We start from the raw sequence: 144179 nt of genomic DNA, 5'->3' as shown, positions 1-144179 counted from the left end.
TAATACCTAATGGCGACAATCCCAAGAAATAGCACCAGACATCACGAACCACATCAAGATGGGCCAATGAAAACCACAACAACAATGGTGAGCAAAGATCAAGGAAAACATTCAACAGCAAAGAACATCAAACCACAAACTGAGAGTAAACACTTGGGATCCGAAGGCCGGTCCTGCTAAATGTGACCATAGAGACGCGGGGAGGAAGAGACAGGCCCAGGAGGAGCGCGAGGCATTCTTAGATGCACGGTCATGGGGAGACTGAAGTGAGACCAGGGGACACATCAGGAGACACCGCGAGACTTGGGAACTTGTGGAGGGGCTGGGAGAGTGGCTTGGAGCAGCCAACGCACATCATGTGTTTATTTAGCAGGTCTGTGGTATGTGTCATAGGTGTATGGCGCTACAGAGAAAGTGCACAAGTATTATTAGTTCTCTAATACGACGGTGCTGAAAGGCGTAGAGACACCACACACTCTACAGATGTAAGCCGGAGCTTAACGTTACTTATTGCTGAAGCCTCAGCACACGTGAATAATATATGTCTCGTTGTCAAATTCATACATAAAATATGAGTACATAAACAAATTCAAATAACAGAGTACAATCTTCTTCTTGTCTTCTTTATTAAGACGAGTTCTGGTGAAGTATCGAGATTACAGCCATTCACAGCCAACACGTGTTTCGTCGCAACGGGAGTGTACTCCCACGACTTCCTCAAGGCTGTGCAAATAAACAGAAAGATGCCAGCTCATACCGTGAAAGTTAATACAGTAATTAAAAATCCACAGTAATCAACATTACGTTTGGAATTGTGATCCCAAACACAGTGAATAATTACGTGCTGGAAAAGTAAAATTTCCAAAAGAAAGATAGGAACCCATAAGGGGAATGATGAGCAAAAAGTCTTCGAAGCAAACCAAACACATGGAGAGAGAAAAGGCCCGATTGTGATACTACGTGATTGCTTGGTGAACTACTGGTTGTGCGAATTAATGATAACATTATCGCCGTCGTGGAAGGTAAACGCCATGTCATCGTTAAACAAAACGCGACTGAATAAATAACACCCAAAGTGCCGAGGTGGAGTATTTACCTCTCTTTGTATTCTTGAAAATTCTGTTAAAACCGGGGAAATACAATAAAAGTGAAATAATTCAGATAATGATCCAACCGTAAGTTCAGTAAGCAAGTTTCAAGCTAAAATATGGCCAAACCTACTTTAATTGTGGTTGTAATTCCGGCCCACAAGGGGTTCTAAGTTCAAAGGTAGAAACGAGGGATTCCACAGAATTAACAGGGAGGTGTTCGTGTTCAAACACTTCTCTATGGAGATAAGAAATACACATGTCAAGGTCCGGACATTCTGTAGTGTAATCGTATTGTTCAAGACGACACTTCCTATCAGAGATGAAAACAGGGTCTAGGCTCATTCTCCCCATACCTACTATAAAGCGTAACTTATTCCAAAAGTCCCACCGCAAGCCGACTACAAAGTATGCAAGACCAACATTGGTCCAAGCTATAGCTTATGATCTCTAAGTCTCTAGATTTTTAGTATAATATGTGATTCCAATTGCCATCTCGAATTTCAATCAAACCCTGATGCGATAACAGGAAAAGGGTTCCTCGCTCCGTTAACAACTAGTCGTAATATCCCGTGTGAAGACCATAAACGATTCACCTTCGAGCAACCAGAGTGCTGTTCTAACACTCCACCAACCTATATCTAGGTAAAACCGTAACCTTACCTGGCGTTTTCTCTTCAAATATCGTGCCCTCGTTCTCACATTGGTCCACTAAGCGCAAGACCTGGGTCCGCCGAGTATGGCAACCCGTCTTCCGTGTGTTCGTATCACGTGACAGGAGTCAGACCGGGAATATATCCGGGTTCGCTCGTCAGCATATGCGTCATTACAATTGACATAGTGAAAAGACTCTGCGTTATTCTACTGCCTTCCATCCCTCGAATAGGGATCCAGGCTTATCACTGCTTAATCACTACAATTCTAATAATAATCAGAATGAATTCGGTCCCAACCATAAATAATAATTAACATATTTGGATAATGAGCGGATTCAATTGGTAGTATATATGCACCCTAATCAAGTGAGGTGTTGGATGTGCCCTGATCACGTGAGGTGTCAGATATTGTCGTTTCGGTGGTCCTCAATTAAAATCACCAGTTAAGATCTGTGAGGCATCACTTGGCCTGTAAAGAAGTTCAAAAGCGATTACGATTATTATTTTAAACCGATAGTGGACGTGATGTGTGCGTGAGTCGGCTATATTCGTGCCGGTTGATATAATTTCTTAAAGTGAGTGTCCTTAGGTCTCTCCACAAGTAAGGTCAACAAATTATAAGGTCAAAGTGCGATTTCAGACGTAAAATGTTCAACTATGTTCAAAATTATTAAACATGTAAAACAAAGACCAAAGGGTATTGACACATCCCTGCGTCCGGAAGTACACACACACAGTGAACATAGACATTTAGAATCATGGTTAAGTAATTATTAGTCTAAACTTAGCGTGACACAGTTAGCATCGAATTGCTCCGTAAATGTAAACAATACATCATTGAGTTAAACGTAGTATATACTAAAATATTCAAGAGTGAAGTAGATAGAAAGGTAACCTTGTGCGCCACATTCATTGTTTACTCATTTAAACTGAAATACATAGTGCGACATTTTTGTAGTATAATCATGTGTCATGTATATAGTCTCAACTGTTTAGCATTGGTGATCAGTTCCGTCTATCTGCCCAAGAAGTAATGGAGCTCATGGTCGATGTTCAAACCACATTCAGTACTCCTCATTTTTAGAATCCATAGTGCCTCCTTGCGTCTCAGTGTCAGTTCCCTATTGCCACCCCGGGGGTGTCTGGGTATGTAGTCAATCCCATAGTATTCGAAGCGTTTCATAGTTGTTTGTTTGGGGCAGATAGACATATGAGCAGCTATAGGGTATCTCATATCCCCATTCTTAACTGCTCTCATGTGTTCTCCGATCCTATCGCGTAGTGGCCTGATGGTACTGCCAATGTATTTTTTCCCACATTTGCACTCTATAACATAAATCACGAATTTGGTGAGGCAAGTGATGTTGGTCCTGATTTTGTAAGATTTGCCACCAGGGCCTCCAAATTCAGTGATTCTAGCGTGTGCCCATTTGCAAGCTGTGCATTTACCACAACCGGAAAAACCACATGAGTACGTGGTCAACCAATTGTCTGTGTTCCTGGGTGTAGGATAGCTCGGACTTAAAATATTTCTAAGTGAGATGCCCCTTTTAAAAGTTATGTCTTGTTTGTTACTGATGTAATCGTTAAGTGATCTGTCAGCCTTCAGTAGATGCCAATGCTTGGTGAGACTTCGTCTCAAAATCCCAGACCAGTCGTTATAGTTGGTAACCAGTCTTATCTTATTATCCTGTTTGTTTGTTACCGTTTTGTCTTTCAGAGTATCTACCCTAGTAACTGAGTCAATTCTCCGCTCGGCCCTCCTCAGGACCTCCTGATTGTACCCACGATTTTTAAATCTCTTAAGGGTACTCCTCTTATGTGTTTCAAAGTCAGTGTCAGTGCTACAATTTCGTCTCACCCTAACTAGTTCTCCATATGGGATTGAACACGAACACCTCCCTGTTAATTCTGTGGAATCCCTCGTTTCTACCTTTGAACTTAGAACCCCTTGTGGGCCGGAATTACAACCACAATTAAAGTAGGTTTGGCCATATTTTAGCTTGAAACTTGCTTACTGAACTTACGGTTGGATCATTATCTGATATTATTTCACTTTTATTGGATTTCCCCGGTTTTAACAGAATTTTCAAGAATACAAAGAGAGGTAAATACTCCACCTCGGCACTTTGGGTGTTATTTATTCAGTCACGTTTTGTTTAACGATGACATGGCGTTTACCTCCCACGACGGCGATAATGTTATCATTAATTCGCACAACCAGTAGTTCACCAAGCAATCACGTAGTATCACAATCGGGCCTTTTCTCTCTCCATGTGTTTGGTTTGCTTCGAAGACTTTTTGCTCATCATTCCCCTTATGGGTTCCTATCTTTCTTTTGGAAATTTTACTTTTCCAGCACGCAATTATTCACTGTGTTTGGGATCACAATTCCAAACGTAATGTTGATTACTGTGGATTTTTAATTACTGTATTAACTTTCACGGTATGAGCTGGCATCTTTCTGTTTATTTGCACAGCCTTGAGGAAGTCGTGGGAGTACACTCCCGTTGCGACGAAACACGTGTTGGCTGTGAATGGCTGTAATCTCGATACTTCACCAGAACTCGTCTTAATAAAGAAGACAAGAAGAAGATTGTACTCTGTTATTTGAATTTCTTTATGGACTCATATTTTATGTATGAATTTGACAACGAGACATATATTATTCACGTGTGCTGAGGCTTCAGCAATAAGTAACGCACATCATGTGAACGCTGCAATCGTAGTACACCATCGGACATCCTTAAAGGTTTAAAATACATTTGTCAGTTTGGGGAAATATCCAAAAATCTTCTAGCCCCCTTGGTGTACTGTGGGTAAAAATGGGGTGAAGGTCAACCGTCGATTCAAATTCAAAAGATGCATGAAAGGGGAGTCGTATGTACGAAAGGTGGGGGATATGCATGAAGGGGGCGTGGTATGTACGATGGGTGGGACTATTTATTTAGTGCATTTTTATAAAGCGCAGACATTACCCGAAGGTGTCAGAGCGCTGTACAATAGAGCTAGTTACGCTACAAGAGAAAAGTGGTGCAAAATAGAACATTAAAAGAAAAACAGGAGACTAAAAATGAAGGGTACACACACACAATCCAACACAGCATGCAGGGGTGAGGAATGTACAGGAACAAATACAAATTTACAATGAAGAGCGAACTTCCAAGAGGGGCCTGAGAATGAAAGTATTAGTTCTGAAAGTGTCTTTGGAAGAGAAGAGATTTGAGATCAGCTTTGAAGATGCGGGTAGAGGAGGTGCAAGGAGCAATGGGGGGAGTGAGTTCCAGATTCTCACCGCATTGCCTGAGAAGGATTGCGCTATCGATCTTTCCCTTCTGAAGACGGGGGGCTCAAGCAGAAGCTTTTCCGCATTGCGAGAGGGTCGAGAGCCTCCGGACAATTTCAATTTATTTGCCAGGTAACGAGGGGAGGACGTGTGCAAGGCTTTGTGTGTGATGCAGGCAGTTTTGTAAATAGATCTTGCCTCGATCGGAAGCCATCGAAGAGAGGACAAGATAGGAGTGACATGGTCGCTTCGTTTAGACCCTGAAATGAAAGGCTATGTATGACGGGGAATGGTATGTAGGAAAGGTGGGGGATATGCATAAAGGGGGCGTGGTATATACAAAGGGTGGGGGCTATGCATGAAGGTGGCATGGTATGTACGAAGGGTGGGGGATATGCATGAAGGGGGCATGGTATGTACGAAGGGCGGGGAGATACATGAAGGGAGCGTGGTATGTACGAAGGGCAGGGGAGATACATGAAGGGTGCATGGTATGTATGAAGGGGGGGGAGATACATGAAGGGTGCGTGGTATGTACGAAGGGCGGGGTAGATACATGAAGGGGGCGTGGTATGTACGAAGGGTAGGGGAGATACATGAAGGGGGAGTGGTATGTATGAAGGGTGGTGTTGGACTTGGCCCTTTTCCCTGAATTGTTTCGTTTTTTTAATGCATGTTAGATGCAAATAATCAGTGTTAAGGTGCAGGTGCTCCCTTCTCCCAAGATGGCTGCCACAGGCCCCTGCTACTGCAGAGTGGTCTTCATTAGTAGCACCCTAGCTGCCAGGAGCTGGCTGGAACCCCACAACAATGTTGCGACACCAGCCCGCCTTTTTTGTCCCATAGGTAGAATGGGGAAGCTCCTAGAATGTGCTGGAACCTTCTAGAAGGGAGGTGTGGTTTTTACTTTTGCCGCCTTGGATAGTGGTCACCTGACCTAGGGCTACTTAAGTGAGGGAGGGAACTTTTTCTAGTCGGTTGGCCAGTTGGGGTAAAGCAGAGCTGGGGAACCCACGCAGGAGTTTTAGGCGGTAGGGCCTAGCCAGGGACTTATGCCTCTGAGAGTGACAGGACTTAGGTGCTGCCTCTTAAGTGAGTGAGGGATCCTGTACAGCCCACTGATCTTGCCCGGCGGTTGGAGGACCCAGGGACCCTCTGCTAAGCTTGACTAGGAAGGAGCTAGTCACCAACTCAATCCCTACCCCCAAGGAACAGAACCCCCAAGGGCGCCGGAGACACCTGCGCCACAAAGACTTTATGCTGAAACTTCATGCCAAAACTGAATGCTGAAACTTCATGCCAAAACTGAATGCTGAAACTTCATGCCAAAACTGATTGCCGGACTGCTGGGGATCAACCAGGTACGAGCGCTGTGACCCCTGCACTCCCCGACCTGGCCTGGGATCCCCTGCATCAGTCCCCTGTCGAGCGCTGAGCTTGCAGCCCTCCTGCTTAATTTGTCAACCCCCCCCCCCCTGGCGCGGGGACCTGAAGCGTGCTCACCGCTGCGGCCCGGAGGCCTAAAGTGTGCCCCATCATCGAGTCGGGGCCCGCGGAAAAGCCCGGGGCCCCGTCGCTGCCGTCGCAGCTGCTGTCGGAGGCGTGAGAGGCTGTGACCTGTCCCCCTGCTGCTGAGCGCATTGATTGCGGGGCCCGGAGCCGTGACGGACGCCGCTGCAGTGAAGATCCCCCCCAGGACGCCGAGATCGAGGTAACCTCCGGGGGCTGGGAGGTAGCGTGGCCGTGTGGAGGCCTGGGACTCACCCCCCATGCTCCCCGGGAGGCTTGGGAAGGACCCGGTGCGCCCCCTGGCGATCGGGAGCGGCACCGCACTCCGAGACTCTGATTCCCCTCCGTGGGATTACCCCTTGCCTTGAGACTGCCGCGTGTCAGGGGACCGCTTGTTCAATGCTTTATGTATCCGAGTAGCGCTTTATTCTCAAGTCCGAAGCGGTACAAAGGGGGGTGGTGATGGACGGAGCATCAGAACCAATCAAACACTCACACCAAGTCAACAGATCTGGGTTTGATCCATCACCGTTCTTTAGCCCACTCTGCCATCCCAGTTCAGACATATCCATATGCAAATCAGTCTGACCCTGTGCCTCATGGGAACAGTCCAACCCGAACTGCCAAGCCATGCCTTCCCTGGACCGGAAACAAGCTTACTAGGACCGGTTTCTGGCATTTCAGCCGTCTTCAGCCAGGCTTGCTTGAATCCAGTGGCAAAGAGAGCAAGGGACTCACGTCTGAGCATACCCTGCCAATTTATGGCGAAGAAAGCGGTACAAAGGGGGGTGGTGATGGACGGAGCATCAGAACCAATCAAACACTCACACCCAGTCAACAGATCTGGGTTTGATCCATCACCGTTCTTTAGCCCACTCTGCCATCCCAGTTCAGACATATCCATATGCAAATCAGTCTGACCCTGTGCCTCATGGGAACAGTCCAACCCGAACTGCCAAGCCATGTCTTCCCTGGACCGGAAACAAGCTTCCTAGGACCGGTTTCTGGCATTTCAGCCGTCTTCAGACAGGCTTGCTTGAATCCAGTGGCAAAGAGAGCAAGGGACTCACGTCTGAGCATACCCTGCCAATTTATGGCGAACAAAGCGGTACAAAGGGGGGTGGTGATGGACGGAGCATCAGAACCAATCAAACACTCACACCCAGTCAACAGATCTGGGTTTGATCCATCACCGTTCTTTAGCCCACTCTGCCATCCCATTTCAGACATATCCATATGCAAATCAGTCTGACCCTGTGCCTCATGGGAACAGTCCAACCCGAACTGCCAAGCCATGCCTTCCCTGGACCGGAAACAAGCTTCCTAGGACCGGTTTCTGGCATTTCAGCCGTCTTCAGCCAGGCTTGCTTGAATCCAGTGGCAAAGAGAGCAAGGGACTCACGTCTGAGCATACCATGCCAATTTATGGCGAACAAAGCGGTACAAAGGGGGGTGGTGATGGACGGAGCATCAGAACCAATCAAACACTCACACCCAGTCAAGAGATCTGGGTTTGATCCATCACCGTTCTTTAGTCCACTCTGCCATCCCAGTTCAGACATATCCATATGCAAATCAGTCTGACCCTGTGCCTCATGGGAACAGTCCAACCCGAACTGCCAAGCCATGCCTTCCCTGGACCGGAAACAAGCTTCCTAGGACCGGTTTCTGGCATTTCAGCCGTCTTCAGCCAGGCTTGCTTGAATCCAGTGGCAAAGAGAGCAAGGGACTCACGTCTGAGCATACCCTGCCAATTTATGGTGAACAAAGCGGCACAAAGGGGGGGTGGTGATGGACGGAGCATCAGAACCAATCAAACACTCACACCCAGTCAACAGATCCGAGTAGCGCTTTATTCTCAAGTCCTGCTCAGGAGTGTTCAATGCTGTATGTATCCGAGTAGCGCTTTATTCTCAAGTCCGGCTCAGGACTGTTCAATGCTTTATGTATCCGAGTAGCGCTTTATTCTCAAGTCCTGCTCAGGACTGTTCAATGCTTTATGTATCCGAGTAGCGCTTTATTCGCAAGTCCGGCTCAGGACTGTTCAATGCTTTATGTATCCGAGTAGCGCTTTATTCTCAAGTCCTGCTCAGGACTGTTCAATGCTTTATGTATCCGAGTAGCGCTTTATTCTCAAGTCCTGCTCAGGAGTGTTCAATGCTTTATGTATCCGAGTAGCGCTTTATTCTCAAGTCCTGCTCAGGACTGTTCAATGCTTTATGTATCCGAGTAGCGCTTTATTCTCAAGTCCTGCTCAGGAGTGTTCAATGCTTTATGTATCCGAGTAGCGCTTTATTCGCAAGTCCTGCTCAGGACTGTTCAATGCTTTATGTATCCGAGTAGCGCTTTATTCTCAAGTCCTGCTCAGGACTGTTCAATGCTTTATGTATCCGAGTAGCGCTTTATTCTCAAGTCCTGCTCAGGACTGTTCAATGCTTTATGTATCCGAGTAGCGCTTTATTCTCAAGTCCTGCTCAGGAGTGTTCAATGCTTTATGTATCCGAGTAGCGCTTTATTCTCAAGTCCGGCTCAGGACTGTTCAATGCTTTATGTATCCGAGTAGCGTTTTATTCTCAAGTCCTGCTCAGGAGTGTTCAATGCTTTATGTATCCGAGTAGCGCTTTATTCTCAAGTCCTGCTCAGGACTGTTCAATGCTTTATGTATCCGAGTAGCGTTTTATTCTCAAGTCCTGCTCAGGACTGTTCAATGCTTTATGTATCCGAGTAGCGCTTTATTCTCAAGTCCTGCTCAGGACTGTTCAATGCTTTATGTATCCGAGTAGCGCTTTATTCTCAAGTCCTGCTCAGGAGTGTTCAATGCTTTATGTATCCGAGTAGCGTTTTATTCTCAAGTCCTGCTCAGGAGTGTTCAATGCTTTATGTATCCGAGTAGCGCTTTATTCTCAAGTCCTGCTCAGGACTGTTCAATGCTTTATGTATCCGAGTAGCGCTTTATTCTCAAGTCCTGCTCAGGACTGTTCAATGCTTTATGTATCCGAGTAGCGCTTTATTCGCAAGTCCGGCTCAGGACTGTTCAATGCTTTATGTATCCGAGTAGCGCTTTATTCTCAAGTCCTGCTCAGGACTGTTCAATGCTTTATGTATCCGAGTAGCGCTTTATTCTCAAGTCCTGCTCAGGAGTGTTCAATGCTTTATGTATCCGAGTAGCGCTTTATTCTCAAGTCCTGCTCAGGACTGTTCAATGCTTTATGTATCCGAGTAGCGCTTTATTCTCAAGTCCTGCTCAGGAGTGTTCAATGCTTTATGTATCCGAGTAGCGCTTTATTCGCAAGTCCTGCTCAGGACTGTTCAATGCTTTATGTATCCGAGTAGCGCTTTATTCTCAAGTCCTGCTCAGGACTGTTCAATGCTTTATGTATCCGAGTAGCGCTTTATTCTCAAGTCCTGCTCAGGACTGTTCAATGCTTTATGTATCCGAGTAGCGCTTTATTCTCAAGTCCTGCTCAGGAGTGTTCAATGCTTTATGTATCCGAGTAGCGCTTTATTCTCAAGTCCGGCTCAGGACTGTTCAATGCTTTATGTATCCGAGTAGCGTTTTATTCTCAAGTCCTGCTCAGGAGTGTTCAATGCTTTATGTATCCGAGTAGCGCTTTATTCTCAAGTCCTGCTCAGGACTGTTCAATGCTTTATGTATCCGAGTAGCGTTTTATTCTCAAGTCCTGCTCAGGACTGTTCAATGCTTTATGTATCCGAGTAGCGCTTTATTCTCAAGTCCTGCTCAGGACTGTTCAATGCTTTATGTATCCGAGTAGCGCTTTATTCTCAAGTCCTGCTCAGGAGTGTTCAATGCTTTATGTATCCGAGTAGCGTTTTATTCTCAAGTCCTGCTCAGGAGTGTTCAATGCTTTATGTATCCGAGTAGCGTTTTATTCTCAAGTCCTGCTCAGGACTGTTCAATGCTTTATGTATCCGAGTAGCGCTTTATTCTCAAGTCCTGCTCAGGAGTGTTCAATGCTTTATGTATCCGAGTAGCGCTTTATTCCCAAGTCCTGCTCAGGACTGTTCAATGCTTTATGTATCCGAGTAGCGCTTTATTCTCAAGTCCTGCTCAGGAGTGTTCAATGCTTTATGTATCCGAGTAGCGCTTTATTCTCAAGTCCTGCTCAGGACTGTTCAATGCTTTATGTATCCGAGTAGCGCTTTATTCTCAAGTCCTGCTCAGGAGTGTTCAATGCTTTATGTATCCGAGTAGCGCTTTATTCTCAAGTCCTGCTCAGGACTGTTCAATGCTTTATGTATCCGAGTAGCGCTTTATTCTCAAGTCCGGCTCAGGACTGTTCAATGCTTTATGTATCCGAGTAGCGCTTTATTCGCAAGTCCTGCTCAGGAGTGTTCAATGCTTTATGTATCCGAGTAGCGCTTTATTCTCAAGTCCTGCTCAGGACTGTTCAATGCTTTATGTATCCGAGTAGCCCTTTATTCTCAAGTCCTGCTCAGGAGTGTTCAATGCTTTATGTATCCGAGTAACGCTTTGTTCTCCAGATCTGCTCAGAAGTGTTCAATGCTTTATGTATCCGAGTAGCGCTTTATTCTCAAGTCCTGCTCAGGAGTGTTCAATGCTTTATGTATCCGAGTAGCGCTTTATTCTCAAGTCCTGCTCAGGAGTGTTCAATGCTTTATGTATCCGAGTAGCGCTTTATTCTCAAGTCCTGCTCAGGACTGTTCAATGCTTTATGTATCCGAGTAGCGCTTTATTCTCAAGTCCTGCTCAGGAGTGTTCAATGCTTTATGTATCCGAGTAGCGCTTTATTCTCAAGTCCTGCTCAGGACTGTTCAATGCTTTATGTATCCGAGTAGCGCTTTATTCTCAAGTCCTGCTCAGGAGTGTTCAATGCTTTATGTATCCGAGTAGCGCTTTATTCTCAAGTCCTGCTCAGGACTGTTCAATGCTTTATGTATCCGAGTAGCGCTTTATTCTCAAGTCCTGCTCAGGACTGTTCAATGCTTTATGTATCCGAGTAGCGCTTTATTCTCAAGTCCTGCTCAGGAGTGTTCAATGCTTTATGTATCCGAGTAGCGCTTTATTCTCAAGTCCTGCTCAGGACTGTTCAATGCTTTATGTATCAGAGTAGCGCTTTATTCTCAAGTCCTGCTCAGGAGTGTTCAATGCTTTATGTATCCGAGTAGCGCTTTATTCTCAAGTCCTGCTCAGGACTGTTCAATGCTTTATGTATCCGAGTAGCGCTTTATTCTCAAGTCCTGCTCAGGACTGTTCAATGCTTTATGTATCCGAGTAGCGTTTTATTCTCAAGTCCTGCTCAGGAGTGTTCAATGCTTTATGAATCCGAGTAGCGCTTTATTCTCAAGTCCTGCTCAGGAGTGTTCAATGCTTTATGTATCCGAGTAGCGCTTTATTCTCAAGTCCTGCTCAGGACTGTTCAATGCTTTATGTATCCGAGTAGCGCTTTATTCTCAAGTCCTGCTCAGGAGTGTTCAATGCTTTATGTATCCGAGTAGCGCTTTATTCTCAAGTCCTGCTCAGGACTGTTCAATGCTTTATGTATCCGAGTAGCGCTTTATTCTCAAGTCCTGCTCAGGACTGTTCAATGCTTTATGTATCCGAGTAGCGTTTTATTCTCAAGTCCTGCTCAGGACTGTTCAATGCTTTATGTATCCAAGTAGCGCTTTATTCTCAAGTCCTGCTCAGGACTGTTCAATGCTTTATGTATCCGAGTAGCGCTTTATTCTCAAGTCCTGCTCAGGAGTGTTCAATGCTTTATGTATCCGAGTAGCGCTTTATTCTCAAGTCCGGCTCAGGACTGTTCAATGCTTTATGTATCCGAGTAGCGTTTTATTCTCAAGTCCTGCTCAGGAGTGTTCAATGTTTTATGTATCCGAGTAGCGCTTTATTCTCAAGTCCTGCTCAGGACTGTTCAATGCTTTATGTATCCGAGTAGCGCGTTATTCCCAAGTCCTGCTCAGGAGTGTTCAATGCTTTATGTATCCGAGTAGCGCTTTATTCTCAAGTCCTGCTCAGGAGTGTTCAATGCTTTATGTATCCGAGTAGCGCTTTATTCTCAAGTACTGCTCAGGACTGTTCAATGCTTTATGTATCCGAGTAGCGTTTTATTCTCAAGTCCTGCTCAGGAGTGTTCAATGCTTTATGTATCCGAGTAGCGCTTTATTCTCAAGTCCTGCTCAGGAGTGTTCAATGCTTTATGTATCCGAGTAGCGCTTAATTCTCAAGTCCTGCTCAGGAGTGTTCAATGCTTTATGTATCCGAGGAGCGCTTTATTCTCAAGTCCTGCTCAGGAGTGTTCAATGCTTTATGCATCCGAGGAGCGCTTTATTCTCAAGTCCTGCTCAGGAGTGTTCAATGCTTTATGTATCCGAGTAGCGCTTTATTCTCAAGTCCTGCTCAGGAGTGCTCAATGCTTTATGTATCCGAGGAGCGCTTTATTCTCAAGTCCTGCTCAGGAGTGTTCAATGCTTTATGTATCCGAGTAGCGCTTTATTCTCAAGTCCTGCTCAGGAGTGTTCAATGCTTTATGTATCCGAGTAGCGCGTTATTCTCAAGTCCTGCTCAGGACTGTTCAATGCTTTATGTATCCGAGTAGCGCTTTATTCTCAAGTCCTGCTCAGGAGTGTTCAATGCTTTATGTATCCGAGTAGCGCTTTATTCTCAAGTCCTGCTCAGGACTGTTCAATGCTTTATGTATCCGAGTAGCGCGTTATTCCCAAGTCCTGCTCAGGAGTGTTCAATGCTTTATGTATCCGAGTAGCGCTTTATTCCCAAGTCCTGCTCAGGAGTGTTCAATGCTTTATGTATCCGAGTAGCGCTTTATTCTCAAGTCCTGCTCAGGACTGTTTAATGCTTTATGTATCCGAGTAGCGCGTATTCCCAAGTCCTGCTCAGGAGTGTTCAATGCTTTATGTATCCGAGTAGCGCTTTATTCTCAAGTCCGGCTCAGGACTGTTCAATGCTTTATGTATCCGAGTAGCGCTTTATTCGCAAGTCCTGCTCAGGAGTGTTCAATGCTTTATGTATCCGAGTAGCGCTTTATTCTCAAGTCCTGCTCAGGACTGTTCAATGCTTTATGTATTCGAGTAGCGCTTTATTCTCAAGTCCTGCTCAGGACTGTTCAATGCTTTATGTATCCGAGTAGCGCTTTATTCTCAAGTCCTGCTCAGGAGTGTTCAATGCTTTATGTATCCGAGTAGCGCTTTATTCTCAAGTCCTGCTCAGGACTGTTCAATGCTTTATGTATCCGAGTAGCGCTTTATTCTCAAGTCCTGCTCAGGAGTGTTCAATGCTTTATGTATCCGAGTAGCGCTTTATTCTCAAGTCCTGCTCAGGAGTGTTCAATGCTTAATGTATCCGAGTAACGCTTTGTTCTCCAGATCTGCTCAGAAGTGTTCAATGCTTTATGTATCCGAGTAGCGCTTTATTCTCAAGTCCTGCTCAGGAGTGTTTAATGCTTTATGTATCCGAGAAGCGCTTTATTCTCAAGTCCTGCTCAGGAGTGTTCAATGCTTTATGTATCCGAGTAGCGCTTTATTCTCAAGTCCTGCTCAGGAGTGTTCAATGCTTTATGTATCCGAGTAGCACTTTATTCTCAAGTCCTGCTCAGGAGTGCTCAATGCTTTATGTATCCGAGTAACGCTTTGTTCTCCAGATCTGCTCAGAAGTGTTCAATGCTTTATGTATCTGAGTAGCGCTTTATTCTCAAGTCCTGCTCAGGAGTGTTCAATGCTTTATGTATCCGAGTAGCGCTTTATTCTCAAGTCCTGCTCAGGAGTGCTCAATGCTTTATGTATCCGAGTAACGCTTTGTTCTCCAGATCTGCTCAGAAGTGTTCAATGCTTTATGTATCCGAGTAGAGCTTTATTCTCAAGTCCTGCTCAGGACTGTTCAATGCTTTATGTATCCGAGTAGCGCTTTATTCTCAAGTCCGGCTCAGGACTGTTCAATGCTTTATGTATCCGAGTAGCGTTTTATTCTCAAGTCCTGCTCAGGACTGTTCAATGCTTTATGTATCCGAGTAGCGCTTTATTCTCAAGTCCTGCTCAGGAGTGTTCAATGCTTTATGTATCCGAGTAACGCTTTATTCTCAAGTCCTGCTCAGGACTGTTCAATGCTTTATGTATCCGAGTAGCGCTTTATTCTCAAGTCCTGCTCAGGAGTGTTCAATGCTTTATGTATCCGAGTAGCGCGTTATTCCCAAGTCCTGCTCAGGAGTGCTCAATGCTTTATGTATCCGAGTAACGCTTTGTTCTCAAGTACTGCTCAGAAGTGTTCACGGTCTAAAGTTATGAGTAGCGCTGTGTACGCCAGTTCTGCTCCGAAGCACTAGGGAGGCCCGGGGTAGAGTTAGGCGTGCAAGACCTGCCTTGAAGCGCGATCAGCTCAGAAGGTGGCGCTACATGTCCCAGCCCAATTTCGAAGCACTAGATACCGCGCTAGTTACTGCGCTATATACCGCGCGTGGGGCCACGGCAGAGTGAGGCGTTAGTGGTGGGAGGGGTGCAGCGCTGGTTAACCGCTGTGTTTACCGCTCCCCCCAGATTCGCCAGGTATTGCCACTGGAGCCATGAAGCAGCGCTCTGGAATCTCACGCTAAGGTATACAGGTGTGGCCTACCACATTGTAATGAAGTACTGGTGAATCGCACGCTAAGGTATTCAGGTACTGCCTATGTGACCATAATGAAATGCTGGTGATTCAAGTGCTAATGTGTTCAAGTGTTGCCATTGCCATCTCAAGAACTGTGCTTGCATATTTGATTAGATAAAGTGTATTAATTTGCATTAACCCTATTGTGTGGCGTCCCTTATTGTGCGCGTTTCCTGCTTCAGGGGATGAGTGTGTTGTATGGTCGCTTTACACATAAGCCTTCGGGTGCCCAACCGCTCGAGTCACGTTACCCCCTTAGGGCCCGGTGACCCCAGGTCTTACACGTGGGAAGGTATGCATGAAGGAGGAGTGGTATGTACGAAGGGTGGGGGATATGCGTGAAGGGGCATGGTATGTATGAAGGGTGGGGGACATGCATGAAGGGAGCGTGGTATGTATGAAGGGTGGGGGATATGCATGAAGGGAGCGTGGTATGTGCGAAGAATGGTGGAATGCATGAAGAGGGAGTGGTATGTACGAAACGTGGGGGATATGCATGAAGGGGGTGTGGTATGTGCAAAGGACGGTGAAGATGCATGAAGAGGGAGTGGTATGTACGAAGGGTGGGGGTATGTATGAAGGGGGAGCGGTATGTACAAAGCGTGGGGGATATGCATGAAGGGGGAGTGGTATGTGCGAAAGACAGTGGAGATGCATGAAGGGGGAGTGGTATGTACGAAGGGTGGGGGTTATGCATGAAGGGGATGAAGGGGGTTATGGTATGTACGAAGTGCGGGGAGATGCATGAACGGGGAGTGGTATGTACGAAGGGTGGGGGTATGCATGAAGGGGGAGTGGTATGTACAAAGGGTGCGGCTATGCCTTAAGGGGGTGTGGTGTGGTAGGGGTGACCTAGCTCTAGGACACCCCCGCGCCGCACGGCCACAGCTGCTGCGAGCGTCTTCCCCCGCCTACTGCCTCGCTGCCTCGCTAGCCGAGCCTCCACCGCGTGACCACGCCCCCCGCCGTGTAGCGGCGTGGTCCGTGACCTGCCCCCCTCGTTTTTTACAGTTCTGCTCTGTTTATTTGTTGCCTGACGTTTTCTGCTGTATTGCATTTTGCTGCCTGTCTCCCTGTAACCTGTTATTTTTACTTCTGTATTGCGCGTTCGTTTGGCCCTTCGCCCTCCCTCCCCGCTCCCCGCCACCGCCGATAACCACGCCCCTTTTGCCTTCTGTTCCCTCCCCGCTCCCGCCTCCCAGCTGCTCCGCCCCCCCGAGCACTTGGCCATATATGGCGACCGTGTGACGCAGGTGAGTGTGACCTAGCTCTAGGACACCCCCGCGCTGCACGGCCACCAGCTGCTGCGAGCGTCTTCCCCCGCCTACTGCCTCGCTAGCCGAGTGTCCACCGCGTGACCACGCCCCCCGCCGTGCAGCGGCATGGTCCGTGACCTGCCCCCCTCGTTTTTTACAGTTCTGCTCTGTTTATTTGTTGCCTGACGTTTTCTGCTGTATTGCATTTTGCTGCCTGTCTCCCTGTAACCTGTTATTTTTCCTTCTGTATTGCGCGTTCGTTTGGCCCTTCGCCCTCCCTCCCCGCTCCCCGCTTCCCGCCACCGCCGATAACCACGCCCCTTTTGCCTTCTGTTCCCTCCCCGCTCCCGCCTCCCAGCTGCTCCGCCCCCCCGAGCACTTGGCCATATATGGCGACCGTGCGACGCAGGTGAGTGTGACCTAGCTCTAGGACACCCCCGCGCCGCACGGCCACCAGCTGCTGCGAGCGTCTTCCCCCGCCTACTGCCTCGCTGCCTCGCTAGCCGAGCCTCCACCGCGTGACCACGCCCCCCGCCGTGTAGCGGCGTGGTCCGTGACCTGCCCCCCTCGTTTTTTACAGTTCTGCTCTGTTTATTTGTTGCCTGACGTTTTCTGCTGTATTGCATTTTGCTGCCTGTCTCCCTGTAACCTGTTATTTTTCCTTCTGTATTGCGCGTTCGTTTGGCCCTTCGCCCTCCCTCCCCGCTCCCCGCTTCCCGCCACCGCCGATAACCACGCCCCTTTTGCCTTCTGTTCCCTCCCCGCTCCCGCATCCCAGCTGCTCCGCCCCCCCGAGCACTTCGCCATATATGGCGACCGTGCGAACGCGCAGCGGTCACGCGCAGCGGGCGCGCCGATTGTGGTAAGCCCGTCTACGCCCGTCCGCGCCTGGACCGCGCCCAGTGCCAGGACCCCTGGCCCTCGAAGACCCCGTCCGACCCGCCTGACGTACACCGCCGCCGCCCTCACCGCACTCAACTCCGGCCGAATCCCAGGATGCTACCAAGCCACCCCACGACGCTCCCACGGACCCTTCAGCTGCCACGCCTGCAAGTTCACCTGCATCCGGACCTGCCCGGCACCAGCACCTGCCAAGCCGAACACCAGCAGCAACCACCTCAAGTGCATCCTGCTCAACACCCGCTCCGTCCACAGACACGCCATCGAACTCTGGAACCTCCTAGACGCCACAGCCCCTGACGTTGCCTTCATCACGGACACCTGGATGAACGCCTCTTCTGCGCCCGACATCGCCATCGCCATCCCAGAGGGCTACAAGATCACCCGAAGGGACCGCACCGCCAACCAGATGGGAGGAGGCATCGCCATCATCCACAGGAACACCATCCGAATCACGACTAGCACCGACAACACCCTAACCACCGCCGAACACCTGCATTTCCAGATCCACACCGATCTGAAGACCACCCTCAGAGGCACCCTGATCTACCGACCCCCGGGACCACGCACTCAATTCAGCGAGGACATCGCCGACTTCGTCAGCCCGCATGCCCTCCCCTCCGCTGACTACATCCTCCTGGGAGACCTCAACTTCCACCTGGAGAACAACAACGACCGCAACACCAGCACCCTGCTCGACAACCTCGCCAACCTTGGACTGAAGCAACTGGTGAGCACCCCCACCCACCTCGCCGGACACACTCTCGACGCCGTCTTCTCATCCAGCAAAGACATCGCCTTCAGCCACGCCACAGAACTCTACTGGACGGACCACAGCTGCGTACACTTCACCTTCAAGAGAACGATTCACCACCACCAGCAACAGGTTGCCCGTAGAAGCTGGAACAAGATCACTGCCGACCAGCTCACCACTTCCCTGAGCCAGCACCCTCCTGCCAGCTCAGCGAACCCCAGCCAGGCAGCCGACAACTTCACGAAGTGGATCAGCAACTGCGCGGACGAACTTGCCCCGATGAGGACCCCGCCCAGCAGACCCGGCAGCAAGAAAGCCCCATGGTTCACCGACGAACTCAAGAGCTCCAAGAAGAACTGCCGAGCCCTCGAGAAAGTCTGGAGAAGGGAACCAACACCGGACAACATGACCACCCTCAAGCTCGCCACCCGGAAGCACCACCAACTGATCCGCGCCGCCAAGAAAACCGCTTTCAAGGACCGGCTGGATAACAACGCACACAACTGCAAGGAACTCTTCAACATCGTGAAAGAGCTCTCCAACCCCAACGCCGGAAACAACGACATCACCCCTTCGCAAGATCTCTGCAACTCCCTCGCCTCCTACTTCCACAACAAGATCGCGGACATACACAACAGCTTCAGCACCCAACCGACGCACGCCACGACCACAGCAACGCCGCCCACCGCCGCCCTCCGAGCCTGGACTCCGATCAGCACCGAAGACACCGTCCGCATGATGAACTCCGTCCACTCCGGATCTCCGACCGACCCCTGCCCTCACCACGTCTTCAACAAGGCCGACGCTGTCATCGCACCCCACCTGCGGGACATCATCAACACCTCCTTCGACACCGCCACCTTCCCCGAGAGCTGGAAGCACGCAGAACTCAGCGCTCTCCTCAAGAAGCCTACAGCAGACCCCACCGAACTCAAGAATTACCGCCCAATCTCGCTCCTCCCATTTCCAGCCAAAGTCATCGAGAAGACCGTCAACAATCAGCTGGCCGCCTTCCTCGAGACGAACGGATCCCTCGACCCCTCGCAGTCCGGCTTCCGAGCCAACCACAGCACAGAGACCGCCCTCATCGCCGCCACCGACGACATCCGAGCCCTGATGGACAACGGAGAAACAGCGGCCCTCATCCTCCTAGACCTCTCCGCGGCCTTCGACACTGTCTGCCACCGCACCCTAGTGCAACGCCTCAGCAACGTCGGAATCCAGGAGAAGGCACTGGAATGGATCATCTCCTTCCTCGACGGAAGAACACAGAGAGTCCGCCTACCACCGTACAAGTCAGAAGCCACCAAAGTCATCTGCGGCGTCCCTCAAGGATCCTCGCTGAGCCCTACCCTCTTCAACGTCTACATGAGCCCCCTCGCGGCCATCGCACGCCAACACAACCTCAACATAATCTCCTACGCCGACGACACCCAGCTGATCCTCTCCCTGACCAACGACCCCGCCGCCGCCAGAACCAACCTGCACGAAGGGATGAAGGAGGTAGCCGAGTGGATGACGACCAGCCACCTGAAACTGAACTCAGACAAGACGGAGGTCCTCATCCTGGGCTCCACGCCCACCGCCTGGGACGACTCCTGGTGGCCCCCCGCCCTGGGCACCGCACCCAAACCGACTAACCACGCACGCAACCTGGGTTTCATCCTGGACTCCTCCCTCTCCATGACCAAGCAAGTCAACGCCGTCTCCTCTGCGTGCTTCAACACCCTACGCATGCTATGGAAGATCTTCTGGTGGATCCCCACGGAGACCAGGAAGACCGTCACCCAGGCCCTCGTCACCAGCCGACTGGACTACGGCAACGCCCTCTACGCCGGAACCACCGCCAAGCTCCAGAAGAGACTTCAGCGGATCCAGAACGCCTCAGCCAGACTCATCCTCGACATCCCACGTAACAGCCACATCTCCGGACACCTGAGAGACCTGCACTGGCTCCCCGTCAACAAAAGAATCACCTTCCGTCTCCTCACCCACGCACACAAAGCCCTACACGATCAAGGCCCGAGCTACCTCAACAACCGAATCAACTTCTACGCTCCCAAACGCCACCTCCGTTCAGCCAGTCATGCCCTCGCCGCCGTCCCACGCATCCGTAGAGCGACAACAGGAGGAAGGTCCTTCTCCTACCTGGCCGCCAAGACCTGGAACTCCCTCCCGACCGACCTGCGCCTGACCCAAGACCACCTCTCCTTCAGGAAGAAGCTCAAGACCTGGCTGTTCGAGCAGTAACGGCACCCCCCCCCCCTAAGCGCCTTGAGACCCTACGGGTAAGTAGTGCGCTCTATAAATGTCTTGATTGATTGATTGATTGATTGGTATGTATGAAGGGTGGGGATATGCATGAAGGGGGCATGGTATGTACGAAGGGTGGGGCTGTGCATAAAGGGGCGTGGTATGTATGAAGGGTGGGGATATGCATGAAGGGGGTGTGGTATGTAAGAAGGGTGGGACTGTGCATGAAGGGGGCGTGGTATGTACGAAGGGTGGGGATATGCAGGTGGGGCTATGCATGAAGGGGGTGTGGTATGTATGAAGGGTGGGGATATGTATGAAGGGGTGTGGTATGTACGAAGGGTGGGGATATGCAGGTGGGGCTATGCATGAAGGGGTGTGGTAATATGAAGGGTGGGGATATGCATGAAGAGGTGTGGCAGGTACGAAGGGTGGGGCTATGTATGAAGGGGGCGTGGTATGTATGAAGCGTGGTGATATGTATGAAGGGGGTGTGGTATGTACAAAGGGTGGGGCTAGCATGAAGGGGGTGTGGTATGTATGAAGGGTGGTGATATGCATGAATGGGGTGTGGTATGTACGAAGGGTGGGGGAGATGCATGAAGGGGGCGTGGTATGTACGAAGGGTGGGGCTATGCAGGTGGGGCTATGCATGAAGGGGTGTGGTATTATGAAGGGTGGGGATATGCATGAAGGGACGTGGCATTTACGAAGGGTGGGACTATGCATGAAGGGGGCGTAGTATGTATGAAGGGTGGTGATATGCATGAAGGGGGTGGTATGTACGAAGGGTGGGGCTATGCATGAAGGGGGCGTGGTATGTATGAAGGGTGGTGACGTTCATGAAGGGGGCATGGTATGTACGAAAGGTGGGGGAGATGCATGAAGGGTGCGTGGTATGTACAAAGGGTGGGGATATGCATGAAGGGGGCGTGGTATGTACGAAGGGTGGGGCTAGTCATAAAGAGGTGTGGTATGTATGAAGGGTGGGGATATGCATGAAGGGGGCGTGGTGTGTACGAAGGGTGGGGCTATGCATGAAGGGTGCATGGTATGTATAAAAGGTGGTGATATGCATGAAGGGGGCGTGGTATGTACGAAGGGTGGGGGATTTGTGTTACATAAAATAAGGAAGCAAAATTAAATGTTGAAATTCTCAATAATTTGCCTTTATGGGTGCCTAGTCTATGTAATGCATTTGTAGGATTACAAACAATAGAGTTAGGTGAATACTAAAGATATCATTTGATATTGCCCATTACTACTTTACACAGGTGTAGATTATGGGCTAAATGAAATGTATGTGAAAAACAGAAGTCAGATTCTACCCACATACGTAGGTATAACCTGTAATTTACAGAAGGTACAACTTTATCATGAACATTTGTGAGCCAGTATTTTTTCTGTCTAGTTTCTATTCCTATAACATTCCAACTTCTCTTCCATTCACAGTGAGCAGAAAGTCTTTTCATTGCTTTTTCGCTCTGCTTCAAAATGATATGGAAACTGGGTACCCGGGAATCTGGAGTTTGGAGGTGCAAGTGGAATCCCCAGGAATCTCACTGGAGCTTAATGCTGCACATGGAATACCCAGGAATCTCACTGGAACTTAATGCTGCAAGTGGAATCCCCAGGAATATCACTGGAGCGTAATGCTACAGATGGAATACCCAGGAATCTCACTGGAGCTTATTGCTGCAAGTGGAATCCCCAGGAATCTCACTGGAGCTTATTGCTATACATGGAATACCCAGGAATCTCACTGGAGCTAAATGCTGCACATGGAATACCCAGGAATCTCACTGGAGCTTAATGCTGCACATGGAATACCCAGAAATCTCACTGGAACTTAATGCTGCAAGTGGAACACCTAGGGATCTCACTGGAGCTAAATGCTGCACATGGAATACCCAGGAATCTCACTGGAGCTTAATGCTGCACATGGAATACCCAGAAATCTCACTGGAACTTAATGCTGCAAGTGGAACACGTAGGGATCTCACTGGAGCTTAATGCTGCACATGGAATACCCAGGAATATCACTGGAGCTTAATGCTACACATGGAATACCAGGAATCTCACTGGAGCTTAATGCTACACATGGAATACCCAGGAATCTCACTGGAGCTTAATGCTAGGAGCTTAATGCTGCACATGGAATACCCAGAAATCTCACTGGAACTTAATGCTGAAAGTGGAACACCTAGGGATCTCACTGGAGCTTAATGCTGCACATGGAATACCCAGGAATCTCACTGGAGCTTAATGCTACACATGGAATACCCAGGAATCTCACTGGAGCTTAATGCTGCAAGTGGAATCCCCAGGAATCACACTGGAGCTTAATGATGCACATGGAAAACCCAGGAATCTCACTGGAACTTAATGCTGCAAGTGGAATACATAGGAATCTCACTGGAGCTTAATGATGCTCGTGGAATACACAGGAATCTCACTGGAGCTTAATGCTGCAAGTGGAACACCTAGGAATCTCACTGGAGCTTAATGCTGCATGTGGAATACTCAGGGATCTCACTGGATCTTAATGCTGCAAGTGGAATACCTAGGAATCTCACTGGAGCTTAATGATGCATGTGGAATACCCAGGAATCTCACTGGAGCTTAATGCTGCACATGGAATACCCAGGAATCTCACTGGAGCTTAATGCTGCAAGTGGAATCCCCAGGAATCTTACTACACATCAGAGCTGGAAGTTAAATAACCAGGAATCTCACTGGAGCTTAATGCTACACATGGAATACCCAGGAATCTCACTGGAGCTTAATGCTGCAAGTGGAATACCCAGGAATCTCACTGGAGCTTAATGCTGCACGTGGAATACCCAGGAATCACACTGGAGCTTAATGCTACACATGGAATACCCAGGAATCTCACTGGAGCTTAATGCTGCAAGTGGAACACCTAGGAATCTCACTGGAGCTTAATGCTGCAAGTGGAATACCCAGGAATCTCACTGTAGCTTAAGCTGCAAGTGGAATACCCAGGAATCTCACTGGAGCTTAATGCTGCAAGTGAAATACCTAGGAATCGCACTGGAGCTTAATGCTGCAAGTGGAATACCCAGGAGGAATCTCACTGGAGCTTAATGCTGCACGTGGAATACCCAGGAATCTCACTGGAGCTTAATGCTGCAAGTGAAATACCCAGGAATCTCACTGGAGCTTAATGCTGCACATGGAATACCCAGGAATCTCACTGGAGCTTAATGCTACACATGGAATCCCCAGGAATCTCACTGGAGCTTAATGCTGCACATGGAATACCCAGGAATCTCACTGGAGCTTAATGCTACACATGGAATACCCAGGAATCTCACTGGAGCTTAATGCTGCACATGGAAAACCCAGGAATCTCACTGGAGCTTAATGCTGCAAGTGGAACACCCAGGAATCTCACTGGAGCTTAATGCTGCACATGGAATACCCAGGAATCTCACTGGAGCTTAATGCTGCAAGTGGAATCCCCAGGAATCTCACTGGAGCTTAATGCTACAGGAGGAATACCCAGGAATTTCACTGGAGCATAATGATGCACATGGAATACCCAGGAATCTTGCAGCACCTTAGAGCTGAAAGTGGAATAACTAGGAATCTCACTGGAGCTTAATTCTGCTCGTACCCAGGAATCTTATTACAGCTGAAATGGAATACACAGGAATCTTACTGGAGTTTGGAGCTTAGAGCTGCAAGCCGAATACTGTGGAAAATGTGGCAAATACAGAATTGCACAGTGTAGAATCCACATAAGAGATTGAATGTGGCAGGGTGAACACTGAACATACTTTTCAAACATACAATAGTGCCTCACGCAGTCCAATGGAAGCACTTCCTACAAGGCTGAGTGAAACGCCAAACAGCCAATAAATAGCTTGTTTTTAAAGGAATACTCCTCTGCGCAGAGCGAACGCCCCTCTATGAATATTTAATTAAAAGGATTTGTAACAATAGGCATACAAACATTGGTGCTGTCACACCAGACCTAACCCCCCCACCCCCAAATGCCACAATACATCAAATGTTCTATTTCCCGTCCTCGCTCCTCACCCTTGCACCTTTCCTACAACTGCCCCGTGTTCAGGCTCCGCTCTGCCCCCTCCTCTTAGATCTTCCAAAATGTGAAGGTGCAGGAGCGCCACGGTGTTCTCTGCTGTGAAAGTAGGACCCTTGAGGCAAGTTATTGTGCAATGTGCCTACTGTACACTGTATCATCTCTAGGCGCTGAGGTGAGTTTAGTATGTGCATTAAGTGCTTCAGAATGAGTTCTCAGGGGCTTCACAAACAAACACAGGACAAACGAGAAAGTCTTTATTCTTGTTTTTTTTAATTTAAAGTGTTTTTTATACACAATGCAGGTGAATTCACATACTTGCATAAGCACGAGAGGAGAGCTGGTGACGGTTCACAATTCATCACACTGTATTATTTGGCGCAAGTTCAATCCCAGGAAAGACCTGGTTGGGATTTTTTTTAATCAAACATTTATTGATATTTAATATCTACGTACATTTGCCTGTTTTTCAGTTTGATAGTAATATATCACGCATTTCAGTAGCAAGTTTCACCTGGTTTATCTTTTGGGTTCATATACTTTTTGACATCATAAGCTGAAACTTATATATTTTTAAATAGTACAAAAAATGTACAGGCAATCAGACACAATAAAACTTGCAACGCTACACCTTCTTTGGAGAAAAATACAAACAAACTCAAACATGTGAATAAAGGATGATGAAAGTGTACAGAAAAAACACTTAATAGACAAGAACGTTTAGCGTGTAGAATCAAAGCTTTGCAGCAATGATTGGTTGGGGATTTGTGGTGAGTGATAAGGGGGAATGATCGTGAATGGTACAACTTCAGGTGTCTCCAAGATATCTAACAATTTGATCAAGGAAGGTAGCGGCTCTGGTAAATGGTCTAGGAGCTACACAGGAGTCACAATGATTTGCGGTTGAAGATGGGCTAGTAATCGCATGTTAGTGACTTCTGTACAGTGTACAATCTGCCACTGGTATGGCCTTGTTGCACTATCCGATCATCGGGTACCTTCCCACATGGTTCTGTTCCCATAGCAGACTGGTGTCCGCTTAGTTCTGATGGTACGTTTTATTGGTACTATGTTCTGGACATATTCTTGGTTCGGTGGCTGAGCCCTGTTCATCGCGTTGAAGGTGCTAACTGTGGTGTCTGAGTGCTATAAGAATTGCTAATGGAGGAGAAGACCGACAAGGGATGAACAAATTTCTGGCTTGCCTAACGAGATACCCATGCAAGGGCAATAACTGGAACTCTGGGAGAAAAAGTGTGAGATGGGGATTGGAGGGGGCATACAATGAGTAAAGGACCTAGAGGAAAGAAAGGGGTGTTTTAAGTTAAGATAAAAGAGATTCTGTAAATGAGAGGAAGTACCGATGGACATTAGCATCCAGCACTAATGCCCGGCTTTGCATTCACACAGCTCAAAAACATAGAGTAACATCTTTAGTAAAAAAAAATAGCACAACATCTTCAGGAATAAGAACATGGTCAACAATAAAACCATAGCATGACCTCTTCAATAATAAAAAGCATATAACATTTATCATAAAAACAACGAAACTCCTGCCCCGGTTCTGTGCTTATTTTCATGACCTTGCTTGATGTTGGAATTCTTACTGTTAATTACTTCTCCTTTGGATAAATGGTGGTAAACATCTCCTTTTCCAAACACATGAGCGAGTTCTGCTTACTTTATAAACACGTGGGCCATTTTCGAGGGCCTTTATGGGATGGGATGTATTTGTGTTTGTAAGGACACACCACGCCTGGTTAGGAACAGGACCCCTACCAATGGCACACTTTTCCCAAGATCAGTGAAGCTGTGGGGGGTAATTCCCTTTTAGGTTCCCTTTTCATCCAACCCCACAAGATTGCACTGATTCTCAGGGACCTCCACCAAGCAAGATCTGAAATTGAGCACACAGCATTACTGAGTTAAAATACAAGTTTGTGGTCAACTGTGTTTGACGTGGTCACAGCTTACCAGTGTGCATAGGTAGCCATCGAGTCCTGTAAATGTCAGGTTTGGAGGCAGGGGCACTACATGTGAGCCGTTGTGAGAATGTGAAGACCTTCATAATCCTTAATTAAATTTGTGAAATGTATAACTGATTAAAATAAAATATGCACAGCTTGCGTTCAAAGACTTCTCAAAATAGACGTTACAAAGGTGAGTGGGAGACCGTGTTCAGCGCAGCCGGATCAGGTCTTTCCAACGCTTCCTTGCACTCTTAGTGTGATCTGGCGAAGTTCGAACATGTCATGGAAATACAGGTAGAGGGTACTGGCTGATGGAACCTGGGACCAGCCCGGCTAGGTTATTTTACTAATCTACTATTGAACCAGTGGTTCCTCTGAAATCATTGGCTAGTTGGCCATTAAAAGTTGCCAGCACCTCAGAGAGATCCGGCCACCAAGACTAAATATCAGCGAAGTTCTCTTTCGGTCAAGAAACTCATCTCTTGGCGGCAGCATTGCTGTTCACAAAAAGAGAAGCATCCTGCATGTAAGAGAGGGACGTCTCGTGTCCAAGAGTCGGACCCTCTTTGAAAATTAGCCATTTAGGCACAAAACAAGAGGCATTTTCGACAGTAGCTGAGGCCTTGTTTCCAAGATCAGAAGTCTCCTCATGAAACTAGAAATCCACTCCCAAAACATCAGGTGTCCAAACTCATTTTTAAGAAGGGCATTTCCTTCTAGAAAAAATATGTTCGTACCTAAAACAAGTGCAGTCCTGCTTGATAGACAGCAAATTCTTGGTTGCAAGAACAGAGCCCCACCTTCTAGAAACTTGGGGCCAGATTTAACATTTATTCACGCAGCGCAGCAGCCGCAAATCCCACACTGCGCTGCGTGGAAAAGAGAAAGGAGGAGAGCGCCATATTTATAGAAATATTGCACTCTCCTCCCCTTTCCCTAGCACTGGCGCTGAAATCCGCTGCTGCGCGCCACGGAGACACTTTTGCCTCATAGTGCAAGGGTGTCTCTGTGAGTGTAGCATATGCTTCGTACTGGAAGGATAGCCTTCCGGTACAAAATACCATGCTTAGACTAACCCTAACCCCGTTTAACTCTTTATATGCGTGCTGTAAAATGCAGCACACGTACAAAGTTGGAAAAGGAAGGAGAAATGAAAGCATTTCTCTTTTCTTGCATCTACCTAAAAAGGGCGCAGTTTTCTGATGCTAATCCCGGTCTTCTTAGTTTATAAATAGGGCTTAAGTGTAAGAAACCTTGGGTGGTTGCGTGGGAATGCCCATGCACCACTAATGGTAGAGCCCCCTTTGAGCTAAGTAATGCTGCTTCGTGCTAATTTCACATTATTTCCAGCGCTAAACAAGTTTAGCGCTGGAAAGTAAATCGGAAAAAAAAGCGATTTTGCGTCGATTTGTGTCACTTTTGTGACGCAAACATGGCGTAAAATCTTAGTAAATCTCGCCCTAAATATCCACCCCCAAAACAAGAGTTATTCCAAACAGGAGTGGACTTGGTCTTGTGCCATGAAAAGAGGTCTCAATCTAGAAACTGGGGCCCAGTTGTGTGGAAGGGAGAGGGCAAGTATGTGCCATGTTTAACATTATATGGCACATTACTTTCCTCTCCTTTACTGGCACATAATGTGCTGTCTAGTGCCAACGCAGGTACCCTTGCGCCATGGTGCAAGGGTGCCTGCATTGTAGGCAGGATTGTTGTTGTGCAGAAAGGTGTCCCTTCTTGCACAAAAACAATCCTCTGAGACTTTCTTCTTTCTACACCTGCTTCAGAATGCAGCACTCGTAGAAAGAAGATAAACAAGGTGAAATAAACATGTTTCTCCTCGCAACGTCTCCCCTAGGTAGACTTAGTGTTTTGCCGCATTCCTAGGGCTACCACTCATGGTAAACCCGGGAATGCACCACAATCCACGGGTGGGATCACGCACACACCACTCATGGAACGCCTCTCCTGTGCAGAGTACTCCAGAGTTGCCAAGCAGCGCATGCATTGCTCTGTAAATGCGACTTTAGTGTTGTGCTGCCCTTGCGCTACCTTGCATGATGCATGGGCAGCGCAACACTATACATCTGGCCCTTAGGGTCCACTCAAAACAAGAGGTCTGACCCTCTCCAACAACAAGAGGCGCCACGGTTGAGAATGGACAATGTTGTTGACATGAACAGAGAACCCTCTCAAAATGGAATGTTCTCCCACCCACAAGAAAGGAGAAGTCACATGTTTGATTGTGATACAGGTCTCATTTTCACAATCAGAGGCCTGCTATAGAAGCGTCACATCCATCCCACATCCCCAACAAACAAGAGAGAGTAGACATGGTCTTGTTTCCAAGCACTCGCTATGTCCTTTCCCGACATGTAGCAACAGTGTTTCCATTTCCATGAGAGTCGATCACTTTTGGAAGATGAAGGATTTACGACTCCTTGGACAGAGACCTCCCCTGCATTAATGATGAAGGCTTTGGCCACCTCCTGAAGGCACGTGGTGCTGGCCACCTCCTGAAGGCACGTGGTGCTGGCCACCTCCTGAAGGCACGTGGTGCTGGCCACCTCCTGAAGGCACCTGGTGCTGGCCACCTCCTGAAGGCACCTGGTGCTGGCCACCTCCTGAAGGCACCTGGTGCTGGCCACCTCCTGAAGGCACCTGGTGCTGGCCACCTCCTGAAGGCACGTGGTGCTGGCCACCTCCTGAAGGCACGTGCTGCTGGCCACCTCCTGAAGGCACCTGGTGGTGGCCATCTCCTGAAGGCACATGGCGCTGGCCATATCTTGCTGGAGAGTGGTGGTGGCCATCTCCTGACAGCGTGTGGTTGTGGCCATCTCCTGAAGGCACGTGGTGCTGGCCTCCCCCTTAAGGCATGTGGCGGTTTGTCCGATAATATTAAGGGCGCATAGTTTGGTTAAAAGAAAAAACTGAGCTATCAGATGGCCCATTATTTGGGCCCTTGAGGAATGCTTTTGGAGCAAGTAAGTACCCGTCCCAGCAGGTCAAAGGTTATGTGTATGGTGGACCCCCCCAGGAACTAGTCTCTGTCTCCCAGGAGGTGTGGTTGAACCATGGCATCGTCCTCCAGGTCGGACAGGCTATGTCGTCCGGTGTCCAGTCGGTGGGGGGCTGAGTGGGACGAGACCCTCCGCTGGAACTCTTCATGCATGCGGCTCTCCGCTTCTTCGTCGCTGGTCTCTAACGACTGGCAGCGCTCGCCATCTTCGTCCTCCGTTGAGGTGCCATCTGGAGAAGACAAGAAAAGGGTGAGGTAATACCAAGAATGGGCAGGTATGTAGTGCACACCAGGAGCTGTTATACAAATCAACTGTACTCATTTGAATGATCTAGAAATGTTATGGCAGAACCTGCCTCGTCCCTGACTAATGCACAAATCTCTGCAGCACAGCTGCAACCCACTGAGCTAGATTAGTGGAGTGGCATCTGGGACATGGAATAAGTGAGGCGTCATTAGAATAAGGAGAAGCACGAATATGTGAATCATCAGCCTAGAAGTGATGCGGTAGAGCAGGAAGCTTTGGTAGAAACAAGGGCTGCAGTGTAGAGGGAGAAAAGGAGGAGACTGAGAACTGAACGTTTAATCCCAAAGAGAAGAGGGGGAGTCAGAACTCTGACCAGCTCAAGAAGCAAAGGAGGAGTGAGCGAATGAACACGATGAGAACCAGAAACATGGAGTACAAGAAATCCAGAGGGATGGAACAGAGTGGAAAACCTTGTCACCACAAATGGAAGCAAAGACTACAACTACCAGGATGCAATGCTTTGTTACATGACAGACTAGATCAGTGCATCCGCACACACTAACTGCAAGCAGCAAGAACTCTGCACTTGTTGGACATAATACGTTAAATGCAATGCTATGGATTCTTGAATTATTTCTCTGCAACTCATTTCTTTACAATTTGGAGCCACTAAAAACACATTAGATTAAAAAATGAACATTTACAGAATGAAGACAATGAGAAGGCGAGGAATGGAAGCGCACAGCAAAAATGTTTCCCATTTTTAAAAGGAGGAGAATCTTTAAGTTATGCTGTACATAGCTTTGAACATAAACTCAAATTAAAAAGAATTAAACGGCTGATTAACCTATGGAAAGTCTACCCTTTAATCACCGCTAAGTTTGTAACTGCAATAAACAGGCACAACCCCTCGATGGCAGCACTGGAGAAGAAGAACACATTACCTCGTGGACGTAAACCAGAGGAAAACACAATTGGTCAGTGCTTTTGAAGGTTAAAGGTCGCCTCCCAGAGGGACACCCGGAAGTGCCTGGTCCCTCCCCTAGTTTTCTACTGGCTGATGTCAAACATCAGGGAGGCTGGGGCAGAGGAATTTTACCATCTCAGGCAATGTTTAATTGTTGTTCGCTACTGGAACTTTAAAGGAATGTGCAGTTTTTGGATAGAAATGTAGCATTATTTATAGGGATGTCGAAAGTAAATAGAGGACACACACAACACAATAGCAACTAAAAATATAAGAGGGAACAACACAGTAAAACACTCAAAAACGAATGGAACACAACAATACAAGGCAACAATACTGCAAAAATGAGGCTGGAAAAATAATGCCATAAAAACATGTAACACAATGCTACCACAATAAAATGCAACGCAACACACAAGTTACCACCTCACAAATCTGCTTTCATGAAACAGTATTAAAAAGTGTCTGATTAAAAGCACTGCCTTCCTTAACACCAGACATATTAACAGCGCCAGTCACACATGCTTTGTGGTGTAGACCTACATATTTAAAGGCCAGAACGACGCACAGTGCTTCCACTCAAAATATAACATCTTAGGTGATAACTGTGACGGGCTGTGTGTGGGCTTTAGTGATGTAATACTGGAGGACTCACAAGGGAGGAATGAGGGATGTTGTCAGCAGTGTGCGACAGGGGTGTCAGTCGGCTTGGGGGTGTACTGGCAGAGCTGCATGTGTGTAATGTCCTGCAGGACCATTGGAATTAGAAGATTCTGCGGCCATGGCCTTTCTCGCATAATTATGGATAGGCCGCATTTGCAAAAAGAACTATTGATGGACTGAATTCAGAACAATGTCATACACTCACCCCAGTACAGAGATCTGGGCCTAAATCCATCGTTTTTATGCTCACCATGCCATTCCAGTTTGGACCCAGCCATATGCAAATCAGTCTTGACCCTGTGCCTCATGGGAACAGTCCAGCCCGAACTGCCTGGCCAGGTCCTCCCTGGACTGGAAACAAGCATCCTAGGACCGGTTTCGGGGTTTCACCCCTCTTCAGCCAGGATAGCTTGATTTCAGTGGCATGGAGAGCACGGGACTCACGTCTGAGCATACCCGTCCCACTCGGGGTGACAAATGCAAAGAACTATTGATGGACAGAATGCATCTGCCACATAACCCCTCATCTGCTGTATAACTTGTATATATAGGAGAGGTTTGGGGAAATATAATACGGCGTGGTTCAGCCGTCAGCATGCACCGCCAGCAAGAGTGCCTGTCAAATGCCCGAAAACGAACCAATCCAGTTGCTCGCCGAAAAGCATAAGGGTATTGGCACCGCCGAAGACTGTCTTTGGCATGGTTCTCACCTACCTTGAAAAGGGGTGGCTAGAGGTACAACAAACCCGCACAACAAATTAAAATAACGTGGCATCATCCACTGGAGGATTTTGAATTATAAAGGGACAGTAAACCGCAAGTACCACAGTGCATTGCGTCAACTATCTGGGCGCCCACTAGGGGGTGAATATTTAAAAGGCGGTGATTGACTTGTTTTTTTCTGCCCCATATCTGATGTCATAACGGCTTACCTCCAAAGAAGGTCTATGGAGACCGAAACATGTAAGGACTGCCGGAATATTGAATAAATGGGAATTAATCATTGTGGAGTGCGGCTGCCCTTCTTGCTAAAGGAGAGGTTTGGGGAAATATATATATATATTTCTAGCTCAAAAGGATCAAAAGTTACTAAAAATGTGGTGATACGTGTTCACACACAGTGGAAGGACCATCACAAAGGTTAACTTTCAGCTGCTTATTTCTATATTAGGTTGTCAAACTGGTACTAATGAGGCGAAATCTTTGCCCAGACAGTATTACCAATAGAAATAAATTACAAAATAACAAAGTAATACGATCAAAAAATGAGCAGCATAATTTGCCTTTTCTTGCTGCATAATTTAGTCAACCCTGACGCATAATTCCAGTGGCCCTGGCAAAAAGGTCTTCAGTCAAGGGGTACTGACAGAGTTGTGTGCCGGCCCCGGTACAGCAACAGCGGGGCTGCTGCAGGCTAAGATTGTGGAGTTCTGACACTGATGTGTGTCGGCCCCGGTACAGCAACAGTGGTGCTGCTGCAGGCTAAGATTGTGGAGTACTGACACTGATGTGTGTCGGCCCCAGTACAGCAACAGCGTGGCTGCACCAGGCTAAGATTATGGAGTACTGACACTGATGTGTGTCTGGTCTCAGTACAGGAAGAGGTGGGGGCGCAGCGGGTCAGGACTGGGGTAACTAGCGTTGTGTGTAGGCGCCATTCGTGTAATGACTGGGTGTGCTGTAGTTCATGAATGAGGTGTACTGGAAGAGCTGCTTGTTGGCCTGTTACTGGAATAGTTGGGGTGCTGCAGGTCTGGGTATTAGGGGTACCCCCAGAGCAGTGATTGTGCCCCAGTGACAGAATACACAGAGTGCTGAACAGTGCTTAATTTGAGCCAGTGGTTTCCTTGTGCTTGCAACCAGCACTCAATTGGTTTACGGAGCTCGGCACCAGTCCTTAATTGGTTTACGTGCTCGGAATCAGCACTTAATTGTCGACACCACACTTATGACAGTCTGCCACAAGATGGCACTGCTCAGCTAATTTAGAGATGAGCAGAACGCCAGTTGTTTATTAATACAATATACGTATACAAATATTAATACCTGCCTCCCCAGCCATTCCTTTAGCTTTGGGTACTGCAATATTCGAAGCTGTCGCACTTGCAGGTGAGAGAGATGGTTAGTAGTTTTGGTACCGCCATTGGCAGTGATGGCGGGGCAGTGGGTGGTGTAAGCGGCAGTGGCCTCCTGGTCAGGGACCTGACATTTATTATTTTACAAACTAAGCACTGGAGCGGAAGATCAATCAATCAATCAATCAGTGACACTTATAAAGCGCGCTACATACCCGTAGGGTCTCAAGGCGCTGGGGGGGGGGGGGGGTGCCGCTACTGCTCGAATAGCCAGGTCTTCAGCTTCTTCCTGAAGGAGAGGTGGTCTTGGGTCAGGCGCAGGTCGGTCGGGAGGGAGTTCCAGGTCTTGGCGGCCAGGTAGGAGAAGGACCTTCCTCCTGTAGTCGCTCTTCGGATGCGGGGGACGGCGGCGAGGGCGTGGTTGGCTGATCGGAGGTGGCGCGTGGGAGCGTAGAAGTTGACTCGGCTGTTGAGGTAGCTCGGGCCTTGGTCGTGTAGGGCTTTGTGTGCGTGGGTGAGGAGGCGGAAGGTGATTCTCTTGTTGACGGGGAGCCAGTGAAGGTCTCTCAGATGTCCGGAGATGTGGCTGGATCGTGGGATGTCGAGGATGAGACTGGCTGAGGCGTTCTGGATCCGCTGGAGTCTCTTCTGGAGCTTGGCGGTGGTACCGGCGTAGAGGGCGTTACCGTAGTCCAGTCGGCTGGTGACGAGGGCCTGGGTGACGGTCTTCCTGGTCTCTGTGGGGATCCACCAGAAGATCTTCCGAAGTATGCGTAGGATGTTGAAGCACGCCGAGGAGACGTTGTTGACCTGCCTGGTCATGGAGAGGGAGGAGTCCAGGATGAAGCCCAGGTTGCGTGCATGGTCTGTCGGTTTGGGTGCGGTGCCCAGGGCGGGAGGCCACCAGGAGTCGTCCCAGGCGGAGGGTGAGGAGCCCAGGATGAGAACCTCCGTCTTGTCCGAGTTCAGTTTCAGGCGGCTGGTCGTCATCCACTCGGCTACCTCTTTCATCCCTTCGTGCAGGTTGGCTCTGGCGGCGGCGGGGTCGTTGGTCAGGGAGAGGATCAGCTGGGTGTCGTCGGCGTAGGAGATTATGCTGAGGTTGTGTTTGCGTACGATGGCCGCGAGGGGGCTCATGTAGACGTTGAAGAGGGTGGGGCTCAGAGATGATCCTTGGGGGACGCCGCAGATGACTTCGGAGGCCTCTGATTTGTACGGTGGTAGGCGGACTCTCTGTGTTCTTCCGTCGAGGAAGGAGATGATCCATTCCAGCGCCTTGTCCTTGATTCCGATGTTGCTGAGGCGCCGTACTAGGGTGCGGTGGCAGACCGTGTCGAATGCCGCGGAGAGGTCTAGGAGGATGAGGGCCGCTGTTTCTCCATTGTCCATCAGGGCTCGGATGTCATCGGTGGCGGCGATGAGGGCGGTCTCGGTGCTGTGTTTGGCTCGGAAGCCGGACTGTGAGGGGTCGAGGGATCCGTTCGTCTCGAGGAAGGCGGCCATCTGCTTGTTGGCGGTCTTCTCGATGACTTTGGCTGGAAACGGGAGAAGCGAGATGGGGCGGTAATTCTTGAGGTCGGTGGGGTCCGCTGTTGGTTTCTTGAGTAGAGCGCTGAGTTCGGCGTGTTTCCAGCTCTCGGGGAAGATGGTGGTGTCGAAGGATGTGTTGATGATGTCTCGCAGGTGGGGTGCGATGACAGCGTCGGCCTTGTTGAAGACGTGGTGAGGGCAGGGGTCGGTCGGTGATCCGGAGTGGATGGAGTTCATCGTGCGGGTGGTGTCTTCGGTGCTGATCGGGGTCCAGGCGTGGAGGGTGGTGGTGGGTGGGGGTGGTTGGTCGGTCATGGTGTGCGTTGGTTGGTTGTTGAAGCTACTGTGTATGTCCGTGATCTTGTTGTGGAAGTATGAGGCGAGGGAGTTGCAGAGGTCTTGCGATGGGGTGATGTCGTTGTTTCCTGCGCTGGGGTTGGAGAGCTCTTTCACGATGTTGAAGAGTTCCTTGCCGTTGTGTGCGTTGTTGTCCAACCGGTCCTTGAATGCTGTTTTCTTGGCGGCGCGGATCAGCTGGTGGTGTTTCCGGGTGGCAAGTTTGTAGGAGGTCCTGTTGTCCGGTGTCGGTTCCCTTTTCCAGACTTTCTCGAGGGCTCGGAGGTTCTTCTTGGAGCACTTGAGTTCGTCGGTGAACCATGGGGCCTTCTTGCTGCCGGGTCTGCTAGGCGGGGTCCTCAGCGGGGCGAGCTCGTCCGCGCAGTTGCTGATCCACTTCGTGAGGTTGTCGGCGGCCTGGCTGGGGTTCGCTGAGCTGGCAGGAGGGTGCTGGCTCAGGGAGGTGGCGAGCTGGTCTGCTGTGATCTTGTTCCAACTTCTGCGGGCGGCTTGTTGCTGGTGTTGGTGGGTCGTCGTTCTCTTGAAGGTGAAGTGGACGCAGCTGTGGTCCGTCCATTGAAGCTCTGTGGCGTGGCTGAAGACGATGTCTGTGCTGGATGAGAAGACGGCGTCGAGTGTGTGTCCGGCGAGGTGGGTGGGGGTGGACACCAGTTGCTTGAGTCCCAGGTTGGCGAGGTTGTCGAGCAGGGTGCTGGTGTTGTGGTCGTTGTTGTTCTCCAGATGGAAGTTGAGGTCTCCCAGGAGGATGTAGTCAGCGGAGGGGAGGGCATGCGGGCTGACGAAGTCGGCGATGTCCTCGCTGAATTGCGTGCGTGGTCCAGGGGGTCGGTAGATCAGGGTGCCTCTAAGGGTGGTGTTCGGGTTGGTGTGGATCTGGAAGTGCAGGTGTTCGGCGCTGGTCAGGGTGTTGTCCGTGCTGGTCGTGAGACGGATGGCGTTCCTGTGGATGATGGCGATGCCTCCTCCCATCTGGTTGGCGTTTCGGTCCCTCCGGACGATCTTGTAGCCCTCTGGGATAGCGATGGCGATGTCGGGAGCTGAAGAGGCATTCATCCAGGTCTCCGTGAGGAAGGCAACGTCAGGGGCTGTGGCGTCTAGGAGGTTCCAGAGTTCGATGGCGTGTCTGTGGACGGAGCGGGTGTTGAGCAGGATGCACTTGAGGTGGGTGCTGCTGGTGTTCGACTTGGCGGGTGCTGGTGTGAGGCTGGTCTGGGTGCAGGAGAACTTGCAGGCGTGGCAGCTGAAAGGTCCGTGGGTGCATCGTGGTGTGGCTTGGTGGCAATCTGGGAGTCGGCCGGTGTTGAGAGCGATGAGGGTGGCGGCGGAGTACGTCAGGCGGGTAGGTCGGGGTCTTCGTGGGCCAGGGGTCCTGGCGCTGGACGCGATCCGGTCGCGGACGGGCGCAGATGGGCTTACCTTTGGCGCACCTTCGGCGCTCAATCGGCGCACCCGCTGCGCGTGGCCGCTGCGCGTTCGCACGGTCGCCATTTAAGGCGAAGTGCGCGGGTGGACGGAGCAGCTGGGAGGCGGGAGCGGGGAGGGTTACAGAAGGCAAAGGGGCGGGGACAGGCGGCGGTGGCGGGAAGGGTTACAGAAGGCAAAAGGGGCGGGGACAGGCGGCGGTGGCGGGAGCGGGGAGGGTTACAGAAGGCAAAGGGGGCGGGGACAGGCGGCGGTGGCGGGAGCGGGGAGGGTTTACAGAAGGCAAAACGGGGCGGAAGCAAACACGGGGAAAATGAAATAACAACAGAACAGGCAAAAATACGATAAACAAGGGAAAAAAAAGAGAGTTAGACCAAGCAGGCACAGATTCACGTCAGGACAAGGGCAAAACAACTGCAGCGGCGGCAGCCGGCGGACGAGGCAGCAGCGAGGCAGAGGGCAGGCAAGGGGCACACGCAGCAGCTGGTGGCCGTGCGGCGCGGGGGTGTCCCACAAGTGGGTCACACTCACCTGCGTCGCACGGTCGCCATTTAAGGCCAAGTGCGCGGGTGGGCGGAGCAGCTGGGAGGCGGGGAGGGTTACAGAAGGCAAAAGGGGCGGGGACAGGCGGCGGTGGCGGGAGCGGGGAGGGTTACAGAAGGCAAAAGGGGCGGGGACAGGCGGCGGTGGCGGGAGCGGGGAGGGTTACAGAAGGCAAAGGGGGCGGGGACAGGCGGCGGTGGCGGGAGCGGGGAGGGTTTACAGAAGGCAAAACGGGGCGGAAGCAAACACGGGGAAAATGAAATAACAACAGAACAGGCAAAAATACGATAAACAAGGGAAAAAAAAGAGAGTTAGACCAAGCAGGCACAGATTCACGTCAGGACAAGGGCAAAACAACTGCAGCGGCGGCAGCCGGCGGACGAGGCAGCAGCGAGGCAGAGGGCAGGCAAGGGGCACACGCAGCAGCTGGTGGCCGTGCGGCGCGGGGGTGTCCCACAAGTGGGTCACACTCACCTGCGTCGCACGGTCGCCATTTAAGGCCAAGTGCGCGGGTGGGCGGAGCAGCTGGGAGGCGGGAGCGGGGAGGGTTACAGAAGGCAAAAGGGGCGGGGACAGGCGGCGGTGGCGGGAGCGGGGAGGGTTACAGAAGGCAAAAGGGGCGGGGACAGGCGGCGGTGGCGGGAGCGGGGAGGGTTACAGAAGGCAAAGGGGGCGGGGACAGGCGGCGGTGGCGGGAGCGGGGAGGGTTTACAGAAGGCAAAACGGGGCGGAAAGCAAACACGGGGAAAATGAGATAACAACAGAACAGGCAAAAATACGATAAACAAGGGAAAAAAAAGAGAGTTAGACCAAGCAGGCACAGATTCACGTCAGGACAAGGGCAAAACAACTGCAGCGGCAGCAGCCTGCGGACGAGGCAGCAGCGAGGCAGAGGGCAGGCAAGGGGCACACGCAGCAGCTGGTGGCCGTGCGGCGCGGGGGTGTCCCACAAGTGGATCAAGAATGAAATGCAGAGCAGAGCTGGGAACATATGTCTCAACACTGGAATACCAAACAGGCTGTACAGTCTCTTGCCCACAGACTGGAGTACCAGTGAGGCTGCAGGTCATGAAGTTAACTGGCAGCCCTGCATGTGAGTCCATGTACTACATGTAATAAGACGCGCTGTGCAGGTTAATCAGGAGGTGCATTGAAAGAGAGGTGTGGGGGATGTAGTAAATGAAAAGTAAGTGGCACTCCAGGGAAGGATGAAGGTGAACAGGCAGACCTATTTCTGGGGCCCATCTTTTAACAAGCATTGGCATAGCCAATAGGTCTCGCCTTTGGGAACTTATAAGTGTTTAGCCGTGCAACAGTTGCATAACTAAATACTTATAAGGTTCCAAAAGCGAGACCTATTGGCTATGCAAAGCGGCCGTGTAGCCGCGAAAGTGATCGCGATCACGATCAAACATCAATGCAGCCGTGCGGCTGCGAAACCGAAAGTTATCGCGGTCAAGCGCGCGCTCATGCACTGTAGCTCTAGGCTGGCCGGGTAGCACTTTTTGGAGCCCTCTCAATAAGTCTCGCCAGACCAGCGCATGCGCTGGGTCAGGCGAGACCTAAAAATGGTAGGTGGAGTGAAGTTCAGGACTGGGATGAGATGCTAAAGAGGAATGTTTGACCCATATCATCAGAGCCACTGGGATTATGCCATTCTGTGGCATGGCATTTTCCACAAAATTGTAGATTTGCAGCGTTTGCCAAATAATAATTAATCTGCTGCATAATGTGCAGATTTTAACAAAAAATGGTTCTAGTTCAAATGGATCAATATCATTGAAATATGGCGAAGCTTTATGAAGTAATACTATCACAAGATGTGCTGTATTACATTATAAAATGTGCCTTTTTGTTGCTGCATAATTTAGTAAATCCTCCTGCATAATTTGGTACGCCACTGCCACATAATTCCTGTGGTCCTGCATATCAAAGACAAGTAGGACAAATAGCAGATTTGGGGGTAGTGTTGTGCAGTGGCCTTGCGACTGCTGCATCATCTGACTGCAGGACGGGCGCATCTTACCTCGCGTTCCTCTGCCCTGAAGCTTGCGGCATTCCTTCTGCTGCGGCAGCTCCATCTCGTTCTCCTCGGGGATGGTCTCCTGCTCAACGGAAGTCCCATGCCAGTCGCTGAAGGCCCTCTCGAAGGACTTGGCAAGGCAGGCGGTGATGGCTTTGGCCTTCTCCGCCTTGTTGCACAGGAAGACGCGACACTGCAGCTGGCCCCGGTGCTTGCAGATGTAGAGGAAGACGTTGGGTATGACGGGGTCCGCCGTGCAGCAAGCAATGTCATGGAGGTACGTCTTGGTGATCTGTCGCCCGCTGGCGATCTCCTTCACCTCCAGGTAGCGGGGCCGCACCACCAGTGCATGGTCCTTCTCCTGCGGCTTACCCTGGCAGGCGCTCAGCAGCTGCGCCACCACCTCGTGCGTCTGCTCCACCTGCAGCGAGTAGATCTTCTCCACGCCCAGGTAGTGCACCTTGAAGAGCGGGTCCCCGTGAGACAGCCTCTTCACCTTGTCCTTGCTGAACTTCTGTCGCAGGACCGCCGGGGACTTCCTGATGGTCTTCACCAGGTGGGAATTACTGAAGGACATTTTCAGATTCCTTTGTTGGGTTACAACAATTTTTTCAGTTCGGATTCCTTTACCTTTTTAGGTGTAATAGTTTTTCTTTTCTTTTTTACGCCAGCCTAGCTATTTTAAGTCCACCCGAAAATTTGTAGTTCAGCTGGCATTGACTATTTTTACAGCTGTTTTTATTCAGCTTGTCCCTTTTCCTTTTCTTTTTTCTACCCGGTGTCCTTTTCAGATGCAAAATATTTATTTGATGTTTCACCTGCGCAGAACGCGCAACCGGCAGCTTCTTGGCTATTATTTTGTGGATAATCCTGCTACCAGTCTTTCTTGGTTTTCAACTCCAGTCTTGACTCCTTTGTCTGTGCGCCTTTTCCGGGTTTCGCAGGATTTCCAGCCTTCTAGGGGAAAAACAAAGAAAAATTAATCATCACTGGCGCATCTTACGTCATATTTTCTTTTCAGTCGGTATTATGAAAATTCATAAGGAACATTAGTGGTTAACCACAAATATACATATATTACGTAATTCTTCAACAATATTTACGAACAAACCAGTTTGTGTATCCCTAGTCACACCCAATCAGTGATGTTCCAGTTCAAGGTACTCTCTGCCGATACCTTTAAACATCACTGGCGATTTAAAGGGGCCAGTCAGTAAATGACGTCACAATTGAACTCACAACCCAAGCTGACATCCTTAATCAGCAGGGGTGTAGCTTCAGAAATGATGTTGTTACACCCCCGCTCATGAATGTATTATTTAGGAAATTGTTGGGTACAGGCGCATGCAGTCAGGTATGGTAAAGTGTCTGTCGGATTTCTCCTGGGATTTTTAAATACTTACTCAGACAAACACACACAAACACTCTTCTGTTTTGAAGTTACGAAAAATTGGTATTTTACAAAATATTGTGTTTTAAGCAGTGGTCAAACTAAGGGGGATCTGAGGGGCACGACGTGCCCGTACTTTTTTAATTTTAGAAAAATAGTTCCCCTACTTTTTGTGAAAAGACAACCGTCCTAGGACAGATAATTTCAAGGGCGGAATGATTCAACAGAAGTGTAAGGCAGGGGCACCTTGTGTTGTGAAGCTGAGGGAGGGGCAGACAGCTAAACCAGCCTTCCTGCCAGGGTGCCTGCTTGCCTGATAGAAATGTAAATGTGTGCAACTGGTCAATCTGCAAATGCAAATGGTGCTTGGAAACCAGTGTTGGCTTAATTGATGGAATCACTTGAAGCTTCCGGATGATACAGATTTATTCTTTTGGAGGTATTGTAAAGGATCTTCAAGCTGAGCTGCGGAATGTGTGCTTTAAAAAGACATGTATTTTTTAAAATGTATGCTATGTGCAGTACGAGTATTACTAAAATCTGTATTTTTGGAAGCACTTTTTTTTTATCTTAAACCTTTTTGTACATTTTGCAGCAGCCTATCTTATACTGTGAGTAATGCAAGTTTAAAAGAATGACTTGCATATACAGTGTTTTCTGTCACAGACTGGGACCTCGTAGCACTAAACATACACGTCACAATTCTCCACTGCACCACCCGGGATTCGATCTGGCGCTCTCTGGTGCAGTGCATTAACAAATAGAGGTTTCATAACGTACCATAGTGCATATCCCACCAATTAACATCGCTTGCATTTCATTTTCATCTAGTCTGTGTGCTATTTTGAATGAAATTACCTGAAGCTGAAAGACCTAAAAATGTACATTTTTTTTGGATTTTTTAGCCACTTTTTTTACCACACCCCCATGTTCATGCACCTTGCCCCATTGTACGTAGCATCACAGTTCCCATACTTTTTTTAATGCACATCTATCACTGGTTTTAAGTATCCCACACATTCCGCAGTCCTTTCCTTTTCTATTGCCCCTTAAGCCCCCCTCATGCGCTGCTCCTCATATAATAATTAACATGATATGCCAGCGTGACTGTCGTAAGATCTAAAGCTCACCCCCCCACCCACCTCCAGTCTTCTTGGCCAAGCTACGCCCCTGTCAATCAGAGGAACATTCTAGAAGGGCTGTTGGTGGCGATTGCCTGCAGGCCTACACGAAGAGTATTGTTCCAATCTGTACTCTGGATGGCCCTTTAAACTGATACCTCATTCCAATATTTGTCTCCACCACATACCTGCCGAAGAATCCCTGATTTGGGACCCGGTTATACCCTCACCTGGTGCATCTATGACCATTAGCGGCTGGTACTTCAGCCATACACATGGTCTGGGCTGGTAATCTGGGGACTCAATAGTGGAGGCGTATTTACCGCCAGTCATTACAGCGGGTCTCTTATGGCGGGAAAAGGCTGTCGGAAGCATCTCTGGAAATTACCGGAATGTGATATTTAGGGACCTCTCCACATGGCTGCTACGGCTCCTGGAACTTATGGGGAGGGTTATAATTGGGTGGAGAGGAAATGTCCAATAACCAGATTAACGGCCATGTTTCCTCTCTGCACAGTTGCTGCGGTAATACTAAGGGGCGAAACATCTTGTGATTCCGGTAACAAAGCAGAGCTGGGCGTGCTGCCCTCAGAGACTGGCTACTAGTGCGTCACAAAGGACGCAAGAAGCATTTGGTGCAGGACACGTCACAGAAAGTCTGCGCGTGTGCAAAATTATTGTGCAAATCCATTTTCAGGATACCAGCGCCAAGCCAGCGACATATGAAGGGCACATTTATTTTTATCCATTACTAATAATGCATACACCACAAAAACAAAAGGAAATCGGTTCTGTTTTCTCTGGTGCAAAACAATCAGCATTTTCACAAGTAGCAAAAAATGCATGATTTGTTATATGCAGTCAGTTGGTACTTCCTTGTAACCCGCTCATGGGGTTGGAGGGTTTGTGAGAGGCTGTGCTCAGATTTCGCCATCTTTAATTTCGTAACGTTAGCACCAAAAAGACCCCGGTCGTTCTCCTGGAGTAGTTGTCTGTAGTGAGGGTGATGACGAGGAGGGCCATCGTGATGGGATAGTTTCAATGCAGCGTTTCAGTCATTTCTTTCAGCAGTAACCAGCAGGTGTTTTTTTTACCTAAGTTAATGGTTCCTCGTTCTAATTGTGTATCTCTCGTTGTTGGAAACGTCATGGGTGGGTATGGCTGCATTTTGTTGCCAAAACTTTATTTTGGATGTGTTGCGGTTAAGAATAAACTTCTCAGAATTGGATTCCCTTATTAGGTCGAGGACCGTCCGGTCTGCCGAAGGTAGAACCGGAAGTCAGAGATTTAATGTTTCTGAGAGTGGCTCCTTAGCCCGCCTCTCTTTTTGCCTCTCCTCCATTGGCTGGCTTCCTAAACGGAGGCCAGCCATTGTAGGAGAGAGCCGTCCCTCCAAATAGGCTCCGTCTTTTTCAGATTCGGGGGCGTGTTCCGTGCTGTTCTTTCCACTTTTTAGCCACGCCCTTTTTAGGCGTGTTTTTCTCTCCTCCAGCCAATGGCAAGAGGAGAGAAAAAGAAACACGCCCCCGAATCCGAAAACCCCACAGCGTTTCTCCGAGGCATTTCTGCTTTGCCTCGGAGAAAGGCAGTGGTGTGCTTGCCTTTTGCTCTGCCTATTTTGGGTTGTCACATTAACATGGCCGCCGGAGCCATAAAACTCAGTTGCCCACGTGTGTTTCCCCTCTCTCGTTTTCTCTTCCCTTTCTTTCGCTCCCTTCTCGCTCCGCAGGGTATGTTGTGCAGCTCAGTTTCTGTGGGGTACGCCTCGGTGTCCTGTGGGGTAGCAGGGAATGTGGTGCAGCTTTGTTTCGTGGGGTAAGCAGGGTATGTCGCGCGCCTCTTTGTCCTCTGCGGCCCCAGGGTAAGTGGTGCAGGCCTGTGACGCAGCACCTGCTGACCGTGGGCCGAGAGCCAGTGCGGGTCTGACCAGCCGTGACCAAGCCCCTAAAGGGCCGGTAGGTGGGCTCTAGCGGTCACTCACACCTGTGCTCGCTCCAAGCGAGGCCTCTGCAAAAAAAAAAAAAAAGAGCTAAGGCCACACGCACACCGACACAGGAGAGCCCGAGCCAAGGCTTCGCACACCGGCACAGGCGAGCCCAAGTCAAGGCTTCGCACACACCGGCGCAGGAGAGCCGAGCTAAAGCTTCGCACACACCGGCGCAGGAGAGCTGAGCCAAGGCCTCGCGCACACCGGCACAGGAGAGCCGAGCCAAGGCCTCGCACACACCGGCACAGGAGAGCCCGAGCTAAAGCTTCGCACACACCGGCGCAGGAGAACCGAGCCAAGCCAAGGCCTCGTGCACACCGGCACAGGAGAGCCGAGCCAAGGCCTCGCACACACCAGCACAGGAGAGCCCGAGCTAAGGCTTTGCACACCGGCGCAGGAGGAGAGCCGAGCCAAGTCCTCGCACACACTGGCGGGCTGAGCCAAGGCCTCGCACACACTGTCACTGGAGGACCGAGCCAAGGCCTCGCGCACACCGGCACGTGAGAGCTCGACTAGGACAGGAGGAAACATGAGGGCCGATGAACAGGGCAGGTCCGACACCAGCGAGGGCTCCGGGAGCCTGCTCTCCACCACCGGGGCAGGTAAGAGGAGGGTGGAGGCTGGTAATGGCTGGGAAGGGGTGGCTTGGAATGTCTCCAGATCCCGCTGGCCTCCTCCAGCAAAAGTACCAAAGGGCCCACCCCGCCATACTTTAAGTGACCTGTTGGTGCGTCGACCCCAGCACCAATTTTCGCCCTGTCCACCTGATACGTTGTCTTCTTTCCCTAGCCCCTTATTCCCCTCTCACTTTCCTAGCTTTCCGTTCTGACCCAGCTCACTCCAGGAGCCTCTTCCCCTCCCCTTTCAGCCTAGATTTGCCAATGTCTTCATGTCCCATTCGCACCCGCGTTCCACTCCATTGCTTTAATTTAGAAAAACAGTGCATCCTGGGAGTTGTAGTCCTGGGTCAATCCAAGTGAACCGATTCGATCAACATACCAACGCTTTGTAAAAGGGAAAGTTGTGGTCTACATAGTTTGTGTGCTAATGACGTGGGTCATATTGGGGGAACGGCACTTGAGGCCCCACCCGCTTTCCCCATCTCCCTTTTGCGTTTCTGCCCCTCCTAGGTTTCTCCTCAGCCCCTCTTGTGTCCTGGTGGCAGTTTTTTTAATTCTTGTGTCCAACCCGCAAATCTGTTTTTGCTCCATGTGCTTGTCTTCTCTGTTCAGTATCCCCTTTCGTTAACGTGCAAGAGTGCTGGAGTTGAGGGAGAAAAATACTTCATCATCCCATAAATTGGGCGTCAGTGTGTGACAGCGGCAAGAGGGTGGAGTCCCAAGGGGCAGTCTTAATCGGAGTCTGATGGTCAATTTAAACTTTAAAAAAAGATGTTAGCGGCAAGGGCAGATGTTATATCAGTCTGTTCTGGTTTACTTAATTAGTCACAAAGAGTTTTCATTTTAAAATCTTATGGGGTTAAAGCCCCAACTGCTTTCAGGGCGCGACAATGTTATGGCAACCCTGGTATTTAATGTACTTGCTGGCGGGATCTGTGTTTGTCTATTCACAGTTTTGACTCAAAGCAGCATTCAGGGTTAATGTGCCTGCTGCAAAGCACATTGTGTAACATGCAGATCGTGTTCGTGTAGATATGTAATTGGGGGGTGATGGTGTCGCTGCCTTTGACGCAGAGGTCCTTATGATACTTGCTGTTTTTTCCCCATCAGTCTGACGTTATTCTAGGGTTACCTCCATTTAGGGCCACGGTGTGAACGAGAGAACACCCATCGATAGCCAGGCCTGATACATTTGCACTTTACCTTCTGCCTTTTGTTGGTGGTGATCAATATTGGAATTGCCAAGAGCAGCTCTGTTTACTTACTGTCACTGTTTACATCTGCAGGAACGATAACACATTTTACACTATCACTGCACAGTTTTACTGCTCTGCGCGGCTCTAATTGGGGTGAACGATGGTCTTTGAGCCGATGACACGGGGCCGCCCTGCTTTCTCGCGAGAGTCTACGCCTTTGGGGGTCAGATAGGCTCGAACTTTGGTCCTGGTGTGCAGAACGCGCTCCTCACGCCTTTGGCTTCGACCGAGGTACTCTATTCCCCTTTACACACGGAAAACTCTGATTTGGGTGTCACGACTTCATCGGATACTGTGCAGTTTTTTTTTAGAAATGGTGTTGTGTGGTTTTTTTTTTTTTTGTCTCCCATTTTTACGACGCACTTGAGTGAGCAAGTATAGTTGTTTTGTAATAGACATTCACAATAATTTGTTCTTGTATTTCCTCAGCTGCATGGATGCTATCTGACTCTAGTGTTAGCCGGAGAGAAAAAGCAAAAAAAGAAATAAAAGCAAGGACTCGAAGCACCTGTGTCACTCTTTAACCAATGGGAAGGCCTCTGGCAGAGCTCATTTCATTGTTTAGGTCGGTCATCCGTGACGTTATAGAAGTGGACCAGTCGTATTCAAGTCAGTGTTGGCCCCGCCTCATAAGGAGGAGCTTTGCGCCCCCCTCTGCAACTCATTCTGGAGTCTGTATCCTCCAGCCAGGCTACTTGATTGATGCTGCAATGGGCCTATAATTGTTTTTCATGTAAGGGTGCACAAGTCCGAGTGCCGCTGGCTAAAATGCCAAGACTGGGTTAATGTTTTCCAGATAACATACCTTACCTGACCTCAAGTGCGGTATTTAATTGCCAAGATTGTTGTTTTAAGTTGACTTAATTTTGATTGCACTAACTCACTCTTTCACTACCTCACTCTCTATCTACGTCACTCTCTCTCACTACCTCACTCTCTCTATCCCACTACCTCACTCTCTCTCTGCTAATGCAATACTTATCACATATGCAAAAAAAAAACTAATGCCAATAGAAATGACAATGCCATTTATTTAGGGATACAAAAATTATAAAAAAAATAATGAGCAATACCAATAGCTCTATCTATAATATTGCCGAGACCATTGCATTGTAAATGCTTGTTTTTCAAGAGGCTGGCTCGTCAGAAAGACAGATGTTGCGTGAGGCTGTGAATGGAAGACATCTTTTTGGTTCAAGATGCTGATCTTCAAGTCTCGTCACTGGTGGGCGGCGCATGGTGTTTGGATTTTGGGACCGATGCTGTTAAGGTCTCTGCTTGTCTCATCTTGGGGGTGTTTAAGTGGAACATGCAGTTCTGTTTTTGAAACCGGTATTGTTGTGCGCGTCGCAGTTGAGTTTCTCACTCGACTCCAGAATGCTTCTTCTTGGAAGGGTTCCGGGTCGGGTCTCGCTCTTTTCAGAACCGTTATTGTTGAGGGTTTGTAGATCACCTCCGCACACGGAAAGCCAGATCCGGCAGGTTGAGCCTTCGCCTCCATCGCTCCAAAAGCGCGGAGCGACCCGCCACTACATACAAGAGCCTCTCCTCACTTCTCAAGTACCGCAAGGAGCTGAAGACCTGGCTTTGAGTAGTCCCAGTAGGCCCTCACACCTGCTCAGTGCCAGTAAACCCTCCCAGGTGATGGTAAGCTCTGCAAATCTACATAACTCTGATTCCTGAAGCCCAGATGTTGAAGTCACCATGGCTAGTGCCTTTTTCCAGCTTCTATAATCCCTGTTGTTAGGGATGTTGTTGGTGTGGACATGATGTGCTGCTTTTGCGCCCCTTGCTGTTGGGCAGATCATACAGGAGAGTGTCTTCCTCTGAATCCCACTGTGCCAATCCTGGGATGCTGCCTTGGGATGCTGTGAGTCACTCCGGACCTCTCTGATGCTGGAGCCCTATTTATGGGCGCTGTAGCCTGTGGGAACGCCTCACTCTCATTCCAGAACCGTTCTTGTTCTCAAATGTGGGAAGGCACCATTGACATCAAAATCCATGCTGGTGGGATGTTTACGGACTCGTCACGGTGTTCTGACGCCAGAACCCTTATAGTTGCCTTCACTTTAAACACCGGGCGGTAGTGGAACACAGTGTCGCACCTCGCAAGAAGACATATAAAGTATACATACAGGGCTGACTTTAGAGCTGGTGGTGCCTGGTGCGACAATGTTTGTTGGCACCCCCCCAATGACCCCCTTCACCACGGATTCCCTCAACACCACTCTTTAACAGTGCCCAAGTCTACATAACCAGTCTCTCTCTCAAAAGCATATATAGCACTCTCGCTCAGATGCATATATAGCGCCACTCACCAGTGTAGGTGTCAGAGCACTTTGCATCAGACACACATTACACAGACACAATAAATCATACGTGTGTAACTCAGCGTATAGGAAATGTTACATAAGACAGAGGACTCCAAGGGGAAGGATTCACATGTCATCAACACTGGTAGGTGGTATCGTTTAATAGTGCTTGGTCTAGAGAAGCACAAACTCAGATTTTAAAAATAAACGCCATAGTTGGGGGTTCTCTTTAATAATGAGAATAGATTTCTGCTGTCCAAATTAATACTTTTTGCAACATTAATCTTTTCTCAAATCTATACTTTGCAGCCTGCATGCAGTTCGTTGATAAAAGTTGATAGTTCAGTACAATTACAAAGTGCTTAGAATGTAAATAGGTCCGTGGTTTACTGCTTTTAAAAGAGACTTCATTTTGTTACTTGCAATTTATAAATTAAAATCCTAATATAGGATTCAAACTTATATATTGCAAGTAACAAAATGATGTCTCTTTTAAAAGCAGTAAACCACGGACCTATTTACGTTCAATGCACTTTGTAACCTGCTTGGTACTGGTTTTCTGCAACAGGCACATTAACCCTCTGTGCTACTTTATAGACAGTCAAAACCCCAATTAAACAAAACTCCAAATCTTCTTCAGGAAGAACATTAATCACAGGATTTATCCTGACATTTGTTTGTTGGCTGGAAATTACTGAGGGAAACGAACGCAGCAGCAGGTGCTTTAAAATAACACGGCGCCCCCCGGAAGTCAGCACCCGGTGCGGTGGCACCGGTCTCACCGTCTAGAAAATATATAAGGGTAAATTTAGTATTGGTGCCACTCAGGGTAAAGACACATCTTACCACCTAAGATATAATTTACACAAAGTCAAGGAGACTTTTAAGCCTAAGCAATAAACAAAATAAACCCCGGCAATCATTCATAGTACATATGATTTCCGTTTACGATGTTCACAATATTAAAACAAGGAGATCTTTTTAACTGTTTTCACAGGTGCAAATTTACAAGAAAGAATTTAGTTACTCTCGAAGTACATTTATCAACAAACCAAATTTATGTTCATATTGTTACAGAAAAACAGTTTTTTTCAATCCAGTTTGAGGCAAACAATTCTCGATGACGGAAACAATTCTCGATGACAGAAATCAACAGCCGACACATGCCGGACGGAACGTATGGTGTGTCCTCAGGTGGATTTAAACTCCAATATATTTTATGTTGAGATGCCCGGCTTGAGAGTTCAAATTTTGTTATTCAAATATTCTATCAAAAATGTCCTTGATCAATAAAGATAGTGTGATGTGATTATACATATTGTTGAATTCTACTTGTTCGTAATGTCTCCAAATCCAAGTTATGTAGCAGTTATTTATCAGAAGTCTGTATTAAAACACTGCAATCTGCGAAAGGAAGTATTCAGATTCCACTGCACTCGTAAGTCAGTACGGGACCGTGATCCAATGTTGATCTCATTTACTCCGCTAACACAGGACCAGGTTAAGTCCCCGTTTCATGACCATCCGCGGCGTGCGTGAGCAGCCTGTGAACCTCATAAACAGACATCATATGTACTACAAATGAGTTTATTATGTTAATTGCCTTCACTGTTGGTGTACAATCATCAGTTCAGGAACCTTCACTGTTGGTGTACAATCATCAGTTCAGGAACCTTCACTGTTAGTGTACAATCATCAGTTCAGGAACCTTCACTGTTGGTGTACAATCATCGGTTCAGGAACCTTCACTGTTAGTGCACAATCATCAGTTCAGGAACCTTCAATATTAGTGTACAATCATCAGTTCAGGAACCTTCAACGTTAGTGTACAATCATCAGTTCAGGAACCTTCACTGTTGGTGTACAATCATCAGTTCAGAAACCTTCAATATTAGTGTACAATCATCAGTTCAGGAACCTTCAATGTTAGTGTACAATCATCAGTTCAGGAACCTTCACTGTTAGTGTACAATCATCAGTCCAGGAACCTTCAATGTTAGTGTACAATCATCAGTTCAGAAACCTTCACTGTTAGTGTACAATCATCAGTTCAGAAACCTTCAATGTTAGTGTACAATCATCAGTTCAGGAACCTTCCCTGTTAGTGTACAATCATCAGTTCAGGAACCTTCCCTGTTAGTGTACAATCATCAGTTCAGGAACCTTCACTGTTGGTGTACAATCATCAGTTCAGGAACCTTCAATGTTAGTGTACAATCATCAGTTCAGAAACCTTCACTGTTGGTGTACAATCATCAGTTCAGGAACCTTCACTGTTGGTGTACAATCATCAGTTCAGGAACCTTCCCTGTTAGTGTACAATCATCAGTTCAGGAACCTTCACTGTTGGTGTACAATCATCAGTTCAGGAACCTTCACTGTTGGTGTACAATCATCAGTTCAGGAACCTTCAATATTAGTGTACAATCATCAGTTCAGAAACCTTCACTGTTAGTGTACAATCATCAGTTCAGAAACCTTCACTGTTAGTGTACAATCATCAGTTCAGGAACCTTCCCTGTTAGTGTACAATCATCAGTTCAGGAACCTTCCCTGTTAGTGTACAATCATCAGTTCAGGAACCTTCACTGTTGGTGTACAATCATCAGTTCAGGAACCTTCACTGTTGGTGTACAATCATCAGTTCAGGAACCTTCAATATTAGTGTACAATCATCAGTTCAGGAACCTTCAATGTTAGTGTACAATCATCAGTTCAGGAACCTTCACTGTTAGTGTACAATCATCAGTCCAGGAACCTTCAATGTTAGTGTACAATCATCAGTTCAGAAACCTTCACTGTTAGTGTACAATCATCAGTTCAGAAACCTTTACTGTTAGTGTACAATCATCAGTTCAGAAACCTTCACTGTTAGTGTACAATCATCAGTTCAGGAACCTTCACTGTTAGTGTGCAATCATCTGATTCTGGAATCTTTCGTGTTAGGACACTATAACAGTGAAGACACTGGAGCTCAATAGTATACAATCACCTGATTCTAGAAACTTTAGTGTTGGGATACTATGTTCAGTTCCGGAACTTTCAATGTTAGGTCACCTGATGGTTGACGGTCTCGAAACCTTCCCGTATATAAATACTATATACACCATGATGTGTGCAGGGGGAGCAAAGCATTTTGAGAAGGAGTGAGCAACAAGAAGGAAAAGGGGGGAGCTGGAGACTTGGGGTGCTCTGGGGTCAAACTTAAAGGTAGGGGAGGAGACTAGATGTGCCTGGCGGTCTGTTGGTGGGGCTCGATACTGGCACCGACAAGTATGCACATGCTGCACCCACCATGACGCGTGTAATGCTTGCATGAAGGGTCTCCCCCGCCAAACATATGCTGATGGACATCCCTGCTCCCTTGTATGATGTGTGAATACATATATTCACCAGCTGTGGTTAGCTCCACAATTCACGACTTCCACAATCACTCTGAAATCCATACCTCGTACAGCTAATGCAATGCTTATCTTACCTTTAATGAAACTGCTGCAATTAGCAATTATAATTGTAGCGAATAGTGGTTTATGTGAGATTACATACCATACTACTCTTACCACTATGAAGGAGACAAGATTGTAGCATTTTTAGTGGAGTGAATGTGTGTTATTTATTTACATTGGGCTTTTATGTGTTATTTATTGATATACGGATTGTGGGTGTGGTGCAAGTTAGGGTTTGCACGGCTATTGTACAAGTTATGCATAGTGGAACTAACCAGAACTTACTATTTTCAGTTTTTTAAATGGCTATCTATAAATGGGGAAAGGAGTTGGCCTAACGGTTTCGGCGCTCGACCTCGGACCTGGGAACTGGAACTGGGTTCGAGTCTCGGTAATGACACTGAACATCCTGTGATTCTGGGCAAATCACTTAATCTCCCCGTGCCTAACAAAGAATGAATGTGTGTCCTAATGTAACGTAACTGGTGCTATGTAAAGTGAACTGATACCTGATTGGATTCGGGTCAAGTTTGCGCTATATAAAACTCTGCCAAAAATAAACAAGCATTTACAATGCAATGGTCTCGGCAATATTATAGGTAGAGCTATTGGTATTGCTCATTATTTTTTTATCATTTTTGTATCCCTAAATAAATGGCATTGTCATTTCTATTGGCATTAGCTTTTTTTTTGCATATGCGATACCTATTGCATTAGCAGAGAGAGAGTGAGGTAGTGGGATAGAGAGAGAGAGAGAGGTATTGAAATAGAGAGTGAGGTAGTGAGAGAGTGAGGTAGATAGAGAGTGAGGTTGTGAGATAGAGAGAGTGAGGTAGAGAGAGAGTGAGGTAGTGAGAGAGTGAGGTAGTGAAAGAGTGAGGTAGTGAGGGAGAGGGATGTTGTGAGGTAGTGATATATAAGCATAGAGTGATGTTGTGATGTAGTGAGATAGAGAGAGGTAGTGAAAGAGAGTGAAAGTGAGTTAGTGAGATAGAAAGAGTGAGGTAGTGAGATAACAACCAGGGCTTTAAGTGGGCCGGGTCTCACCGGGTCTGAGCACCGGCAGTTTTTTTAAGGGGGCTTCGAAACGGATCTCTATCGGGCTCTGTTTTGTGCCCTCACAGGCGGTCCCTTTTTTCCCCCCTGGACTGCAGTGATAGGTAGCACATCAGTGTGCGCGTGGTGAGCGTTGTAGAGGAAGGGAAATACTTTAAAGAGAGTCATTTCCTCTCTGGATTTCCCTTCTCTTTTTGAAACTGGAGAGCAGCAACATTGTTGTGGTGTCAGCCCTGCTCGTGGGGATGGGTCTGGTTGTCGCGGGATGATTTCAGAATAAAGAGAAACCGCCACGCCCACCCACTCCTGAAGTCAGTGACTGCAATGCCGCCAGTGCCGCGGTTTCAGATGTGTTGTTACTGTGGCAGAGTAGCTGCCAGCAAACAAACACACAGAGCGCGGTGTCCCTGAAGCGGGCACCGCGCTCAGTGTGAAAGTTTAAAACGAGACTCACCGAGGGTGGCATCACAAGAAAACTTAAAGCGCCAAGAGCCCAAAGACGGCGACGCACGGAGTCAGGCAAGGGCAGCACAATCCCAGCAATAGACCCCTATAACAAGGTGCGCGTCCACCGTAGCGTGAAAGTTTAAAACAAGACTCACCGAGGGTGGCATCACAAGAAAACTTAAAGCGCCAAGAGCCCAAAGACGGCGACGCACGGAGTCAGGCAAGGGCAGCACAATCCCAGCAATAGACCCCTATAACAAGGTGCGCGCCCACCGTAGCCAGCATAACTAGGGGGCTGCAGAGATGAGGCTAGAAGCAAGGGGCGTGGCCAAGCACAGAAGGTGCAGGAAGACATGCTAAACCGAGCGGGGGGAGGGGGGGCGCCGCTCGAATGAAACCCAACCGGAGACTAACTGAGGCTAGGGGTGGCAAGTGAGAGAAGAAGGTGGGGGAGGAGTGGGACCCTGAAATGGATGTGGCCCACAGAAGCTCTCTATGTGGGAGTGTATGCAGTTTCTGCGCTTATTTCAGACAGGAGGGAACTGCGAGCAGCGACCTCCGAGCGAAAGGTGGTGGTGGGGGCGGACTCTAGTGTTGTGACGGGCAGGCAAGCAGTGTTCTAGGGGGCGGGAGTGGTTGGGTCCATAGCACTGTATGAAGAGAAAGGTGGGATGGCCCAAAAAAAGCAATCACTAAGTGAAATCGCCTCGGCTGAAACAAGCAGCCAAAGGCAGGACAATTAAGTGTAATGGACAAATAGAAAAGCCTCCGAATGTAAAATGGATGCGTGGCGGTGACATAATTGCAACAAAAACAAGACAAAACACGGGAAGCTTCAAAACTTTTTCAGCTTCGAGGGCGTGTTCCTGCTGTTCTAAAAAGGGCGTGGCTAAAAAGTGGAAAGAACAGCACGGAACACGCCCCCGAATCTGAAAAAGACGGAGCCTATTTGGAGGGACGGCTCTCTCCTCCAATGGCTGGCCTCCGTTTAGGAAGCCAGCCAATGGAGGAGAAGCAAAAAGAGAGGCGGGCTAAATAGCCACTCTAAGAAACATTAAATCTCCGGACTTCCGGTTCTGCCTCCGGCAGACCGGATGGTCCCTCGACCTAAAAAACTGCACTTCAACTGTGTTTTTTTAATGAAGGCCATATATTCAATATAAAGGTGTTTTGTTCAGTAACTTTCTATGGTGTTTTGACCATAAACCACTTCCAACAGTCAGGCACAGGGCCTGGTGCCCATCGGTGGCCGGCCACCCACCACCCCATAACAAATGGATACACACAGCGGGGGGTTGCTGCAGCGCCTGACATTGTGGGTGACAAGCTATGTTAAGTGCTGATGCTACATCATAAGCGAATCCGGGCTACCCGGCCTGGTTCTGTGAGATCCCGTCAGACCCACGCAGGTGAGCAGGGAGTCCAGCTTCCGGGGAGGAGGGAAGGCGCAGAGAATGATGGGTGGGCGGCAGGAGGCCATACTTTTCTTTTTATTTGGGACAGGAAGGCGAGGCCATGTTGTGTATGGCTCCCCCGTTACTCCTTTACCCTGTGCAGTAGGGGCAGGTGATTCTGGGAGCCATACATAACATACAATTATAGATGGGTGAAAAGTGAATTGCGGGATGTTTTTCACTGCGGAGATGAGTGACATCACAGATAACTTTAGCTTTGCTCTCATTGTCTATTAGATGTTACTCCGAACTCTCAGTGAAACATATACCCCGTAACTCCCTGTTGCCAATCAATAATTCTGTATATGTATGTGTGATATGTCATGCTTAAGTGCTCGGAATGCACAAAGTGCAGTGGTATAAAAACACGTCTTTCACAGGAAACAGTGAAATATCAAAACATATTTCGCAGGCGCCTGTCAAATATGGATTCCGCCAGCATAATACAGAACACGTGCACACTACGCAGCCCTTTATCTGGCAGTGACGTCCATGCATTTAAACTAGAAGCAGCAGTTTTTCGAAATCTCCAACTTAGGCTTATTATGTGGCAAAAGCAGTCAGCGATAATTATGTTGTATTCGCAGCAGCCACAGAATCATGTAAACCTAGCGTCCATCAGTATTGTCCATTGTTTAGCAACAATTCACTCGCGAAACGCAAACAAAACCTGAATGTTCTAATTCAAATCAGAGCCCATTGTTAGCTGCACTTTGAAGACGATCACTTGTTGGGTTTAACTACCCAACTATCTGGCCTCTCCCATACGCCGACTTCCTTAAAGAGTGACCTCGCATGAAGGTGTCAAAGGTCAACGTTTGCTCCACCCCTGCGGTGATTGTGCTCTATGCTTCAAACAGAGCTGATTCGTGACTTCCTCCGAGATTTTGCCACGTTGCCTTCACCCCTGCCCTCCCGCCCCCTGGCAAACCTGTTAATTACCCTTTACACATACAAAGCTCATCCCTGGCCAACTAAACGCCTCTTTGTGCTCAGTAACTCACCGCACAGGCCCCCTCCTTGTTATTCGCGCCCCTCCCTGTGCAGGCACATTTGAATGGTTCTTGTGTGTGGAGCTCGCGCCCATGAATGAACTCCCCACTGAAGTAAAACCCTTCCCTTCCTCAAGCTTGAGACGTCCCCCTGGTGAAGAATTGTAGTCTGAAATCACATCCTCATATTGACAGGAGTACAACATTTAAGTGAGTTTTAACACCGATAACACTGGCCTTTGTTATAGCGCCCACCGCCCTCTTGGCGCTTGAATAATGCCTCATTCGCGTCCGCTGCTGGTGTGCCTTGCAGTGATCTCAGAAGGATGAAAGCCGAGGTCGGTTCTGAGGGAGTCGAACCCACAGCACCTCTGCAGTAGGCACTCCGGCCCACCGAGCTACCTTCAAGCTCCACGGGTTGCCTGTATGAGACCAGGGGCCGTGCTTCTGAAAACCAGGGCTGTAAGTCACGACTTCGAGGCGCGTTCCCCGGTCTGAAAGCGATCCGCAGCTTTGAGGAGGCGATTAACAATGTTGGACTCTTGTGTTCAGCTGAATCGGCCCCTCGCTTACCTTTGCTATACACAGCGCACGATCTCTTTTTCACGTCTGTGTGATCACCATGGGCGCCCTGCACTTGTAAATGGGATCTAAATTGAGACACGTCGTCTAGAACGTGAACGTTTGTTCAGCTTTGTGTTTACCTTTACCTACATTCAATGTCATCGGACTAGTTAGTTCACAAACTGCTGGTTAAATCGCTTCTGTCCGTGTCATTCTAGCGCTTCGATGACAGTTGACAGCGCCACGGCGCCTCGCACGGCGGCGGGCCTCGTTTCCGCGTGGGTTTGTTGCGCCCTTGGTTCTCCGGAACACTAAAGCCAGGCGGACACCACCGAGAGAGGGGCCCTTTACACCGTATGTGGGGGTGGGGGCACTGCACACCTCAAGGACAGGCAAGGGCAGTGTGCAGGCCCGGCACGGATCCAGGACAGGCAGGGGCAGTGTGCAGGCCCTGCACGGATCCTGGACAGGCAGGGGCAGTGTGCAGGCCATGCACGGATCCTGGACAGGCAGGGGCAGTGTGCAGGCCCTGCACGGATCCTGGACAGGCAGGGGCAGTGTGCAGGCCCTGCACATATCCTGGACTGGCGGGGGCAGTGTGCAGGCCCTGCACGGATCCAGGACAGACAGGGGCAGTGTGCAGGCCCTGCACGGATCCTGGACAGGCAGGGGGAAGTGTGCAGGCCATGCACGAATCTGTTATGTCGTGGGCCTAGGCCCACATGATGAACAATGACTGGCACAGACACCGTGGCTATCGTTAGCTAACTGGCCACGAGCACGTGCACTCGGGCCCCTTTATTCGCCGGGTCACCTGACTGGTGACGTCCGTGTTGGATGGGTGAGGGGGTGTGTGTGTGGGCCAGCCCTCGGGGGAGTGGCTGGCAGAAAACACTAGACTGTGTCCAGCAGGACACAACATTCCTCCCAAATTTTAATAAAACGAAAAACACCAAACAAAAGTCCAACCTATGTGAAGGAATGAGAAAAACAACTAAAATAATGGAAGTCCCACAGTTCAGAGATGTAGTTCGCAGGACACCGATGGACAGGTGCAGCTGGGAGCACCCGGACGTCTTTGCACATGTCCATACTTTAACCAGGTATATCTGGGGATGAACACGATGCTGCTGAAATCCGGACCTTTCAGCTTCGCTTCAGTTGAGGGATGGTCCACCTACGTGATGTTCATCGGTCCAGCGTACTCTTGCTGTGAGGCAATCGGTATCTTATTGTTCAACATGGGTGCATCAGGAGCGTATAGATGAGTCCACTGTAACACACCAGACGATTGCGTCGCTTGATCCTTTGACGACAGTCTTGGCCTTCTGTGACCTGTTGAGATTCTCGGTTGGATGGCCTGGGTACTTCCTGGAATCCATTGGTGGGGCACAGTACAGACCATCTCTCACGCTCTGGGAGGCCCCTTGGATGAGTTGCCCCGGGACTGCATATGGGCTCTGACTCTGGAGCCACTGCCTCGTCACTCGTGCAAACTTCAGGGGTGGATGTGTCTTGGCCAGAAACATGCTCTCGCTACCAGGATCAGGACATGCGCTGGTTCAACAGATGGTCACTGTATTTTCGGATCGTCGCTGGTTCTGGCAAATGGTGTGGGACTCCAGTTATTGTTCTTGACGCGCCAACGATGGCAGTGATGCACATGACAGATGATGGAGTGGCTGCCATGAGACGACTTGCACCACATCTGGTGATAGCTGGCAGTGAATAGGGATGACTGGCGAATCTATGCAGTCATGATACTCGTCGGACACTTGGTGCAGCTCTTCTGATTTTGCATTTGTGTAAGTAGAACAGGGATGCCCTTTTCTTTAAGCAGCCGGCGACAGGTGGATGACGGTCGCTATGAAGAATGATGTCACCCCACCCCAGTGGCTGTCGTATCTTAGAAGGTGCACTCAGGTGATCGTGCGAGTATTTGTTCTAGTCCCCTTTTGTTGATTCCCACTGTTCCCTTGTTGTCGTCCGTTTTCCTGGAATAGGACTTTCACTGTCCTATATCTCGCCACTCCTTATCTTCTCTAGAATGTGTCAACAGACCACGTAATGCAGGTCGCTTCTTGCTGCAGTGGCATCTTGCTGCAATGACATCGTGTTGCAGTGGCATCGTGCTGCAAATGGCATCGTGTTGCAGTGGCATCTTGCTGCAATGGCATTGTGTTGCAGTGGCATCTTGCTGCAATGACATCGTGTTGCAGTGGCATCGTGTTGCAGTAGCGTCATGCTGCAATGGCATCGTGTTGCAGTAGCATCATGCTGCAAAGGCATCGTGTTGCAGTAGCATCATGCTGCAAAGGCATCGTGTTGCAGTAGCATCGTGCTGCACTGGCATCGTGTTGCAGTGCAAGTCGCTTCTACACCTGTGCTTCTCAGGTGCGTCAGCCATTTCAGGAACGGCAGTGGAGGTAGGTGAGTTTTGATGGATCCGTTGTGTAAGACCTTCCATACCCTTCCTCTCCTTGACAGAGTATTCCAGCTGTAATTTCGGATCGCTTGGGAGGTATGTATCTCCCTTCTCTTGCGTCAGTAGTGGTGACGTGCCACTCGGAGTGCTGGACTCTCCTCCTGCCTGCACCGGACTGTTGCACACCAGTGTCTTAAGGCAGTATTGGGGGCACTCCCTGAATAATCTCTGGCTCACTGCTGGGCGACGTTGGTGCAGGTGGGGTGATTACGATCTCTCTTCCTCCTGCTTTCGGGCCACACAGGGCCCCTCTCCCTTCTGGGAATTTCCTTGGTGCTTTACAGATGGCGGGTAATCGCCCTTCCGTCTCCTCTTTTCCTTGCCTCTGCTCTGGCAGCAGTGGCGCTGTATACTTGCTTTTCTTGCTGCGGTGGTCACTTGCCACAAATAGTGTATATACTTGTCTATCACTTTTTCTGAGAAATATCAGCCAGGTTCTCTTTACTGCGATGGGACTATTCACCGCAAGTTGGCGTGCAAAATGCTCGCATTTCTCAGTCACTGTTGTGTGGCTTCTTCTCTCGGTTCACTACACTTTCAGCTTTCCAGGGTAGGTAATTCTCTGACTGAAGACATTGGTAGTGGCATCAGGGTGGCTCCGTGTGCATGGCAGCAGGGTGTCTCTCTCTCCTGGTCGGGGGTCTCTCTCTCTCCACCGGCCTGGGGGTCTCTTCTCTCTCCACCGGCCTGGGGGTCTCTTCTCTCTCCACCAGCCTGGGGGGGTCTCTCACTCACTCCACTGGCCTGGGGGGTCTCTCACTCTCTCCACCAGCCTGGGGGATCTCTTCTTCTCCCTCCACCAGCCTGGGGGGTCTCTCACTCTCTCCACCGGCCTGGGGGGTCTCGTCTTCTCTCCACCGGCCTGGGGGTCTCTTCTTCTCTCCACCGGCCTGGGGGGGTCTCTCACTCTCTCCACCGGCCTGGGGGGTCTCTCACTCTGCATCAGTCTCTTATTGTCAACCTGACATGCAGTCCATGGGGCAGGTGGCACCATTCTGATCCATCTATTGCTGTGATGTCTTGACCATTGCTTAGTTCCTCCCACTCTGTCCTCTCCTTATGTTTGGCTGGGGTGACCAGTACAGTGGGCGTGGGCGCTTTTCGTTTTAGGTGCAGTGTTGTGTTACGTCATGCACTCACTGTGTGGCTGCGTACGTGCTTGGCGCTGTGTGTCTGTGCTCCTGGCGCCTAACTGCGCCTTATCTCTTCATCCTTAGAGCTGTGTAGTTTCTTGGCACCACTTTGGCATGGCGGCTTTCCTGCACAATCACTTTATGCCCTTGTCAGACTTCACTGTGTTCCTGTTCAGCGTTGCCTTTTTCTTTCTGCTAGTGCAATATTGTCCCTCACTTGTGTTGTGCTGCAACAACCAGTTCGGTGCTGCTGCTGGCACTGGTTGTGTTCTTTAGCGTATTATTATTATTATTTATTTATTCTTTTTAACACATGGATAACATTCTTCTCTGGCACTTAGTGCATGCTGCAGAAATTGGATCCTTTTTCTGGTCTGCTTGTCGATATTATTCTTTTCCTTGGCCGCAATAGCGCAAAACGGCCACTAGATGGCGCTGCAGGGCAAACTCTGGCCGTCTGCGGTCGTTTTCCTTCGTTCTGGAACCACGCTCGGTTCCTTTATGCTGCCGTTTGTCCTGTACTCCCCGGGCTTCGATGGGGCAGAGGAATGGAGGGCAGGCACCTCGTGGAGGGTGCTACCTTCTTCTTTCCAGCCCCGATGCCCACCGAGCTGCAGATACACCTGGACGTTCCTGGGCCTCAGTGCACGGCACCAGCGGTCCTCGTGGCGCCACGGCCACTCTCTACTGCGGTAAGATTTCGCTCCGTTTAATTTCTTTTCTGCACAGATCTGAATGGGCATTTAAGCTAATGTTACTCCACACCCGGCAGCCCTCGTGTGCTTCGGCACTTTTCATTGACGGCCGCCTGGACAGAGTTTGCACTTGCGATGCTCTGATCGTCCGCTGGCGGGACACGGTCTCTTCCTTACTCCACCCCATCGCTGCAGCCTCGCAGTTCACACGCTGCGCGGGGGGGGGCGTAAGTTTAGCGCAGCTGCCGGTATGGGGCAGTGTCAGTCTCCTTCGAGGGGTGACATAGCGGGCTACCGCTTTACTTCCTACTCTCCCCTCATTACGCTCTCTTCAATGCCCCCGATGTCCCGCAGCCAGGGCTCACCTTACACCCGCGGGAATTGTAGGCGGATCAACAGCGGGATGGGCCCCTGCTCCGCTCGATTGCGTTGTGGCCAGCCTTCATCCCTGCAGTCCTCGCTGGACACAGCTGTGCACCGGCGTTTCTCCGGTCAGCAACGGGCCGCTTCCGTTTACTGTGCGGAGCTCCATGACAGCCCGGCACTATCGCCATCCCGGGCTCACCTTGGCCCGATCGCTGGACAGGCTCACTTCTTCCTCAGGGCAAGTCTCAGCAGTCCGGCCTCGCCCGTGTTCCGTCTGCGTTCATGGGGCTTTACCTCACGCCAGCGGTAGGAACTGCAGGATCGTCATGCGCGGGGCGGGCTTCCGCCACCTCAGCTTCACCGTGGGGCCCTTCACACGCCCCTCGGATACGTCGACGATATGATCACCTGCTTCAGGGTCTGCCCTCTGTAAGGGCGATGCACAGTCCCCCTTCTCTTGCGGGAACACGGCGGCTGCACACGCGGGATAGACCCGCTCGTCGCCAAATGTTATGTCGTGGGCCTAGGCCCACATGATGAACAATGACTGGCACAGACACCGTGGCTATCGTTAGCTAACTGGCCACGAGCACGTGCACTCGGGCCCCTTTATTCGCCGGGTCACCTGACTGGTGACGTCCGTGTTGGATGGGTGAGGGGGTGTGTGTGTGGGCCAGCCCTCGGGGGAGTGGCTGGCAGAAAACACTAGACTGTGTCCAGCAGGACACAACAGAATCCAGGACAGGCAGGGGCAGTGTGCAGGCCCTGCACATATCCTGGACAGGCAGGGGCAGTGTGCAGGCCCTGCACGGATCCAGGACAGACAGGGGCAGTGTGCAAGTCATGAACGGATCCAGGACAGGCAGGGGCAGTGTGCAGGCCCTGCACGGATCCTGGACAGGCAGGGGCAGTGTGCAGGCCCTGCACGGATCCTGGACAGCCAGGGGCAGTGTGCAGGCCCTGCACGGATCCAGGACAGGCAGGGGCAGTGTGCAGGTCATGCACGGATCCAGGACTGGCAGGGGCAGTGTGCAGGTCATGCACGGATCCAGGACTGGCAGGGGCAGTGTGCAGGCCCTGCACGGATCCTGGACAGGCAGGGGCAGTGTGCAGGCCCTGGTCGGATCCAGGACAGGCAGGGGCAGTGTGCATCCATGAGAGACGAGGACAGTGGTGCACACCGTAGTGTGAAGAAGGACAGGGTTCCTGAACGTTCTAGGTGCTGGAGGCCACGTTCATAGAGAAGCTGCTGGCCCCGCCCTCTTCTCACCCGCAGGAGGCAAGCGCCACCCCCCCTCACTAGAGCCGCACTTCACGCAATGTATCACGTCACTAATCCCCTCTGCCCTCCCACCGGACACCTCCCCATCATCCCACCACGCGACACAGCCACTCCAGGGAACCGCACACAATGTAACAATGTATTCCTGCACCAACTCCTGCCTTCCCTCCCCTCCCACACTAGACAATACCACGCACCTGCTCACCGACCACCCTCTTCAGCTACGTCTCACATAAAGCATTTTCCACCACCCAGCCTCACAAACCCGCCTATTGGACCCCACACACAACTTTCCCGGTTTGTCTTTCGTTGTCTCTCTCCCAAACCACTTCGTTTGCACCTCTCCCTCTTCACCCATCAGCACCCTCCTCCCATCTCTATCTGCACCCCCCCCCCCTCCCCCCTTTGAAGCTGCCTTGCACTGCCCTTTCTAGCCTGAACGCCAGGCGTCGCACGAGCCCCTTCAACGCATGGAGACAGTTTTATTTTTAAAGTCCCATTATTTTCAACCATGAATGCGCACTTAGAAGTAACCGCTAGGGGGCGGCACCGACACCTCCAATGAAGGTTTTGATTGTGTACGGTCGCGAGGGAGGTGTTTGGCATCGAAAAGTTTAATTCTGGGATTTTGTGTTTAATAACGATTTGAGCGAGTGTAGTTTTGTATGGCTTAACAATTTTGCTTTTCTTGCCGTGTGTAGTATTTTTGGGAAAACCACTTTAACAATCTAACAACTTTTGTTTTTTACTCTGCACGTCCCCGCTTCCTCCTTAACAATCAACACCAAAGAAGTAGTTTACGTGGTAAATGGGGTTCAAAGTGGGGAGATTTGCATATCAAAAGAAAGTCCAGGCTTGTGTGAAACCATACAATGCGAATGGACTTAACAGGATACAAAGCGAGGCGGGATAGCCCATCGTGTCAACGCGCCCGCTGCTGTGTGCAACATTCAGCTTAGACGACACATTCTCACTGGGCCGGCTTTCACCTTCATCCTTCCGAGTTTGAAATGGGCACTGTGAATTCCGGGTGATATGCACCCACAGATGACCCTGGGGTTATATGCACCCACAGATGACCCGGAGGTGATATGCACCCACAGATGACCCGGAGGTGATATGCACCCACAGATGACCCAGAGGTGATATGCACCCACAGATGACCCAGGGGTGATATGCACCCACAGATGACCAGGAGGTGATATGCACCCACAGATGACCCTGAGGTGATATGCACCCACAGATGACCCAGGGGTGATATGCACCCACAGATGACCTAGAGGTGATATGCACCCACACATGACCCAGGGGTGATATGCACCAGATGACCCAGGGGTGATATGCACCCACAGATGACCCAGGGGTGATATGCACCCACAGATGACCCAGGGGTGATATGCACGCACAGATGACCCAGGGGTGATATGCACGCACAGATGACCCAGGGGTGATATGCACCCACAGATGACCCAGGGGTGATATGCACCCACAGATGACCCAGGGGTGATATGCACCCACAGATGACCCGGAGGTGATATGCACCCACAGATGACCCAGGGGTGATATGCACCCACAGATGACCCAGGGGTGATATGCACCCACAGATGACCCGGAGGTGATATGCACCCACAGATGACCCAGGGGTGATATGCACCCACAGATGACCCAGGGGTGATATGCACGCACAGATGACCGAGGGGTGATATGCACCCACACATGACCCAGGGGTGATATGCACCCACAGATGACCCAGGGGTGATATGCACCCACAGATGACCCGGAGGTGATATGCACCCACAGATGACCCAGAGGTGATATGCACGCACAGATGACCGAGGGGTGATATGCACCCACACATGACCCAGGGGTGATATGCACCCACAGATGACCCAGGGGTGATATGCACCCACAGATGACCCGGAGGTGATATGCACCCACAGATGACCCAGGGGTGATATGCACCCACAGATGACCCAGGGGTGATATGCACCCACAGATGACCCGGAGGTGATATGCACCCACACATGACCCAGGGGTGATATGCACCCACAGATGACCCAGGGGTGATATGCACCCACAGATGACCCGGAGGTGATATGCACCCACAGATGACCCAGGGGTGATATGCACCCACAGATGACCCAGGGGTGATATGCACGCACAGATGACCGAGGGGTGATATGCACCCACACATGACCCAGGGGTGATATGCACCCACAGATGACCCAGGGGTGATATGCACCCACAGATGACCCGGAGGTGATATGCACCCACAGATGACCCAGGGGTGATATGCACCCACAGATGACCTAGTGCTGTACAGTCGTCCCTTGAGAAAGAGTTAAACCCATCTAGGCTGCACTCCGCATTCAAACCAACACCCTTCAAAAGAGGCATTTTAATTTAAAATAAACACAAGCTTTACTGCACCACCGTCCCCTACTGGTACAAACATACATACATAAAAAACAATAACTTTGTACAAAATCATGCAATTGATAACACATTAAAAACACGGATTAGTGTTTTTTACACAGGTACTTTTAGCCCAGAAGTCGGTCTACGCGGTACTTTCCGATGGCATAATGCACCTGTCACTTTACACCCAGCACGCCCTTCACAGCCCACAGCAGGACGGCACACTGCTGGGGACACGAGGGGAAAGCAAGCGTTAGCGGCAGCATTGTTCATTCATTGCTTGGCCTCTGTGCTGGAAGCTTGCACAGTGGGCGTGTTCGCTGGGAACAGGTGGAGGGCGGGGTCTGTCTGAGGAACGACCACGGGGGTTCACACTGAGGAAATGTTTATTTTCCTTTATATGGTGCGCATGTAGTAAGAGTTGACGTCAGAGCGCTTTAATAAAAGGCAAAGTAAACACTGTAAACTATGTGCATTTACAGTCGAAACAATCGAATCAGGACGCCTCGTCAGGGGTAATAAGCGAAATATATAAATAAATAACTTGCCGTGCACTCACTCGTGTGTTCGTCACAGAAGAGCGCTGTAGAAGATGAACGAAGGTTGTGAGTGGAGTGTTTGGTGACCCACAGGAACGAGGGGGCCGCACGGCCGGGAGAGGCGCGAAATTTAAAAAAAAAACAAGGATATGCGAGACCTCTTACCTTGGCCGTGAGAGTCGGGAGGGCGGGTGGCCTTGGAGGGTGGCGGGCACTGACTGGGCCTTATCTGCACACACAAGCCCTTCTCCTTTGTAGAGGCCCGCCCCCTTGCACTCGCACCAGTGAATTCTGGGCAGGCCCGGCGCCGCGGGGTGCTGTGAACCGCTGATAGGAGTTTGCCCCCCACCTCACCTCTCCGCCCACCCCCTCTTTGAGAGGAGTATGCAAAAGCCCAGGAGGGGTCTGTGCCCTGAAGCAGGGGAGGGCAGGAGATCTCAAAACCGGCCCTACTCTTTCAGGATGGCCTCGTCAGATCCACAATTCATACCCCCTCCACCCCCCTCCAAAAGCACCTAGTGGCTGTGGCCTCCTCCCCCACCTCCATCTTTATGGATCTACGCGATTTTAAATAGTGCTGCGCATACTGCCCATAGGCGTCAAAGCGCTTTACAATATAAAGTAATGCATCACGTTAAATATGTGCACGAGATTGCACCAGTTACTTAAAGTAGTGGCAGGTTGATAACAAGAACAACATTACACAATGTTACACAAGTTGCATACACGTACAGAGAGTTACACAAACTTTGCAAACTATAGAAAGCAAGATGAGCAAAATAAACCAGGTTCCCTTTGCCGATCCAAAAATATCATCTTGGCGCTTAGAAGCGGCAGCCGTGAAGTTAGAATAAAAAAAAATAGCGTACTATAGGTGGTCTGTAGACTAAGCACATTATTCTACATGTGACGTCAATAATTTAATGTCCCACTCCAGATGTGACCCAAAGGACTGGACACTGTGCTCCAGAGGGGCGCACATTCATGCACAACAAACCCTTCGGTACCATGAGTCACGGGTAGTGTTTCGGGAGGCCTTTCATAGTACTGGTGTTATCACTTCCACTGAACATCACAATACATTCACCACAATGACACCCAGCGCCCCCTACCGGCCGTCACTCTAGGCGAAAATGCGTCACCTATTGCACACTATGGAGCAGTTAGTGTGGACTGGGGGTGGTGCACAATGACACCCTCCAGAACCGGGCTCAGCACTCCAGATGCCATAACCGGGCTCAGCACTCCAGGTGCCAGAACCGGGCTCTGCACTCCAGGTGCCAGACGTCCAGAACCGGGCTCTGCACTCCAGGTGCCAGACATCCATATCCGGGCTCAGTACTCCAGGTGCCAGACGTCCAGAACCGGGCTCTGCACTCCAGATGCCAGACATCCATATCCGGGCTCAGTACTCCAGATGCCAGACCTCCATAACTTGTCTCAGCGCTCCAGATGCCAGAACCGGGCTCGGCGCTCCAGATGCCAGAACCGGGCTCGGCGCTCCAGATGCCAGACCTCCAGAACCGGGCTCAGCACTCCAGATGCCAGAACCGGGCTCAGCACTCCAGATACCAGCCCTTAAGTACCAGGCTCAGCGCTCCAGATGCCAGACCTCCAGAACCGGGTTCAGCACTCCAGATGATAGAACCGGGCTCAGCACTCCCGATGCCAAACTGCCAGAACTGGGCTCAGCACTCCTGGTGCTAGACCTCCAGAACCGGGTTCAACACTCCAGATGCCAAAACCGGGCTCGGTGCTCCAGATGCCAGAACCGGGCTCAGCACTCTAGGTGCCAGACGTCCAGAACCGGACTCTGCACTCCAGATGCCAGACCTCCATAACTTGTCTCAGCGCTCCAGATGCCAGAACCGGGCTCGGCACTCTAGATGCCAGAACCGGGCTCGGCGCTCCAGATGCCAGACCTCCAGAACCGGGCTCAGCACTCCAGATGCCAGAACCGGGCTCAGCACTCCAGATGCCAGCCCTTAAGTACCAGGCTCAGCGCTCCAGATGCCAGACCTCCAGAACCGGGTTCAGCACTCCAGATGATAGAACCGGGCTCAGCACTCCCGATGCCAAACTGCCAGAACTGGGCTCAGCACTCCTGGTGCCAGACCTCCAGAACCGGGTTCAGCACTCCAGATGCCAGACCTCCAGAACTTGGCTCAGCACTCCAGATGCCAAAACCGGGCTCGGTGCTCCAGATGCCAGAACCGGGCTCAGCACTCTAGGTGCCAGACGTCCAGAACCGGACTCTGCACTCCAGATGCCAGACCTCCATAACTTGTCTCAGCGCTCCAGATGCCAGAACCGGGCTCGGCACTCTAGATGCCAGAACCGGGCTCGGCGCTCCAGATGCCAGACCTCCAGAACCGGGCTCAGCACTCCAGAACCGGGCTCAGCACTCCAGATGCCAGCCCTTAAGTACCAGGCTCAGCGCTCCAGATGCCAGACCTCCAGAACCGGGTTCAGCACTCCAGATGATAGAACCGGGCTCAGCACTCCCGATGCCAAACTGCCAGAACTGGGCTCAGCACTCCTGGTGCCAGACCTCCAGAACCGGGTTCAGCACTCCAGATGCCAGACCTCCAGAACTTGGCTCAGCACTCCAGATGCCAAAACCGGGCTCGGTGCTCCAGATGCCAGAACCGGGCTCAGCACTCTAGGTGCCAGACGTCCAGAACCGGACTCTGCACTCCAGATGCCAGACCTCCATAACTTGTCTCAGCGCTTCAGATGCCAGAACCGGGCTCGGCGCTCCAGATGCCAGAACCGGGCTCGGCGCTCCAGATGCCAGACCTCCAGAACCGGGCTCAGCACTCCAGATGCCAGAACCGGGCTCAGCACTCCAGATGCCAGCCCTTAAGTACCAGGCTCAGCGCTCCAGATGCCAGACCTCCAGAACCGGGTTCAGCACTCCAGATGATAGAACCGGGCTCGGCGCTCCAGATGCCAGACCTCCAGAACCGGGCTCAGCACTCCAGATGCCAGCCCTCCAGAACCGGGCTCAGCACTCCAGAGGCCAGAACCGGGCTCAGCACTCCAGATGCCAGCCCTTAAGTACCAGGCTCAGCGCTCCAGATGCCAGACCTCCAGAACCGGGTTCAGCACTCCAGATGCCAGCCCTCCAGAACTTGGCTCAGCACTCAAGGTGCCAGAACCGGGCTCTGCACTCCAGAAGCCAGAACCGGGCTCAGCACTCCAGATGCCAAACTGCCAGAACCGGGCTCAGCACTCCAGATGCCAGAACCGGGCTCAGCACTCCAGATGCCAAACTGCCAGAACCGTGCACAGCACTTCTGGTGCCAGACCTCCAGAACCGGGCTCAGCATTCCAGATGCCAAACCTCCAGAACCGGGCCCAGCATTATAGATGCCAAACCTCCAGAACCGGGCTCAGCATTCCAGATGCCAAACCTCCAGAACCAGGCTCAGCATTCCAGATGCCAAACCTCCAGAACCGGGCTCAGCATTCCAGATGCCAAACCTCCAGAACCGGGCTCAGCACTCCAGGTGCCAGAACCGGGCTCAGCACTCCAGGTGCCAGAACCGGGCTCAGCGCTCCAGGTGCCAGAACCAGGCTCAGCGCTCCAGGTGCCAGAACCAGGCTCAGCGCTCCAGGTGCCAGAACCGGGCTCAGCGCTCCAGGTGCCAGAACCGGGCTCAACGCTCCAGGTGCCAGAACCGGGCTCAGCGCTCCAGGTGCCAGAACCGGGCTCAGCGCTCCAGGTGCCAGAACCGGGCTCTGCGCTCCAGGTGCCAGACCTCCAGAACTTGGCTCAGCTCTCCAGATTCCAGAACCGGGTTCAGCACTCCAGATGCCAGACCTCCAGAACCAGGCTCAGCACTCCAGGTGCCAGACCTCCAGAACCGGGCTCAGCACTCCAGGTGCCAGACATCCAGAACCGGGCTCTGCACTCCAGGTGCCAGACCTCCATAACTTGTCTCAGCGCTCCAGGTGCCAGAACCGGGCTCGGCACTCAAGATGCCAGAACCGGGCTCAGCGCTCCAGATGCCAGACCTCCAGAACCGGCTCAGCACTCGAGATGCCAGCCCTCCAGAACCGGGCTCAGCACTCGAGATGCCAGAACCGGGCTCAGCACTCCAGATGCCAGAACCGGGCTCAGCGCTTCAGATGCCAGACCTCCAGAACCGGGTTCAGCACTCCAGATGCCAGACCTCCAGAACTTGGCCCAGCACTCCAGGTGCAAGAACCGGGCTCAGCACTCAGATGCCAGAACCGGGCTCAGCACTCCAGATGCCAGAACCGGGCTCAGCACTCCAGATGCCAGAACCGGGCTCAGCACTCCAGATGCCAGAACCGGGCTCAGCACTCCAGATGCCAGAAACGGGCTCAGCACTCCAGGTGCCAGACCTCCAGAACCGGGCTCAGCACTCCAGATGCCAGACCTCCAGAACCGGTCTCAGCGCTCCAGGTGCCAGACCTCCAGAACCGGGCGCAGCACCCCGGATGTGAGACCTTCAGAACCAGGCTCTGCACTCCAGATGCGAGACCTCCATAACCGGGCTCAGCACTCCAGATGCCAGATCTCCAGAACTGGTCTCAGCACTCCAGATACCAGACCTCCAGAACCAGGCTCAGCAGTCCAGATGTGGGGACAGGTCTGAATGCTACTCTAGATCGGACTTCCTGAACTGGGCACAGCTCTGTTGATCATGACCTCTGGATCTGGACAAAGCATTCCTGTTTGGGAATGATGTAAACTTCTGGACTCCTAATTTATGGCCTACCACCCTCGGTTCTCTTCCCACACCGTCTAAAAAGAACATAAAAAACTTAGGAATCTTGATAGATGCCAAGCTTAATTTTGGTGACCAGATTAATTCTATCTCATCGGCAACCTTTTTTATCCTTAGGATGATCAAAAAGATCCTCCCCTTCTTACCCCCTGAGAGTCAACGTACAGTTGTTACTTCTCTCGTGATGGCCAAGATTGATTATTGTAATGGTCTATATTTGAGCCTACAGGCATGCCATATGAATAGACTGCAAATGCTTCAAAATGCGGCAGCTAGGCTACTGTCAGGTACAGCTAAGTTTGCGCCTATTTCCAAAGAAATTAGCAAACTGCACTGGCTTCCTGTGAGGAAGCGGGTCTGTTTTAAAGCCCTTTGTATTGTGTTTAAGGCACTTCAGGGCATGGGCCCGGAGTTCCTGAAACAAAACATCCAATGGTATCATCCTAAAAGGACGTTACGGTCAATGGAAGCTAGGTTGGCAATAGTACCACGGATAAGGAAGGCTTCCTGGGGCGGAAGAAGCTTCATTTTGCGAGCCACCAAGGCATGGAACGCCCTTCCGCCCTATCTTAGAATGTGCCCTGATCTTCTGGCCATCAGTGTGAAGGCTTTTGTCCCCTCCTTTAGGAATAATGGGTAGCGCCAGGACACCCTTGGGTAATCGCGCGCTATATAAATCCCCATAACATAACATTCCAGATGTGTACTCCAGAACTGGGCACAGCACCACCGATGTGGACTCCAGAACTGGGCACCATACTTTAAGTGTAACATCCCGAACTAAGATCAACATTACAAACACAACACCACAAAGTGGACAAGTGACTGCTAATGTGACCTCCAAGACTGTGCAGAACACTAAAAAAGTGGACACCCCTCTTCAGCCATTGCCTCATGAACTGGGTACAATACTCCGGAACAGCGCACAGCACTCGATACGTGGCATCCAGATGATGCACACCATATGTAAGGAGCTGTAGAACTCGACGTAAAGCCTCATCCAGGAGCAATACTTTACATATGGGTCCAGAAATGGGCACAACACAAAAGGACGTCGCGTTGGCAATCTGTGTGGAATTTCTGTTTCACTGAAATCATATAAATGGACTGAAAATCATTTCGGAGTTTTTGTTATAATCGAAAGATTTAACATAATATATCCAAAAATTCTGAAGAATAAATTCAATTTATCAACTCCTCAGATTCACGCAGTTTCTTTTTCTAAAACACTCTAGAATGGTGTCTCAAGTTCTGGCTGCAGCAACTGGAGGGAGCTTCCAGAAGTGACCACAATAAACCAAGCGTGGACTTCAGAGTGGAACAGAAATGTCTAGAGGTGGTCTCTAGAACAGGACACAGCGCTCTAGATGCAACATCAACAGCGCATCACCCATTCCAGACGTGATTCAGAGGACTGGACACAGCGCTCTAGATGCAACATCAACAGCGCATCACCCATTCCAGACGTGATTCAGAGGACTGGACACAGCGCTCTAGATGCAACATCAACAGCGCATCCCCCATTCCAGATGTGATTCAGAGGACTGGACACAGCGCTCTAGATGCAACATCAACAGCGTATCACCCCATTCCAGACGTGATTCAGAGGACTGGACACAGCGCTCTAGATGCAACATCAACAGCGCATCACCCATTCCAGACGTGATTCAGAGGACTGGACACAGTGCTCTAGATGCAACATCAACAGCGTATCACCCATCCAGATGTGATTCAGAGGACTGGACACAGCGCTCTAGATGCAACATCAACAGCGTATCACCCATTCCAGATGTGATTCAGAGGACTGGACACAGCGCTCTAGATGCAACATCAACAGCGCATCCCCCATTCCAGATGTGATTCAGAGGACTGGACACAGCGCTCTAGATGCAACATCAACAGCGTATCACCCCATTCCAGATGTGATTCAGAGGACTGGACACAGCGCTCTAGATGCAACATCAACAGCGCATCACCCCATTCCAGACGTGATTCAGAGGACTGGACACAGCGCTCTAGATGCAACATCAACAGCGTATCACCCATCCAGATGTGATTCAGAGGACTGGACACAGCGCTCTAGATGCAACATCAACAGCGCATCACCCTATTCCAGATGTGATTCAGAGGACTGGACACAGCGCTCTAGATGCAACATCAAAAGCGCATCACCCCATTCCAGACATGATTCAGAGGACTGGACACAGCACTCTAGATGCAACATCAACAGCGCATCACCCCATTCCAGACGTGATTCAGAGGACTGGACACAGCACTCTAGATGCAACATCAACAGCGCATCACCCCATTCCAGACGTGATTCAGAGGACTGGACACAGCACTCTAGATGCAACATCAACAGCGTATCATCCCATTCCAGAAGTTATTCAGAGGACTGGACACAGCGCTCTAGATGCAACATCAACAGCGCATCACCCCATTCCAGATGTGATTCAGAGGACTGGACACAGCTCTCTAGATGCAACATCAACAGCGCATCACCCCATTCCAGATGTGATTCAGAGGACTGGACACAGCTCTCTAGATGCAACATCAACAGCGCAGCCCCCCATTCCAGATATGATTCAGAGGACTGGACACAGCGCTCCAGATGCTACATCAACAGCGCATCACCCCATTCCAGATGAGATTCAGAGGACTGGACACAGCGCTCTAGATGCTACATCAACAGCGCGTCACCCCATTCCAGACGTGATTCAGAGGACTGGATACAGCGCTCTAGATGCAACATCAACAGCGCATCACCCATTCCAGATGTGATTCAGAGGACTGGACACAGCGCTCTAGATGCAACATCAACAGCGCATCACCCATTCCAGATGTGATTCAGAGGACTGGACACAGCGCTCTAGATGCAACATCAACAGCGCATCACCCTATTCCAGATGTGATTCAGAGGACTGGACACAGCGCTCTAGATGCAACATCAAAAGCGCATCACCCCATTCCAGACGTGATTCAGAGGACTGGACACAGCACTCTAGATGCAACATCAACAGCGCATCACCCCATTCCAGACGTGATTCAGAGGACTGGACACAGCACTCTAGATGCAACATCAACAGCGCATCACCCATTCCAGATGTGATTCAGAGGACTGGACACAGCGCTCTAGGTGCAACATCAACAGCGCATCACCCCATTCCAGATGTGATTCAGAGGACTGGACACAGCACTCTAGATGCAACAGCGCATCACCCCATTCCAGATGTGATTCAGAGGACTGGACACAGCGCTCTAGATGCATCAACAGCGTATCACCCCATTCCAGATGTGATTCAGAGGACTGGACACAGCACTCTAGATGCAACATCAACAGCGCATCCCCCCGTTCCAGATGTGATTCAGAGGACTGGACACAGCACTCTAGATGCAACATCAACAGCGTATCACCCCCTTCCAGATGTGATTCAGAGGACTGGACACAGCGCTCTAGATGCAACATCAACAGCGCATCACCCCATTCCAGATGCGATTCAGAGGACTGGACAAGGCACTCTAGATGCAACATCAACAGCGCATCACCCCATTCCAGACGTGATTCAGAGGACTGGACACAGCACTCTAGATGCAACATCAACAGCGCATCACCCCATTCCAGACATGATTCAGAGGACTGGACACAGCACTCTAGATGCAACATCAACAGCGTATCACCCCATTCCAGATGTGATTCAGAGGACTGGACACAGCGCTCTAGATGCAACAGCAACAGCCCATCACCCCATTCCAGACGTGATTCAGAGGACTGGACAGAGCGCTCTAGATGCAACAACGCATCACCCCATTCCAGATGTGATTCAGAGGACTGGACACAGCGCTCTAGATGCATCGACAGTGTATCACCCCATTCCAGATGTGATTGAGGACTGAACACAGCGCTCTAGATGCAACATCAACAGCGCATCACCCCATTCCAGACGTGATTCAGAGGACTGGACACAGCGCTCTAGATGCAACATCAACAGTGTATCACCCCATTCCAGATGTGATTCAGAGGACTGAACACAGCGCTCTAGATGCAACATCAACAGCGCATCACCCCATTCCAGACGTGATTCAGAGGACTGGACACAGCGCTCTAGATGCAACATCAACAGCGTATCACCCCATTCCAGATGTGATTCAGAGGACTGGACACAGCGCTCTAGATGCAACATCAACAGCGCATCACCCCATTCCAGATGAGATTCAGAGGACTGGACACAGCGCTCTAGATGCTACATCAACAGCGCGTCACCCCATTCCAGACGTGATTCAGAGGACTGGACACAGCGCTCTAGATGCAACATCAACAGCGTATCACCCCATTCCAGATGTGATTCAGAGGACTGGACACAGCGCTCTAGATGCAACATCAACAGCGTATCACCCATTCCAGATGTGATTCAGAGGACTGGACACAGCGCTCTAGATGCAACATCAACAGCGCATCACCCCATTCCAGACGTGATTCAGAGGACTGGACACAGCGCTCCAGATGCAACATCAACAGCGCATCACCCCATTCCAGATGAGATTCAGAGGACTGGACACAGCGCTCTAGATGCAACATCAACAGCGCATCACCCATTCCAGATGTGATTCAGAGGACTGGACACAGCACTCTAGATGCAACAACGCATCACCCCATTCCAGATGTGATTCAGAGGACTGGACACAGCGCTCTAGATGCAACATCAACAGCGTATCACCCATTCCAGATGTGATTCAGAGGACTGGACACAGCACTCTAGATGCAACATCAACAGCGCATCACCCCATTCCAGACGTGATTCAGAGGACTGGACACAGCGCTCTAGATGCAACATCAACAGCGCATCACCCCATTCCAGACGTGATTCAGAGGACTGGACACAGCGCTCTAGATGCAACATCAACAGCGCATCACCCCATTCCAGATGTGATTCAGAGGACTGGACACAGCGCTCTAGATGCAACATCAACAGCGTATCACCCCATTCCAGATATGATTCAGAGGACTGGACGATCTGGGTACAACCCTCGGAATATGACCTCTCGAACGTCTACGTGTGGCCTCTAAAACTGGGCACAATATTATACATGGGGACTGTGACAAACAGAAGAGCGCACAATACTTCAGCTGTGACCCACAGAACCTGTCACAACACCCCAGATTCAAACACCGGTCCCAGATACAATATTCCAGGCGTGCCCACCCCCTGCAAGTGGGCAGAGCATTCCGGACATGGCATCCAGAACTTGACCCAATAAACTGAAGGAGGGTTGCTGAAGTGGGTACAATACTCCAGTTGTGCTGCCAAACTGGACTCAACATTTCGAATATTGTAATTGCATTTATATAGCGCTTACTACCCCTGAGGAGGTGTCAAACCGCATTTCACTGAATACGATGTGCTAAAAGGGAGGGAGACCCAAAACTGCTATCCACAAAAAGCACTCCAGGATCGGGCACAGCAGTGCAGGCTTGCCCTCCAGAACTGGGAATGTATTTCAGGTGTGGTTTCCAGAACTAGGCAAACACTAGATGTGAACTCTAGACCTATACATGGCACACCACATTTCACTCCAGAACTGGACGCAACACTTTAGATGTGACCACTAGAACTGGTACACGTCAGAAGTCGCCCCCAGGATTCCACATTGTACTTTAGAGGTGAGCTCCAGAATTGGGGACAACACTACAGATGTGTTCCCTGCTCACGCCACACCAGACGTGGACTGTAGAACTGGGCAAACGGGTGGAGATGTACCCCCAGAACTGGACAAATAACTGTAGATGTGACCCCCTAGAACTGGTACACATCAGAAGCCGCCCCCAGGATTCGACATTGTACTTCAGACGTGAGCTCCAGAATTGGGGACAATACTACAGATGTGTTCTCTGGGCATGCCACACCAGCCGTGAACTGCAGAACTGGGCAAAAGGGTGGAGATGTACCCCCAGAACTGGCAGTTTGGGCTGGACTGTTCCCATGAGGCACAGGGTCAAGGCTGATTTGCATACGGCTAGGGTCAGACTGGAATGGCATTAGGAGCAAAAAAACGATGGATTTAGGCCCAGATCTCTGTACTGGGGTGAAAGTATGACATTGTTCTGCATTCTGTCCATCAATTGTTCTTTTTGCACCAGAACTGGACACAGCACTTTAGTTATGACCCCAGAACAGTTTACCGCACGGAAGGCCTGACATCTAGAATCGGATAGAACCTGGAACTGGACAACCCTTCAGAATCCGCTCCCCCCACATCTGCACCAAGGCCAAAGAAAGGACTGAAATGGACTTGGAGTTACTGGCGCCTCGGACCTATCACAAATGACCGACCCCACAAATCGCCTTAGTTACAAGGCTGCAACCTAGCAGCATCGCTGGTATATCTGCTCAATGCAAACCCTGCAATGATCCTAACAGAGTCGACAGCCTTCCTCCAAGGCTGGGTAGCTTTACAATTATCACTTAACTTACGCCAACAACTTGGGATCGTTAAACTCGACTCCTGGCGGTCTAAAGAGACTCTTGAATAAACTGCAAATTTAGAAATGAGGGGTTCTTAAGCTGAGTCAGAAACACCATTTTAGGTCCAGCCCAGAGGAAGATTGAGTTGATTTGCCTCCCTTATGCAACGAAGAGAATATCAAAGAGACCGTGCATACATATATACACCCAGAGAAGGGCTCGGGTCAGCTCTCCTCATCCATTGGTCTGTTCAAGTGTCATTTGCGTTCTGCTTCCACCCACTCAGTACACAGCATGGAACAAGGGGTCAGCCCACTTCCCCCATTATCTTGCGATGACGGTGATGGCATTTTGCCTGAACACATAAACACATCCTAAAAGGAAGTGCAACTCAATACCAAGAACGGTGGAGCACTACTTCACTTTCACAGTGCTTATTTCTTTCCATTCCTAATACTTTTAAAGTTTTCAGTCACCGTTATATGCATACATTAGATCTTCAGGCTACAATAGCTCAAAGCAAATACTACCTTTTCTTTGCACCGACTAGAATCCTATTTTCCTGTGACGTGCAAGCAATAAAACAAATACATGCTACTGCACCTGCTCGGAGTACACACGCCTGCCAGGAAAGACCCATTCTGGTCTATTACAATTGAATGCAATTGATATTCTTTCAGTTCAACATTTTTTATTAAAAGCATATGGCTGGAATGTTTAGGTGAAGTGTGTTTTTGTTTTGGGTGCCTACTTTTGCAATAATAAGCAAGCACTGGTAAAGCTAATTGGTCTGGTGTTGACTGCCAGCCTTTTGGCTTTGTCAATGCAGGTTTTGTTTTGCCATGTTTTTTGCAAAACCTATTTATTGGGAAAGCTCCAATTTCCTTGTCGATCTAAAAAAAAATAAAAAAAAAATCTAAAAACAAACATTTTTTGGTCTCAAAAAGCACATATTGCCATTGTAGTTCCTGGAACATATGGGATATTTTTGGGGTGTAGGTGTGCTCTCTGAGATAGGGTGGAATGCAGTCACCTACAGTGAAGTTAGCCAGTGGCTGAAGTCGGCTGACCCACTTCCCCGTGCTGTATGCTGTAATGGGGAGGGGATCAATTTGAGTGACACAATAACAGTCCAATGGATGAAGAGGGCTGGCTGAACGCCTCTTAGTAAGTATATTATATATGTAATTTTCGCAAATCAGACCTAGAAATCAATCAATCAATCAATCATGGGTTTGTTGAGCACGACTACTCACCTGTAAGGGTCTCAAGGCGCTGGGTGGGGGGGGAGAGGGGGGGGGGGAGGCGCAGGGTCCTGTCCATCAAGGAGGGGGTCTATCGAAGAGCCATGTCAGCTCCCTAGCTTGCCAGGGTCACACCCACTGGCTTCGGCCATGCACGGTCCTGTTCTGTTGGAATAAACCAGAAGTTGCTTTATCAGGCGGGAGTAGCTCACACAGAACTGTTTTTTTTTTTTGTTGCATTATAGCAACTGCATTCATTGTAGCCTTTGTTCCCTCAGGTCCTGCATTTGTAATGAGAAAACAAAACTACAAATACCAGAAAAGAACTAAAAGCAGAAAAGACTGCGCATACCTGACATGGGATGCCTTCAAAGCTCAGTGGCGTGTGACAAATACGGTATGGATGAAGCATTGGTCAAGAGTCGAATAGTTGAAGAAAAGTCATTGGCAGACGCAGGGAAGCGCGAGCCCTGGGGATGGATATGGTAAACCATCAAGGGAGGTTCACTATGCCAAAAGGAGGCAAGTATGGGCCTGGGGGCCTTATTTTTATGCATTTGCAGCCGATCCATTTCAAACAGAAGCACTGTCCCAAAGAAACCGTGCAAAGAACATAGTTCAGAGTGTTCACACCGACCACAGTGAGCTGCTGTGGTCTGAATCATTTGCTCCATGGAGTGGACACCAAAAGCCATACAGACAAACAGCTCATCCACAGCCAATAAGTCAAAGAGGTATAAATGCAGTCGTCACTTGGGCTACCTCTGACCTCCAGGTGCACGCTCCAGTGCCTGTCTGCGAGAAGGTCAGACGTCATCTTTGGGGAGTGCGGACGCCAGCATGTAACGCGCAGCATTCAAACTATCTTTAGGCGCCAAATTTCCCTCCAAACAAACGAACTGCACAACAACCTCCGCCTATTAACGCAGATGAAGTGTAAACATGTCCACTAAGGTTCACGAGGCCTGCACAGAGCTGATAAGCGCATCATAGCAAGGGCAGGGCGCCCTCGCTCCGATCGCGCCACACCGCGCAGTAGTGCGGGTCTCCGGCACGAGGGCGGTTCAGTGTTGCATGTAAACAGGACACCGTGTACTGTAAATACCCCACCCGGGATGGTGTTATTGAGACCTACAGGTTCTAGACTGACTTGACCCCATGGGCAGAGGACCGTGGGGTGCATGGAAGCGAGCACACTCGCAGGAATCCGGGCCTGGTGACGGTGAGGGATCACGAGGCAAAGCTTTAACAGGCTCCCACAATGAAGGAGAACCTTGCTTCTGTGCCCAGGAGGCAGCAGGATCAAAGATGGGGTGAAATGCAACAGGGAGCAACCAGGGTCTGCAACAAATAGAGAACGGCCAGTGGGGGCTACAAGACACAAATTATCAGGGGGGCGCAATAGACCAGCGAGTAGTAGAGAGGCATAATGGAGCACGGAACAGCCACGCGTGCAGTGGGTGAACAGACCAGGACCATCCAGGGTGTGCAAAAGACCAGAGAGCAGTAGTGGGCACAACTGACCAGAGGTCAACCAGGTGGGCACAATAGACCAGAGAGAGGCCAGGGGGGCACAACAGACCAGAAAGAGGCCAGGGGGGCACAATAGACCAGAGAGAGGCCAGGGGGGCACAATAGACCAGAGAGAGGCCAGGGGGGCACAACAGACCAGAGAGAGGCCAGGGGGGCACAACAGACCAGAGAGAGGCCAGGGGGGCACAGCAGACCAGAGAGAGGCCCAGTGGGCACAACAGACCAGAGAGAGGCCAGGGGGGCACAACAGACCAGAGAGAGGCGAGGCCAGGGGGGCACAACAGACCAGAGGTCAACCAGGGGGGCACAACAGACCAGAGAGAGGTCGGGGGGGGCGCAACAGAGCAGCCTGAACGCACAATAGACCAGGGAGAAGCCAGATGCTCAGTGCACGAGAGAGCTGAAAAGGTATAAAATACAGCAGGTAAGAGCCATCGGGTAGAGGGAGCAGAGAGTCGCAATGCACCAGAGAAGCAGACAGGGAAAGAAATATATCCGAGAGACGCCGCGGGTAGAATACACAACAGAGCAGACAGGGGCATTTCCCCAATATCTGTTTCAACAACAGCCTTGTTCGATCGATGCAGATCAATGCTTTTTTGTTTCTGGCCTTCATGGAAATCAAGGCCGCTGAATTCTTATATATGCGCTGTCCTCCCTGTTTGCTGTCTAATATATGACAATAATGCACTTTTAAGTCCAATTGTGGGATTTCACAGTCAGACCTGGGTATGGGTGAAATCACAAAGCATCTCGAGACTAGTACCAAAGATATACCCCAAAGAATTGACCAAAACAAGGGTGTCTCTAGGCGGGACTGCTCCTCTATCGTTCTATGGCGAATCTTTCAATGATCGTAGCCGGAGTCGATCGCTTTCGTCCAAGGCGGGGTGGCTTCACAATTAACAACTCAACCTGCACTGCCCGCTTGGAATGGTGAGACTCAAATTCTGCTCTAGAGAGAGTCTTGAATAAACTGCACATTTATACATCAGGAAAATCTCTGGACCATAAATCTAACAAAAGTAATGTCGGTGTCTTCTAAATCTTTGAAGGTTTCTTGGACACTGATAATATCAAAATCCAGCTTGTTGCGGACTATCCAGACCTGGATTACAATTGACTTCCAATTTGAATTTAAAAAAGTTATCTGTCAATTTTCCAGCAGCACACCCTGGGTGTTCTCCCTGCCCTAGAGAGATTTATAGCAAAACACGGTGGGAAAGAAAGAGGGTGAAAAATCCTGCTGCCTCCAAGGGTAGCGTTCACCCAATCCTGCTGTATAGTTCGGCTGCAGTTCATTGATGGAATAACTCGAAATTGGATGTTCTGAGGAACAATGCATTGATTCTAAATTACAAAAGTGAATTTGCACTCGTAAAGCATTCAAATTGCAGGCATGAGCTAAACTTACCATTAGAATCACAGAAACGCGAGAAATACGCAATGACTGGATTATCACAAACCTTGTCGATGTCTGCAGAAACTCTACACACCTGCACAGAATTACAGTGAATGGTTCCCAGTAACACAACTCTGGTGGAACCAAAAGCTGAAAAACGTGCACCGTAAAGTGTGGTAAGATGTAGATAGGTTCTGGCTTTTTTGTAAAGATCTCCAAGCTCTCTTTTGACCACCATTCCAGGACTGTTGCTGGTAAGTGCTTCGGCATAATGAAAAGCCTCCGGAAGGTCCTAGACGTGCTTCCAGTATCTGCCAGGAAAACCCTAGTCCACGCACTTGTCACCTCTCGTTTGGACTATGGGAATGCTCTCTACTTGGGTGCCAGTAGCAAGAGCATTCAGAGACTACATATATAGTCCTGATGCTCCCTAGAAGAGCCTCGTCCAAAAATGCTCGATCCACTCTACATTGGCTCCCAGTTAAGGAAAGAATTCTATTTAAGACCCTATGCATCAGTCATCGAATCCTGACGAGGAAGGGTCCGAATTACCTTCATAACCTACTGTCCCCCTATACGCCTACCAGGGCCCTACGTTCTTGGGACTGGATCAAGTCCCAGTTATAAAAAGAATAAAAATGGGGGGCCGATCCTTCCGCTACCTGGCAGGTAAATAGTGGAACGCACTTCCCTTGGAGCTGCGGATGGAACAATCCGAAAGCAAGTTCCGGAAAAAACTGAAGACTTGGCTATTCCAGCCGTATGCGCTCTTTCTTTCTGTCTCTCCCTGACTCTTATCGCCTATTAGGTTGCTCCACTAGGCCGCAGCGCGGGGAAACACTAGTTAGCGTAACCAGGCGCTTTACAAACTCCTTTATTATTATTATTTATTTATAGTGCAATAAATACACATACTGTCAGAGGACCTCCTGTGACTATTGTACATTTTCAGGGACACACGGTACAGAGACAGCCGAAAAGCCAGTCATCCCTTTCATTGTTTAGGAAAAAGCTGTATTTCTGCCCAATGCCCTGCCCTTCCTATGGTCGGCTGGCTCACCATTGTAATGTCACAACCAGGCTGTAATAAGAACAAGTCACGTCTTTGTACAATCATTACATACGTCAAAGGACATTGTATTCCATAAAATACATGGTCACAGCATCCTGCCATTCCTAACATCCTAAATCCGTTGTGCCTTACCCTCTCAAATGAAAGATAGTATGGCTGCAGACATGAAGAATACAAGGGGATCTTGCAGTGCAAAAACACCAAAAGCATCAGTAATTAACTGTTAAAAAAAATATCAGCATTAGTTTAGTGGAAATCAGATAAAAAACGCTCTGAATGAGTAATAACTCCTGTAACTAACCATTGCACGCAAAAAATAAACAAGTTGTCATAAATTTCTACTTACTGCTGATCACTGCTCATTTTAGAACAAGCCTTGACAAAGCAAATAGGTTTTGCCTAGGTCTTTCAGCCATGTTTTACAGCAACATGTAGTGGAGTAGAGTAAAGTGGACTGGCACGGCGTAAAGTGGTGTGGAGTATAGTGGCGAAGAGTGAAGTGGCATCGAGTGTAGTGGTGTAGAGTGGAGTGGTGTTGAGTGGCGTAGAGTAGTTTGGTGTGGAGCTGAATGGTGAGGCGTAGAGTAGAGTGGTGAGGAGTGCAGTCGCGTGGAGTGGGACAGCGTAGTGTTAAATAGAGTGGAGTGGGGTGGACTAGAGTGGCATGGCGTAGAGTGGTGTGGAGTAGCATTGAGTGGTATAGAGTACAGTGGTACAGAGTAGAGGTATGTTATGTTAGGCGATTTATACAGCATATGGCTGCCCCAGCGACGGGCCATCCCAGCGCAAAAAACCCAGGACTAGCATTGCAGGATGGAAAGCATCGGGGCTGTGAGATTAGTTATGGAAAAGCAAGGTTTTTATGGCCTTTCTATAGGCCAGATGGTTATGGAGTAAAGCAGGTTGGAGTGGGGTAGAGTGGCACTGAGTGGGGTGGGGTGGGGTGGAGTGGTGTGTCGTAGATTAGAGTACCGTACAGTGGAGTGGCATAGACTAGAGTGGGGTGGCAAAGAAGGGAAGTGATGAGGAGTAGAGTGGTGTAGAGGGAAACAGCGTTACAACGCTGTCTCCACAACGCAGTACCTTTATAATGCGGTCATTAAAACAACCGCGTTGTTACCATGCATACCATTACATCGCAAGTCAGTCAACGACTTGCTGTAGGGGGCGTGCTGGTGTTGTATTTACAATCCAACACCTTCCCTGCTTTGCACAAAACTGTAGTAGGGAATAGTAAATAATACTATTCCTAAGTCCAGCGCGCCCCCTGCAGCAAGTCGTAATGGCTTGCGATGTACTGGTTTGCGTTGTAACACAGTCATTGTAACGACCACGTCGTAATGGCATGCGATGTATTCACATGCGTTGTAAGGAGACATATTCTGGTGTAGAGTGCAGTGGTGTACAGTACAGCTGTGCAGAATAGAGTGGCATAGAGGGCAGTGGTGCAGAGTTGTGCAGAGTAGAGTGGTGTATATACACTGGCGTAGAGTGCAGTGGCGTAGAGTAGTGTGGTGCAGAGTAGAGTGGCATACAGTGCACTGGCATAAAGTAGAATGGTGTAGAGTCAGCAGCATAGAGTGGTGCAGAGTAGCGTGGTGCAGAGTGCAGTGACAAAGTAGAGTGGTGTTGAGCAGAGGGCACTGGCTATGAGTGAAGCGGCATAAAGTGGTGCATATTAGAGTAAAGTGCAGTGGTGTAGACTCTGTGGCGTAGAATGCAGTGGCATAGAGTATAGTGGCATAGAGTGCTGTGCCATAGAGTGCAGTGGCATAGAGTGATGTAGAGGAGAGGGGCGTGGAATGCAGTGGAATAGAGCAGAGTGATGCAGAGTAGAGTGCAGTGGAGTAGAGTGATGCAGAGAAGAGTGCAGTTGTGTAGAGTGCAGTGGCATAAAGTGCAGTTGCGTAGAGTGCAGTGGCATCGAGTACAGTGGCATAGAGTGATAGAGTACAACAGAGTGACGTAGAATGCAGTGGTGTGAAGTAGAGTGATGCCGAGTAGAGTGCAATAACGTAGAGGGCAGTGGCATAGAGTTGAGTAGATTACAGTGGTACGGAGAGTAAGGTGGTGGGGTGCACTGGTGTAGAGAACAGTGGTAGAGAGTTGTGCAGAGTAGAGTAGACTAGTTTAGAGTGCAGTGATGCAGAGTGCTGTAGATTGGCGTAGAGTGCAGTGTCACAGAATAGAGTGGTGCAGAGTGGCATAGAGTGCACTGGAGTGGCATAGAGTAGAGTGGTGCAGAGTAGAGTGCAGTGGTGTAGAGTGCAGTGCCATTGAGTGCAGATGTGTAGAGTAGAGTGGCGTAGAGTGCAATCACATAGTTGAGTGGTATAGAGTGCAGTGGCGTAGAATAGAGTGGCACAGAGTAGAGTGGTGCAGAGCAGAGTGGCGCAGAGTGCAGGGTAAGGTGGAGGGAGGGGAAAAGAAGCAACATGGAAGGAGGGCGGAGGAAGGGAAAAGAAGCAGCATGGACGGGGATATGGGAGACGGACTGAAATACAATCACTCGTACGGAGTGCTTGAACACAATGAAGAAAGTAGCTCCAAAAACGGGAGCTGTTGATGGACAAAGTACTTGGTCACATTCCAGGGAAGGGGCAAAAACAGGAAGAGGACATGACACCCGCACGCCGCGACACACTGTAGCGATGCAAAGGAGAGTGAAGCTGAAGCTAGCAGGCGGACTGTGAGCCCACTGTACTTAAACAAGTCTTGTAGAGACAGCGCATGCACTGTCTACTCTAGGCCAAACCTAAAACAAGCATTGGCATAGCCAATAGGTCTCGCCTTTGGGACCTTATAAGTGTTTAGCTATGCAACAGTTGCATAACTAAATACTTATAATGTCCCAAAAGTGAGACCTATGATCGCGATCACGATCAAACATCAAAGCGGCCGTGGGGCCGCGAAAGTGAAAGTAATCGCGGTAAAGCGCTGCGCGCGCGCCCGCGCACATGCACTGTAGCTCTAGGCTGGCCTGGTAGCACTTTTTGGAGCCCTCTCAATAAGTCTCGCCAGACCAGCGCATGCGCTGGGTCAGGCGAGACCTAAACAACTCTTAAGAACAAAAAGTGCTTAAACTACAGCTGTAATGATGCTCTGAGACCCGCCTTTCATCCTGGCTGCTGGCGCTGGTTGCAGCCATTATGATGTCACAACTCAACTGTAATAGCTTATTACATTTGATCAGCTACTCGTTTTCTTATAGCAGAGGACTAGAGATATCACGGCTCGAGTGTAATAGGGCAATTACAAACATGTTTTTATAATGGCCTTGCAAGCTTCCATGTATTATGTATTAATAATGATCTATGAATGGCGCGTTCCTGTGCTATCTCACCCATAAACTAGGGTGACCAGACGTCCCGGATTCGCCCGGACAGTCAGGGTTTTTCACCAGCTGTCCCGGCAGACTTTGCCAATTTTGGCTCATGTCCTGGTTTTTAGAGGGGGTCGACTGAAAACAGTGAGAGACACATTTTTGGTTGTTCTAAAGCTGTGCTAGTTAGCAGCTGTTATAAGTAAGCAATTTAATTAATACGTATGATGTTGCTTATAGAAATTACATTTTATTTATTTTTAACGCATCTTCTGTGAGCCTATGTTGATGAAAGCGGTCATTCAGTGCCATTCCGTGGATGAAAGATTGTATTCCTTCTATTTTTCCAAAATGTCCCGGTTTTTGGTTCTCAAGATCTGGTCACCCTACCATAAACCCATCACTCGGTAAAAATAACACCTTTTCAAAATATACACACTAAAATCTGACCACACCAGTGCTATCAATACCACCACTAATGGCATAACACCCCCTCAATAATACCACCACTGATACCAGACCATAAGCAATACCACCACAAATCCCATAACACCACCATCAATAATACCACCACCATCAATAATACCACCACCAATACCATAACACCACCATCAATAATACCCACCACCAATACCAGACCATCAGCAATACCACCACAAATACCATAACACAACCATCAATAATACCACCACCAATCCCAGACCATCACCAATACCACCACAAATACCATAACACCTCAATCAAAAATACAACCACCATCAATAATACCACCATCTATACCATAACACCACCTATACCATAACACCACCATCAATAACACCACCACCTATACATGACCATCAGCAATACCACCACAAATACCATAACGCCAACATCAATAATACCACCACAAATAGCATAACACCACCATCAATAATAATGCAACCACCAATTCCAGACCATCAGCAATACCACCACAAATACCATAACACCACCATCAATAATACCACCACCATCAATACTACCACCACCAATACCAGACCATCAGCAATAACACCACAAATACCATAACACCACCATCAATCCCAGACCATCACCAATACCACAACAGATACCATAACACCACCATCAATAATACCACCACCTATACCATAAAACCACCATCAATAATACCACCACCTATACCAGACCATCACCAATACCACCACAAATACCATAACCCCACCATCAATAATATAACCACCCCATACCATAACACCCCCATCAATAATACCACCACCTATACCATACCATCAGCAATACCACCACAAATACCATAACACCACCATCAATAATACCACCACCTATACCATAACACCACCATCAATAATACCTACCACCAATACCAGACCATCAGCAATACCACCACAAATAACATAACACCACCATCAATAATACCACCACAAATACCATAACACCACCATCAATAATAATACCACCACCAATTCCAGACCATCTGCTATACCACCACAGATACCATAACACCAGCATCAATAATACCACCACCATCAATACTACCACCACCAATACCAGACCATCAGCAATACCACCACAAATACCATAACACCACCATCAATAATACCACCACAAATACCATAACAACACCATCAATAAAACCACCACCATCAATAATACCACCACCTAAACCATAACACCACCATCAATAATACCACCACAAATACCATAACACCACCATCACTAATACCACCACCAATTCCAGACCATCAGCAATACCACCACAAATACCATAACACCCCATCAATAAAACCACCACCATCAATAATACCACCACCTAAACCATAACACCACCATCAATAATACCACCACAAATATCATAACACCACCATCACTAATACCACCACCAATACCAGACCATCAGCAATACCACCACAAATACCATAACACCACCATCAATAATACAACCACCATCAGTAATACCACCACCTATACCATAAAACCACCTATACCATAACACCACCATCAATGTCATAACACCATCAATACCACCACTAATACCAAACCACCAGCAATACCACTGCAAATACCATAACACCACCAGCAACAATACCACCACCAATACCACCATCTCAACCACTACAGGCATTGGCAAAGCAAATAGGTATGGCTTTAACTCACTCTTCTGTGAAAACATTTCTGCAAGGGTTTGTTTGTATGCATTGTCAGATTAAACCCAGGTGTACTGCCTTTGCTAATGCTTGTTAATGTCATCATTTATTATTCACTGGAGATATTAGTCGTTAGATAATACTATGACTGACTTTTCCCCACCCAACCAGACTTCCAGAGTGGGGCTCCAGAGGACTCCACGTGGCCAGGAATCAGTGCTTGCAGTCATCACTCAGGCTCGGGTTATGCCAATGGGCCAAATGACCTAGTCAAAGAAATCACGACTACAAGTCCCAGAATGCCCTGATTTGTTAATTTTAAAAAACGTGGCAAGAAACAAGGAGTCCAGATGCCATGTAGTCACCGGTAGCCTGTGGTCAGAGGCACAATCTTGTGAGCTGTAGTAATCCAGTGTTAACGAGGAGCCTATATCTACGGGGTGGAAGGGGTGACAGCTACTCTGTCATGCATTGCACAATAGGGAGGGGGAGTAACACACGAGTACTTTAAATGGGGTTTCAATTGATTTTGTAATTTTTTTGCAATAGCAGAGCCGCGCCCCCAGGGTTAGAAGGAGTGTGGGTCGCCCCTGTATGGAAGCACGCTCCTGCCACAGGCTTCTGTGACTCCATGCAACAGCCAGTCAGAAGAACACTTGGACAGTGGGACTTGTAGTTTGGTTTGCTCGTCCTAGGTATTTCCCCCCACCCAAAAATTCCCAGCATGCTGTTACCCTGCAGGGTGGATTGGGAACGTGATAGTCTAACAACTATGCTGCCTTGAAGGGGTTAGGAGCGAGCCCCCCTTCAAGCGCTACAAAGCCGCCCACCTGTGGCAGCAAGCGCTATGAATAATGGGGGTCTGAAGCTTATACCAGCAGAACGCTTTACCACTGCCATAAAAGTACATCCAGCCCTACTCCGGTGACGTCACTACGAGTACTAGCTTTATTCGGGCTCTCCCCCAGTTCTGTAGTTTGCAGAAGAGTTTATTTCCGTGTGTGTCACGCAAGTGGCCTCATCCTCATGTACAGTAAACTTCCTCCAGCTGCTGACGACTCCGAGAGTGATGTCATCGTCTGGGGGGCGGCAGGATGGGAACGTGGGAAAGGGTCGATGTGACGGCAACAAGGGCATGGAGAGCTAGAAAAAACATGGTGGCGCGCATGGAGCACCGCCGGACCAGGGCACCACGGAGCACCGCCGAACCATGGCAGCAAGGAGCACTGCCCAACCAGGGCAGCACAGAGCACCGCCCAACCAGGGCAGCAAACAGCACCGCCCACCCAGTGCAGCACAGAGAACCACCCAACCAGGGCAGCAAACAGCACCGCCCAACCAGGGCAGCAAAGAGCACCGCCCAACCAGGGAAGCAAAGAGCACCGCCCAACCAGGACAGCATGGGCACACCTGCGAACCCTTCAAGGCTAACATGAGGGCGGTGTTTGTGTAGGGTGGCAGGACGCTCTATTCACCCATGCCATCACAGAGGGCCCTGTCAGAGCACTTCTTCCTGTACCAGAGGCCTAGTCTCCTAGCGCTGGCGTGGGGGATCCCGCAATGGAGCAGGGGCCGCCACTGGGCCCCACGGGCAGGTGAACTGGTTCTCAATAACACATTATTTAGTTGTTTGCGGGGAAGGGTCGACGTGACGGCGCCAAGCCCATGGGGTGCTAGAAAAAACATGGCGACGCGCAAGGAGCACCACCAGACCAGGGCAGCATGGAGCACCGCCGAACCAGGGCAGCAAAGAGCACCACCGAACCAGGGCAGCAAAGAGCACCGCCGAACCAAGGCAGCAAAGAGCACCGCCCAACCAGGGCAGCATGGAGCACCGCCGGACCAGACCATCACCAATACCACCACAAATACCATAACACCTCAATCAAAAATACAACCACCATCAATAATACCACCATCTATACCATAACACCACCTATACCATAACACCACCATCAATAACACCACCACCTATACATGACCATCAGCAATACCACCACAAATACCATAACGCCAACATCAATAATACCACCACAAATAGCATAACACCACCATCAATAATAATGCAACCACCAATTCCAGACCATCAGCAATACCACCACAAATACCATAACACCACCATCAATAATACCACCACCATCAATACTACCACCACCAATACCAGACCATCAGCAATAACACCACAAATACCATAACACCACCATCAATCCCAGACCATCACCAATACCACAACAGATACCATAACACCACCATCAATAATACCACCACCTATACCATAAAACCACCATCAATAATACCACCACCTATACCAGACCATCACCAATACCACCACAAATACCATAACCCCACCATCAATAATATAACCACCCCATACCATAACACCCCCATCAATAATACCACCACCTATACCATACCATCAGCAATACCACCACAAATACCATAACACCACCATCAATAATACCACCACCTATACCATAACACCACCATCAATAATACCTACCACCAATACCAGACCATCAGCAATACCACCACAAATAACATAACACCACCATCAATAATACCACCACAAATACCATAACACCACCATCAATAATAATACCACCACCAATTCCAGACCATCTGCTATACCACCACAGATACCATAACACCAGCATCAATAATACCACCACCATCAATACTACCACCACCAATACCAGACCATCAGCAATACCACCACAAATACCATAACACCACCATCAATAATACCACCACAAATACCATAACAACACCATCAATAAAACCACCACCATCAATAATACCACCACCTAAACCATAACACCACCATCAATAATACCACCACAAATACCATAACACCACCATCACTAATACCACCACCAATTCCAGACCATCAGCAATACCACCACAAATACCATAACACCCCATCAATAAAACCACCACCATCAATAATACCACCACCTAAACCATAACACCACCATCAATAATACCACCACAAATATCATAACACCACCATCACTAATACCACCACCAATACCAGACCATCAGCAATACCACCACAAATACCATAACACCACCATCAATAATACAACCACCATCAGTAATACCACCACCTATACCATAAAACCACCTATACCATAACACCACCATCAATGTCATAACACCATCAATACCACCACTAATACCAAACCACCAGCAATACCACTGCAAATACCATAACACCACCAGCAACAATACCACCACCAATACCACCATCTCAACCACTACAGGCATTGGCAAAGCAAATAGGTATGGCTTTAACTCACTCTTCTGTGAAAACATTTCTGCAAGGGTTTGTTTGTATGCATTGTCAGATTAAACCCAGGTGTACTGCCTTTGCTAATGCTTGTTAATGTCATCATTTATTATTCACTGGAGATATTAGTCGTTAGATAATACTATGACTGACTTTTCCCCACCCAACCAGACTTCCAGAGTGGGGCTCCAGAGGACTCCACGTGGCCAGGAATCAGTGCTTGCAGTCATCACTCAGGCTCGGGTTATGCCAATGGGCCAAATGACCTAGTCAAAGAAATCACGACTACAAGTCCCAGAATGCCCTGATTTGTTAATTTTAAAAAACGTGGCAAGAAACAAGGAGTCCAGATGCCATGTAGTCACCGGTAGCCTGTGGTCAGAGGCACAATCTTGTGAGCTGTAGTAATCCAGTGTTAACGAGGAGCCTATATCTACGGGGTGGAAGGGGTGACAGCTACTCTGTCATGCATTGCACAATAGGGAGGGGGAGTAACACACGAGTACTTTAAATGGGGTTTCAATTGATTTTGTAATTTTTTTGCAATAGCAGAGCCGCGCCCCCAGGGTTAGAAGGAGTGTGGGTCGCCCCTGTATGGAAGCACGCTCCTGCCACAGGCTTCTGTGACTCCATGCAACAGCCAGTCAGAAGAACACTTGGACAGTGGGACTTGTAGTTTGGTTTGCTCGTCCTAGGTATTTCCCCCCACCCAAAAATTCCCAGCATGCTGTTACCCTGCAGGGTGGATTGGGAACGTGATAGTCTAACAACTATGCTGCCTTGAAGGGGTTAGGAGCGAGCCCCCCTTCAAGCGCTACAAAGCCGCCCACCTGTGGCAGCAAGCGCTATGAATAATGGGGGTCTGAAGCTTATACCAGCAGAACGCTTTACCACTGCCATAAAAGTACATCCAGCCCTACTCCGGTGACGTCACTACGAGTACTAGCTTTATTCGGGCTCTCCCCCAGTTCTGTAGTTTGCAGAAGAGTTTATTTCCGTGTGTGTCACGCAAGTGGCCTCATCCTCATGTACAGTAAACTTCCTCCAGCTGCTGACGACTCCGAGAGTGATGTCATCGTCTGGGGGGCGGCAGGATGGGAACGTGGGAAAGGGTCGATGTGACGGCAACAAGGGCATGGAGAGCTAGAAAAAACATGGTGGCGCGCATGGAGCACCGCCGGACCAGGGCACCACGGAGCACCGCCGAACCATGGCAGCAAGGAGCACTGCCCAACCAGGGCAGCACAGAGCACCGCCCAACCAGGGCAGCAAACAGCACCGCCCACCCAGTGCAGCACAGAGAACCACCCAACCAGGGCAGCAAACAGCACCGCCCAACCAGGGCAGCAAAGAGCACCGCCCAACCAGGGAAGCAAAGAGCACCGCCCAACCAGGACAGCATGGGCACACCTGCGAACCCTTCAAGGCTAACATGAGGGCGGTGTTTGTGTAGGGTGGCAGGACGCTCTATTCACCCATGCCATCACAGAGGGCCCTGTCAGAGCACTTCTTCCTGTACCAGAGGCCTAGTCTCCTAGCGCTGGCGTGGGGGATCCCGCAATGGAGCAGGGGCCGCCACTGGGCCCCACGGGCAGGTGAACTGGTTCTCAATAACACATTATTTAGTTGTTTGCGGGGAAGGGTCGACGTGACGGCGCCAAGCCCATGGGGTGCTAGAAAAAACATGGCGACGCGCAAGGAGCACCACCAGACCAGGGCAGCATGGAGCACCGCCGAACCAGGGCAGCAAAGAGCACCACCGAACCAGGGCAGCAAAGAGCACCGCCGAACCAAGGCAGCAAAGAGCACCGCCCAACCAGGGCAGCATGGAGCACCGCCGGACCAGGGCTGCACGGAGCACTGACGGACCAGGGCAACACGAGCACCGTTGAACCAGAGCAGCACAGAGCACCGCCAGATCAGGGCTGCACGGAGCACCGCCGGACCAGGGCAACACGAGCACCACCGAACTAGGGCAGCATGCCAAACCAGGGCAGCACGGAGCACCGCCAAACCAGGGCAGCAAGGAGCACCGCTGAACCAGGGCAGCATGAAGCACCTCCGAACTAGGGCAGCACGGAGCACCGCTGAACCAGGGCAGCATGGAGCACCGCTGAACCAGGGCAGCATGGAGCACCGCCCATACAGGGCAGCATGGAGCACCACCCAACCAGGGCAGCATGGGCACACCTGCGAACCCTTCATGGCCAACATGAGGGCGGTGTTTGTGTAGGGTGGCAGGGCGCTCTATTCACCCCTGCCATCACAGAGGGCCCTGTCACAGCACTTCTTCCTGTACCAGAGGCCTAGTCTCCTAGCGCTCGCGTGGGGGATCCCGCATTGGAGCATGGGCCGCCACTGGGCCCCACGGGCAGGTGAACTGGTTCTCACTAACACATGATTTAGTTATTTGTGGGCCTCCCGTGTCTGCAGGTCTTCAAAGTGAAAATACTGTTAGTCCAATCAGTTCGATACTATTAGTCAATACTATGGATGGGAGATGTGGGAGGGTGTCTGGCATACATAGCAAAGGGAACAGAAAAAGAGAAGAGAAATTGTGAAACTAGGGGAACAGAGAGAGGGACCAATAGAAAATGTGAGCATAAGAGAGAGAAAGATGAGAAACATAAAAGGAAATATGAGAAACAAAAGAAGGGAAACGTCCCAATCAATGGACCTTACGACGCCTGTGGCTCTGGGTGCAGGTGAATGGTAGACCTGGACACCTGTGTATGAGGCCAACACTCCCAGCAAATGAGGGGATGGATGGGGCACCAGTGGAAGGAGCCAGGTGATAGTGTCCACAGAGTAGACCAGGTGTATCATGACAAGTGAAGGGAATGATGGCGGTGCCCTGGAAGCTCAGCTGACAGAGCAGCATGGAAGTTGAAATCAAAGATGGCGGTGCCCTGGAAGCTCAGCTGACGGAGCAGCATGGAAGTTGAAATCAAAGATGGCGGTGCCCTGGAAGCTCAGCTGACAGAGCAGCATGGAAGTTGAAATCAAAGATGGCGGTGCCCTGGAAGCTCAGCTGACGGAGCAGCATGGAAGTTGAAATCAAAGATGGCGGTGCCCTGGAAGCTCAGCTGACGGAGCAGCATGGAAGTTGAAATCAAAGATGGCGGTGCCCTGGAAGCTCAGCTGACGGAGCAGCATGGAAGTTGAAATCAAAGATGGCGGTGCCCTGGAAGCTCAGCTGACGGAGCAGCATGGAAGTTGAAATCAAAGATGGCGGTGCCCTGGAAGCTCAGCTGACGGAGCAGCATGGAAGTTGAAATCAAAGATGGCGGTGCCCTGGAAGCTCAGCTGACAGAGCAGCATGGAAGTTGAAATCAAAGATGGCGGTGCCCTGGAAGCTCAGCTGACGGAGCAGCATGGAAGTTGAAATCAAAGATGGCGGTGCCCTGGAAGCTCAGCTGACGGAGCAGCATGGAAGTTGAAATCAAAGATGGCGGTGCCCTGGAAGCTCAGCTGGCGGAGCAGCATGGAAGTTGAAATCAAAGATGGCGGTGCCCTGGAAGCTCAGCTGACGGAGCAGCATGGAAGTTGAAATCAAAGATGGCGGTGCCCTGGAAGCTCAGCTGACGGAGCAGCATGGAAGTTGAAATCAAAGATGGCGGTGCCCTGGAAGCTCAGCTGACGGAGCAGCATGGAAGTTGAAATCAAAGATGGCGGTGCCCTGGAAGCTCAGCTGACGGAGCAGCATGGAAGTTGAAATCAAAGATGGCGGTGCCCTGGAAGCTCAGCTGACAGAGCAGCATGGAAGTTGAAATCAAAGATGGCGGTGCCCTGGATGGCTCAGCTGACAGAGCAGCATGGAAGCTGAAATCAAAGATGGCGGTGCCCTGGATGGCTCAGCTAACGGAGCAGCATGGAAGCTACACTGAAAGATAGTGGTCCAGCGAGAACTAAGATTACCAGATGACTCCACATCACCGTGTTTTTTTATTTTATACAAATGATTGTTTTCAGGTATCTTAGTTGAACTGGATCTACTGACCTGAAGCTAAAATACAACCCCAAGAATACACTAGACTGTTAAACGAAAACCCAGAAGTGGAACCCACAGCCTTGGTGACGTTATGCACAGGCCAGGAGCAGCATCAGTAGAGAGGGGGGAGATGCTTCCTTGTGCACTTTGTGCTGCTCACCCTCCCTCTCGGTGCTGACAGCTGCCTCTATTAGCAGAAGGGTGACTGCCTGCAGCACTCCCTGTCATGAAGGTGATTTCCAACCAGACATCAGTGTTTGCAGCCAAGAGCGCTGAGCGTGCATGGACCTGCAAATCCAGATATAGATTGGGAAACGTGAAACTATAAATCTCAACACGCTTAAGGATTGTGGGTGACGGCCCAAGGAAGAGTAGCTAAAAGTCACCCATCAAACAGGTGGTGAAAGAGGGGTGCTTCAAACCTCCACGACTCCAGCCCTGCGTATGTGGTAGTCTGATAAAACATCAAAGCTAAATATAATGTGTAGACAGAATATGGAGTCAAAACATACCATGGGCCAAAATATCATGATGGTAAGAGCAAATAGGCAAGTATAGATTCACTCATGGTACATATACGTGGAGCTAAGTATAGTAAAACGTTGCTTACCGGTAAAAACGTACCTTTACGATATTTCTGTACTTTAAATCTTGACACGATATTTTCTCCAAATCATTTTTTTTACTCAATATTTTGTCAAAACACTGTATGCAATGTGTTCTGTGTTCCCGGTGTCGGGGTCTTACAACCCACAGATGGCGTGTGCGCCTTCCTGCATCAGTGTGTGAGACTCCCCATCTCAATGCCGGTGTAGCTTCGTCACAGCCTACCTGTACTGGTGTGGCCCGACCACATCCTTGTGTTTTAACCCCAGTGTCGGTGTGCTATTCCAGTGTCAGTGTGCCCCTCTCCCAGTGTCTCAGTGTCAGTATGTCCCTCTCCCAGTGTTTCCCTGTCTGACTGTCTGTATGCCCCTCCTCCAATCATCTCCCTGTCTCAGTATGTTTGTTTATCTCCCAGCATCTCCCTGTCAGTATGTCCCTCTCTCAGCGTCTCCAAGTCTCAGTATGTCTAGCTCCCTTTGCCAGTGGCTCCCGGTCTCAGTGTCCGTATGTCCCTCTCCCAGTGTCTCCCTGTCTCAGTGTCAGTATGTCCCTCTTCCAGGGTTTCCCTGTCTGACTGTCCGTATGCCCCTCGTCCAATCGTCTTCCTGTCTCAGTAGGTTTATCTCCCAGCGTCGCCCTGTCAGTATGTCCCTCTCCCAGTGAAGTGTGTTCCCGTCTCAGTGTCAGTATGCCTGTCTCCCAGTGTCTCCCTGTCTGTATATCCCTCTCCCAGCGTTTCCCTGTCTGTGTCAGTATGTCCCTTTCCCAGTGTCTCCCTGTCTCAGTATGTTCCTCTCCCAGTGTCGCCTGTCTCAGTGTCAGTATGTCCCTCTCCCACTATCTCCCTGTCTCAGTGTGTCCCTCTTCCAGTGTCTCCCTGTCTCAGTATGTCCCTCTCTCAGCGTCTCCAAGTCTCAGTATGTCTATCTCCCTTTGCCAGTGTCTCCGTGTCTCAGTGTGAGTGTGTCCCGCTCCCAGTGCTAGTGTCTCCCTGTCTGTGTCAGTATGTTCATTTCCCAGTGTCTCCCTGTCTCAGTGTCAGTATGTCCCTCTCCCAGTGCCAGTGTCTCCCTGTCTCAGTATGTCCCTCTCCCAGTGTCTCTCTGTCTCAGTGTGTCCCTCTTCCAGTGTCTCCCTGTCTCAGTGTCAGTATGTCCCTCTCCCAGTGCCAGTGTCTCCCTGTCTCAGTATGTCCCTCTCCCAGTGTCTCCCTGTCTCAGTGTGTTCCTCTTCCAGTGTCTCTCTGTCTCAGCGTCAGTATGTCCATCTCCCAGTGTCTCCCTGCCTCCGTGTCAGCATGTCCCTCTCCCGGTGCCAGTGTCTCCCTGTCTCAGTGTCAGTATGTCCCTCTCCCAGTGCCTCCCTGTCTCAGTGTGTCCCTCTTCCAGTGTCTCCCTGTCTCAGTGTCAGTATGTCCCTCTCCCAGTGCCTCCCTGTCTGTGTCAGTATGTCCCTCTCCCAGTGTCTCCCTGTCTCAGTGGCAATATGTTCATTTCACAGTGTCTCCCTGTCCCAGTGTGTCAGTATGTCCCTTTTCCAGTGTCTCCCTGTCAGTATGCCCCTCTCCCAGTGTCTCCTTGTCAGTATGTCCATCTCCCAGTGTCTCCCTGTCTACGTGTAAGTATGTCCCTCTCCCAGTGATTCCCTGTCTACGTGTCAGTATTTCCCTCTCCCAGTGCCAGTGTCTCCCTGTCTCAGTGCCAGTATGTCTCTCTCCCAGTGAGTCCCTGTCTCAGTGTCAGTATGTCCCTCTCCCAGTGACTCCCTGTCTCAGTATGTCCCTCTCCCAGTGACTCCCTGTCTCAGTGTCAGTATGTCTCTCTCTCAGCGTCTCCCTGTCTGAGTGTCAGTATGTCCCACTCCCAGTGCCAGTGTCTCCCTGTCTAAGTGTCAGTACGTCCCTCTCCCAGTGCAAGTGTCTCCCTGTCCCAGTGTGTCATTATGTCCCTCTTCTAGAGTCTCCCTGTCTCAGTATGTCCCTGTCCCAGTGTTAGTATGTCCATCTACCAGTCTCCATGTCCCAGTGTGTCAGTATGTCTGCCTCCCAGTGTCTCCCTGTCAGTATGCCTGTCTCCCAGTGTCTCCCTGTCAGTATGTCCCTCTTCCAGTGTCTCCCTGTCTCAGTGTGGCCCTCTTCCAGAGTCTCCCTGTCTAAGTGTCAGTATGTTACTCTCCCAGGGTTTCGGAATGTCCGTATGCCCCTCCTCCAATCGTCTCCCTGTCTCAGTATGTTTATCTCCCAGTGTCTCGCTGTCTCAGTGTGTCCCTCTTCCAGTGTCTCCCTGTCTCAGTGTCAGTATGTCCCTCTCCCAGTGTCTCCCTGTCTCAGTGTGTCCCTCTTCCAGTGTCTCCCTGTCTCAGTGTCAGTATGTCCCTCTCCCAGTGCCAGTGTCTCCCTGTCTCAGTATGTCCCTCTCCCAGTGTCTCCCTGTCTCAGTGTGTTCCTCTTCCAGTGTCTCCATGTCTCAGTGTCAGTATGTCCATCTCCCAGTGTCTCCTTGTCTCCGCGTCAGTATGTCCCTCTCCCAGTGCCAGTGTCTCCCTGTCTCAGTGCCAGTATGTCTCTCTCCCAGTGAGTCCCTGTCTCAGTGTCAGTGTGTCCCTCTTCCAGTGTCTCCCTGTCTCAGTGCCAGTATGTCCCTCTCCCAGTGCCTCCCTGTCTGTGTCAGTATGTCCCTCTCCCAGTGTCTCCCTGTCTCAGTGGCAATATGTTCATTTCACAGTGTCTCCCTGTCCCAGTGTGTCAGTATGTCCCTTTTCCAGTGTCTCCCTGTCAGTATTGCCCCTCTCCCAGTGTCTCCTTGTGAGTATGTCCATCTCCCAGTGTCTCCCTCTCTACGTGTAAGTATGTCCCTCTCCCAGTGATTCCCTGTCTACGTGTCAGTATGTCCCTCTCCCAGTGCCTCCCTGTCTCAGTGTCAGTATGTCTCTCTCCCAGTGAGTCCCTGTCTCAGTGTCAGTATGTCCTCTCCCAGTGACTCCCTGTCTCAGTGTCAGTATGTCCCTCTCCCAGTGCCTCCCTGTCTCAGTGTCAGTATGTCTCTCCCAGTGAGTCCCTGTCTCAGTGTCAGTATGTCCTCTCCCAGTGACTCCCTGTCTCAGTGTCAGTATGTCCCTCTTCCAGTGACTCCCTGTCTCAGTGTCAGTATGTCCCTCTCCCAGTTCAAGTGTCTCCCTGACTCAGTGTGTCATTATGTCCCTCTTCTAGAGTCTCCCTGTCTCAGTATGTCCCTGTCCCAGTGTTAGTATGTCCATCTACCAGTCTCCATGTCCCAGTGTGTCAGTATGTCTGTCTCCCAGTGTCTCCCTGTCAGTATGCCTGTCTCCCAGTGTCTCCCTGTCAGTATGTCCCTCTCCCAGTGTCTCCCTGTCTCAGTGTGGCCCTCTTCCAGAGTCTCCCTGTCTAAGTGTCAGTATGTTACTCTCCCAGGGTTTCGGACTGTCCGTATGCCCCTCCTCCAATCTTCTCCCTGTCTCAGTATGTTTATCTCCCAGCGTCTCCCTGTCAGTATGTCCCTCTCTCAGCGTCTCCAAGTATCAGTATGTCTATCTTCCTTTGCCAGTGTCTCCCGGGCTCAGTGTCCGTATCTCCCTCTCCCAGTGTCTCCCTGTCTCAGTGTCAGTATGTCCCTCTCCAAGGGTTTCCCTGTCTGACTGTCCGTATGCCCCTCGTCCAATAGTCTTCCTGTCTCAGTAGGTTTATCTCCCAGCGTTGCCCTGTCAGTATGTCCCTCTCCCAGCGTTTCCCTGTCTGTGTCAGTATGTCCCTCTCCCAGCGTCTCCCTGTCTCAGGGGCAGTATGTCCCTCTCCCAGTGTCGCCTGTCTCAGTGTCAGCATGTCCCTCTCCCACTGTCTCCCTGTCTCAGTGTCAGTATGTTCATTTCCCAGTGACTCCCTGTCTCAGGGTCAGTATGTCCCTCTCTCAGCGTCTCCAAGTCTCAGTATGTCTATCTCCCTTTGCCAGTGTCTCCCTGTCTCAGTGTGAGTGTGTCCCTCTCCCAGTTTCTCCCTGTCTCAGTGTCAGTATGTCCATCTCCCAGCGTCTCCCTGTCTGTGTCAGTATGTTAATTTCCCAGTCTCTCCCTGTCTCAGGGTCAGTATGTCCCGCTCCCAGTGCCTTCCTGTCTCAGTGTCAGTATGTCCCTCTCCCAGTGTCTCCCTGTCTCAGTGTGTCCCTCTTCCAGTGTCTCCCTGTCTCAGTGTCAGTATGTCCCTCTCCCAGTGCCTCCCTGTCTCAATATCAGTTTGTCCCTCTCCCAGTGTCTCCCTGTCTCAGTGTCAATATGTTCATTTCACAGTGTCTCCCTGTCCCAGTGTGTCAGTATGTCCCTTTTCCAGTGTCTCCCTGTCAGTATGCCCCTCTCCCAGTGTCTCCTTGTCAGTATGTCCATCTCCCAGTGTCTCCCTGTCTCAGTGTAAGTATGTCCCTCTCCCAGTGATTCCCTCTCTACGTGTCAGTATGTCCCTCTGCCAGTGCCAGTGTCTCCCTGCCTCAATGTCAGTATGTCTCTCTCTCAGCGTCTCCTTGTCTGAGTGTCAGTATGTCCCACTCCCAGTGCCAGTGTCTCCTTGTCTCAGTGTCAGTATGTCCCTCTTCCAGTGACTCCCTGTCTCCGTGTCAGTATGTCCCTCTCCCAGTGCCAGTGTCACCCTGTCTGTGTCAGTATGTCCATCTCCCAGTGTCTCCCTGTCTCAGTGTCAGTATGTCCCTCTTTCAGTGACACCCTGTCTCAGTGTCAGTATGTCCCTCTCCCAGTGCAAGTGTCTCCCTGTCCCAGTGTGTCATTATGTCCCTCTTCTAGAGTTTCCCCTTCTCAGTATGTCCCTGTCCCAGTGTTAGTATGTCCATCTACCAGTCTCCATGTCCCAGTGTGTCAGTATGTCTGTCTCCCAGTGTCTCCCTGTCAGTATGCCTGTCTCCCAGTGTCTCCCTGTCAGTATGTCCCTCTCCCAGTGTCTCCCTGTCTCAGTGTGGCCCTCGTCCAGAGTCTCCCTGTCTAAGTGTCAGTATGTTACTCTCCCAGGGTTTCGGACTGTCCGTATGCCCCTCCTCCAATCTTCTCCCTGTCTCAGTATGTTTATCTCCCAGCGTCTCCCTGTCAGTATGTTCCTCTCTCAGCGTCTCCAAGTCTCAGTATGTCTATCTCCCTTTGCCAGTGTCTCCCGGTCTCAGTGTCCGTATCTCCCTCGCCCAGTGTCTTCCTGTCTCAGTGTCCGTATCTCCCTCTCCCAGTGTCTCCCTGTCTCAGTGTCAGTATGCCCCTCTCCCAGGGTTTCCCTGTCTGTCTGTATGCCCCTGGTCCAATCGTCTTCCTGTCTCAGTAGGTTTATCTCCCCGCGTTGCCCTGTCAGTATGTCCCTCTCCCAGTGAAGTGTGTTCCCGTCTCAGTGTCAGTATGCCTGTCTCCCAGTGTCTCTCTGTCTGTATGTCCCTCTCCCAGCGTTTCCCGGTCTGTGTCAGTATGTCCCTCTCCCAGCATCTCCCTGTCTCCGTGTCAGTATGTCCCTCTCCCAGTGCCAGTGTCACCCTGTCTGTGTCAGTATGTCCATCTCCCAGTGTCTCCCTGTCTCAGTGTCAGTATGTCCCTCTTTCAGTGACACCCTGTCTCAGTGTCAGTATGTCCCTCTCCCAGTGCAAGTGTCTCCCTGTCCCAGTGTGTCATTATGTCCCTCTTCTAGAGTTTCCCCTTCTCAGTATGTCCCTGTCCCAGTGTTAGTATGTCCATCTACCAGTCTCCATGTCCCAGTGTGTCAGTATGTCTGTCTCCCAGTGTCTCCCTGTCAGTATGCCTGTCTCCCAGTGTCTCCCTGTCAGTATGTCCCTCTCCCAGTGTCTCCCTGTCTCAGTGTGGCCCTCGTCCAGAGTCTCCCTGTCTAAGTGTCAGTATGTTACTCTCCCAGGGTTTCGGACTGTCCGTATGCCCCTCCTCCAATCTTCTCCCTGTCTCAGTATGTTTATCTCCCAGCGTCTCCCTGTCAGTATGTTCCTCTCTCAGCGTCTCCAAGTCTCAGTATGTCTATCTCCCTTTGCCAGTGTCTCCCGGTCTCAGTGTCCGTATCTCCCTCGCCCAGTGTCTTCCTGTCTCAGTGTCCGTATCTCCCTCTCCCAGTGTCTCCCTGTCTCAGTGTCAGTATGCCCCTCTCCCAGGGTTTCCCTGTCTGTCTGTATGCCCCTGGTCCAATCGTCTTCCTGTCTCAGTAGGTTTATCTCCCCGCGTTGCCCTGTCAGTATGTCCCTCTCCCAGTGAAGTGTGTTCCCGTCTCAGTGTCAGTATGCCTGTCTCCCAGTGTCTCCCTGTCTGTATGTCCCTCTCCCAGCGTTTCCCGGTCTGTGTCAGTATGTCCCTCTCCCAGCGTCTCCCTGTCTCAGTGGCAGTATGTCCCTCTCCCAGTGTCGCCTGTCTCAGTGTCAGTATGTCCCTCTCCCACTCTCTCCCTGTTTCAGTGTCAGTATGTTCATTTCCCAGTGTCTCCCTGTCTCAGTGTCAGTATGTCCCTCTCTCAGCGTCTCCAAGTCTCAGTATGTCTATCTCCCTTTGCCAGTGTCTCCCTGTCTCAGTGTGAGTGTGTCCCTCTCCCAGTGTCTCCCTGTCAGTATGTCCATCTCCCAGCGTCTCCCTGTCTGTGTCAGTATGTTCATTTCCCAGTCTCTCCCTGTCTCAGTGTCAGTATGTCCCGCTCCCAGTGCCTCCCTGTCTCAGTGTCAGTATGTCCCTCTCCCAGTGTCTCCCTGTCTCAGTGTGCTCCTCTTCCAGTGTCTCCCTGTCTCAGTGTCAGTATGTCCCTCTCCCAGTGCCTCCCTGTCTCAATATCAGTATGTCCCTCTCCCAGTGTCTCCCTGTCTCAGTGTCAATATGTTCATTTCACAGTGTCTCCCTGTCCCAGTGTGTCAGTGTGTCCCTTTTCCAGTGTCTCCCTGTCAGCATGCCCCTCTCCCAGTGTCTCCTTGTCAGTATGTCCATCTCCCAGTGTCTCCCTGTCTCACTGTAAGTATGTCCCTCTCCCAGTGATTCCCTGTCTACGTGTCAGTATGTCCCTCTCCCAGTGCCAGTGTCTCCCTGCCTCAATGTCAGTATGTCTCTCTCTCAGCGACTCCTTGTCTGAGTGTCAGTATGTCCCACTCCCAGTGCCAGTGTCTCCCTGTCTCAGTGTCAGTATGTCCCTCTCCCAGCGTCTCCCCGTCAGTATGTCCATCTCCCAGTGCCCCCCCCCCCCTCCCCCTCTCTGTGCCAGTACTACGGCACCCAGAGCGCTCTGGGCATCATGGGACGTCATTGACAGATGTCTGCCCCTATGATGCACTGTGGCCTCCAGGGAGAAAGAGAAGTGAATTGTGGTACAGCCCATGGATGACGGTCGGCCTGCAGCATCATGGGCGGTGAGGTGAAGGATGGCGGCCCCAAGGGGCATGGAGCGGTGAGTGACACAGGACCTTATGAGAAATATGGTACCAGGACTGCCAAGTGAGCCACGTCCTCCTGCCTGACGCCTTCAGCCAGTCCTGACAAGAGTAAATGCTGGGACCTCTGAGCCCACATTTCAATGTAAAAGGCGCAGTGAGACCCAGAATGCCACGTGCGGTTGCCCTAACGATAGGACGGGTTGGAGATGCCACGCCCACCCGCCACGCCAATCATATGGATAGTTTATTGCGCAATCGACAAATAAAACAAAGATGGCAAGCATGTAAGTGTGCCTTACTCCATGTTGTTCATGCAAAGCTACAAGTTCGCCGAAATATCATTGGCGCAAACCTCTGAACCTGAATCAAGCATGGTGACGCCGGGATACTTTCCACTTAAACCAGACTAAGGAGCAGACACTACAACCGTGCACGAGAACCGAAGGAGCTATACTCACGCGAGCTCCGAGAAAGCGCCTTGAGGGCTGGTTAGGGGTAGCAGCGCCTCATACAAATACTAAAATACAATATTCGGGGCCACGTGGCAGCTGCAAGCAGCGCCCATATACGCTCGGAGTAGGACTGGAATACTACACGGAAAAAGAAAAGCAAATAGGGTACCGCAGCCACTGGAGTAATTCAATCCAATGAAACGTGGACAACTGCCTTACCGTCTCCTGTAATTCCAGCGGCGCTCTCCGCCTTTCAGCATCTGGGGCGCCCTTTACTCCAGAACGGTGCTTCCCTGCTCTACCGGTCTTCTGCTGACCCTCCCTTCCTCCTCCTCCGGCCCCTCCCCTCAGATATTTTAAAAGTAAAGCGGCAGTAACCCCTCCCCACAGGCGGGGGCTGCCGGCCACCGCACACAGCACAGCCCTCCAGCCCCTCCTGGGAGCTGGGAGCCTGGCTGGTAGTTTACTGTAACCATGCCAGCAGCCAGGAGGGCTCTAGCAACGGAGGGCTCCGCCAGCCCTGGGGTGAGACCGCTCCCAGCACACTGCGCAGAACAAACCGGGGGCTGTTCAGAAGCACTCGGGGGAGGCCAGGCCGAGAGGGCAGCTTGTGATAAACAAACATGTGCAAGGAAAGGGGCGGGCCCGACCGGTGCTCTTATCACAGGAGCTACATCCATAGGGGGGGGGGGGGGGGGGGTCCAATGAAAAATACATCTGGGGAGAGGGTCGGGGCTGACAGCAGGTGCACTTGTAGAGAGAATGGTTTATAACATGGATTCCTTCTATTAGTAGAGCCAGGCTGGGCCTGTGCTGAGCTGTTCCCATCAGGGGAATGTTTCTAGGACCAAAATCACTCCCCCAGGAACAGGCTGAACCGGTGTGTGTGGGCGTGTGTGTGTGGGGGGAGGTCTTTCGAACATGAGTGTCTTAACATCCACAGACGGAGGTGGGAGGGTGAATGTTTTCACAAAAACACAATGTCTTATCAATTCTTGGGTACACCGGGTCCTCTGATCTCAGAACCCCTCCGCCCCCTTCAAGAGGGTACAGATAAGAGTTCTTAAGTGTGGGTGCACATTGTATGGGGGGTCTCCGAACTCTAAGAAATGCGTGAAGCATTTATTTCACACCCAGAGCTGACAAGGCAGGCCTTACTCTGCCCTCCAGGGCCTCCCCAACAGTCACCCTGGGTCACCGTGACTGGGGGATATTGAAGGAACAAACATGACAAGTGTCCCGAAATACAACATCTCCCGGAAGTAGATGCAAATATTGAGACTGATAAGTGCATTCTGGGTTGGCGAATGACTGCACATTAATTAACAATCATCATCTCTTATGGGCCTCCCTTGTACTCGCCCAAACTACACATTTCCAAACTTTGGGTGTCCGCACTGGGTGCCAGTAAACATTCCCAGGTTCGGAGGGCTCCCCAGATGATGACAAACTCTCCTTCCACTCGGAAACAAGCATTGGCAATGCCAAGAAGTCTGGCTTTACAAGAATGTTCCATGGCATGTAAAGCATTACAAGTAAATAGCATGGTAAGGAATATGTATTTGAATTTGTGTGGCAGCAAAGAGCTGTAGAAATATATCGTTGTAGGTTAAAAGGTCAGATGACAGTTGCACTGCCAAGCCAGACCTAAAAATCCATGTACCTTAATGACTGCCCTCCTCCCATCTGTGCTCCTGCCAGACCTTGTTATCAAAGACAATTTAAAAGCATAATACTGGCATGTGTGTTCCCCTGAAAGTTCAACCTCAGGTTACTGGATAAATGAACACAATGCTCCCTGCTGTGTGGAGGGCAAGCACTTTTTTTGTGGAAGCACACAACTTCTGCCCAATCAAAACACGTACTCCTGGCTCCCAACATGTGGGCGGAGCCAAAGCCCCTTTCTAGTAATGATCACAGTATTGTCTGGTGACAGCTGCGTTGTCAAACCAGACCTAATCAGGGGCGCAGGCCCTTCGGGGCACTGGCGAGGAGGAAGGAGGGGTGGTAGTGAAGAATGCTGAAAAGAGAGCGAAAGAAAGAGCAAGAGAGAAGGGACTGCTGAAGACACAAAGGGAGGGGTGGGGAAAGAAGGGGTGTAGGAACAGCTACTGAGTGGAGAAGGGACAAGCAGAAGGAGCTGGAGCTGCTGAGGAGAGGGGGGGAGGGTAGCCTGGAGATAGAGGAAAAGCAGAGAGTGGAGGGGCTGCTGAGAACAAAGAGAAGGACAAAGGAGTACCAAGGGAAAAAGCAGAGAGTGCAGGAACTGCTGAGAAGAAAGAGAACAAAAACGACAAGAGAAAATGAAGGTGTGCAGGAACTCTAAGGGGAGAGGGACTACACAGAATCTGCTGAGGAGAGAGATGAGGACAGAGGGACATAAAGGCGAGAGAGAAGGAAAGCATGCCGGGACTGCTGAGAAAAGGCAGAGGGAAGGACAGAGGAGAAAAGGAAGGAGTGAGTGCAGGAACTCTAAAGGGAGGGGGGGGACAAATAGCAGGGACTGCTGAGGAGAGTGAGCAAAGGCCAGGAGAGAAAAGGAAAGAGTGCAAGGACTGCCAAGAAAAGGGTAGAAAGAGAAGCGTACAGAGACTGCGAGGAGAAAGAAGAACAGAGGTGGAGAAAAGCTAGGAGTCCAGACAGAAACAGCTAAAGAGAGGGGACAAGAAGGGAGTGAGGAACTGCTGAGGGGGGCAATGAAGAGTGTGCAGGAACTGATGAGAGAGGGGAGAAGAAGTGAGTGCAGGAACTGCTTAGGGGGGCAATGGAGAGTGTGCAGGAACTGCTGAGGAGAGAGGGGAGAAGCAGAGAGGGGAGACGCAGAGAGGGAAGGAACTGCTGAGGAGAGGGGAGAAGCAGGGAGTGCAGATGGAAGGACAGAGGAGATAAGGAAGGGGTGAGTGCAGGAACTGATGAGGAGAGAGAGAAGGAACTGCTAAGGAGAGAGGGGAGAAGCAGAGAGGGAAGGAACTGGTGAGGAGAGAGGAGAAGCAGGGAGTGCAGATGGAAGGACAGAGGAGATAAGGAAGGGGTGAGTGCAGGAACTGATGAGGAGAGAGAGAAGGAACTGCTAAGGAGAGAGGGGAGAAGCAGAGAGGGAAGGAACTGGTGAGGAGAGAGGAGAAGCAGGGAGTGCAGATGGAAGGACAGAGGAGATAAGGAAGGAGTGAGTGCAGGAACTGATGAGGAGAGAGAGAAGGAACTGCTAAGGAGAGAGGGGAGAAGCAGAGAGGGAAGGAACTGCTGAGGAGAGGGGAGAAGCAGGGAGTGCAGATGGAAGGACAGAGGAGATAAGGAAGGAGTGAGGGCAGGAACTGATGAGGAGAGAGAGAAGGAACTGCTAAGGAGAGAGGGAAGAGGAGAATGTGTTGGCACTCCTGAGGAGAGCGAAAAGATAAGAGAGCACAGACACTGCTGATGAGAGAGAGAAGAACACTTCTTAGGAGCGAGGGGCGAAACAGAAAGGGCGGGAACTTGTGAAGAGAGAGGAGAGAAACAGGAACTATCCAGGAGTGAGGGAAGACGCAGGGCCACAGAAAGTGCAGACTAGCATCACAGATCATCGTACGCCCTCACAAAAAGGAAACCAGGGGAGATTCTGCATTCTCGGTCCAAGGAGCAAAGCTCTGAAAGCAGAGAGGAGCATGGGAAATCCAGACCAGAGGTGAAAACCTGCCTGTTTCCTGGACAATCCTCAGACTTTATGTCCAGGCCGGAACAGCAAACCACCACCGGCATACCCACAGCTCATGGCAATCAACACCAGCCGACAGACACAGGTAATCCACCTGGATGAGAGGCAGCTCCACCCCAAATGCAAAGTAGCGACAACAATCCAACAGTTCCAACTGAGCAATCACATCGTCATCACGAGTGCGATAAAAGGAGCCAGTCCACTATAAGCAGGGCCACTGGAATCATGCGAGTTTGCCACAATACTGTGAATTTACTAAATCTGCCACATAATCCATCATCTGCTGAATAACCTGCAGATTTTAACCCCAAAAAAATTCTAGCTCAAAAGGATCAAAAGTTACAAAATACAGTTACAGTCAGAATATACACTTGGAACCAGAATATAAAGTAATGATACATATAATACTGAAGCAGTGTGCTACCCATGAGGCAAGCGCTTCAGGGCCCCACACAGGGGTAGTAAGGTCTGTATAGATGCCACAAGACAATACAAATTAGGGAAAAATAGCAAGTTACTGAGAGTAGGAACAGCTGAGGGGAGAGAAGATGAAGCAGGAGGCGAGCTGCTGAGAGGGGGTAGAGAAGGGACAAGCAAGGAGACAAGGACGTGTGGAAGAAAGAGAGGTAAAAACAGGTAAAGTAGGAACTGCTGTGGGGAGAGAGGAGAACCAGGTGGAGCAGGAAGTACCGAGGGTAGAGCAGGATGGGGAAATGCCGAAGAGGCAGATGTAGGTAGTCATGTAAAGTAGGCAGAAGATAGGCTGATGTGGGGAGAGGTGCAGTGGGGGTGTGGAGCAGGGTAAGCAGGGATGGTTGAGGGGAGAACTGGAGAGATGTGAGCCAGAGGGAATGGGAACTGATGAGAGAGCGAGAGGACGGGCATATACACGGCACCCCCCTGCCCCGCCGAAGACCTACAGGGAGATGGAGAACTCTAGGGCAGAAACACGTACACAGAACAGTCTCAACTGAGGCTGAGCAAACATCATAGGGTCATTCAATTATAACTCTGGGCCAAGGAAGTCACATTCAGGAACTGCCTAATAGAGAAAAAAACACCAGCAGTCTTATAATGTACAAACAAAAAAGGGGGCATCACATCTGTACATACATATACAAAAACGTGCAACCACATATATCCATGGCAGGCTGGGAGAGAGATTTAAAGAGAAACTTTCCCGAAAGACAAGATCAGAGGTTTGAATGAGAGCCCTAAATCATCTACATTTGTACAATGTAAAAAAAAACATATACAGTTCTAGCAAGGTGGTATATAGCCCTGTGAGATTCAAAGCAATATGTGGGTGTTGAGACCTATGCTGGAAGGGCTGTGGCAAGTGGGGTGAAATGATGATGTGGCCGCGTCATCCTGTACAGAGACACTGGGAGACACATGAACAAACATAAGAAACATGGACAGGAGTCGATCAAGCTCCAGAATCAGGAAATGTGAGGGGAAGGGGCTGTACTATCAAAGCGGTATTCACAACGAGTTTTTCTGGTATTACCAGGAGCGGTGTGCCGCAACGCCCCTGTCCCGGAGGAGGAGGCTAAGGACTTTTTGGACTGGATGATGCTGACTCGACTGGACCCATCAGCCAATACTGCGCTGGGGAAGCCTACCACCGAACTGGACATCAGAGCGGCCATTGAAGAACTGGCAGGGGGCAAAACACTGGGGACAGATGGGCTACCAGTGGAGTTTTACCGCACCAGCGTGACCCAACCGGCCCGAAACTGGTGGCCATATATACGGGGGCACTTGAAAGTGCCCACTTGCCGCACACCAATAAGGGGGCCCTGCTTGTTTCAATACTTACATCTAAAAGAGTCGAGATGGACGTCAGGCCTTTCTCCATGCTCAATATGGACTATAAGAGACGAGATGGACGTCAGGCCTTTCCCCATGCTCCATATGGACTATAAGAGACGAGATGGACGTCAGGCCTTTCCCCATGCTCCATATGGACTATAAGAGACGAGATGGACGTCAGGCCTTTCCCCATGCTCCATATGGACTATAAGAGACGAGATGGACGTCAGGCCTTTCCCCATGCTCCATATGGACTATAAGAGACGAGATGGACGTCAGGCCTTTCCCCATGCTCCATATGGACTATAAGAGACGAGATGGACGTCAGGCCTTTCTCCATGCTCCATATGGACTATAAGATTCTCAGTAAAGAATGGCGTTATTCCCCAATGTAACACCTCATCAGATATTAGGCGACTGTTCAGTTTATTAGCCGAAACCCCTCCGCACTGCCACAGAGCAGCGCTGGCACGGTCTATAGACATTCGTAAAACATTCACCACTATGCAATGGGGGTGTCCCGGAGCGGTCATGCGGTGCAGCTGTACCCCGATCCGCGGCCGAGGTACGACCCAGAAGAGTATATAACAGAGGCCTTTGAGGTGCGAAGAAGGACTCGACAGGGGTGCCCGCTCTCCCCGATGCTCTTCGCATTGACGGGGGAACCGTTTGTCTGCGTGGCGAGGAAGGTGGGAGCAGAAGGGGATCCCTCTGAGAGACACTGGACATATCATTTCTATATATGCAGACGATATGCTCCTGTACATCGGGGACCCAGAGGTAGGAATCCCCTGGAGTGTCGGGATCTTGAGAGACTTGGGGAGGGCATCCGGCCTAAGCACAAATTGAAACAAGACGTGTGCCTTCCCGGTGTCGTCCGCTCAACAGGCCCCTTCATGAGCAGGGGAACAAATATGTGTTCGATGGGAACACCGGGCCTTCAGATGAGAGAGGGGAACTTGGGAAATGCGTTGAGAGCCCCGAGGGGCAATTCAAGATACTGGGGGTCCCTGAAACTGCTGATAATGGCCAGAATTGCACTAGCGAAAATGGTGATGCTGCCACAGTGTTGTGCTACTTACTGAATATACCAGTCTGGATTTCCCGGAACGGATTCAGGAAGCTGACTTCACTGCTGCAGGAACTGGCCTGGGATGGGGGAAGGCACCTGGTTTCACTGGATAGACTGAAACGCCTGACAGACATGGGTTGCTTGGGGGCTCCAGACTTTGAAATATACTTGCTGTCGGCCCAGCTACAGTGCTTGGATCGCTGGCTTGAGGGATTGATGTGGTAGGGATGGGAGAACCATCGCAGAGGAGCCCTGGTCGCGTTGATGCTGGGGGGTGTGGCTTAAGCTGACCCGACAGTCTGCCCTGCGTGACGTTGCCCTTCGCTGATGGAGGGCGGCAGCTAAGAGGACCAGGCAGCACCCGCTATATGCGCCGGTGCTGCTGTTTGTGGGGCAGTCCACCTTAGAAGGGGGGTTATTTCAAAAAGCGAAGACTTCAAGACCGAAGTGGAGCAGGTATTGAAACTGTGGGCGGCTGTTATTCCAAGGGAACGCTTCGCTCCCTGGTCACTATGGTTGAGGAAGATCTCCCCTGGGCGTGGTTTTTGACGTATGCTACGCTGAGAAGATCCTTGCTTGAGATGTGGGGACCCAGGGTGGCCTTTAGGGCGGTGCGACCGGTGCAACCGCACCTGGCACTAACTGTTTTTTTGGGGGGGGCTGTGTTTAAAAATAACTTTTGGTTTAAAAGCACATGAACTTCCTTGTGTGCTAGCAATTTCTAGGCAACAATAAAAATGTCAAGACCGCTAAGGTGATTAATGTTCCTACCGGTGGGAGATGGGAATTTTGTCTAGCGGCAGTTTTGACTCCTCATAAAGTAGCAGGGAGGGTTAATGTACCTGCTGCAAAGAACGTGTACCATGCAGATCACAGAACTGAGTGTGAGTGAACTATGAGTAGTGCTAAAATTAAATGTACGTCAGAAAGAGGCTATGGAGAGATGAGGGGCACGGTTGGAGGGTGGTAGTGAAGGAATTCATAGAGGAGGAGGACATAAGGGAGGCACAAAAAAAGATTGTAGCACTGGGCACCACCAGCGCAAAACCCAACCCTGTGGGGAACGAACGACCCCTACAGACCCTGTTAACCTTTGGTGATGGACGAAGACTAGTCTTGTGGCTCTACAAAACCTTCTGGTCGATGACCTTAACTGACCCCCAGACGTTAAAAGGGAGATGGGCAGACACTCTGGGCGGAGCCTTGCATTTGAGGAAGGGAGCGCCTTAGAACAAGTCTGCAAGGGGTCTAGAAATACCCGCTATAAGTATACACAACCTAATAACCTGCACACCACTCACCTTACCTCCGCAGAATAAATGTTATGCAGCACAGACTCAATGTGCTGCCCCCACCCCGATGCGCCCTGCTTGATGCGGACTTTGTGCACATGGTGTGGAGTTGTCATTTATACAGTGCTTCATTTGTAAAAAAAAAAAAAAAAAGTGGGCCACTTCAGATCGTACCGCCCCTGCCCGTGCTGCCAATAGCAATACAAACACAACTACTGACTATCACACGCCTACAAGTGGGACCATTCAGAATATTCCAGGCCCCGAAAGCTATAAGAATGGCTTGGACGGCCAGTATCAGTTATTTTTTTAATGTATACTGAATTTATAAACAACTGTTGTTGTGCTCATCTCTAAATTAAATAAACAGCGCTACCATGTGGCAGACTGTTATAGGTGCGGATGTTGGCAATTAAGTGCTGGACCCCAGCACCGGAAAGCACCGGCTCAAGTTAAGCATTGCCTGTAGCGATATTATGGAAGAAAGTTGTGAAGGACCTGGGAACGCACGGTGACAGGCAAAATGTACTCACCGTGGAAATACGTCTGCTGGGGCAGTATGCACGCAGGCCTGAGAAGAAAGCGGGTAATAGATAACTTTCCAGCGCCAAACACGGTTTGCACTGAAAAGTGAATAACAACCAAAAAAAACATATTTTGCTGGCAAAGACAGAGCGCAAAATGTTTGTAAATCTGGCTCTGTGATTGTTAAACGGTGGGCAAAAATATGGAATTTATATACAGTGGAAAGGATTATTAATGAATAGATTAGAAAATGTAAAATTGAAAAATGAGGCTGCCATTTAAAACATATGAAACAGATGGCTTCAGAGGAAAGGTACAACCAGAAGGCTGGACAGATTAAAAAAGTGAAACACGGCGCGAGCTGTCGTCTACACCTGATAGTATTTAAGAAGGTTAAGTGGCCTGTACGGTATTCGCACGAGAAACGGCGTATCCATAGGTATAAAACACAATGCTCGGGCTGGTGATGTGCGCGGCTCTGTTTTGCGGGATTCGCGGACTGAAAAGCAGCCGCCAGAGTCGGTAAAATGAACCAAAGTTGTTGAAAGAAGAAAGGGCCTCACCTGCGCTCCCGGTCCGCGCCGCCCGAGGCCCCGCGGCTACCAGAGGAATGCGGCGGGGAGGGGTGAGAGGGCAGTAAATGAACACATTCCTGCCTGTTTATGAGCGAGGGTGCTCCGAGTACCGGGCGGCCTGGCTGCGGGCCACCGCTCGCCTCCTCCGGTACACCAGCTGCCGGGCAGCAGAATCAGACAGTGCCAGGGCCTCTCCGTGCACGAACACGTCCACGGGGGAGGGTTACAGGCACGAATTTCATCTAATGTAAACTCTCTCTCAGTCCGTACCGTCACAGCAGCTGCTTGGGTGAGGGCGCCCGCTGGGGCTGCCCTGCGCCCTGCTTTTCAGTCTCAAGGAGGTCCCCAAGCAGGTGTTGGGCCACTTTAGCAGGATGGCATGAAATTGAGGTGCACAATGACTTTTCTTTTTATGCACATCCGTGGAAAAGGTACGTAGAGTTCGGTCCGGCAAAACGTGGGCATATTTAGAATGACAATGCGTGTTTTATAAACCCCCTCAGGCTGATAGCTTTGCAGCAGCGTCGGAAACTGTAGGGTTCTGGTTTCATTGCCCGGAAGAGGATGAAGGTCTGAGCCAGCCCTACTGGGATTCAATCCTGTGACCTCGGGTTGCACCTGGCTAGAGGCAATCCCTACTGAACCATCTCTTGCATAGTTTTCAAAACTCGGTGGCACTGTTTGAGGGTGCAGGTCAGGGTGCGTGCAGGTGGGTGCTTGCGCCCCGATAACTGCGCACCAAGAACCTTCTCGAGTCACAGGGGTCAGTGGAAATGAAATATATCACCTGGAGGGGTTATTCCCTTCTCTTTTTGGAAGGCAGCCCGAGAGCAATTGGCATATGATGCTTGTCACAAACACTTTAAGAAAGTTGCTAACTGTAGGTAAATTTATCGTCAATTTATTAGTTGTCGACGGATGTTTGAATTCCTTCTTTTTTTTCTTAATTTTTATTAAAAATTATTTACAGATACATTCAACAATCGTTGTAGGGTAGGACGAGATTAGCACAGGAGTATTTCTTACATTGGTACATGATTAACTGCCCCCACTGTTCCTCTGATTAAGAGAGAAAGAGAAGAAAGGAGGAAATAGGCAGAGAGTTTCGTGTTGAGACACGATAGGAAAGGGACAGGTCAGTAGGCATTGTTTTCTATCAGACAACTTTGACGGGAATTCCCCGGATGTGACGTCGGTCTGGCCAGCCCCCGGAGTGTCTGTGTCCTTTTGGGGCAGGTCAACCCTCTCCCGGCCGTCACTGACCCCCTCGTCGCCCGTGACTAAACGCTCGAGTCACTGCACGGCTCTCGCGGTGACCCGAAGGCCTGGTTGATTATTGACTAATTTTAACCAGTTTCCCCGCACTCCTCCTTTCGGTGACTGCACCGTGTTTGGGTGAATCACTTCCAGGCTCCCCAGCTTCCCTAAACTGGAGCTCCCAAAGCCTCTCTGGGAGGAGACCGGAAATGAATCCAGTGGACGCCGACGAATGCCAGTATATTACAGGGGAGCCCACTGTCCGCAACGGGCCTAAAAATAACCCATGTCGTCATTGCGGGTTGGGAGGAGGTCTGCTCTCGCCGGTTCCTGCTTACTTAAGTTTCCATTAAGGACATTAATCCCAGCTTGGCATCGAACCAAAAACCGTGTGATTCTGAGCACATCTAGCTGCCTCGAATGAGTCTCAGAGTGTATGCGTGTGTGTAATGCAGGGGAAGTGTAGGAGCTGTCATTGTGTGAAGAAGTGACAAAAATGACTACCATCCTATGTACGGGTATACGTGTTCACCCCCCCCGCACCACACCCGCCTGTGCACAAAATAGTATCAAAGGGACAACAAACTCTCTCTCTCCCTTCGTCAATCCGTCCTTTTCTCCCTCCTATGCCCAGTGTAGCAGTCTAGTTGTTCCCCTAAAGACTGCCTCCATAGCCCGGAAGCGCTCCCACACATTGTAGCACTCTCTGGCCAGGCGTGGCCAGAGAGCTTAAATAAACGGGCAGAGGTCGCATGGGACTTCCGGCCCATTCTGTAGACTAAGAGTGCGTATCGTTATTTCTGAGGTTCCAATTCCCCAATATAATCATAGCGCCTAGCAGCGCGCCACACCCAGCACCCTGTGCGTGAGCTTGTCCTGAAGCAATACATATTTTCTCTTCACATCCCTCTGCTCCTCTATGAAGCTAGGTCGACTCTATTTTCTATTTTCTATTTAGGGAGTTTTGTAAAGCGCTTGGTGACGCACAGCGGCGTGTCCCCGCGCTAAGGAGCGGCTGCTAACTGGAACCTACAGATGTGCATACTTACTGTTCAAATAGTGCAGTTTTGAGCTTAGCTCTAAAGATTAGTTCAGAAGGTTCAAGACGCAGTGTTAAGGGTAATGTATTCCATCTGACGGCTGCAAGGTACCTGAAGGATCTTCCGCCCATCCGTGCTCTTGATACCTTGGGGACAACAAGGCGTCCTGAGCCAGAAGATCTGAGGGAGCGGGGCGGTTCATAAGGCGTCAGCAGTCCTTTCAAAGGGAGAGGAGACCTCCCGTTGATAATCCGATGGCACATGCAAAGTGCTTTGAAATCAACCCTACTTCTGATTGGGAGCCAGTGCAAGGACCGAAGGGCCATCGAAGATGCGGTTCTTCTGGGTAGTCTAAGTACTAGCCTAGCAGCGGCATTCTGTAGGACCTGTAGACGGCTCAAATTCTTTTTCAGAGTCCCTAGATAGAGGAGGTTGCCATAATCCATCTTAGAGGTGACTAATGCATGCACAAGGATTTGACGGGCCTTTACCGGTAGAAACTTCAGTGCCTTCCTGAGACTTTTGAGGGTCCCAAAGCATGATCCGACCACCCGGTTGATCTGAGGGCCGAAGGTTAGGTCGGAGTCGAACCAGATGCCTAAATTCTTTGCTTTCAGGCACGGAATAGGTGTTGAACCTAAGCAAGGAGGCCACCATGCCGACGTCCACGCCGAGCGATCTCCCCCTACGACAAGCACCTCGGTCTTATTTCCGTTAAGCTTCAGGCAATTAGCGGACATCCAGGCAGCTAGATCTTGCATACAGGCTCTAAAGGTGCCCGCCGAAAGATCGGGTGCGCGCGATAGGGAGATGACCAGCTGCGTGTCGTCGGCATAGGATACCATTCGGAGGCCGTAGCTCTCTACCAAGGAGGCAATCAGGGCTACATAAAGGTTAAAAAGTGTTGGGCTCAGGGACGAGCCCTGCGGCACCCCCTGGTCCAGAGCGATTCGCTCAGAGTAGTAGTCCCCCTGCCTTACCTGGAAGCCACGGCCAACAAGAAATGAATAAATCCATTTCAACGCTGCCCCTCTCACCCCACCTTTGCTCAGACACTGTAGCAAGATGGAATGTGCCACAGTGTCGAACGCCGCGCTCAGATCTATAAGGATGAGAGCCATGGTTTGACCCTCGTCAGCGCCCTGCCTGAGGGTTTCGGAAGCCCTGAGAAGGGCGGACTCCGTGGAATGGCGTGGCCGAAACCCGAATTGAGTCGGATGAAGGAGGTTGCTGTCCTCCACATATTTCATTAGCTGCTTATTTACCACCTTCTCTGCTACCTTCGAAAAATAAGGCAGGAGAGAGATGGGGCGTAGGTTATCCAGCTTGTCGAAGCCGATATTGGGCTTCTTCCGGAGAGGAAGCACCACAGCCTGTTTCCAGTCCTCAGGTAAAGAACTGGAATGAAAGGAGACATCTAGCAAATGCCTGATGTAGGGTTCTAGTGTCTCTAGGCTGTCATACAACCTTTTTGGGGAAGCAGGATCACGAGGGGAGCCAGATCTGATGGATCTGCAAATTTTGACGAGATCCTCCGGGGGAGGAGTGGTGAAGTGAAGTAGCAGATCTAGATCGACTTCAGCTCCTGCTAAGTCTGCAGGTTCTTCCGCTAGGGGTGGCGTGTCGGGAAAAGCGGAGTAAATCTTACGCACTTTGTCTCCAAAGTAGTTGGCAATACGATTACAAGCTGTTACTGAGTAATCTTCATCTCCAGTAACGGTTTTTGGGGTGGATAGAGATTTATATATGCTAAACAATTCTCTGGCCGAATTTTCTGCCCCAGAGATTTTATCTGCATAGTAGGTGGCCTTTTCTATCCAAATTTTATTATGATAGAATCGTCTCTTAGTGAGGTAGGCCTCCTTCGTCCGATCATCATAGCTCATTCTCCACTGTCTTTCTGCTCTCAGATACTAAAAATATAATAAATACAAAGACATTACGACAACTGCCAATCACAAATCCCGCACAATAACTCTGTAAGAACCCCACACAAAAAAAACTAAGCGGGGGCAGGGGGTCATGTTTTCCATCAAATCTCCCAACCACTTTTCATGGTGGAGCGTTTTATTTTCACTGCGTTTCAAGGAGAGACAAGGAATTTGACCCTCGCCTGCCCTGTGAGCACCTTTTTTACGCCTTGTGTCTCAGTACTGCTGCTCCCCACAGCTCCCCTCGAAGCCCTCCAGGAGCTCCTGGTTAATTCATCACCATGGACTCGGTAGCCAAGAGATCCAGGCGGATCCCGAATCCCTGTGCTCATGATCAATTCTACCTGGTGCGCTCTGCCCAGTCTACTGACCATGAAACTAGAGGATTTCTCCCACTTGTCGCAAGATTGTTCCAACAGATGCCTTTACGCTTGTCCTGTGGTGCATCCCCGCTTGGGTCACTAGCTACGCCTGTTCGACTCTCGATGACTGAGAGGCGGATGTCACAAATTGGCAAATTTCTGGATCCCAATCTGAGCAAATCTAGATTTCCACTTGTCGAGGATATATCTCCACCATAGGATGGTACTTTCTGACCCAAGTTCAGCGCCCTTGGTAAGAACCTTGGCATCATGCTAAGGAACCATAGCAGCATGCTAATAAAAGGAACCATAGCAGCATGCTATAGCATCATGTTAATAAAAGGAACCTTGGCGTCATGCTAATAAAAGGAACCTTAGCATCATGCTAATAAAAGGAACCTTGGCATCATGCTAATAAAAGGAACCTTAGCATCATGCTAATAAAAGGAACCTTGGCATCATGCTAATAAAAGGAACCTTAGCGTCATGCTAATAAAAGGAACCTTAGCATCATGCTAATAAAGGAACCTTGGCATCATGCTAATAAAGGAACCTTGGCGTCACGCTAATAAAGGAACCTTGGCGTCACGCTAATAAAAGGAACCTTAGCATCATGCTAATAAAAGGAACCTTAGCATCATGCTAATAAAAGGAACCTTGGCATCACGCTAATAAAAGGAACCTTAGCGTCATGCTAATAAAAGGAACCTTAGCATCATGCTAATAAAGGAACCTTGGCATCACGCTAATAAAGGAACCTTGGCGTCATGCTAATAAAAGGAACCTTAGCATCATGCTAATAAAAGGAAACCTTAGCATCATGCTAATAAAAGGAACCTTAGCGTCATGCTAATAAAAGGAACCTTGGCGTCATGCTAATAAAGGAACCTTGGCGTCATGCTAATAAAAGGAACCTTGGCGTCATGCTAATAAAAGGAACCTTAGCATCATGCTAATAAAAGGAACCTTAGCGTCATGCTAATAAAAGGAACCTTAGCGTCATGCTAATAAAGGAACCTTGGCGTCATGCTAATAAAGGAACCTTAGCATCATGCTAATAAAAGGAACCTTGGCATCACGCTAATAAAGGAACCTTGGCGTCATGCTAATAAAAGGAACCTTAGCATCATGCTAATAAAAGGAACTTTAGTGTCATGCTAATAAAGGAACCTTGGCATCATGCTAATAAAAGGAACCTTAGCATCATGCTAATAAAAGGAACCTTAGCATCACGCTAATAAAAGGAACCTTGGCATCACGCTAATAAAAGGAACCTTGGCATCACGCTAATAAAAGGAACCTTGGCATCACGCTAATAAAAGGAACCTTAGCATCACGCTAATAAAAGGAACCTTAGCGTCATGCTAATAAAAGGAAACCTTAGCGTCATGCTAATAAAAGGAAACCTTAGCAGCATGCTAATAAAAGGAACCTTAGCAGCATGCTAATAATAAAAGGAACCATAGCAGCATGCTAATAATAAAAGGAACCATAGCATCACGCTAATAAAAGGAACTTTAGCATCACGCTAATAAAAGGAACTTAGGCATCATGCTAATAAAAGGGAACCTTGGCATCATGCTAATAAAAGGAAACCTTAGCGTCATGCTAATAAAAGGAACCTTAGCGTCATGCTAATAAAAGGAACCATAGCAGCATGCTAATAATAAAAGGAACCATAGCAGCATGCTAATAATAAAAGGAACCTTAGTATCATGCTAATAAAAGGAACCATAGCAGCATGCTAATAAAAGGAACCTTAGCATCATGCTAATAAAAGGATTCTTAGCATCATGCTAATAAAAGGAACTTTGGCATCATGCTAAAAAAGGAACCTTGTCATCATGCTAATAAAAGGGAACCTTAGCATCATGCTAATAAAAGGAAACCCTAGTATCATGCTAATAAAAGGAACCATAGCATCATGCTAATAAAAGGGAACCTTAGCATCATGCTAATATTAAAAGGAACCATAGCATCATGCTAATAAAAGGAACCTTAGCATCATGCTAATATTAAAACGAACCATAGCAGCATGCTAATAATAAAAGGAACCTTAGCATCATGCTAATAAAAGGAACCTTAGCATCACACTAATAAAAGGAACTTTGGCATCATGCTAATAAAGGAACCTTGGCATCATGCTAATAAAAGGGAACCTTAGCATCATGCCAATAAAAGGAAACCTTAGCATCATGCTAATAAAAGGAACCTTAGCATCATGCTAATAAAAGGAACCATACCAGCATGCTAATAATAAAAGGAACCATAGCAGCATGCTAATAATAAAAGGAACCTTAGCATCATGCTAATAAAAGGAACCTTAGCATCATTGCTAATAAAAGGAACTTTGGCATCATGCTAATAAAGGAACCTTGGCATCATGCTAATAAAAGGGAACCTTAGCATCATGCTAATAAGAGGAACCTTAGCGTCATGCTAATAAAAGGAACCATAGCAGCATGCTAATAATAAAAGGAACCATAGCAGCATGCTAATAATAAAAGGAACCTTAGCATCATGCAAATAAAAGGAACCTTAGCATCACACCAATAAAGGAACCATAGCAGCATGCTAATAATAAAAGGAACCATAGCAGCATGCTAATAATAAAAGGAACCTTAGCATCATGCTAATAAAAGGAACCATAGCAGCATGCTAATAATAAAAGGAACCTTAGCATCATGCTAATAAAAGGAACCTTAGCATCATGCTAATAAAAGGAACCATAGCAGCATGCTAATAATAAAAGGAACCACAGCAGCATGCTAATAATAAAAGGAACCTTAGCATCATGCTAATAAAAGGAACCATAGCAGCATGCTAATAATAAAAGGAACCTTAGCATCATGCTAATAAAAGGAACCATAGCAGCATGCTAATAATAAAAGGAACCTTAGCATCATGCTAATAAAAGGAACCTTAGCATCATGCTAATAATAAAAGGAAACTTGGCATCATGCTAATAATAAAAGGAACCATAGCATCATGCTAATAAAAGGAACCATAGCATCATGCTAATAATAAAAGGAACCATAGCAGCATGCTAATAATAAAAGGAACCTTAGCATCATGCTAATAAAAGGAACCATAGCAGCATGCTAATAATAAAAGGAACCTTAGCATCATGCTAATAAAAGGAACCTTAGCATCATGCTAATAAAAGGAACCTTAGCATCATGCTAATAAAAGGAACCATAGCAGCATGCTAATAATAAAAGGAACCTTGGCATCATGCTAATAAAAGGAACCTTGGCATCATGCTAATAAAAGGAACCATAGCATCATGCTAATACAAGGGAACCTTAGCATCATGCTAATAAAAGGAACCTTGGCATCATGCTAATAAAAGGAACCATAGCATCATGCTAATAAAAGGGAACCTTAGCATCATGCTAATAAAAGGAACCTTAGCATCATGCTAACAAAAGGAACCTTGGCATCATGCTAATAAAAGGAACCATAGCATCATGCTAATAATAAAAGGAACCTTAGCATCACGCTAATAAAAGGAACCATAGCAGCATGCTAATAAAAGGAACCATAGCAGCATGCTAATAATAAAAGGAACCTTAGCATCATGCTAATAAAAGGAACCTTAGCATCACGCTAATAAAAGGAACCATAGCAGCATGCTAATAAAAGGAACCATAGCAGCATGCTAATAATAAAAGGAACCTTAGCATCATGCTAATAAAAGGAACCTAAGCATCATGCTAATCTTGCAATTGAAACAACACTCACACAGGTGGTTTTGGTCATTGATGGCGGGGGCCCCGGATGGGAGCCGCAGGATAGTGGAGAGAGCGCGGGTAGCTGCCTTCTTCGCCTGTGTCGGCTTCTGGTCTTGTGGGACTGCCGAGAAGCTTCCGGTAGAACAGGCTAAATGTCCAATGGGATAGTGATGAACTTTAGAGGAACAGACTTTTTAGGTGCAATGAGTGATTAGTTTGTAAAATAAACAAGCATTTGCAATGCAATAGGTCTCGCATTTACGCGCGTTTAAGCTATTGGCATTGTAAATGACAATGCCTTTTATTTATGTTTTAAAAGCCAAAATATAAATAAAAGGCATTGTCATTTACAATACCAAAGGCTCAAACTCGCGTAAATGCGAGACCTATTGCATTGCAAATGCTTGTTTCTGTTGAGAGTTATCCACACGGCTCTTCTTGTTCCCTTGTAAAGCGCTCTGATGCCGTGGGTGGCGATACATTTGCGCTACATAAAAGGACACAAATAAACAAAGCAGCTATAGATATTTGCATTTTCAAGGGTAAGCAAATTGCCAGATCTTCTCAATAAGTTAACACTCGTGGCAGCCATCCGAAGTGACATGCATGCTGAAGTTTGGATGCGAGCAAGGTGAACTCAGCACTCCATCCTTCCGAGGTTGGTAAATTGAGTACCTTTAAATAGGGTATAGTACCAACTATGGCACTAATAAACATCTAAAGAGCACCCGGCTAGAAAATGTGCAGACTGTGCAGCTAAGAGTTTGCAGTGCTGCGGGACTGACACAGGGCTTAATCCTTTGAAGGTCGATGAAAAACAACGCTCAGAGCTGAGTTAGGTAATAATCCGCATTGTCAACAAGGACCTACATTTTGTGGTGTGAACTATTTAAATGTCCTTTATTCACCCCTAACCAGAGGGACCTTTATGACCAGTCTGCCTCAGTGCCCCTCCCCACTCTTAACACGTCGGCCTGACGTCCAGGGCCTGCTCCCTGGAGTCAAAGAAAGAAAAAGAGACATTCAGCGGAAGAAAGAAATGAAACGGGCAGAGAGAGCAAGTCAAAAAGAGAGGGCGGGGCAGAGATGGACCGTGGAAGAGTGAGACTGGCAAGGTAGAAAAGAGAGACATCGGAACAGAAAGAGACAGGCAGTCAGAGAGACTATCTGGGGCAGACAGTGGAAGAAAGAGGGGCAGAGAAAGTCAGGGGAAAAGAAAGGGAATCAGCAGAGGCAGATAGCGGAGCAGAGAGGGAGGGAAATACAGGGGAAACGATAGAGTGGCGGTGACAGAAACAGTGCAATGCACAGACACAGGGAGACTGATACACAGAGCGAGGCAGATACGGACTGTGGAGAGATAGACAAGGAGACACAATGGAAAAGATAGAGACATTCAGGGGGGAAGACAGAAGCGGAGAATGACAGTGGGAAAGAGGGGCGCAGACTGAAGCACAGAGAGGCCTGCTTGGAAATATATCTGCGGTTTGTTTTGGTTCTGGCTGGCGGCACCTCTGCCAAAAATTAAAGATAAAGGAAGAGACTGCGTCGTGGAGCACGAGGCAGAGGAGGGCTGTAGAGGGGAGAAAGCGTGCGGGGGGGAGAGAGAGAGCACAATGGAGGGGTAGAGGAGAGAGAGCACACAGGAGGGGTAAAGGAGAGAGACAGTCCAAGAGAGGGAGAGAGGCAGTCACAGAGAGACGCAAGCCAGGCAGTGGTTAGTGAGAGAGGCAGAGACAGGCAGCAGAGTGAGATAAAAGCATAAAGAGAGAGAGAGCGAGAGGAGCGAGGCCAAGTAGAAAAGACAGGCAGACAGAAAGTCAACGGAAGAGAAAGAGACAGGCAGTCAAAGAAAGAAAAAGAGACATTCAGCGGAAGAAAAAAATGAAACGGGCAGAGAGAGCAAGTAAAAAAAAGGAGGCCGGGCAGAGATGGACCGTGGAAGAGTGAGACTGGCAAGGTAGAAAAGAGAGACATCGGAACAGAAAGAGACAGGCAGTCAGAGAGATTATCTGGGGCAGACAGTGGAAGAAAGAGGGGCAGAGACAGTCAGGGGAAAAGAAAGGGAATCAGCAGAGGCAGATAGCGGAGCAGAGAGGGAGGGAAATACAGGGGAAACGATAGAGTGGCGGTGACAGAAACAGTGCAATGCACAGACACAGGGAGACTGATACACAGAGCGAGGCAGATGCGGACTGTGCAGAGATAGACAAGGAGACACAATGGAAAAGATAGAGACATTCAGGGGGGAAGACAGAAGCGGAGAATGACAGTGGGAAAGAGGGGCGCAGACTGAAGCACAGAGAGGCAGATAGCGACAGCTGAAAAAGAGAGAGACAGGCTCAGTGATCGGAGACGCGATCAAGGGAGCAAAAAGGAAACTGATTAGAAGGGAGGGGGTAGTGTGAAAACAGCGGGGAGAGAAGGGAGGGTGTAATAAAAAACAAAGGAGCCAAAGCTATAGAGAAGGGAGGGGGAGTAGCTGTGCACGTGCATGTGATCGTGCACTCAAGGTTTAGGCCAGCCAAAACAGTGGGTAGCACTTTGAAAATCCCACATATAAAATGTCTCTTCGAGCCTTTGGCTCGCGAGACCTAAAAAATGTTAAATATATTGTGCCAGAGCCCTCCTCAGGAGGCCACTAAAGCTTGCACCACCCATTGCCCCTGCCAGCGCTGCAAAATCCCAGTACCAACACAGCAACTAAACATTACACTCCTACAACTGTGACAATTCGGGCGACTCCAGCCCACCCAAAGCGATAAGAATGGCATGGACGCCAGGTATAATACATGTTTAATGTATAATGAGTTATGGAACATTTGTTGCTGCACTCTTCTCAAAAATAGCCAAACAGTGCCACCATGTGGTATGCTGTCATAAATGCCAGTGGTGAGCACTGTTAAACACCTGGCTCAAATTAAGCACCGGTTGCACTGGTCTCCCACTTTGGGCACAATCTTCCCCATGAACTGCTGGGTACGGGAGCTGTTGAAAAAGCCGATGCTCTGATTTCCCTGGCCCGGTGAACGAGGACAAGGCTCGGAGGCAGCTTAAGAAGCCACCGATGAATGACCGCGAGGAGCCCTGTCCTCTCAGGAGCTTGAGTAGAAGGAGGAAGTGAGGTAAGAGGAGTGGCACCACGTGCAAAGGAGGGTTTGAGAGGCTTCTATGGTCCAGACCACACCAGGGATGCAAACTCAGCCTGAGGAACATTTACAGCTGTAGGTAGAGAGAATTCCCAAATCTCTCAAATCAGGCAGCAGCGGGGGTTTCCTCGGCTCAGCTGTCCGTTTACAGAGCACTGCTCTTGTGTGCCTTGTGCAACTGAAGCCACCACCAAGACTACAACACCCAGAATGCACTCATTTGTTAAATAAAGCCCAGGACTGAAAATATGGCGTTGCGTCAGCATGCAACTATGTAATCATCCTATTATAAGCTAGACACGTTGTTTCCTAGTGTAGAATACATCCCTGGAGCTGTCTTCTGCTCCCTAATGAGGCGTGCACCACACAGCTACTCGGAGTTTCCGGGTAGGAGTGCAGAGCTGTGTCAGAGGCTGTGCATACCACAGGCCATGAATAGAGATCAGCTCAGTGAGCTAAACTCCCTCAGCTGAGGCGGGCAGGGATCTGCAGGTCACAAGAGTGAAACCCAGCAAGATAGACTCAGCCTTCATCCTTCCGAGGCTGGTAAATGAAGTGGCATTAAAGCGAGTAATAGCAACATGTATTCTTTATATACAGCGCTTAGAAACACAGAAGCGTTGCATGAAACGTCATATCAAGTTGTTATTTAATATGCCATAGTTGCTATCAGCAGACACACGAGCTTAGGGACACATTGTACCCCTGGAGGACTGTTTAGGATTTATTTGTAAACATTAAATGCAAAATAAAATACTGCAGTTTCATAAAAATACAATTAAGCAGTTTCCAGATTTTCTTTCATAGGGCTGTCACACTTTAGGTAGGACGTGTGAAAGTGAAGACAGGGGAACACGCATGCAAACCCTGTGTGGAGACATCTGTTTGAAGCCTGCAGGGGGGGGGGGGTCCCACAAAACATACCCTCACACCTGCTGACTGGCAAGCCACTGCATCAGCTTACTTTAAAATGACAGCAGCCCTCGAAAGGCAGCCTCTCGGATGTACACAAAGCAGACTGGCACAGACATACAGCCTGGGGTGTTAGTGAAATAAAGAGAGCGGCGCTGGCATCGATAACAAACGCAGCGTCTTTTAGAAAAAGAAGACAATAAAAATGACACAGATGCACAAAAAACACGATGCTATCACAAAAAAAAGTGTCGGTACACTTACACACACACACACTAGCTGTTTGCCTTTATTTCTCGTGTAGGGTGCACTGCACAGCCCTGCCTCTTTGTAACTGGCTTTAGACATTCACAGGTCTTGTTCTTAATTTGTAGTACTGGTGTGTGTGTGCCCCACATTTATACAAATAAATAGCCCGATACAGGTGTACAAAACACTCCCATTGTAGAAAGCTAGCAAATTAATTTACTCACACGTAGGTTTCCATGTGAGTAAATAAATCTACTCCTGCGGGTGGAGAGCGGGTGGTCCAGGGCAAGAATGTCCCGAAAATGTGCACCCACCCACAAACTGACCCTTTGGTGGGTATTCTCCAAGCAGTTCCACCCCAGCGAAAGGAGGGCGGGTTAGGGCATTAGTTAGGGTGTGGCGGAGTGGGACATCTCCCAACAAAGTGGCGGCTGGCCAGTCTGGAAATTGTAGGGTGTCACTGACAATAATGCACTCTTCTTACGATGGAAGGGGCATCTTACACTTTTTGGAATGTCCCTCTCTGCCAACCTCTAAATAAGGCATTCGGGCCTGCCAAGGGCAGGGTTAGGTCCCTTTCCTGGAAGGGGCGGAATGCAATATCCTTCCAATTGGTAGGGGCGTGGCTATGGTAAAGGAATTGGTAGGGGCGTGGCTATGGTAAAGAGATTGGTAGGGGCGTGGCTATGGTAAAGGATCGCTCTACAAGAGCTTTGAAAAAACAAAGTGAGAACAGAGTTAGCAACCGTGTGCATACAATGGTGCAGATTTCAGCCAGAACACACCTGTATTTTGGTGTGAGAAAATGAAACTCACAGAAGCTCTCCAGGAGTAGGCCTGGCAGAGCTTCCTTCATTCTGGAAGTTTGCAGATCTGCAGCTATGAAAGGCTGGACATCTCCGGGTGCAGGTGCACCCACGTTGTTTAAGACTGTGGGTCTTGGGGTACGTGCATTCCAAAAGTGGGTCACTGTCTTTGGAAGCTGGAAATCACCCGCTGTCTTTAAACCCTGAGCAAATCACGGACCATGCTTGTAACTTCAAGCACACAACACACGTGTGTACACTCAGACATGCAGAGTCCCTGAGATACATGCACACATTCAGATGCCCTCTGTATGATCCTAGTCAGATACACACAACACACGTGTGTACACACAGACATGCAGAGTCCCTGAGATACATGCACACATTCAGATGCCCTCTGAAAGATCCAAGTCAGATACACACAACACACGTGTGTACACTCAGACATGCAGAGTCCCTGAGATACATGCACACACACAGATGCCCTCTGAAAGATCCAAGTCAGATACACACAACACACGTGTGTACACTCAGACATGCAGAGTCCCTGAGATACATGCACACACACAGATGCCCTCTGAAAGATCCAAGTCAGATACACACAACACACGTGTGTACACTCAGACATGCAGAGTCCCTGAGATACATGCACACACACAGATGCCCTCTGAAAGATCCAAGTCAGATACACACAACACACGTGTGTACACTCAGACATGCAGAGTCCCTGAGATACATGCACACATACAGATGCCCTCTGAAAGATCCAAGTCAGATACACACAACACACGTGTGTACACTCAGACATGCAGAGTCCCTGAGATACATGCACACACACAGATGCCCTCTGAAAGATCCAAGTCAGATACACACAACACACGTGTGTACACTCAGACATGCAGAGTCCCTGAGATACATGCACACACACAGATGCCCTCTGAAAGATCCAAGTCAGATACACACAACACACGTGTGTACACTCAGACATGCAGAGTCCCTGAGATACATGCACACATTCAGATGCCCTCTGAAAGATCCAAGTCAGATACACACAACACACGTGTGTACACTCAGACATGCAGAGTCCCTGAGATACATGCACACACACAGATGCCCTCTGAAAGATCCAAGTCAGATACACACAACACACGTGTGTACACTCAGACATGCAGAGTCCCTGAGATACATGCACACACACAGATGCCCTCTGAAAGATCCAAGTCAGATACACACAACACACGTGTGTACACTCAGACATGCAGAGTCCCTGAGATACATGCACACACACAGATGCCCTCTGAAAGATCCAAGTCAGATACACACAACACACGTGTGTACACTCAGACATGCAGAGTCCCTGAGATACATGCACACACACAGATGCCCTCTGAAAGATCCAAGTCAGATACACACAACACACGTGTGTACACTCAGACATGCAGAGTCCCTGAGATACATGCACACATACAGATGCACCCTGAAAGATCCAAGTCAGATACACACAACACACGTGTGTACACTCAGACATGCAGAGTCCCTGAGATACATGCACACACACAGATGCCCTCTGAAAGATCCAAGTCAGATACACACAACACACGTGTGTACACTCAGATATGCAGAGTCCCTGAGATACATGCACACACACAGATGCCCTCTGAAAGATCCAAGTCAGATACACACAACACACGTGTGTACACTCAGACATGCAGAGTCCCTGAGATACATGCACACATTCAGATGCCCTCTGAAAGATCCAAGTCAGATACACACAACACACGTGTGTACACTCAGACATGCAGAGTCCCTGAGATACATGCACACACACAGATGCCCTCTGAAAGATCCAAGTCAGATACACACAACACACGTGTGTACACTCAGACATGCAGAGTCCCTGATATACATGCACACACACAGATGCCCTCTGAAAGATCCAAGTCAGATACACACAACACACGTGTGTACACTCAGACATGCAGAGTCCCTGAGATACATGCACACATTCAGATGCCCTCTGAAAGATCCAAGTCAGATACACACAACACACGTGTGTACACTCAGACATGCAGAGTCCCTGAGATACATGCGCACATACAGATGCCCTCTGAAAGATCCAAGTCAGATACACACAACACACGTGTGTACACTCAGACATGCAGAGTCCCTGAGATACATGCACACATTCAGATGCACTCTGAATGATCCAAGTCAGATACACACAACACACGTGTGTACACTCAGACATACAGTCCCTGAGATACATGCACACATACAGATGCACCCTGAATGATCCAAGTCAGATACACACAACACACGTGTGTACACTCAGACATACAGTCCCTGAGATACATGCACACATACAGATGCCCTCTGAAAGATCCAAGTCAGATACACACAACACACGTGTGTACACTCAGACATGCAGAGTCCCTGAGATACATGCGCACATACAGATGCCCTCTGAAAGATCCAAGTCAGATACACACAACACACGTGTGTACACTCAGACATGCAGAGTCCCTGAGATACATGCACACATTCAGATGCACTCTGAATGATCCAAGTCAGATACACACAACACACGTGTGTACACTCAGACATGCAGAGTCCCTGAGATACATGCACACATTCAGATGCCCTCTGAATGATCCAAGCCAGATACACATAAAGCACCTTAGAGCATCATACAAACAGCACTGAAAACACATGTAGACACACCAGTACACAAGACAACGCACAAAAATGTAAACACAAATACAGACAGAGCACACTCATACACAAACAGCTGCACAGACACCACCACATACAAACCCAGAAATCTACAATCCTCTTACATACAAAACCCAAGTATGCTGCCTTACATCCAGGCACACACAGGCACATACAGAGACCAATATCGCAAGTACACAAATGCACAATATCAGTGTTCACTTATACAAATGCACAAAGGGACTCACACACAGTGACAAAAATATACACTTCCAGAGATACACACACCGTAGAGATACACATGTACAATGTATATATATGCACACGTATGCACAGATAAAGGAGAGGACACCTATTATCTGATTTATAGCATTAGAGCGGCACTTGTACCCACATCAGGGCACTTGACGCAACACACACTACACCATACAAAAACCAAAGGTACCAGCAAGAGTGAGGAAAGGGTGGCAGCAAACACAAAAGGAAGGCAGCAGCCACAAAAGGAAGGCAGCAGCCACAAAAGGAAGGCAGCAGACACAAAAGGAAGGCAGCAAACACAAAAGGAAGGCAGCAGACACAAAAGGAAGGCAGCAGACACAAAAGGAAGGCAGCAGACACAAAAGGAAGGCAGCAGACACAAAAGGAAGGCAGCAGACACAAAAGGAAGGCAGCAGACACAAAAGGAAGGCAGCAGACACAAAAGGATGACAGCAAACACAAAAGGAAGGCAGCAGACACAAAAGGAAGGCAGCAGACACAAAAGGAAGGCAGCAGACACAAAAGGAAGGCAGCAGACACAAAAGGAAGGCAGCAAACACAATGTATGCATTGCAGACTGTGCATCAGAACGTAGGTGTGCTACAGTGTGAACCAAACCACGCTGCACTACAGTGGTGCAGTGCTTCATGTTCAGGCAGCTAAGGTCAGACATAAACAAACCACACTAGTGCACACAAAAATGTACTTATGTATACAGACATATGACATACTTGTGCACACATACAACACGCCTGCATAAACACATAAAACACGCGGGTGCACATACACACCAACCAATGGTACATTATCACTGATATGTAGCATCACACAGATATTTTAAAACAAACTTGCATACACATAAAACACAATAATCAACCCAGATACTACCCCTCTCACACTCACACACACGAAACTCGTACCCTGAGATCCTAACTTGATGTGTGGGTGGGAAGGCCGCATTCCATTACCTGGTTATACATATTTGGAAATGCTCGTTTCATCGGCGCTTTTAGCGTCTCTGTGGGTTATCGGTCATCTGGTGATCCCGAACTCCTCATGATGAGCTGACCTGCGGACGTGTTGTTATTTTCTGCCTGCTTGGTGGAGGGGTGGGGGGTGGGCTGCCATAGGGCTCTGGACGGGGCTCGCGGGGGCCTTGACGGCCAGGCTCCCTGAAGCGGCTCCAGTGTAGGCTTCAGAGTGGGTGGTTTGAGTGGTCTCTAGAGTGAGTCGTTGCCGGTGATTGGGTTCGGGGGGAGCCCGCACAGTGCCGTGGTACCGAAGTATGCTTTGGGTAACTTTAAGCAGGAGAGATGGCGCCCCTCCCCTGCATCCTTTGTGCACACACACAGTTATACGTAAAATACAGCCGCACATCCATACAAAAACACAGGCCACACGGATAGAAGGCACGTGAGTACACACAGAACACACGTTCAATCCACTAAGAAATACGTGTACACCACGAAGAGAGATAAAACGCGAGTTAGTGCTCCATCAGATATACACATACTGCACAGGTAGGCGCTTGTGCCACTGAACGATCTGGACCCATCCGACCCCGCGCACTGGGGGTGAACTCCCCGCCCCTAGAGTGTGCCTGTGAGCGCATACACACCAGTAACAACGCGCACAGGTGGGCGCTGTCCGCGGAGTCGAGGCGCTCACCTCCGGCGCACCTGCTCCCGGATCCGCTCTCAGCGCTACCCCTGACGCTTCCTCTGTGGCCACAGTGCGCTCAGTCCAGGGTGTGCCGCCGCTCACCTCTCAATCTCCAGCCGCCGCTGCCGGAGGTCCCCGCCCAGACGCAGCTCCAAAGAAACTTTTCCCAAATTTGGGGCCCGAGTTATACTCTTTCTCCCCTGCTACGTCACCAGGGCTCGGATTCGCGGACCTCTCCTCCGCACACAAGGCTGCTGCTGTGCGCTTCTGTTTCTGTGTTTCATGATCGCAGAGCAGACCACGCCCCCCAGAGGACGTTAGGTCACATGGCAGCAGGTACAGAAGTACACGTTCTCTTTTCACAGTGTGCACTGTACAGTGGCAGGGCGTGCGTCTCCGGCTGGGAACGCGAAATTCTGAGCGCTATATTTGACGCAGAAGTGTGTACGGACACATCGCCCACAAGACCCAGACGTAATGGAAAAAGAGAAGCCGGTACTTCTCATTCGATTACTTCATCGCCGTATGCGCTCTGTCCCATTAAAATACAGCCAGTGCTTGTTATTACTGTCCCTTTTGAAATACAGTAGCCCTGGCCGCCACTGCTGATACTGTCCGGGCCGTGGGAACAAAACAGTTCTAGACCGGTAGGGTTTCATGGGAAGTTTACGAGTCCTGCCCGGAAGTGAGTGCTGGTACTGTCCTTTAAAAGCACAGCCGGCCTCCGCAGCAGTGCTAGTACTGTCCCATCAAAAGTATAGCAGTCTCGAGAGAAGCGGGTGCCTGTACTGCTCTTCAAAGGTCTACCAGTCCTGCCCAGAAGCGGGTGCTAGTACTGTCCATCAAAAGTCTACCACTCCTGCCCAAAATTGAGTGCCAGTACTGTCCCATCAAAAGTAAAGCAGTCCTGCCAAAAAGTGAGTGCCGGTACTGTCCTATCAAAAGTATAGAAGCCCTGCCCAGAAGTGACTGCCTATACTGTCCCATCAAAGGTATAGCAATCCTGCCCAGAAGTGAGTGCTGGTACTGTCCCATTAAAGTGCTGGCACTGGTCAATTAAAAGTATGGCATGCCATACCCAGAGGTGAGGGCCTATACTGTTGCATCAAACGTATAGCAGTTTCTCTGACAAGAGAGTCTTGGTACTGTCCAATCAGAAGTATAGAAGTCCTGGCGAGAAGCGAGTGTTGGTACATTGCCATTAATAGAATAACAGTCCTGGTGAGAAGCAAGTGTCTGTACTTTGCCATTAAAAGTATAGAAGTCATGGTGAGAAGCGAGTATCGGTACATCGCCATTAAAAGTATAGCAGTCCTGGTGAGAAGCAAGTGTCAGTACATTCCCATTAAAAGTATAACAGACCTGGTGAGAAGCGAGTATCGGTACATCGCCATTAAAAGTATAACAGTCCTGGTGAGAAGCGAGTGTCAGTACATTGCCATTAAAAGTATAGAAGTCCTGGTGAGAAGCGAGTATCGGTACATCGCCATTAAAAGTATAACAGTCCTGGTGAGAAGCGAGTGTCAGTACATTGCCATTAAAAGTATAGAAGTCCTGGTGAGAAGTGAGTGTCAGTACATTGCAATTAAAAGTATAGAAGTCCTGGTGAGAAGCAAGTGTCAGTACATTCCAATTAAAAGTATAACAGACCTGGTGAGAAGCGAGTGTCGGTACATTGCCATTAAAAGTATAGAAGTCCTGGTGAGAAACGAGTGTCGGTACATCGCCATTAAAAGTATAGAAGTCCTGTTGAGAAGTGAGTGTTGGTACGTTGCCTTTAAAAGTATCAAAGTCCTGGTTAGAAGCAAGTGCCAGTACATTGCCATTAAAAGTATAGAAGTCCTGGTGAAAAGCGAGTGTTGGTACGTTGCCTTTAAAAGTATCAAAGTCCTGGTGAGAAGCGAGTGCCAGTACATTGCCATTAAAAGTATAGAAGTCCTGTTGAGAAGTGAGTGTTGGTACGTTGCCTTTAAAAGTATCAAAGTCCTGGTTAGAAGCAAGTGTCAGTACATTGCCATTAAAAGTATAGAAGTCGTGGTGAAAAGCGAGTGTTGGTACGTTGCCTTTAAAAGTATCAAAGTCCTGGAGAAGTGAGTGCCAGTACATTGCCATTAAAAGTATAGAAGTCCTGGTGAAAAGCGAGTGTCAGTACATTGCCATTAAAAGTATAACAGACCTGGTGAGAAGCGAGTGTCAGTACATTGCCATTAAAAGTATAGAAGTCCTGGTGAAAAGCGAGTGTCAGTACATTGCCATTAAAAGTATAACAGACGTGGTGAGAAGCGAGTATCGGTACATTGCCACTAAAAGTATAACAGTCCGGGTGAGAAGCGAGTGTCAGTACATTGCCATTAAAAGTATAGAAGTCCTGGTGAGAAGCAAGTGTTGGTGTGTTGCCTTTAAAAGTATCAAAGTCCTGGAGAAGAGAGTGCCAGTACATTGCCATTAAACGTATAGAAGTCGTGGTGAGAAGCGAGTGTTGGTACATTGCCTTTAAAAGTATAACAGTCCTGGTGAGAAGCAAGTTTTGGTACATTGCAATTAAAAGTATAGAAGTCCTGGTGAGAAACGAGTGTCGGTACATTGCCATTAAAAGTATAGAAGTCCTGGTGAGAAGCGAGTGTTGGTACGTTGCCTTTAAAAGTATCAAAGTCCTGGTGAGAAGCGAGTGCCAGTACATTACCATTAAAAGTATAGAAGTCCTGGTGAGAAGCGAGTGTTGGTACATTGCCTTTAAAAGTATAACAGTCCTGGTGAGAAGCAAGTTTTGGTACATTGCAATTAAAAGTATAGGATTCCTAGGCAGAAGCGAGTGTCAGTACATTGCCATTAAAAGTATAGAAGTCATGGTGAGAAGCGAGTGTCGGTACATTGCCATTAAAAGTCTAGAAGTCCTGGTGAGAAGCGAGTGTCGGTACATTGCCATTAAAAGTATAACAGAGCTGGTGAGAAGCGAGTGTCGGTACATCGCCATTAAAAGTATAACAGTCCTGGTGAGAAGCGAGTGCCAGTACATTACCATTAAAAGTATAGAAGTCCTGGTGAGAAGTGAGTGTCGGTACATTGCCATTAAAAGTATAACAGTCCTGGTGAGAAGCAAGTTTTGGTACATTGCAATTCAAAGTATAGGAGTCCTAGGCAGAAGCGAGTGTCAGTACATTGTCATTAAAAGTACAGTAGTCGTGGTGAAAAGCGAGTGTCGGTACGTTGCCATTAAAAGTATAACAGTCCTGTTCATAGTGCACTTTTTATAACTGTCCTTTAAAAGCACACACTTCAAAGCTCAGTGGGTAACGCCCTTGCAATACCACTAAAAAAGTATACATATGTGTCATCAGGAAGCTTCTAGTGATTCCATAAATTAAAGCCAATACTTGCTTCTAAGCACTCTTTACATTTGCAGATTGACCAGTTGTGCACATTTACATTTCTTTCAGGCCGCAGACGCCCTGGCAAGAAGGCTTGTTTAGCTGTCTGCCTCTCCCTCGGTTTCACAGCACAGGAGACTCCCTGCCTTTCATTGCAGCTGAAGCGTTTCACTCACGGAATTACCCATCCTGGGCCGGTTATCTGTTCAAAACAAGTAGGGGAGTTGCTTTTTATAAATTATAAACCAATGGGCAAGTCGTGCCCTTACGATCCTGCTCCCTTCGACCAATGGGTTGGAGAGAACTATGGCTGGGGTTACATTTATGGCTCAGGTAAGGCTAGGTTAGAGGGTGTTGTGTTACAGACTGGAGTTAGAGGCAGTGGGGTTACTTTTAGAGTTAGGAAGAGGTTTGAGGTTAGATTTAAGGTTAGAGCATAACTCATTTGTAGGGTTAGTAGTAGGCATGGTACTCTTGCCTACCTCTTACCTGTTTATCTAATTCGATGTGGTAGCATTCTCAGCAGGGCATACATGCCAACATTTCAAAACTGGACAGTAGGAGACTTTGAGACAAAAATCAGGGGAATGTATTTTCCCCATTGACTTATATTGAAGCAGATGCAATTTCAGGTGGCAGACAGGTGAAATAAAGCCATTTTTTGCTTACAAAATCGTGAGTCTCCCGCCTGAACAGTGGCGTAACAATAGCCCCTTCAGCCCCGCTGGTGCGGGGGGGGGGGGGGGCTGATCTCCAGGTGGCCCCCTCTGGCACAGTGCACGGGTGGCGGGTGGCGAGTGGCGAGTGGCGGGTCCCTGGCCTGAGAGCTCCTGACTGGCTCCGGAACTTTTTGTTACACCACTGAGCCTTAATCAGGGCTGTTGGCGCGTATGGCAGTGGTAATGTTGCCTCAGAGGTAGGAACACCAGAGGCATAACAATAGCCCCCGCAGCCCCCATGGTGCAGTGTGGCCCTGAGCTCCAGGGGCCTCCTCTGGCACTATGCACGGCTCATGGGTGGGTCTGGAGCGTGGGGTCCCCTCAATGAACTTTGCAGGGGGGCCCCCTCAAGTTTCATTATGCGACTGAGAAGTACCCCTATGTACAGGCTATTTTCAAATGCATACGTGGGTGAATGCGCAGGGTAATTTCACGCCTGTCCCCGAGTATGTGGGTCCTTGCCTGGTTCTGATTCGTGTGAGTCGTGTGTGTCATGTTGTCTGGTTCTGTGCTTTATGTGTAACTCTCTGGTCACCAAGCCTGGCCAGTAAATCTGCAGGAAGGAAATTCCTCCTGACTGACTGCATCCCTGGGGACCGAGCGCAGCAGGCCTGGGCCCCTTGCCTGCCCTCTGACGTCACCAAGTCTTATTAACTTTCTATTTTTGTGCTATTTTTTTAAAGATTGCCATCCAGACAAAAAGGTTCTTGTACTTGCCCTGGTGGACGTCTGGCTATATTTGGATCTGAAGTTTGCAATATCCACGCCCTGTGCGCTCACCAGTCCTAACTGCTGCGCGGAGGATTTTATATGTGGAGGACTTAATAGGTTAACTTAAAAGAAAACACTTAAAACCGTTCAGGGAAGTAGTCCATGCAATAAAAAAAATACAAATGGAATAAATGAAAACATCTTGCAACCCTGAGGCCCTTCACGCAGACTGTATAGCGTGAATGACTAGGGCATGTGTATAACGCTGACTGTATAAGGCATCTTGAGAGCCTGGCACGGGCACCAGCTGTGGGGCGCGGGCTGGGAGGGTCAGGCTGGATATTTATAAACTCACGGTGCCCTCACTTCTTGGCGTGGGAGCTAGACAATGGAACCCTTCTGACGGCCGGCTGGTGACGTCAGAGCCCGGCAGCGGCCATGATGCCTGGAATGAGCAGGCAGCCGGTGGGCGCCATGTTTGATGATGCAAGGCAGGGTGGGTTAACCAGCGCTCATCGGTGTGGCACACAGGCAGACACGGTGATATTACACACCAGCATCACAATTCTTTAACTGCAGTTCTGTGTACTGGACATCCAAACATTGGTCAAGTGGCGAACCTCAGCCAGCGGCTGGCCTCGAACCAACCCAAGCCCTGTGAGCATACCGAAAGTAGGCGCTAGTGACAACATCCGGAGTGCTAACCTGGCCCCCAAAGCTTGTCCACTCTGGACAAATTGACATTTCACATCCGGCAGCACAGGTACACGAAATATATGGGATAATAGTCCAACGCAGCAGTCTCTCCACCATTTCTCCCTTTAACCTATGCGTGCTCGGGACCATAAACTTTAAACAAAATACCTCCGAAAGGACAAGCCAATGCAGTAACCAGCTAAGTGGACTATGAACATAACAAATACCGTAGAAGTCCTCCTCAATGCAGCCAGATTTCAGAAAACCATAACCGGCGCCTGTCTCTTTCACTTTTTCATCCATCACACCGCTAAGAGCTGCGTTTCTTCTCTTGATAACCACACCTCGGTGGCCATCACACACAACATGGAAAAACTTCCTGTCCAAGATTAAAAAAAAACACACTCCCAACCACACACCCTACATGGTGCAGTGTGCTACCCATGTAGGCAAGCACTCCAGTGCCCCACATGTGGGTAGTAAGCGCTATATAAATTGCAATAAAATACAACCTTTCAGACGGCCGGAGGCCCTTAATTGGGGCTGCAGGGTGCACAAAATTGTCCCAAGAAAGATGTCTCTGCCTTAATCAGGTGCCCCCCTTCATTGTGAATCAACCTCCCGGCAGCAAGATTTGCTGCACTTCACATTGCACAAGAAACTGTTTGTCAACTTTTTTCACAGACAAGTTCATGGCCGTGGAATCTCCGTCCCATGATACCCAAAGAACCCTATCAGACCAGAGGAGAAACATCCTTGTGTACATGCCTTCCATCTTTAGTGAGGAAAACAAGGCCTTTGTTCTTGTGAGCGCTATCCTACATCGGCAATAACTTTAAGACTGTGTTGTCTGAGAGAGGACCTCCTTGGCGGACCCTCCTGAGCCCTATATGGACCACGCTTCCAGTTCTAGACTCTGTACGCTTTGGACAGGCCCGTGCATGCCCCATATGCCGGTTGAAGGAGACTAGGCTGAGCTTAGAACCCTCCTGGGGATGAAAGACCCTGGAGCGGTGTACATGCGCCTTCCTCCTCGTTTTCTCATTCTAACCCCCTGCCAGGAGCTCTACATGATTTTCCCAGTGCCTCCCCTCCCCCAACAGAGTACTAGTCTTAGTTGGATGATGGGGGTCTACCCAAAGTAGAGCTGCTTTTGACACAGGTGGATACAGTTCCCATTACTAGGTCAAGTTACTATTAATGACTGGTGACAACTATTACAGTACCAGGGTACAGGCCTTCACCCGCACTTCATCGGGAAGAGTGATTACAGACATGCCAATATTTACAACCTCGGAAGCGGGAGATTTTGAAAAAATAATTCGGGGAAATGTCTTTTCCCCACTGGCTTGTATTGACGCAGAGGCCATTTTAAGCGTGAGAGACCTCTAATGAAGCCATTTGTGCTTCAAAGATTGTGAGTTTCCAGCCTGCATAGGGTCTATTGGCAGGAATGTGTTTACCACTCCCCTGTGTAAATCCATGTAGCCTGTCATGAAGCGGCTCCTGATTGTAAGAGGTGTGTGTGTGTGAGTGAATGTGTGTGTGAGTGTGTGTGTGTGAGTGTGTGTGAGTGTGTGAGTGTGTGAGTGTGTGTGTGTGTGTGAGTGTGTGTGTGTGTGAGTGTGAGTGTGTGTGTGAGTGTGTGTGTGAGTGTGTGAGTGTGTGTGAGTGTGTGTGTGTGTGAGTGTGTTTGTGTTTGTGTGTGAGTGTGTGTGAGTGTGAGTGTGTTTGTGTGTGTTTGTGTGTGTGAGTGTGTCTGTGTGTGTGTGTGAGTGTGTGTGTGTGAGTGTTTGTGCGTGAGTGTGAGTGTGTGTGTGAGTGTGTGTGTGAGTGTGTGAGTGTGTGTGTGTGTGTGTGAGTGTGTTTGTGTTTGTGTGTGAGTGTGTGTGAGTGTGTTTGTGTGTGTGTGTGTGTGAGTGTGTCTGTGTGTGTGTGTGAGTGTGTGTGTGTGTGAGTGAGTGTGTGAGTGTTGTTTCAGTAGGTGACAGGACGTGCAGCCATTGAAGGCAGAGGACAGGGTCTTCATTCGAGAGCTTGGACGCTCGCGCAGGAGGTAAGTTCTTCCCTTCATGCTAAGCCCTTTGGTTACAGCAACAGCAGGTAGGTCCTGTCAGGCCTTCATCCTCCGCCCATCTCTCTGTCTCCTCGCTTTCCCTCTGCCCCACACACCCTCTTCTATTACATTGGTCAGTCTCAGCATTGCGGACACCAGCTCAGACATACAGGGAATGGGGACACACAGGACACTACGGTAGCCCGTTTGGGGTCCCTCCTGTATGCGGCACATAAGGTAGTAAGGTGCGGCACAGGGCCCAGTGGGAGCAGAGCTGCAGTCTCCCCTTCTCCTTGCAGGCCTCCCTCTGCTGTTTTCTGCTCACCCCATACACACCATTGTGCATCCACATGCATGGGTGGCTTTCCCTTCACATCCTGTGTCCTGCTCTGCTGGAGGGCCACCAGCCCAACAGTAGCAGCTGCTGTAAGAACCTCTGAAGGACAGAGCATGCCAAGACCCGAGCCTGCACCTGCAGCCCATTCCAAGAAGCCTGCTTCGACCCTAGTGAGTAGGGCTGTGAGCCATTGCACATACCACTATTACTGTGACCCCTCGCACGAGGGCTCGTGCACCTCTGCTGCAGATGCTGTCGTAAGAGTGTCAATGCGCTACCACAAACCGCCCACCCCAGGGTGAGGACCAGTGTGTCTCTGGCCACCCAGGGGCATAACAGAGGCCCCCGCAGGGGCGGCCACAGGCTTCCTTGTTTTGGAGGGGGCCCCTCACCACCCCAAGTCATGCCACTGCATGCCTTGCAGAATGTGTGCAATGGCATGGACTAAGAAATAGGTAAACGCTCTGAGGAGGCCACTCTGCTTGCTAGAGGAGGCCACCTGAAGCATAGGGGGGCCCAACCCATCTGTAGGACCCCAGTGAGCCCAAGACCAATAAATAAATGTGATCTGAGAGACGACGGGCCCCTCATCACATTTTGCAGGGGGGGGGGCATCATTTTGAGTTCCCCCACTGAGGCCTCCTCGCTGCACACTGTTCCACGAGCCGGAGGTGCGCGTGCCTCCAGTTGACTTGTTTCATGGCTGCACCAGTTCAAAAGGCAAGATGGCGCCTATGCCTCCACTGTTCCTTGGTACTCATAAACTGCAACCGCTGACACCCCTACTGTAAGGTAAAGAGATGCTGGCGGTCCTTGGGCGTCGCAGCTCCTCGTGCAAACACAAAGAGTGTGAGCGCACCCCCATCATCAACAACTAGCGAGATATCTGGCTGTGTGACTGTACTGCATTGATTCCTTGCTGAACTTTGGCTGTGACATTCAGGCGACCTCCCTTTCAGCAGCTGTAGCCCCACCCCCCTGTGCAGAAGTGCCAGAGACACATAGATACAGAGTGACTGTAATATTGACTAGAAATGCAATTTATGTCACAAGACTTCCTGAAGTTACCACACATATTTCCTTAACCAATGCACTCTGATTGTTGTAAAGCGCTCTGATACCTTCGGGTCTAGCTAGCACTATATAAAACTCTCAAATAAACAAATAGAACTAAGGGTAGTGGTTTGTTCAGATGCAGTGGGAACTGATGATGCGTCTAATAGTCAGCAGTGTGAGCCGGAGTGGTATGATTCCGGCCGGAAACACTGTGCATCTGGAGGCAGTTCATTTCACATTGTGCAGCATAAATATCTACTATAATTGTTGTTTGGGAAGGAGGATTCCGTGACTGCGTTCACTCGTATTGCGCCGCCATCATGGAAGAACACGGAAAGGTAGCACTTGGAACAGCGAGCTCACGCCAAGTAGTAAGTTGCAGACGTTTTTTTTATTTTGACATTTTCATTGACGCAAAGTGCAAATAGTGCAAAAATAGAGACAAAAAACAACCTACGCGTTTCGGTCTGCGGCCTTCATCTGGGTCAAAATTGTTATTTACGTTGGGAACATTTACTGTTGTAAAGCGCTCCGATACCTTCGGGTCTAGCTAGTGCTATATAAAACTCTCAAATAAATAAATAAATGCTTGGACATTATGTTTATTCTCAGTGACATGTGCTAGCTGACCTACTCGTTCCCCCAATACCACTCTCCAAGGATAAGCCATGGCTGTCCGACGTTGACAGCCTTGAACATCAAAGCATAAACAGGAGGCACTTGGAAGATCAGCGAGCTCGCAATAGGACCTGGTTCTTGAGACTCCAATGGCAATGCCCGTTCTTATTCCAAGTTTAACCTGGACGCCAGTGAGTCACACCGACCCGAAGAACTGGCTTGGCGAACCGTATGAAACAAAAACACAAAATGATACTTTCAGTAGGGTAATTTGGTGCCTGTCCATGAAGACACATGTACTCTATAAGAATCTTACCGTTTACTCTAGCCTTAACAGCTAGCCAATGGAGCCTTTCTCAAGCTTGATACATGGTCCCACTTATGAAAGCCAAAAATCGAATACACTGCTGTGTTCTGTAAGCTAGACATATCGGAGATTGCCGTAAAAGGCCTTCCCGCAATCTAATTTACAGTTTATTAGTGTGCCCACAACCAATATGTGGGGGAGGGGTGGGAATTTGGTAAGATACTGCAGAACTCAGCGAAGGAGACATAACATTCCTTTATGACCTGGTCAACATGAGGTTTTACTCATATTGGCATCACAGGTAAACCCTAAGGTGTACTCGTCACAAAATACTGGTCACAAGTTGCAAACAGTACTTTTGCAACCAGTAAATTATAAAAACCGACCTAGGTACTAATAGGTCAGTTCTTGAAATTATGAATCGTAATGGGTCTTATCTAACTTACCTCAAAAATATTAATGAGGTAAGTTGCAAATTGCGACTGGAGGCAATCACAGGAATGGTGACGCGATGGCGTCAGCAGATCACAATGTCTGTGATTGCTTTTGTGAATGATGCAAACTTTTGTGTTAAAGCAGCTTGTTTTCTTTACAGGAAACGGGACTGTATTAAAAAAAAGTTCTTTTATTATTTTTTATTAAATGGTTGTTGAAGAGTTGGTAGAGGTGTACAACAGACTACTCTCAACAAACTTTTTATTTACATTCACAAAGGGGAAGGGATTCCAATGGGAAGTCGAATCACCATTTAACCAAACTACTGTCTGTCATCAGTGTGTAACCACACATTAACCCCTGTAAGAATGAAGTTATTTTGCAAAGGGATATTTACATATGCTGGAAAGGTGCTGTGACAAGACGACCCCTGAGATATGGGGGTACACTGGGGTGACCAGACATCCCGGATTTTCTCGGACAGTCGCGGTTTTTCACCTTCTGTCCCGGCAGATTTTGCCAATTTTTGCTCTTGTCCCGGTTTTTTGAGGGGGTCGACTGAAAACAGTGAGAGACACTTTTTTGGGTATTCTAAAGCTGAGCTAGTTAGAAGCTGTTATAAGTAAGCAATTTGATTAATAGGTATGATGTTGGTTGCAGAAAACACATTTTATTTATTTTCTTAATGCATCTTTTGCTATGTTGATGGGAGGTGTCATTCTGCGCCATTCCGCGGATGAAAAATTGCAGTCCTTTTTCTATTTTTCCGAAATGTCCCGGTTTTTGGTTTTCAAGATCTAGTCACCCTAGGGTAAACTCACGGCCTGTATGAGATTTTTTGGATATGATTTAAACCAAGTCAGTGCCATGTGTGTTATGCCGGCTTCTTTTACATGCTCTACTAGAATTAGATGGTCAACAGCATCGAAAGCCACAGAAAAATCTGCTAAAATCAATGCATTTATGTCGCCTCTAGTCTAAAGTCATCGACTGTGCCCACGAGGACTGATTCAGTGCTGTGGGTAAGGCGAACTCATGCTTAAGTCCGATCTAGCACATTTAACATATATGACTCCTTACTTGCTTGACTACATGATATTACAAAATTGTCACCGCGGTGGGCAGCGTGAAAGCTATTCACAACTTTGCAGTGGTGGCTGCGGAGGAGTGTCGCCCCACTGCTTTTAAGCAGTGCCAAGAAGAAACAAAATGATAATAACCTAGAGGTATGATCATTTTATGCTTCGTGTCCTGCTGCTTGGCGGGCGGGTGGGCATGGCTGCTCTTGGAGCAGGGGAGGGGTGGCTTGCCCACTCCTAAGTGCGCAATGACTCTGTGATCGGCCCTCTGTGTCGTCCAAAACAGTCATGCACACTTCCTTGTTCTCCATGCAGACCGCATTACAGCCCGCATGGAGAAAATGCCCACCTCTCCAGCCCCTGGCTGCGGCGCTCAGACCAACCACAACGCTGCATTGCAGCATTGTGATTGGCTTAGGGGAGGGAGCCTAGCTGCATGCTTCCTGGAGTCAGAGGCAAGAGAGCAGGAGCAGAGACGCAGGAACTGGCCCGAAGGTAAGTTCATTTTTTTATTCCCCCCCGCAGCGCCCAACCCCGTAAGCCATGCTAGCCGCCACTGTAACTTTGGGATAACCATCAGGTTTGTTGAGGATAGGATTGACTATAAACACTTTAAGATGTGAGGATGCAACACCTTGCACTAGGGATGCGAAGAAAAGATCTTGAAATGGGTAAAGTGTTTCATATCTAATAATTTGAGGATACAAACTGGGAATAGATGGTGTGGAGTTGCAGACTTTAGTTTAATAAGCGTTTCACTATTGCTTTGTGCGGTTATCTGCATAAGAGCAAAAAGGGGTGTTTTAGAAGAACAATCGTCCATAGTAAATGTTGGAATGTTTTCTGCCTTAGTCTCCTGTCTTAAGTGTAAAATGTTATCAAAAAATTATTGGAAAACACTGGACAGCTTTTGGGATGGAGTGGTTTCTGGTCCTGTGTTAGAATCAATTGTCAGTTCCTTGATTATTGGAAATGCTACTTTCTGGGGGTTGTGGCCAGCAGTCAATATCTCCAAATAATGCATTAGTTTAGCTGATGTTATTATATTTGTATAGTCTATTATGGCTTTCTTGAAGTTTATTTTAGACACTCCCTCAAATATGCATCTCCCTCTGCCTTCTAGTTGCCTTAGCCTAGGATGTCAATGTTTCCATAGGGTCTGCTTTTTAGGTCACAACCTACCGCTAAAGACATCTTGAGGTCATTCAGAAAGATGAACTAAGAATGCATACAGCCCGTTGCTTAGTATTAGCTTTGTGGTTTCTAATTCACATTTTTGACTTTCTATTTGCTTGCTTTATTTGCTTTACGCTGTCCAGCTTGAGTTCGTCCCTCCTGCTGCCCAAACCTTGTTTACTGTATTCTTCCACAAACTCACTTCTGTAAACAGGCCTTGTTCTTATCTTGTCACATTTGCTGTGCATTCAAAGACAGAAGCTAAATGCCAGGCTTTCTCTTCCAGGGAGCTTGGTGTTTATTTTTCTTTCTCTGACTTCAAAGTGAGAGAATTCATGTGGCAATCCTGCTGAGTACCCATGTAAGAGGAGAGGGTGTATGATGTTTTTTCTAGCACATCGCAAAAAAAAGGACAGTGCTGATGTTTCAGAATATAACAGAATTAGTACAAATGAAACACCTTTTTTGTAATTCTGAAGTATGGTGGAAACAAATATTTGAATACGACCAAAACACTAGGTGAGGACATTTGCACAGATTGTTGTTTGTGTGCAGGAAAATCGTATTTCGGTGCAAATGTAATGGTCTTTCAATTGAACTACCACACCATGCATACTCCACACCACTCCACTCCACTCCATGCCCTTCCACTCTATGCCATGCCACTCCATTCTAAGACACTCTGCAACATGCCACTCGACTCCAAGCCACTCCAATCTACACCACTTACTCCATGACACAACACGCCCCTCCATTCCACACCACTTACCCCACTCCACTCTACCCCACCCCAATATATCCTACTCCACACCAATCTACCCCAATCTACCCCACTCCACTTCGCTACAATCTATCCCAATCTACTCTACTCCAATCTACCCCAATCCACTCCACTCAATCTACCCAACCCAACCCCACTCCACTTTGCTACAATCTACCGCAATCCACTCCACCCAATCTACCCCGCTCTACTCCAATATACCCCAATCCAATCTACCCCACTCCACTCTACCCTATCTGCCCCACTCCACTACAATCTACCACACTGCAGTTCACTCCATTCTGCTCCACTACACTACAATCTACTCCACTCCACTCAATCTAACCTAATCAACCTCACCCAAATCCAATCCACCCCACTTCACTGCCAATCTACAGCACTCCACTCAATTCTACCCCACTCTGCACCAATATACCGTAGCCTACCCCACTCCAATCTACCCCACTCCAACCTACCCAATTCACCCCACTCCAATGTACCCCAATCCAACCCACTCCTCTACTCCACTCTACCCCAGTCCACTTTACCCCACTCCGTTCCAATTTACCCTACTCCACTCCAAACTCCGCTGCAATCTATCCAACTCCTCTACACTCTGATCTACCCCAATCCACTCCAATTTACCACACTCCACTCCACCCAAATCTACCCCACTCAACTTCACTCCGATCTATTACTCCAATCTACCCCACTCCAATCTACCACACTCCACTCCATTCTAACCCACTTCACCCAATCCACCCCACTCCAATCTACTCCTATCTACTCCACTCCAATCTACCCCACTGCACCCCGGACCACTCAACCCCAGTTCAATCCACCCCACTCCACTACAATCCACCCCAATCCAAACTACCCCACTCCAATCATCACTCTTCCATCTACTCCACTACAATCTACCCCACTTAACCCCAATCTACCCCACTGCACTCTACCCCAATCTACCACATTCCATTCCACTCTACCCTAAGTACACCCTTCCACTTCACTCCAATCTACCACATGCCACTCAAATCTACCTCATTCTAGTCCAATCTAACCCACTCCACCCCACTCCAATCTACACTACCCCACTCCACCCCAAACTACCTTGCTCCACTCCAATCACCCCACTCCACTCCAATGTACCTCATCCTAATTCAAACTACCAAACTCCAAACTACCACAATCTGTCCCAATTGACCCTACACCACTCTATCCAACTCCACTCCAACCTACTCCACTCCAATATACCCCACTCAAACTACTCCACTCCAATCTACCCCACTCCACTCCAATCTACCCTGCTTCACTCCAATCTACCCTACCATATTCCACACAGTCAATCCCACTCC

At 49.4% G+C, this 144179-nt stretch overlaps 1 protein-coding gene across 11 annotated transcripts; it reads right to left on the bottom strand.

The window, feature by feature from the left end:
- Window positions 1-24657: 24657 nt before the first annotated feature.
- LOC146782810 (low density lipoprotein receptor adapter protein 1-B-like) lies at window positions 24658-129779 on the bottom strand. Of its 11 annotated transcripts, none has more exons than XM_085636877.1 (3): window positions 129513-129779; window positions 39223-40176; window positions 24658-29622 (listed from the first exon to the last, which is right to left on the bottom strand). In XM_085636877.1, the coding sequence occupies exons 2-3, from the start codon at window positions 39794-39796 to the stop codon at window positions 29414-29416; spliced, it is 783 nt and encodes a 260-aa protein (XP_085493003.1). In that variant the 5' UTR covers window positions 39797-40176; window positions 129513-129779; the 3' UTR covers window positions 24658-29413. The 11 variants fall into 11 exon arrangements, with proteins under 11 accessions (XP_085493003.1, XP_085493006.1, XP_085493002.1 ...); XM_085636880.1 differs by having other exon boundaries at window positions 39223-40173; XM_085636876.1 differs by having other exon boundaries at window positions 129609-129779.
- Window positions 129780-144179: the final 14400 nt, after the last annotated feature.

The sequence above is a fragment of the Triturus cristatus genome, chromosome 12 (genome assembly GCF_964204655.1).
Source record: "Triturus cristatus chromosome 12, aTriCri1.1, whole genome shotgun sequence".
NCBI classification, from domain to species: Eukaryota; Metazoa; Chordata; class Amphibia; order Caudata; family Salamandridae; genus Triturus; species Triturus cristatus.
Note: the sequence above shows the minus strand (reverse complement) of the source record. Positions and strands in the feature narration are given on the sequence as shown.

Excerpts from the sequence above, each read along its gene's own strand:
- LOC146782810 (XM_085636877.1), bottom strand. The coding sequence starts at position 39,796 with ATGTCCTTCAGTAATTCCCACCTGGTGAAGACCATCAGGAAGTCCCCG. Across the intron at positions 29,623-39,222 it reads TCAGGGCAGAGGAACGCGAG|ATGGCACCTCAACGGAGGAC; the intron begins GTAAGATGCGCC and ends TGTCTTCTCCAG.